General features: G+C 40.5%; 1 protein-coding gene and 1 long non-coding RNA gene across 4 annotated transcripts; one reads left to right on the top strand and one right to left on the bottom strand.

Annotated features, from left to right (window-relative positions):
• Window positions 1-43,789: 43,789 nt before the first annotated feature.
• LOC134943824 (uncharacterized) lies at window positions 43,790-45,185 on the bottom strand. The gene is made up of 6 exons (XR_010181776.1): window positions 45,057-45,185; window positions 44,893-44,972; window positions 44,735-44,798; window positions 44,577-44,647; window positions 44,423-44,488; window positions 43,790-43,983 (listed from the first exon to the last, which is right to left on the bottom strand). It is a non-coding gene; the product is annotated as an uncharacterized LOC134943824 (long non-coding RNA).
• Window positions 45,186-46,530: 1,345 nt separating this feature from the next.
• Window positions 46,531-125,587, top strand: LOC134945517 (mesothelin-like). Of its 3 annotated transcripts, XM_063934857.1 has the most exons (29): window positions 46,531-46,659; window positions 46,744-46,823; window positions 46,921-46,984; window positions 47,086-47,156; window positions 47,245-47,306; window positions 61,122-61,249; window positions 62,133-62,279; window positions 65,010-65,197; window positions 69,916-70,004; window positions 73,059-73,180; window positions 77,964-78,088; window positions 78,861-78,987; window positions 81,760-81,972; window positions 82,063-82,230; window positions 84,595-84,732; window positions 84,818-84,867; window positions 89,739-89,859; window positions 89,949-90,022; window positions 97,792-97,915; window positions 98,029-98,210; window positions 110,577-110,667; window positions 110,781-110,895; window positions 111,783-111,967; window positions 112,076-112,231; window positions 115,024-115,157; window positions 118,554-118,690; window positions 118,891-118,985; window positions 123,172-123,361; window positions 124,548-125,587. In XM_063934857.1, exons 5-29 carry the CDS (start codon window positions 47,252-47,254, stop codon window positions 124,643-124,645), a joined length of 3,252 nt encoding a protein of 1,083 aa, XP_063790927.1. In that variant the 5' UTR covers window positions 46,531-46,659; window positions 46,744-46,823; window positions 46,921-46,984; window positions 47,086-47,156; window positions 47,245-47,251; the 3' UTR covers window positions 124,646-125,587. The 3 variants fall into 3 exon arrangements, with proteins under 3 accessions (XP_063790927.1, XP_063790928.1, XP_063790929.1); XM_063934858.1 differs by lacking the exon at window positions 47,086-47,156; XM_063934859.1 differs by lacking the exons at window positions 46,921-46,984; window positions 47,086-47,156.
• The last annotated feature ends 18,592 nt before the right edge of the window (window positions 125,588-144,179 follow it).

The following is a 144,179-nucleotide window of genomic DNA, read 5'->3' as shown; positions in this document are numbered from 1 at the left end:
GGCTCCTGACAATTCTAAACCCTTAAATCTGTGGCTGTAGTGCAGGGAATTTAGATAATGGGTGTCAGTAGGGCAGGGATTGTTGTTACATTTTATATATTCTCCATACAGCATTGCCAGATATGATGGCACTTTATAATATGTATTCAAAAATAAATAGATAACAGCATATTACGTGGGGGAGTATCTAGACATTACCAGTTTTGGAAACTTCTCAAGAATATTTTTGGATACATTTTTGTTAAATATATCTTTCATGTTCATAGGCAAGTCTTGCAGAGAGTAGTATAATAGAAATCAAAGAAACTCTACTGGCTGTGGAGCTTCAGGAATTGGAATCCAGCTTCTCCATCTACACCACACAAAACTGGACAATTTTATTTGAGACCTACTTAGTTGACTTAATTCCATATTTCAACCAAACTCTACTTAAGCTTCTTCCAATTGACATCTCCTGCTCCTCCTACCAAGCTATGTAAGTATTTATACCAGCTAAAAAGTACATTTATTGTGAGGACATTTGGTTTTTAATACTTTACCAATTAAGACGTAAAAGAACAATAACTGTAAAAATACATTCAATTTGCTATCAAATCATAAAATATCATATCAATTTTGATTTTTGCAACAGAGTGAAGGCATTTAACATTGTGTTCACCTCACTGACACAAGACACCCAGCAAGAGATCTACAATGACTTCATTAAAATATACCTGATGGGACAGTCCACTACTACAGGTATCTTCCCTTGTGACCCAGTAGTTAGTTGATGGCACTGATGTCTTTTCCCTTATCTCTCATTGGTATTCCAAAAATATTTTATTCATCTATATTATATTTATTTCATTTGTAGGAATTGCTTGTAATGCTGCAAGCTCTGAAATCTGGATTTCCCTCAATTTTGGAGAATTTTTCACCTATTCAACAAGTCAAGACCTCTTTATTTTCAACAGAGACCTTACACAGGTAAAGTTTTAGCCAAAATATCAAGGTTAACAATATTTCATTTTAACACAAATGCTGTAAAATAACTGTACCGAGTGGTGTAAAGTGCACTGTTGGAAATAACCCCATTATAATATTGTATTTTCTCATAGTACCACCAGTGAATTTGATATACTGTTAGAAGAGACATCAATTCATGTTTCCATATTTAACAGCCTAGTTTAATTAAAAAATAAATAAATGTATAATATCTATTTTTGAAAACTAGATAGTGGTAATAAATATGGCTGCTTTAAAAAATATCCCACATATTGACACATAAAATGAAATTGCCAAAAATGTAATACACAGATCAGTTTATCTATTATCCTTGAAAACACATCATTACTGATCATACAATGGCAGTGCTATAATAAGTAGAGTGATATATAATGGAATTCAACTATTTATTACATATTTGTGCAGAGAATATAACTGGTGTTAAGGGGGCATAATTCTATAAAATATTAATCTTTTGTTGAATTACTAGATTGATATTAAAATAAGGAAGTTAAAAACATAACTGTCTTACAGGGTGTTTTGTCTCCAAATGTCACGGCTGACCTTGTGACCAGAGCTGATGTTCTCCATAATGAAACCTTGCTCATTTCAATCCTAAGTAAGATCAATCTGGAAAATGTTACCATGTTTGTGGAAGCCATCACGATTGCTGCTGAAAAGGTACACAAATGTGATTTTAGTTCCCATCATCTTAAAAATGAAATACAGTCAGGATATAATAGTCACAAACTTCTGTTCATTGTTGCCTCACAGTCATGGGCTTATGGAATCAATTACAAGTTGTGCCCCACCTATCTTGAGTTTGAATGGATGTTTTTCCCATGTTTGAGTATATTTCCACTGTCCAGAAGCATACCAGTGGTGTGATTGGCTCCTGACAATTCTAAATCCTTAAATCTGTGGCTGTAGTGCAGGGAATTTAGATGAGTGTCAGTGGGGCAGGGATTGTTGTTACATTTTATATTTTCTCCATACAGCATTGCCAGATATGATGGCACTTTATAATATGTATTCAAAAATAAATAGATAACAGGATATTACGTGGGGGGAGTATCTAGACATTACCAGTTTTGGAAACTTCTCAAGAATATTTTTGGATACATTTTTGTTAAATATATCTTTCATGTTCATAGGCAAGTCTTGCAGAGAGTAGTATAATAGAAATCAAAGAAACTCTACTGGCTGTGGAGCTTCAGGAATTGGAATCCAGCTTCTCCATCTACACCACACAAAACTGGACAATTTTATTTGAGACCTACTTAGTTGACTTAATTCCATATTTCAACCAAACTCTACTTAAGCTTCTTCCAATTGACATCTCCTGCTCCTCCTACCAAGCTATGTAAGTATGATACCAGCTAAAAAGTACATTTATTGTGAGGACATTTGGTTTTTAATACTTTACCAATTAAGACGTAAAAGAACAATGACTGTAAAAATACATTCAATTTGCTATCGAATCATAAAATATCATATCAATTTTGATTTTTGTAACAGAGTGAAGGCATTTAACATTGTGTTCACCTCACTGACACAAGACACCCAGCAAGAGATCTACAATGACTTCATTAAAATATACCTGATGGGACAGTCCACTACTACAGGTATATTCCCTTGTGACCCAGCAGTTAGTTGATGCACTGATGTCTTTTCCCTTATCTCTCATTGGTATTCCAAAAATATTTTATTTATCTATATTATATTTATTTCATTTGTAGGAATTGCTTGTAATGCTGCAAGCTCTGAAATCTGGATTACCCTCAATATTGGAGAATTTTTCACCTATTCAACAAGTCAAGACCTCTTTATTTTCAACAGAGACCTTACACAGGTAGAGTTTTTCCAAAATATCAAGGTTAACAATATTTCATTTTAACACAAATGCTGTAAAATAACTGTACCGAGTGGTGTAAAGTGCACTGTTGGAAATAACCCCATTATAATATTGTATTTTCTCATAGTACCACCAGTGAATTTGATATACTGTTAGAAGAGACATCAATTCATGTTTCCATATTTAACAGCCTAGTTTAATTAAAAAATAAATAAATGTATAATATCTATTTTTGAAAACTAGATAGTGGTAATAAATATGGCTGCTTTAAAAAATATCCCACATATTGACACATAAAATGAAATTGCAAAAAATGTAATACACAGATCAGTTTATCTATTATTCTGGAAAACACATCATTACTGATGATACACTGACAGTGCTATTATAAGTAGAGTGATATATCATGGAATTTAACTATTTATTACATATTTGTGCAGAGAATATAACTGGTGTTAAGGGGGCATAATTCTATAAAATATTAATCTCTTGTTGAATTACTAGATTGATATTAAAATAAGGAAGTTAAAAACATAACTGTCTTACAGGGTGTTTTGTCTCCAAATGTCACGGCTGACCTTGTGACCAGAGCTGATGTTCTCCATAATGAAACCTTGCTCATTTCAATCCTAAGTAAGATCAATCTGGAAAATGTTACCATGTTTGTGGAAGCCATCACGATTGCTGCTGAAAAGGTACACAAATGTGATTTTAGTTCCCATCATCTTAAAAATGAAATACAGTCAGGATATAATAGTCACAAACTTCTGTTCATTGTTGCCTCACAGTCATGGGCTTATGGAATCAATTCCAAGTTGCGCCCCACCTATCTTGAGTTTGAATGGATGTTTTTCCCATGTTTGAGTATATTTCCACTGTCCAGAAGCATACCAGTGGTGTGATTGGCTCCTGACAATTCTAAACCCTTAAATCTGTGGCTGTAGTGCAGGGAATTTAGATAATGGGTGTCAGTAGGGCAGGGATTGTTGTTACATTTTATATATTCTCCATACAGCATTGCCAGATATGATGGCACTTTATAATATGTATTCAAAAATAAATAGATAACAGCATATTACGTGGGGGAGTATCTAGACATTACCAGTTTTGGAAACTTCTCAAGAATATTTTTGGATACATTTTTGTTAAATATATCTTTCATGTTCATAGGCAAGTCTTGCAGAGAGTAGTATAATAGAAATCAAAGAAACTCTACTGGCTGTGGAGCTTCAGGAATTGGAATCCAGCTTCTCCATCTACACCACACAAAACTGGACAATTTTATTTGAGACCTACTTAGTTGACTTAATTCCATATTTCAACCAAACTCTACTTAAGCTTCTTCCAATTGACATCTCCTGCTCCTCCTACCAAGCTATGTAAGTATTTATACCAGCTAAAAAGTACATTTATTGTGAGGACATTTGGTTTTTAATACTTTACCAATTAAGACGTAAAAGAACAATGACTGTAAAAATACATTCAATTTGCTATCAAATCATAAAATATCATATCAATTTTTATTTTTGCAACAGAGTGAAGGCATTTAACATTGTGTTCACCTCACTGACACAAGACACCCAGCAAGAGATCTACAATGACTTCATTAAAATATACCTGATGGGACAGTCCACTACTACAGGTATATTCCCTTGTGACCCAGTAGTTAGTTGATGGCACTGATGTCTTTTCCCTTATCTCTCATTGGTATTCCAAAAATATTTTATTCATCTATATTATATTTATTTCATTTGTAGGAATTGCTTGTAATGCTGCAAGCTCTGAAATCTGGATTTCCCTCAATTTTGGAGAATTTTTCACCTATTCAACAAGTCAAGACCTCTTTATTTTCAACAGAGACCTTACACAGGTAGAGTTTTAGCCAAAATATCAAGGTTAACAATATTTCATTTTAACACAAATGCTGTAAAATAACTGTACCGAGTGGTGTAAAGTGCACTGTTGGAAATAACCCCATTATAATATTGTATTTTCTCATAGTACCACCAGTGAATTTGATATACTGTTAGAAGAGACATCAATTCATGTTTCCATATTTAACAGCCTAGTTTAATTAAAAAATAAATAAATGTATAATATCTATTTTTGAAAACTAGATAGTGGTAATAAATATGGCTGCTTTAAAAAATATCCCACATATTGACACATAAAATGAAATTGCCAAAAATGTAATACACAGATCAGTTTATCTATTATCCTGGAAAACACATCATTACTGATCATACAATGGCAGTGCTATAATAAGTAGAGTGATATATAATGGAATTCAACTATTTATTACATATTTGTGCAGAGAATATAACTGGTGTTAAGGGGGCATAATTCTATAAAATATTAATCTTTTGTTGAATTACTAGATTGATATTAAAATAAGGAAGTTAAAAACATAACTGTCTTACAGGGTGTTTTGTCTCCAAATGTCACGGCTGACCTTGTGACCAGAGCTGATGTTCTCCATAATGAAACCTTGCTCATTTCAATCCTAAATAAGATCAATCTGGAAAATGTTACCATGTTTGTGGAAGCCATCACGATTGCTGCTGAAAAGGTACACAAATGTGATTTTAGTTCCCATCATCTTAAAAATGAAATACAGTCAGGATATAATAGTCACAAACTTCTGTTCATTGTTGCCTCACAGTCATGGGCTAATGGTATCAATTCCAAGTTGCGCCCCACCTATCTTCAGTTCGAATGGATGTTGTTCTTATCTTTGAGTATATTTCCACTGTCCAGAAGCATACCAGTGGTGTGATTGGCTCCTGACAATTCTAAATCCTTAAATCTGTGGCTGTAGTGCAGGGAATTTAGATAATGAGTGTCAGTGGGGCAGGGATTGTTGTTACATTTTATATTTTCTCCATACAGCATTGCCAGATATGATGGCACTTTATAATATGTATTCAAAAATAAATAGATAACAGCATATTACGTGGGGGGAGTATCTAGACATTACCAGTTTTGGAAACTTCTCAAGAATATTTTTGGATACATTTTTGTTAAATATATCTTTCATGTTCATAGGCAAGTCTTGCAGAGAGTAGTATAATAGAAATCAAAGAAACTCTACTGGCTGTGGAGCTTCAGGAATTGGAATCCAGCTTCTCCATCTACACCACACAAAACTGGACAATTTTATTTGAGACCTACTTAGTTGACTTAATTCCATATTTCAACCAAACTCTACTTAAGCTTCTTCCAATTGACATCTCCTGCTCCTCCTACCAAGCTATGTAAGTATGTTACCAGCTAAAAAGTACATTTATTGTGAGGACATTTGGTTTTTAATACTTTACCAATTAAGACGTAAAAGAACAATGACTGTAAAAATACATTCAATTTGCTATCGAATCATAAAATATCATATCATCTTTGATTTTTGTAACAGAGTGAAGGCATTTAACATTGTGTTCACCTCACTGACACAAGACACCCAGCAAGAGATCTACAATGACTTCATTAAAATATACCTGATGGGACAGTCCACTACTACAGGTATATTCCCTTGTGACCCAGCAGTTAGTTGATGCACTAATGTCTTTTCCCTTATCTCTCATTGGTATTCCAAAAATATTTTATTCATCTATATTATATTTATTTCATTTGTAGGAATTGCTTGTAATGCTGCAAGCTCTGAAATCTGGATTACCCTCAATATTGGAGAATTTTTCACCTATTCAACAAGTCAAGACCTCTTTATTTTCAACAGAGACCTTACACAGGTAGAGTTTTTCCAAAATATCAAGGTTAACAATATTTCATTTTAACACAAATGCTGTAAAATTACTGTACCGAGTGGTGTAAAGTGCACTGTTGGAAATAACCCCATTATAATATTGTATTATCTCATAGTACCACCAGTGAATTTGATATACTGTTAGAAGAGACATCAATTCATGTTTCCATATTTAACAGCCTAGTTTAATTAAAAAATAAATAAATGTATAATATCTATGTTTGAAAACTAGATAGTGGTAATAAATATGGCTGCTTTAAAAAATATCCCACATATTGACACATAAAATGAAATTGCCAAAAATGTAATACACAGATCAGTTTATCTATTATCCTGGAAAACACATCATTACTGATCATACAATGGCAGTGCTATTATAAGTAGAGTGATCTATAATGGAATTCAACTATTTATTACATATTTGTGCAGAGAATATAACTGGTGTTAAGGGGGCATAATTCTATAAAATATTAATCTCTTGTTGAATTACTAGATTGATATTAAAATAAGGAAGTTAAAAACATAACTGTCTTACAGGGTGTTTTGTCTCCAAATGTCACGGCTGACCTTGTGACCAGAGCTGATGTTCTCCATAATGAAACCTTGCTCATTTCAATCCTAAGTAAGATCAATCTGGAAAATGTTACCATGTTTGTGGAAGCCATCACGATTGCTGCTGAAAAGGTACACAAATGTGATTTTAGTTCCCATCATCTTAAAAATAAAATACAGTCAGGATATAATAGTCACAAACTTCTGTTCATTGTTGCCTCACAGTCATGGGCTTATGGTATCAATTCCAAGTTGCGCCCCACCTATCTTGAGTTTGAATGGATGTTTTTCCCATGTTTGAGTATATTTCCACTGTCCAGAAGCATACCAGTGGTGTGATTGGCTCCTGACAATTCAAAATCCTTAAATCTGTGGCTGTAGTGCAGGGAATTTAGATAATGAGTGTCAGTGGGGCAGGGATTGTTGTTACATTTTATATTTTCTCCATACAGCATTGCCAGATATGATGGCACTTTATAATATGTATTCAAAAATAAATAGATAACAGCATATTACGTGGGGGGAGTATCTAGACATTACCAGTTTTGGAAACTTCTCAAGAATATTTTTGGATACATTTTTGTTAAATATATCTTTCATGTTCATAGGCAAGTCTTGCAGAGAGTAGTATAATAGAAATCAAAGGAACTCTACTGGCTGTGGAGCTTCAGGAATTGGAATCCAGCTTCTCCATCTACACCACACAAAACTGGACAATTTTATTTGAGACCTACTTAGTTGACTTAATTCCATATTTCAACCAAACTCTACTTAAGCTTCTTCCAATTGACATCTCCTGCTCCTCCTACCAAGCTATGTAAGTATGATACCAGCTAAAAAGTACATTTATTGTGAGGACATTTGGTTTTTAATACTTTACCAATTAAGACGTAAAAGAACAATGACTGTAAAAATACATTCAATTTGCTATCGAATCATAAAATATCATATCAATTTTGATTCTTGTAACAGAGTGAAGGCATTTAACATTGTGTTCACCTCACTGACACAAGACACCCAGCAAGAGATCTACAATGACTTCATTAAAATATACCTGATGGGACAGTCCACTACTACAGGTATATTCCCTTGTGACCCAGCAGTTAGTTGATGGCACTGATGTCTTTTCCCTTATCTCTCATTAGTATTCCAAAAATATTTTAATCATCTATATTATATTTATTTCACTTGTAGGAATTGCTTGTAATGCTGCAAGCTCTGAAATATGGATTTCCCTCAATTTTGGAGAATTTTTCACCTATTCAACAAGTCAAGACCTCTTTATTTTCAACAGAGACCTTACACAGGTAGAGTTTTTCCAAAATATCAAGGTTAACAATATTTCATTTTAACACAAATGCTGTAAAATAACTGTACCGATTGGTGTAAAGTGCACTGTTGGAAATAACCCCATTATAATATTGTATTATCTCATAGTACCACCAGTGAATTTGATATACTGTTAGAAGAGACATCAATTCATATTTCCATATTTAACAGCCTAGTTTAATTAAAAAATAAATAAATGTATAATATCTATGTTTGAAAACTAGATAGTGGTAATAAATATGGCTGCTTTAAAAAATATCCCACATATTGACACATAAAAGGAAATTGCCAAAAATGTAATACACAGATCAGTTTATCTATTATCCTTGAAAACACATCATTACTGATCATACAATGGCAGTGCTATTATAAGTAGAGTGATATATAATGGAATTCAACTATTTATTACATATTTGTGCAGAGAATATAACTGGTGTTGAGGGAGCATAATTCTATAAAATATTAATCTCTTGTTGAATTACTAGATTGATATTAAAATAAGGAAGTTAAAAACATAACTGTCTTACAGGGTGTTTTGTCTCCAAATGTCACGGCTGACCTTGTGACCAGAGCTGATGTTCTCCATAATGAAACCTTGCTCATTTCAATCCTAAATAAGATCAATCTGGAAAATGTTACCATGTTTGTGGAAGCCATCACGATTGCTGCTGAAAAGGTACACAAATGTGATTTTAGTTCCCATCATCTTAAAAATAAAATACAGTCAGGATATAATAGTCACAAACTTCTGTTCATTGTTGCCTCACAGTCATGGGCTTATGGAATCAATTCCAAGTTGCGCCCCACCTATCTTGAGTTTGAATGGATGTTTTTCCCATGTTTGAGTATATTTCCACTGTCCAGAAGCATACCAGTGGTGTGATTGGCTCCTGACAATTCTAAATCCTTAAATCTGTGGCTGTAGTGCAGGGAATTTAGATAATGAGTGTCAGTGGGGCAGGGATTGTTGTTACATTTTATATATTCTCCATACAGCATTGCCAGATATGATGGCACTTTATAATATGTATTCAAAAATAAATAGATAACAGCATATTACGTGGGGGAGTATCTAGACATTACCAGTTTTGGAAACTTCTCAAGAATATTTTTGGATACATTTTTGTTAAATATATCTTTCATGTTCATAGGCAAGTCTTGCAGAGAGTAGTATAATAGAAATCAAAGAAACTCTACTGGCTGTGGAGCTTCAGGAATTGGAATCCAGCTTCTCCATCTACACCACACAAAACTGGACAATTTTATTTGAGACCTACTTAGTTGACTTAATTCCATATTTCAACCAAACTCTACTTAAGCTTCTTCCAATTGACATCTCCTGCTCCTCCTACCAAGCTATGTAAGTATTTATACCAGCTAAAAAGTACATTTATTGTGAGGACATTTGGTTTTTAATACTTTACCAATTAAGACGTAAAAGAACAATGACTGTAAAAATACATTCAATTTGCTATCAAATCATAAAATATCATATCAATTTTGATTTTTGCAACAGAGTGAAGGCATTTAACATTGTGTTCACCTCACTGACACAAGACACCCAGCAAGAGATCTACAATGACTTCATTAAAATATACCTGATGGGACAGTCCACTACTACAGGTATATTCCCTTGTGACCCAGCAGTTAGTTGATGCACTGATGTCTTTTCCCTTATCTCTCATTGGTATTCCAAAAATATTTTATTCATCTATATTATATTTATTTCATTTGTAGGAATTGCTTGTAATGCTGCAAGCTCTGAAATATGGATTACCCTCAATATTGGAGAATTTTTCACCTATTCAACAAGTCAAGATCTCTTTATTTTCAACAGAGACCTTACACAGGTAGAGTTTTTCCAAAATATCAAGGTTAACAATATTTCATCAAGGTACACAAATGCTGTAAAATAACTGTACCGAGTGGTGTAAAGTGCACTGTTGGAAATAACCCCATTAAAATATTGTATTATCTCATAGTACCACCAGTGAATTTGATATACTGTTAGAAGAGACATCAATTCATGTTTCCATATTTAACAGCCTAGTTTAATTAAAAAATAAATAAATGTATAATATCTATGTTTGAAAACTAGATAGTGGTAATAAATATGGCTGCTTTAAAAAATATCCTACATATTGACACATAAAATGAAATTGCCAAAAATGTAATACACAGATCAGTTTATCTATTATTCTGGAAAACACATCATTACTGATGATACACTGACAGTGCTATTATAAGTAGAGTGATATATAATGGAATTTAACTATTTATTACATATTTGTGCAGAGAATATAACTGGTGTTAAGGGGGCATAATTCTATAAAATATTAATCTCTTGTTGAATTACTAGATTGATATTAAAATAAGGAAGTTAAAAACATAACTGTCTTACAGGGTGTTTTGTCTCCAAATGTCACGGCTGACCTTGTGACCAGAGCTGATGTTCTCCATAATGAAACCTTGCTCATTTCAATCCTAAGTAAGATCAATCTGGAAAATGTTACCATGTTTGTGGAAGCCATCACGATTGCTGCTGAAAAGGTACACAAATGTGATTTTAGTTCCCATCATCTTAAAAATAAAATACAGTCAGGATATAATAGTCACAAACTTCTGTTCATTGTTGCCTCACAGTCATGGGCTTATGGTATCAATTCCAAGTTGCGCCCCACCTATCTTCAGTTCGAATGGATGTTTTTCCCATGTTTGAGTATATTTCCACTGTCCAGAAGCATACCAGTGGTGTGATTGGCTCCTGACAATTCAAAATCCTTAAATCTGTGGCTGTAGTGCAGGGAATTTAGATAATGAGTGTCAGTGGGGCAGGGATTGTTGTTACATTTTATATTTTCTCCATACAGCATTGCCAGATATGATGGCACTTTATAATATGTATTCAAAAATAAATAGATAACAGCATATTACGTGGGGGGAGTATCTAGACATTACCAGTTTTGGAAACTTCTCAAGAATATTTTTGGATACATTTTTGTTAAATATATCTTTCATGTTCATAGGCAAGTCTTGCAGAGAGTAGTATAATAGAAATCAAAGGAACTCTACTGGCTGTGGAGCTTCAGGAATTGGAATCCAGCTTCTCCATCTACACCACACAAAACTGGACAATTTTATTTGAGACCTACTTAGTTGACTTAATTCCATATTTCAACCAAACTCTACTTAAGCTTCTTCCAATTGACATCTCCTGCTCCTCCTACCAAGCTATGTAAGTATGATACCAGCTAAAAAGTACATTTATTGTGAGGACATTTGGTTTTTAATACTTTACCAATTAAGACGTAAAAGAACAATGACTGTAAAAATACATTCAATTTGCTATCAAATCATAAAATATCATATCAATTTTGATTTTTGCAACAGAGTGAAGGCATTTAACATTGTGTTCACCTCACTGACACAAGACACCCAGCAAGAGATCTACAATGACTTCATTAAAAGATACCTGATGGGACAGTCCACTACTACAGGTATATTCCCTTGTGACCCAGCAGTTAGTTGATGGCACTGATGTCTTTTCCCTTATCTCTCATTAGTATTCCAAAAATATTTATTCATCTATATTATATTTATTTCATTTGTAGGAATTGCTTGTAATGCTGCAAGCTCTGAAATATGGATTTCCCTCAATTTTGGAGAGTTTTTCACCTATTCAACAAGTCAAGACCTCTTTATTTTCAACAGAGACCTTACACAGGTAGAGTTTTTCCAAAATATCAAGGTTAACAATATTTCATTTTAACACAAATGCTGTAAAATAACTGTACTGAGTGGTGTAAAGTGCACTGTTGGAAATAACCCCATTATGATATTGTATTATCTCATAGTACCACCAGTGAATTTGATATACTGTTAGAAGAGACATCAATTCATGTTTCCATATTTAACAGCCTAGTTTAATTAAAAAATAAATAAATGTATAATATCTAAGTTTGAAAACTAGATAGTGGTAATAAATATGGCTGCTTTAAAAAATATCCCACATATTGACACATAAAATGAAATTGCCACAAATGTAATACACAGATCAGTTTATCTATTATCCTGGAAAACACATCATTACTGATCATACAATGGCAGTGCTATTATAAGTAGAGTGATATATAATGGAATTCAACTATTTATTACATATTTGTGCAGAGAATATAACTGGTGTTAAGGGGGCATAATTCTATAAAATATTAATCTCTTGTTGAATTACTAGATTGATATTAAAATAAGGAAGTTAAAAACATAACTGTCTTACAGGGTGTTTTGTCTCCAAATGTCACGGCTGACCTTGTGACCAGAGCTGATGTTCTCCATAATGAAACCTTGCTCATTTCAATCCTAAGTAAGATCAATCTGGAAAATGTTACCATGTTTGTGGAAGCCATCACGATTGCTGCTGAAAAGGTACACAAATGTGATTTTAGTTCCCATCATCTTAAAAATGAAATACAGTCAGGATATAATAGTCACAAACTTCTGTTCATTGTTGCCTCACAGTCATGGGCTTATGGAATCAATTCCAAGTTGTGCCCCACCTATCTTGAGTTTGAATGGATGTTTTTCCCATGTTTGAGTATATTTCCACTGTCCAGAAGCATACCAGTGGTGTGATTGGCTCCTGACAATTCTAAATCCTTAAATCTGTGGCTGTAGTGCAGGGAATTTAGATAATGAGTGTCAGTGGGGCAGGGATTGTTGTTACATTATAGATTTTCTCCATACAGCATTGCCAGATATGATGGCACTTTATAATATGTATTCAAAAATAAATAGATAACAGCATATTACGTGGGGGGAGTTTCTAGACATTACCAGTTTTGGAAACTTCTCAAGAATATTTTTGGATACATTTTTGTTAAATATATCTTTCATGTTCATAGGCAAGTCTTGCAGAGAGTAGTATAATAGAAATCAAAGAAACTCTACTGGCTGTGGAGCTTCAGGAATTGGAATCCAGCTTCTCCATCTACACCACACAAAACTGGACAATTTTATTTGAGACCTACTTAGTTGACTTAATTCCATATTTCAACCAAACTCTACTTAAGCTTCTTCCAATTGACATCTCCTGCTCCTCCTACCAAGCTATGTAAGTATGATACCAGCTAAAAAGTACATTTATTGTGAGGACATTTGGTTTTTAATACTTTACCAATTAAGACGTAAAAGAACAATGACTGTAAAAATACATTCAATTTGCTATCGAATCATAAAATATCATATCAATTTTGATTCTTGTAACAGAGTGAAGGCATTTAACATTGTGTTCACCTCACTGACACAAGACACCCAGCAAGAGATCTACAATGACTTCATTAAAATATACCTGATGGGACAGTCCACTACTACAGGTATATTCCCTTGTGACCCAGCAGTTAGTTGATGGCACTGATGTCTTTTCCCTTATCTCTCATTAGTATTCCAAAAATATTTTATTCATCTATATTATATTTATTTCATTTGTAGGAATTGCTTGCAATGCTGCAAGCTCTGAAATATGGATTTCCCTCAATTTTGGAGAATTTTTCACCTATTCAACAAGTCAAGACCTCTTTATTTTCAACAGAGACCTTACACAGGTAGAGTTTTTCCAAAATATCAAGGTTAACAATATTTCATTTTAACACAAATGCTGTAAAATAACTGTACCGAGTGGTGTAAAGTGCACTGTTGGAAATAACCCCATTATAATATTGTATTATCTCAAAGTACCACCAGTGAATTTGATATACTGTTAGAAGAGACATCAATTCATGTTTCCATATTTAACAGCCTAGTTTTATTAAAAAAATAAATAAATGTATAATATCTATGTTTGAAAACTAGATAGTGGTAATAAATATGGCTGCTTTAAAAAATATCCCACATATTGACACATAAAATTAAATTGCAAAAAATGTAATACACAGATCAGTTTATCTATTATTCTGGAAAACACATCATTACTGATGATACACTGATAGTGCTATTATAAGTAGAGTGATAAATAATGGAATTTAACTATTTATTACATATTTGTGCAGAGAATATAACTGGTGTTAAGGGGGCATAATTCTATAAAATATTAATCTCTTGTTGAATTACTAGATTGATATTAAAATAAGGAATTTAAAAACATAACTGTCTTACAGGGTGTTTTGTCTCCAAATGTCACGGCTGACCTTGTGACCAGAGCTGATGTTCTCCATAATGAAACCTTGCTCATTTCCTTCCTAAGTAAGATCAATCTGGAAAATGTTACCATGTTTGTGGAAGCCATCACGATTGCTGCTGAAAAGGTACACAAATGTGATTTTAGTTCCCATCATCTTAAAAATAAAATACAGTCAGGATATAATAGTCACAAACTTCTGTTCATTGTTGCCTCACAGTCATGGGCTTATGGTATCAATTCCAAGTTGCGCCCCACCTATCTTCAGTTCGAATGGATGTTTTTCCCATGTTTGAGTATATTTCCACTGTCCAGAAGCATACCAGTGGTGTGATTGGCTCCTGACAATTCTAAATCCTGAAATCTGAGGCTGTAGTGCAGGGAATTTAGATAATGAGTGTCAGTGGGGCAGGGATTGTTGTTACATTTTATATTTTCTCCATACAGCATTGCCAGATATGATGGCACTTTATAATATGTATTCAAAAATAAATAGATAACAGCATATTACGTGGGGGGAGTATCTAGACATTACCAGTTTTGGAAACTTCTCAAGAATATTTTTGGATACATTTTTGTTAAATATATCTTTCATGTTCATAGGCAAGTCTTGCAGAGAGTAGTATAATAGAAATCAAAGGAACTCTACTGGCTGTGGAGCTTCAGGAATTGGAATCCAGCTTCTCCATCTACACCACACAAAACTGGACAATTTTATTTGAGACCTACTTAGTTGACTTAATTCCATATTTCAACCAAACTCTACTTAAGCTTCTTCCAATTGACATCTCCTGCTCCTCCTACCAAGCTATGTAAGTATGATACCAGCTAAAAAGTACATTTATTGTGAGGACATTTGGTTTTTAATACTTTACCAATTAAGACGTAAAAGAACAATGACTGTAAAAATACATTCAATTTGCTATCAAATCATAAAATATCATATCAATTTTGATTTTTGCAACAGAGTGAAGGCATTTAACATTGTGTTCACCTCACTGACACAAGACACCCAGCAAGAGATCTACAATGACTTCATTAAAATATACCTGATGGGACAGTCCACTACTACAGGTATATTCCCTTGTGACCCAGCAGTTAGTTGATGGCACTGATGTCTTTTCCCTTATCTCTCATTAGTATTCCAAAAATATTTTATTCATCTATATTATATTTATTTCATTTGTAGGAATTGCTTGTAATGCTGCAAGCTCTGAAATATGGATTTCCCTCAATTTTGGAGAATTTTTCACCTATTCAACAAGTCAAGACCTCTTTATTTTCAACAGAGACCTTACACAGGTAGAGTTTTTACAAAATATCAAGGTTAACAATATTTCATTTTAACACAAATGCTGTAAAATAACTGTACTGAGTGGTGTAAAGTGCACTGTTGGAAATAACCCCATTATAATATTGTATTATCTCAAAGTACCACCAGTGAATTTGATATACTGTTAGAAGAGACATCAATTCATGTTTCCATATTTAACAGCCTAGTTTAATTAAAAAATAAATAAATGTATAATATCTATGTTTGAAAACTAGATAGTGGTAATAAATATGTCTGCTTTAAAAAATATCCCACATATTGACACATAAAATGAAATTGCCAAAAATGTAATACACAGATCAGTTTATCTATTATCCTGGAAAACACATCATTACTGATCATACAATGGCAGTGCTATTATAAGTAGAGTGATATATAATGGAATTTAACTATTTATTACATATTTGTGCAGAGAATATAACTGGTGTTAAGGGGGCATAATTCTATAAAATATGAATCTCTTGTTGAATTACTAGATTGATATTAAAATAAGGAAGTTAAAAACATAACTGTCTTACAGGGTGTTTTGTCTCCAAATGTCACGGCTGACCTTGTGACCAGAGCTGATGTTCTCCATAATGAAACCTTGCTCATTTCAATCCTAAGTAAGATCAATCTGGAAAATGTTACCATGTTTGTGGAAGCCATCACGATTGCTGCTGAAAAGGTACACAAATGTGATTTTAGTTCCCATCATCTTAAAAATGAAATACAGTCAGGATATAATAGTCACAAACTTCTGTTCATTGTTGCCTCACAGTCATGGGCTTATGGAATCAATTCCAAGTTGCGCCCCACCTATCTTGAGTTTGAATGGATGTTTTTCCCATGTTTGAGTATATTTCCACTGTCCAGAAGCATACCAGTGGTGTGATTGGCTCCTGACAATTCTAAACCCTTAAATCTGTGGCTGTAGTGCAGGGAATTTAGATAATGAGTGTCAGTGGGGCAGGGATTGTTGTTACATTTTATATTTTCTCCATACAGCATTGCCAGATATGATGGCACTTTATAATATGTATTCAAAAATAAATAGATAACAGCATATTACGTGGGGGGAGTATCTAGACATTACCAGTTTTGGAAACTTCTCAAGAATATTTTTGGATACATTTTTGTTAAATATATCTTTCATGTTCATAGGCAAGTCTTGCAGAGAGTAGTATAATAGAAATCAAAGAAACTCTACTGGCTGTGGAGCTTCAGGAATTGGAATCCAGCTTCTCCATCTACACCACACAAAACTGGACAATTTTATTTGAGACCTACTTAGTTGACTTAATTCCATATTTCAACCAAACTCTACTTAAGCTTCTTCCAATTGACATCTCCTGCTCCTCCTACCAAGCTATGTAAGTATGATACCAGCTAAAAAGTACATTTATTGTGAGGACATTTGGTTTTTAATACTTTACCAATTAAGACGTAAAAGAACAATGACTGTAAAAATACATTCAATTTGCTATCGAATCATAAAATATCATATCAATTTTGATTCTTGTAACAGAGTGAAGGCATTTAACATTGTGTTCACCTCACTGACACAAGACACCCAGCAAGAGATCTACAATGACTTCATTAAAATATACCTGATGGGACAGTCCACTACTACAGGTATATTCCCTTGTGATCCAGCAGTTAGTTGATGGCACTGATGTCTTTTCCCTTATCTCTCATTAGTATTCCAAAAATATTTTATTCATCTATATTATATTTATTTCATTTGTAGGAATTGCTTGCAATGCTGCAAGCTCTGAAATATGGATTTCCCTCAATTTTGGAGAATTTTTCACCTATTCAACAAGTCAAGACCTCTTTATTTTCAACAGAGACCTTACACAGGTAGAGTTTTTCCAAAATATCAAGGTTAACAATATTTCATTTTAACACAAATGCTGTAAAATAACTGTACCGAGTGGTGTAAAGTGCACTGTTGGAAATAACCCCATTATAATATTGTATTATCTCAAAGTACCACCAGTGAATTTGATATACTGTTAGAAGAGACATCAATTCATGTTTCCATATTTAACAGCCTAGTTTTATTAAAAAATAAATAAATGTATAATATCTATGTTTGAAAACTAGATAGTGGTAATAAATATGGCTGCTTTAAAAAATATCCCACATATTGACACATAAAATTAAATTGCAAAAAATGTAATACACAGATCAGTTTATCTATTATTCTGGAAAACACATCATTACTGATGATACACTGATAGTGCTATTATAAGTAGAGTGATAAATAATGGAATTTAACTATTTATTACATATTTGTGCAGAGAATATAACTGGTGTTAAGGGGGCATAATTCTATAAAATATTAATCTCTTGTTGAATTACTAGATTGATATTAAAATAAGGAATTTAAAAACATAACTGTCTTACAGGGTGTTTTGTCTCCAAATGTCACGGCTGACCTTGTGACCAGAGCTGATGTTCTCCATAATGAAACCTTGCTCATTTCCTTCCTAAGTAAGATCAATCTGGAAAATGTTACCATGTTTGTGGAAGCCATCACGATTGCTGCTGAAAAGGTACACAAATGTGATTTTAGTTCCCATCATCTTAAAAATAAAATACAGTCAGGATATAATAGTCACAAACTTCTGTTCATTGTTGCCTCACAGTCATGGGCTTATGGTATCAATTCCAAGTTGCGCCCCACCTATCTTCAGTTCGAATGGATGTTTTTCCCATGTTTGAGTATATTTCCACTGTCCAGAAGCATACCAGTGGTGTGATTGGCTCCTGACAATTCTAAATCCTGAATTCTGAGGCTGTAGTGCAGGGAATTTAGATAATGAGTGTCAGTGGGGCAGGGATTGTTGTTACATTTTATATTTTCTCCATACAGCATTGCCAGATATGATGGCACTTTATAATATGTATTCAAAAATAAATAGATAACAGCATATTACGTGGGGGGAGTATCTAGACATTACCAGTTTTGGAAACTTCTCAAGAATATTTTTGGATACATTTTTGTTAAATATATCTTTCATGTTCATAGGCAAGTCTTGAAGAGAGTAGTATAATAGAAATCAAAGGAACTCTACTGGCTGTGGAGCTTCAGGAATTGGAATCCAGCTTCTCCTTCTACACCACACAAAACTGGACAATTTTATTTGAGACCTACTTAGTTGACTTAATTCCATATTTCAACCAAACTCTACTTAAGCTTCTTCCAATTGACATCTCCTGCTCCTCCTACCAAGCTATGTAAGTATGATACCAGCTAAAAAGTACATTTATTGTGAGGACATTTGGTTTTTAATACTTTACCAATTAAGACGTAAAAGAACAATGACTGTAAAAATACATTCAATTTGCTATCAAATCATAAAATATCATATCAATTTTGATTTTTGCAACAGAGTGAAGGCATTTAACATTGTGTTCACCTCACTGACACAAGACACCCAGCAAGAGATCTACAATGACTTCATTAAAAGATACCTGATGGGACAGTCCACTACTACAGGTATATTCCCTTGTGACCCAGCAGTTAGTTGATGGCACTGATGTCTTTTCCCTTATCTCTCATTAGTATTCCAAAAATATTTTATTCATCTATATTATATTTATTTCATTTGTAGGAATTGCTTGTAATGCTGCAAGCTCTGAAATATGGATTTCCCTCAATTTTGGAGAATTTTTCACCTATTCAACAAGTCAAGACCTCTTTATTTTCAACAGAGACCTTACACAGGTAGAGTTTTTACAAAATATCAAGGTTAACAATATTTAATTTTAACACAAATGCTGTAAAATAACTGTACTGAGTGGTGTAAAGTGCACTGTTGGAAATAACCCCATTATAATATTGTATTATCTCAAAGTACCACCAGTGAATTTGATATACTGTTAGAAGAGACATCAATTCATGTTTCCATATTTAACAGCCTAGTTTAATTAAAAAATAAAAATGTATAATATCTATTTTTGAAAACTAGATAGTGGTAATAAATATGGCTGCTTTAAAAAATATCCCACATATTGACACATAAAATGAAATTGCCAAAAATGTAATACACAGATCAGTTTATCTATTATTCTGGAAAACACATCATTACTGATGATACACTGACAGTGCTATTATAAGTAGAGTGATAAATAATGGAATTTAACTATTTATTACATATTTGTGCAGAGAATATAACTGGTGTTAAGGGGCCATAATTCTATAAAATATTAATCTTTTGTTGAATTACTAGATTGATATTAAAATAAGGAAGTTAAAAACATAACTGTCTTACAGGGTGTTTTGTCTCCAAATGTCACGGCTGACCTTGTGACCAGAGCTGATGTTCTCCATAATGAAACCTTGCTCATTTCAATCCTAAGTAAGATCAATCTGGAAAATGTTACCATGTTTGTGGAAGCCATCACGATTGCTGCTGAAAAGGTACACAAATGTGATTTTAGTTCCCATCATCTTAAAAATGAAATACAGTCAGGATATAATAGTCACAAACTTCTGTTCATTGTTGCCTCACAGTCATGGGCTTATGGAATCAATTCCAAGTTGCGCCCCACCTATCTTGAGTTTGAATGGATGTTTTTCCCATGTTTGAGTATATTTCCACTGTCCAGAAGCATACCAGTGGTGTGATTGGCTCCTGACAATTCTAAACCCTTAAATCTGTGGCTGTAGTGCAGGGAATTTAGATAATGAGTGTCAGTGGGGCAGGGATTGTTGTTACATTTTATATTTTCTCCATACAGCATTGCCAGATATGATGGCACTTTATAATATGTATTCAAAAATAAATAGATAACAGCATATTACGTGGGGGGAGTATCTAGACATTACCAGTTTTGGAAACTTCTCAAGAATATTTTTGGATACATTTTTGTTAAATATATTTTTCATGTTCATAGGCAAGTCTTGCAGAGAGTAGTATAAAAGAAATCAAAGGAACTCTACTGGCTGTGGAGCTTCAGGAATTGGAATCCAGCTTCTCCATCTACACCACACAAAACTGGACAATTTTATTTGAGACCTACTTAGTTGACTTAATTCCATATTTCAACCAAACTCTACTTAAGCTTCTTCCAATTGACATCTCCTGCTCCTCCTACCAAGCTATGTAAGTATGATACCAGCTAAAAAGTACATTTATTGTGAGGACATTTGGTTTTTAATACTTTACCAATTAAGACGTAAAAGAACAATGACTGTAAAAATACATTCAATTTGCTATCAAATCATAAAATATCATATCAATTTTGATTTTTGCAACAGAGTGAAGGCATTTAACATTGTGTTCACCTCACTGACACAAGACACCCAGCAAGAGATCTACAATGACTTCATTAAAATATACCTGATGGGACAGTCCACTACTACAGGTATATTCCCTTGTGACCCAGCAGTTAGTTGATGCACTGATGTCTTTTCCCTTATCTCTCATTGGTATTCCAAAAATATTTTATTTATCTATATTATATTTATTTCATTTGTAGGAATTGCTTGTAATGCTGCAAGCTCTGAAATCTGGATTACCCTCAATATTGGAGAATTTTTCACCTATTCAACAAGTCAAGACCTCTTTATTTTCAACAGAGACCTTACACAGGTAGAGTTTTTCCAAAATATCAAGGTTAACAATATTTCATTTTAACACAAATGCTGTAAAATAACTGTACCGAGTGGTGTAAAGTGCACTGTTGGAAATAACCCCATTATAATATTGTATTTTCTCATAGTACCACCAGTGAATTTGATATACTGTTAGAAGAGACATCAATTCATGTTTCCATATTTAACAGCCTAGTTTAATTAAAAAATAAATAAATGTATAATATCTATTTTTGAAAACTAGATAGTGGTAATAAATATGGCTGCTTTAAAAAATATCCCACATATTGACACATAAAATTAAATTGCAAAAAATGTAATACACAGATCAGTTTATCTATTATTCTGGAAAACACATCATTACTGATGATACACTGACAGTGCTATTATAAGTAGAGTGATATATCATGGAATTTAACTATTTATTACATATTTGTGCAGAGAATATAACTGGTGTTAAGGGGGCATAATTCTATAAAATATTAATCTCTTGTTGAATTACTAGATTGATATTAAAATAAGGAAGTTAAAAACATAACTGTCTTACAGGGTGTTTTGTCTCCAAATGTCACGGCTGACCTTGTGACCAGAGCTGATGTTCTCCATAATGAAACCTTGCTCATTTCAATCCTAAGTAAGATCAATCTGGAAAATGTTACCATGTTTGTGGAAGCCATCACGATTGCTGCTGAAAAGGTACACAAATGTGATTTTAGTTCCCATCATCTTAAAAATGAAATACAGTCAGGATATAATAGTCACAAACTTCTGTTCATTGTTGCCTCACAGTCATGGGCTTATGGAATCAATTCCAAGTTGCGCCCCACCTATCTTGAGTTTGAATGGATGTTTTTCCCATGTTTGAGTATATTTCCACTGTCCAGAAGCATACCAGTGGTGTGATTGGCTCCTGACAATTCTAAACCCTTAAATCTGTGGCTGTAGTGCAGGGAATTTAGATAATGGGTGTCAGTAGGGCAGGGATTGTTGTTACATTTTATATATTCTCCATACAGCATTGCCAGATATGATGGCACTTTATAATATGTATTCAAAAATAAATAGATAACAGCATATTACGTGGGGGAGTATCTAGACATTACCAGTTTTGGAAACTTCTCAAGAATATTTTTGGATACATTTTTGTTAAATATATCTTTCATGTTCATAGGCAAGTCTTGCAGAGAGTAGTATAATAGAAATCAAAGAAACTCTACTGGCTGTGGAGCTTCAGGAATTGGAATCCAGCTTCTCCATCTACACCACACAAAACTGGACAATTTTATTTGAGACCTACTTAGTTGACTTAATTCCATATTTCAACCAAACTCTACTTAAGCTTCTTCCAATTGACATCTCCTGCTCCTCCTACCAAGCTATGTAAGTATTTATACCAGCTAAAAAGTACATTTATTGTGAGGACATTTGGTTTTTAATACTTTACCAATTAAGACGTAAAAGAACAATGACTGTAAAAATACATTCAATTTGCTATCAAATCATAAAATATCATATCAATTTTGATTTTTGCAACAGAGTGAAGGCATTTAACATTGTGTTCACCTCACTGACACAAGACACCCAGCAAGAGATCTACAATGACTTCATTAAAATATACCTGATGGGACAGTCCACTACTACAGGTATATTCCCTTGTGACCCAGTAGTTAGTTGATGGCACTGATGTCTTTTCCCTTATCTCTCATTGGTATTCCAAAAATATTTTATTCATCTATATTATATTTATTTCATTTGTAGGAATTGCTTGTAATGCTGCAAGCTCTGAAATCTGGATTTCCCTCAATTTTGGAGAATTTTTCACCTATTCAACAAGTCAAGACCTCTTTATTTTCAACAGAGACCTTACACAGGTAGAGTTTTAGCCAAAATATCAAGGTTAACAATATTTCATTTTAACACAAATGCTGTAAAATAACTGTACCGAGTGGTGTAAAGTGCACTGTTGGAAATAACCCCATTATAATATTGTATTTTCTCATAGTACCACCAGTGAATTTGATATACTGTTAGAAGAGACATCAATTCATGTTTCCATATTTAACAGCCTAGTTTAATTAAAAAATAAATAAATGTATAATATCTATTTTTGAAAACTAGATAGTGGTAATAAATATGGCTGCTTTAAAAAATATCCCACATATTGACACATAAAATGAAATTGCCAAAAATGTAATACACAGATCAGTTTATCTATTATCCTGGAAAACACATCATTACTGATCATACAATGGCAGTGCTATAATAAGTAGAGTGATATATAATGGAATTCAACTATTTATTACATATTTGTGCAGAGAATATAACTGGTGTTAAGGGGGCATAATTCTATAAAATATTAATCTTTTGTTGAATTACTAGATTGATATTAAAATAAGGAAGTTAAAAACATAACTGTCTTACAGGGTGTTTTGTCTCCAAATGTCACGGCTGACCTTGTGACCAGAGCTGATGTTCTCCATAATGAAACCTTGCTCATTTCAATCCTAAATAAGATCAATCTGGAAAATGTTACCATGTTTGTGGAAGCCATCACGATTGCTGCTGAAAAGGTACACAAATGTGATTTTAGTTCCCATCATCTTAAAAATGAAATACAGTCAGGATATAATAGTCACAAACTTCTGTTCATTGTTGCCTCACAGTCATGGGCTAATGGTATCAATTCCAAGTTGCGCCCCACCTATCTTCAGTTCGAATGGATGTTGTTCTTATCTTTGAGTATATTTCCACTGTCCAGAAGCATACCAGTGGTGTGATTGGCTCCTGACAATTCTAAATCCTTAAATCTGTGGCTGTAGTGCAGGGAATTTAGATAATGAGTGTCAGTGGGGCAGGGATTGTTGTTACATTTTATATTTTCTCCATACAGCATTGCCAGATATGATGGCACTTTATAATATGTATTCAAAAATAAATAGATAACAGCATATTACGTGGGGGGAGTATCTAGACATTACCAGTTTTGGAAACTTCTCAAGAATATTTTTGGATACATTTTTGTTAAATATATCTTTCATGTTCATAGGCAAGTCTTGCAGAGAGTAGTATAATAGAAATCAAAGAAACTCTACTGGCTGTGGAGCTTCAGGAATTGGAATCCAGCTTCTCCATCTACACCACACAAAACTGGACAATTTTATTTGAGACCTACTTAGTTGACTTAATTCCATATTTCAACCAAACTCTACTTAAGCTTCTTCCAATTGACATCTCCTGCTCCTCCTACCAAGCTATGTAAGTATGTTACCAGCTAAAAAGTACATTTATTGTGAGGACATTTGGTTTTTAATACTTTACCAATTAAGACGTAAAAGAACAATGACTGTAAAAATACATTCAATTTGCTATCGAATCATAAAATATCATATCATCTTTGATTTTTGTAACAGAGTGAAGGCATTTAACATTGTGTTCACCTCACTGACACAAGACACCCAGCAAGAGATCTACAATGACTTCATTAAAATATACCTGATGGGACAGTCCACTACTACAGGTATATTCCCTTGTGACCCAGCAGTTAGTTGATGCACTAATGTCTTTTCCCTTATCTCTCATTGGTATTCCAAAAATATTTTATTCATCTATATTATATTTATTTCATTTGTAGGAATTGCTTGTAATGCTGCAAGCTCTGAAATCTGGATTACCCTCAATATTGGAGAATTTTTCACCTATTCAACAAGTCAAGACCTCTTTATTTTCAACAGAGACCTTACACAGGTAGAGTTTTTCCAAAATATCAAGGTTAACAATATTTCATTTTAACACAAATGCTGTAAAATTACTGTACCGAGTGGTGTAAAGTGCACTGTTGGAAATAACCCCATTATAATATTGTATTATCTCATAGTACCACCAGTGAATTTGATATACTGTTAGAAGAGACATCAATTCATGTTTCCATATTTAACAGCCTAGTTTAATTAAAAAATAAATAAATGTATAATATCTATGTTTGAAAACTAGATAGTGGTAATAAATATGGCTGCTTTAAAAAATATCCCACATATTGACACATAAAATGAAATTGCCAAAAATGTAATACACAGATCAGTTTATCTATTATCCTGGAAAACACATCATTACTGATCATACAATGGCAGTGCTATTATAAGTAGAGTGATCTATAATGGAATTCAACTATTTATTACATATTTGTGCAGAGAATATAACTGGTGTTAAGGGGGCATAATTCTATAAAATATTAATCTCTTGTTGAATTACTAGATTGATATTAAAATAAGGAAGTTAAAAACATAACTGTCTTACAGGGTGTTTTGTCTCCAAATGTCACGGCTGACCTTGTGACCAGAGCTAATGTTCTCCATAATGAAACCTTGCTCATTTCAATCCTAAGTAAGATCAATCTGGAAAATGTTACCATGTTTGTGGAAGCCATCACGATTGCTGCTGAAAAGGTACACAAATGTGATTTTAGTTCCCATCATCTTAAAAATAAAATACAGTCAGGATATAATAGTCACAAACTTCTGTTCATTGTTGCCTCACAGTCATGGGCTTATGGTATCAATTCCAAGTTGCGCCCCACCTATCTTGAGTTTGAATGGATGTTTTTCCCATGTTTGAGTATATTTCCACTGTCCAGAAGCATACCAGTGGTGTGATTGGCTCCTGACAATTCAAAATCCTTAAATCTGTGGCTGTAGTGCAGGGAATTTAGATAATGAGTGTCAGTGGGGCAGGGATTGTTGTTACATTTTATATTTTCTCCATACAGCATTGCCAGATATGATGGCACTTTATAATATGTATTCAAAAATAAATAGATAACAGCATATTACGTGGGGGGAGTATCTAGACATTACCAGTTTTGGAAACTTCTCAAGAATATTTTTGGATACATTTTTGTTAAATATATCTTTCATGTTCATAGGCAAGTCTTGCAGAGAGTAGTATAATAGAAATCAAAGGAACTCTACTGGCTGTGGAGCTTCAGGAATTGGAATCCAGCTTCTCCATCTACACCACACAAAACTGGACAATTTTATTTGAGACCTACTTAGTTGACTTAATTCCATATTTCAACCAAACTCTACTTAAGCTTCTTCCAATTGACATCTCCTGCTCCTCCTACCAAGCTATGTAAGTATGATACCAGCTAAAAAGTACATTTATTGTGAGGACATTTGGTTTTTAATACTTTACCAATTAAGACGTAAAAGAACAATGACTGTAAAAATACATTCAATTTGCTATCGAATCATAAAATATCATATCAATTTTGATTCTTGTAACAGAGTGAAGGCATTTAACATTGTGTTCACCTCACTGACACAAGACACCCAGCAAGAGATCTACAATGACTTCATTAAAATATACCTGATGGGACAGTCCACTACTACAGGTATATTCCCTTGTGACCCAGCAGTTAGTTGATGGCACTGATGTCTTTTCCCTTATCTCTCATTAGTATTCCAAAAATATTTTAATCATCTATATTATATTTATTTCACTTGTAGGAATTGCTTGTAATGCTGCAAGCTCTGAAATATGGATTTCCCTCAATTTTGGAGAATTTTTCACCTATTCAACAAGTCAAGACCTCTTTATTTTCAACAGAGACCTTACACAGGTAGAGTTTTTCCAAAATATCAAGGTTAACAATATTTCATTTTAACACAAATGCTGTAAAATAACTGTACCGATTGGTGTAAAGTGCACTGTTGGAAATAACCCCATTATAATATTGTATTATCTCATAGTACCACCAGTGAATTTGATATACTGTTAGAAGAGACATCAATTCATATTTCCATATTTAACAGCCTAGTTTAATTAAAAAATAAATAAATGTATAATATCTATGTTTGAAAACTAGATAGTGGTAATAAATATGGCTGCTTTAAAAAATATCCCACATATTGACACATAAAAGGAAATTGCCAAAAATGTAATACACAGATCAGTTTATCTATTATCCTTGAAAACACATCATTACTGATCATACAATGGCAGTGCTATTATAAGTAGAGTGATATATAATGGAATTCAACTATTTATTACATATTTGTGCAGAGAATATAACTGGTGTTGAGGGAGCATAATTCTATAAAATATTAATCTCTTGTTGAATTACTAGATTGATATTAAAATAAGGAAGTTAAAAACATAACTGTCTTACAGGGTGTTTTGTCTCCAAATGTCACGGCTGACCTTGTGACCAGAGCTGATGTTCTCCATAATGAAACCTTGCTCATTTCAATCCTAAATAAGATCAATCTGGAAAATGTTACCATGTTTGTGGAAGCCATCACGATTGCTGCTGAAAAGGTACACAAATGTGATTTTAGTTCCCATCATCTTAAAAATAAAATACAGTCAGGATATAATAGTCACAAACTTCTGTTCATTGTTGCCTCACAGTCATGGGCTTATGGAATCAATTCCAAGTTGCGCCCCACCTATCTTCAGTTCGAATGGATGTTTTTCCCATGTTTGAGTATATTTCCACTGTCCAGAAGCATACCAGTGGTGTGGTTGGCTCCTGACAATTCTAAATCCTTAAATCTGTGGCTGTAGTGCAGGGAATTTAGATAATGAGTGTCAGTGGGGCAGGGATTGTTGTTACATTTTATATATTCTCCATACAGCATTGCCAGATATGATGGCACTTTATAATATGTATTCAAAAATAAATAGATAACAGCATATTACGTGGGGGAGTATCTAGACATTACCAGTTTTGGAAACTTCTCAAGAATATTTTTGGATACATTTTTGTTAAATATATCTTTCATGTTCATAGGCAAGTCTTGCAGAGAGTAGTATAATAGAAATCAAAGAAACTCTACTGGCTGTGGAGCTTCAGGAATTGGAATCCAGCTTCTCCATCTACACCACACAAAACTGGACAATTTTATTTGAGACCTACTTAGTTGACTTAATTCCATATTTCAACCAAACTCTACTTAAGCTTCTTCCAATTGACATCTCCTGCTCCTCCTACCAAGCTATGTAAGTATTTATACCAGCTAAAAAGTACATTTATTGTGAGGACATTTGGTTTTTAATACTTTACCAATTAAGACGTAAAAGAACAATGACTGTAAAAATACATTCAATTTGCTATCAAATCATAAAATATCATATCAATTTTGATTTTTGCAACAGAGTGAAGGCATTTAACATTGTGTTCACCTCACTGACACAAGACACCCAGCAAGAGATCTACAATGACTTCATTAAAATATACCTGATGGGACAGTCCACTACTACAGGTATATTCCCTTGTGACCCAGCAGTTAGTTGATGCACTGATGTCTTTTCCCTTATCTCTCATTGGTATTCCAAAAATATTTTATTCATCTATATTATATTTATTTCATTTGTAGGAATTGCTTGTAATGCTGCAAGCTCTGAAATATGGATTACCCTCAATATTGGAGAATTTTTCACCTATTCAACAAGTCAAGATCTCTTTATTTTCAACAGAGACCTTACACAGGTAGAGTTTTTCCAAAATATCAAGGTTAACAATATTTCATTTTAACACAAATGCTGTAAAATAACTGTACCGAGTGGTGTAAAGTGCACTGTTGGAAATAACCCCATTAAAATATTGTATTATCTCATAGTACCACCAGTGAATTTGATATACTGTTAGAAGAGACATCAATTCATGTTTCCATATTTAACAGCCTAGTTTAATTAAAAAATAAATAAATGTATAATATCTATGTTTGAAAACTAGATAGTGGTAATAAATATGGCTGCTTTAAAAAATATCCTACATATTGACACATAAAATGAAATTGCCAAAAATGTAATACACAGATCAGTTTATCTATTATTCTGGAAAACACATCATTACTGATGATACACTGACAGTGCTATTATAAGTAGAGTGATATATAATGGAATTTAACTATTTATTACATATTTGTGCAGAGAATATAACTGGTGTTAAGGGGGCATAATTCTATAAAATATTAATCTCTTGTTGAATTACTAGATTGATATTAAAATAAGGAAGTTAAAAACATAACTGTCTTACAGGGTGTTTTGTCTCCAAATGTCACGGCTGACCTTGTGACCAGAGCTGATGTTCTCCATAATGAAACCTTGCTCATTTCAATCCTAAGTAAGATCAATCTGGAAAATGTTACCATGTTTGTGGAAGCCATCACGATTGCTGCTGAAAAGGTACACAAATGTGATTTTAGTTCCCATCATCTTAAAAATAAAATACAGTCAGGATATAATAGTCACAAACTTCTGTTCATTGTTGCCTCACAGTCATGGGCTTATGGTATCAATTCCAAGTTGCGCCCCACCTATCTTCAGTTCGAATGGATGTTTTTCCCATGTTTGAGTATATTTCCACTGTCCAGAAGCATACCAGTGGTGTGATTGGCTCCTGACAATTCAAAATCCTTAAATCTGTGGCTGTAGTGCAGGGAATTTAGATAATGAGTGTCAGTGGGGCAGGGATTGTTGTTACATTTTATATTTTCTCCATACAGCATTGCCAGATATGATGGCACTTTATAATATGTATTCAAAAATAAATAGATAACAGCATATTACGTGGGGGGAGTATCTAGACATTACCAGTTTTGGAAACTTCTCAAGAATATTTTTGGATACATTTTTGTTAAATATATCTTTCATGTTCATAGGCAAGTCTTGCAGAGAGTAGTATAATAGAAATCAAAGGAACTCTACTGGCTGTGGAGCTTCAGGAATTGGAATCCAGCTTCTCCATCTACACCACACAAAACTGGACAATTTTATTTGAGACCTACTTAGTTGACTTAATTCCATATTTCAACCAAACTCTACTTAAGCTTCTTCCAATTGACATCTCCTGCTCCTCCTACCAAGCTATGTAAGTATGATACCAGCTAAAAAGTACATTTATTGTGAGGACATTTGGTTTTTAATACTTTACCAATTAAGACGTAAAAGAACAATGACTGTAAAAATACATTCAATTTGCTATCAAATCATAAAATATCATATCAATTTTGATTTTTGCAACAGAGTGAAGGCATTTAACATTGTGTTCACCTCACTGACACAAGACACCCAGCAAGAGATCTACAATGACTTCATTAAAAGATACCTGATGGGACAGTCCACTACTACAGGTATATTCCCTTGTGACCCAGCAGTTAGTTGATGGCACTGATGTCTTTTCCCTTATCTCTCATTAGTATTCCAAAAATATTTATTCATCTATATTATATTTATTTCATTTGTAGGAATTGCTTGTAATGCTGCAAGCTCTGAAATATGGATTTCCCTCAATTTTGGAGAGTTTTTCACCTATTCAACAAGTCAAGACCTCTTTATTTTCAACAGAGACCTTACACAGGTAGAGTTTTTCCAAAATATCAAGGTTAACAATATTTCATTTTAACACAAATGCTGTAAAATAACTGTACTGAGTGGTGTAAAGTGCACTGTTGGAAATAACCCCATTATGATATTGTATTATCTCATAGTACCACCAGTGAATTTGATATACTGTTAGAAGAGACATCAATTCATGTTTCCATATTTAACAGCCTAGTTTAATTAAAAAATAAATAAATGTATAATATCTAAGTTTGAAAACTAGATAGTGGTAATAAATATGGCTGCTTTAAAAAATATCCCACATATTGACACATAAAATGAAATTGCCACAAATGTAATACACAGATCAGTTTATCTATTATCCTTGAAAACACATCATTACTGATCATACAATGGCAGTGCTATTATAAGTAGAGTGATATATAATGGAATTCAACTATTTATTACATATTTGTGCAGAGAATATAACTGGTGTTAAGGGGGCATAATTCTATAAAATATTAATCTCTTGTTGAATTACTAGATTGATATTAAAATAAGGAAGTTAAAAACATAACTGTCTTACAGGGTGTTTTGTCTCCAAATGTCACGGCTGACCTTGTGACCAGAGCTGATGTTCTCCATAATGAAACCTTGCTCATTTCAATCCTAAGTAAGATCAATCTGGAAAATGTTACCATGTTTGTGGAAGCCATCACGATTGCTGCTGAAAAGGTACACAAATGTGATTTTAGTTCCCATCATCTTAAAAATGAAATACAGTCAGGATATAATAGTCACAAACTTCTGTTCATTGTTGCCTCACAGTCATGGGCTTATGGAATCAATTCCAAGTTGTGCCCCACCTATCTTGAGTTTGAATGGATGTTTTTCCCATGTTTGAGTATATTTCCACTGTCCAGAAGCATACCAGTGGTGTGATTGGCTCCTGACAATTCTAAATCCTTAAATCTGTGGCTGTAGTGCAGGGAATTTAGATAATGAGTGTCAGTGGGGCAGGGATTGTTGTTACATTATAGATTTTCTCCATACAGCATTGCCAGATATGATGGCACTTTATAATATGTATTCAAAAATAAATAGATAACAGCATATTACGTGGGGGGAGTTTCTAGACATTACCAGTTTTGGAAACTTCTCAAGAATATTTTTGGATACATTTTTGTTAAATATATCTTTCATGTTCATAGGCAAGTCTTGCAGAGAGTAGTATAATAGAAATCAAAGAAACTCTACTGGCTGTGGAGCTTCAGGAATTGGAATCCAGCTTCTCCATCTACACCACACAAAACTGGACAATTTTATTTGAGACCTACTTAGTTGACTTAATTCCATATTTCAACCAAACTCTACTTAAGCTTCTTCCAATTGACATCTCCTGCTCCTCCTACCAAGCTATGTAAGTATGATACCAGCTAAAAAGTACATTTATTGTGAGGACATTTGGTTTTTAATACTTTACCAATTAAGACGTAAAAGAACAATGACTGTAAAAATACATTCAATTTGCTATCGAATCATAAAATATCATATCAATTTTGATTCTTGTAACAGAGTGAAGGCATTTAACATTGTGTTCACCTCACTGACACAAGACACCCAGCAAGAGATCTACAATGACTTCATTAAAATATACCTGATGGGACAGTCCACTACTACAGGTATATTCCCTTGTGACCCAGCAGTTAGTTGATGGCACTGATGTCTTTTCCCTTATCTCTCATTAGTATTCCAAAAATATTTTATTCATCTATATTATATTTATTTCATTTGTAGGAATTGCTTGCAATGCTGCAAGCTCTGAAATATGGATTTCCCTCAATTTTGGAGAATTTTTCACCTATTCAACAAGTCAAGACCTCTTTATTTTCAACAGAGACCTTACACAGGTAGAGTTTTTCCAAAATATCAAGGTTAACAATATTTCATTTTAACACAAATGCTGTAAAATAACTGTACCGAGTGGTGTAAAGTGCACTGTTGGAAATAACCCCATTATAATATTGTATTATCTCAAAGTACCACCAGTGAATTTGATATACTGTTAGAAGAGACATCAATTCATGTTTCCATATTTAACAGCCTAGTTTTATTAAAAAAATAAATAAATGTATAATATCTATGTTTGAAAACTAGATAGTGGTAATAAATATGGCTGCTTTAAAAAATATCCCACATATTGACACATAAAATTAAATTGCAAAAAATGTAATACACAGATCAGTTTATCTATTATTCTGGAAAACACATCATTACTGATGATACACTGATAGTGCTATTATAAGTAGAGTGATAAATAATGGAATTTAACTATTTATTACATATTTGTGCAGAGAATATAACTGGTGTTAAGGGGGCATAATTCTATAAAATATTAATCTCTTGTTGAATTACTAGATTGATATTAAAATAAGGAATTTAAAAACATAACTGTCTTACAGGGTGTTTTGTCTCCAAATGTCACGGCTGACCTTGTGACCAGAGCTGATGTTCTCCATAATGAAACCTTGCTCATTTCCTTCCTAAGTAAGATCAATCTGGAAAATGTTACCATGTTTGTGGAAGCCATCACGATTGCTGCTGAAAAGGTACACAAATGTGATTTTAGTTCCCATCATCTTAAAAATAAAATACAGTCAGGATATAATAGTCACAAACTTCTGTTCATTGTTGCCTCACAGTCATGGGCTTATGGTATCAATTCCAAGTTGCGCCCCACCTATCTTCAGTTCGAATGGATGTTTTTCCCATGTTTGAGTATATTTCCACTGTCCAGAAGCATACCAGTGGTGTGATTGGCTCCTGACAATTCTAAATCCTGAAATCTGAGGCTGTAGTGCAGGGAATTTAGATAATGAGTGTCAGTGGGGCAGGGATTGTTGTTACATTTTATATTTTCTCCATACAGCATTGCCAGATATGATGGCACTTTATAATATGTATTCAAAAATAAATAGATAACAGCATATTACGTGGGGGGAGTATCTAGACATTACCAGTTTTGGAAACTTCTCAAGAATATTTTTGGATACATTTTTGTTAAATATATCTTTCATGTTCATAGGCAAGTCTTGCAGAGAGTAGTATAATAGAAATCAAAGGAACTCTACTGGCTGTGGAGCTTCAGGAATTGGAATCCAGCTTCTCCATCTACACCACACAAAACTGGACAATTTTATTTGAGACCTACTTAGTTGACTTAATTCCATATTTCAACCAAACTCTACTTAAGCTTCTTCCAATTGACATCTCCTGCTCCTCCTACCAAGCTATGTAAGTATGATACCAGCTAAAAAGTACATTTATTGTGAGGACATTTGGTTTTTAATACTTTACCAATTAAGACGTAAAAGAACAATGACTGTAAAAATACATTCAATTTGCTATCAAATCATAAAATATCATATCAATTTTGATTTTTGCAACAGAGTGAAGGCATTTAACATTGTGTTCACCTCACTGACACAAGACACCCAGCAAGAGATCTACAATGACTTCATTAAAAGATACCTGATGGGACAGTCCACTACTACAGGTATATTCCCTTGTGACCCAGCAGTTAGTTGATGGCACTGATGTCTTTTCCCTTATCTCTCATTAGTATTCCAAAAATATTTTATTCATCTATATTATATTTATTTCATTTGTAGGAATTGCTTGTAATGCTGCAAGCTCTGAAATATGGATTTCCCTCAATTTTGGAGAATTTTTCACCTATTCAACAAGTCAAGACCTCTTTATTTTCAACAGAGACCTTACACAGGTAGAGTTTTTACAAAATATCAAGGTTAACAATATTTCATTTTAACACAAATGCTGTAAAATAACTGTACTGAGTGGTGTAAAGTGCACTGTTGGAAATAACCCCATTATAATATTGTATTATCTCAAAGTACCACCAGTGAATTTGATATACTGTTAGAAGAGACATCAATTCATGTTTCCATATTTAACAGCCTAGTTTAATTAAAAAATAAATAAATGTATAATATCTATGTTTGAAAACTAGATAGTGGTAATAAATATGTCTGCTTTAAAAAATATCCCACATATTGACACATAAAATGAAATTGCCAAAAATGTAATACACAGATCAGTTTATCTATTATCCTGGAAAACACATCATTACTGATCATACAATGGCAGTGCTATTATAAGTAGAGTGATATATAATGGAATTTAACTATTTATTACATATTTGTGCAGAGAATATAACTGGTGTTAAGGGGGCATAATTCTATAAAATATGAATCTCTTGTTGAATTACTAGATTGATATTAAAATAAGGAAGTTAAAAACATAACTGTCTTACAGGGTGTTTTGTCTCCAAATGTCACGGCTGACCTTGTGACCAGAGCTGATGTTCTCCATAATGAAACCTTGCTCATTTCAATCCTAAGTAAGATCAATCTGGAAAATGTTACCATGTTTGTGGAAGCCATCACGATTGCTGCTGAAAAGGTACACAAATGTGATTTTAGTTCCCATCATCTTAAAAATGAAATACAGTCAGGATATAATAGTCACAAACTTCTGTTCATTGTTGCCTCACAGTCATGGGCTTATGGAATCAATTCCAAGTTGCGCCCCACCTATCTTGAGTTTGAATGGATGTTTTTCCCATGTTTGAGTATATTTCCACTGTCCAGAAGCATACCAGTGGTGTGATTGGCTCCTGACAATTCTAAACCCTTAAATCTGTGGCTGTAGTGCAGGGAATTTAGATAATGAGTGTCAGTGGGGCAGGGATTGTTGTTACATTTTATATTTTCTCCATACAGCATTGCCAGATATGATGGCACTTTATAATATGTATTCAAAAATAAATAGATAACAGCATATTACGTGGGGGGAGTATCTAGACATTACCAGTTTTGGAAACTTCTCAAGAATATTTTTGGATACATTTTTGTTAAATATATCTTTCATGTTCATAGGCAAGTCTTGCAGAGAGTAGTATAATAGAAATCAAAGAAACTCTACTGGCTGTGGAGCTTCAGGAATTGGAATCCAGCTTCTCCATCTACACCACACAAAACTGGACAATTTTATTTGAGACCTACTTAGTTGACTTAATTCCATATTTCAACCAAACTCTACTTAAGCTTCTTCCAATTGACATCTCCTGCTCCTCCTACCAAGCTATGTAAGTATGATACCAGCTAAAAAGTACATTTATTGTGAGGACATTTGGTTTTTAATACTTTACCAATTAAGACGTAAAAGAACAATGACTGTAAAAATACATTCAATTTGCTATCGAATCATAAAATATCATATCAATTTTGATTCTTGTAACAGAGTGAAGGCATTTAACATTGTGTTCACCTCACTGACACAAGACACCCAGCAAGAGATCTACAATGACTTCATTAAAATATACCTGATGGGACAGTCCACTACTACAGGTATATTCCCTTGTGATCCAGCAGTTAGTTGATGGCACTGATGTCTTTTCCCTTATCTCTCATTAGTATTCCAAAAATATTTTATTCATCTATATTATATTTATTTCATTTGTAGGAATTGCTTGTAATGCTGCAAGCTCTGAAATATGGATTTCCCTCAATTTTGGAGAATTTTTCACCTATTCAACAAGTCAAGACCTCTTTATTTTCAACAGAGACCTTACACAGGTAGAGTTTTTACAAAATATCAAGGTTAACAATATTTAATTTTAACACAAATGCTGTAAAATAACTGTACTGAGTGGTGTAAAGTGCACTGTTGGAAATAACCCCATTATAATATTGTATTATCTCAAAGTACCACCAGTGAATTTGATATACTGTTAGAAGAGACATCAATTCATGTTTCCATATTTAACAGCCTAGTTTAATTAAAAAATAAAAATGTATAATATCTATTTTTGAAAACTAGATAGTGGTAATAAATATGGCTGCTTTAAAAAATATCCCACATATTGACACATAAAATTAAATTGCAAAAAATGTAATACACAGATCAGTTTATCTATTATTCTGGAAAACACATCATTACTGATGATACACTGACAGTGCTATTATAAGTAGAGTGATAAATAATGGAATTTAACTATTTATTACATATTTGTGCAGAGAATATAACTGGTGTTAAGGGGCCATAATTCTATAAAATATTAATCTTTTGTTGAATTACTAGATTGATATTAAAATAAGGAATTTAAAAACATAACTGTCTTACAGGGTGTTTTGTCTCCAAATGTCACGGCTGACCTTGTGACCAGAGCTGATGTTCTCCATAATGAAACCTTGCTCATTTCAATCCTAAGTAAGATCAATCTGGAAAATGTTACCATGTTTGTGGAAGCCATCACGATTGCTGCTGAAAAGGTACACAAATGTGATTTTAGTTCCCATCATCTTAAAAATAAAATACAGTCAGGATATAATAGTCACAAACTTCTGTTCATTGTTGCCTCACAGTCATGGGCTTATGGAATCAATTCCAAGTTGCGCCCCACCTATCTTGAGTTTGAATGGATGTTTTTCCCATGTTTGAGTATATTTCCACTGTCCAGAAGCATACCAGTGGTGTGATTGGCTCCTGACAATTCTAAATCCTTAAATCTGTGGCTGTAGTGCAGGGAATTTAGATAATGAGTGTCAGTGGGGCAGGGATTGTTGTTACATTATAGATTTTCTCCATACAGCATTGCCAGATATGATGGCACTTTATAATATGTATTCAAAAATAAATAGATAACAGCATATTACGTGGGGGGAGTTTCTAGACATTACCAGTTTTGGAAACTTCTCAAGAATATTTTTGGATACATTTTTGTTAAATATATCTTTCATGTTCATAGGCAAATCTTGCAGAGAGTAGTATAATAGAAATCAAAGAAACTCTACTGGCTGTGGAGCTTCAGGAATTGGAATCCAGCTTCTCCATCTACACCACACAAAACTGGATAATTTTATTTGAGACCTACTTAGTTGACTTAATTCCATATTTCAACCAAACTCTACTTAAGCTTCTTCCAATTGACATCTCCTGCTCCTCCTACCAAGCTATGTAAGTATTTATACCAGCTAAAAAGTACATTTATTGTGAGGACATTTGGTTTTTAATACTTTACCAATTAAGACGTAAAAGAACAATGACTGTAAAAATATATTCAATTTGCTATCGAATCATAAAATATCATATCAATTTTGATTTTTGCAACAGAGTGAAGGCATTTAACATTGTGTTCACCTCACTGACACAAGACACTAAGCAAGAGATCTACAATGACTTCATTAAAATATACCTGATGGGACAGTCCACAACTACAGGTATATTCCCTTGTGACCCAGCAGTTAGTTGATGGCACTGATGTCTTTTCCCTTATCTCTCATTAGTATTCCAAAAATATTTTATTCATCTATATTATATTTATTTCATTTGTAGGAATTGCTTGTAATGCTGCAAGCTCTGAAATCTGGATTTCCCTCAATTTTGGAGAATTTTTCACCTATTCAACAAGTCAAGACCTCTTTATTTTCAACAGAGACCTTACACAGGTAGAGTTTTTCCAAAATATCAAGGTTAACAATATTTCATTTTAACACAAATGCTGTAAAATAACTGTACCGAGTGGTGTAAAGTGCACTGTTGGAAATAACCCCATTATAATATTGTATTATCTCATAGTACCACCAGTGAATTTGATATACTGTTAGAAGAGACATCAATTTATGTTTCCATATTTAACAGCCTAGTTTAATTAAAAAATAAATAAATGTATAATATCTATGTTTGAAAACTAGATAGTGGTAATAAATATGGCTGCTTTAAAAAATATCCCACATATTGACACATAAAATGAAATTGCAAAAAATGTAATACACAGATCAGTTTATCTATTATCCTGGAAAATACATCATTACTGATAATACAATGGCAGTGCTATTATAAGTAGAGTGATATATAATGGAATTCAACTATTTATTACATATTTGTGCAGAGACTATAACTGGTGTTAAGGGGGCATAATTCTATAAAATATTAATCTCTTGTTGAATTACTAGATTGATATTAAAATAAGGAAGTTAAAAACATAACTGTCTTTCAGGGTGTTTTTTCTCCAAATGTCACGGCTGACCTTGTGACCAGAGCTGATGTTCTCCATAATGAAACCTTGCTCATTTCAATCCTAAGTAAGATCAATCTGGAAAATGTTACCATGTTTGTGGAAGCCATCACTATTGCTGCTGAAAAGGTACACAAATGTGATTTTAGTTCCCATCATCTTAAAAAGGAAATACAGTCAGGATATAATAGTCACAAACTTCTGTTCATTGTTGCCTCACAGTCATGGGCTGAAGGAATCAATTCCAAGTTGAGCCCCACCTACCTTGAGTTTGAATGGATGTTTGTCCCATGTTTTTGTATATTTCCACTGTCCAGAAGCATACCAGTGGTGTGATTGGCTCCTGACAATTCTAAACCCTTAAATCTGTGGCTATAGTGCAGGGAATTTAGATAATGAGTGTCAGTGGGGCAGGGATTGTTGTTTCATTTGATATATTTTCCATACAGCATTGCCAGATATGATGGCACTTTATAATATGTATTCAAAAATAAATAGATAACAGCATATTACGTGTGGGAGTATCTAGACATTACCAGTTTTGGAAATTTCTCAAAAAAATTTTTGGATACATTTTTGTAAATATATCTTTCATGTTCATAGGCAAGTCTTTCAGAGAGTAGTATAATAGAAATCAAAGAAACTCTACTGGCTGTGGAGCTTCAGGAATTGGAATCCAGCTTCTCCATCTACACCACACAAAACTGGACAATTTTATTTCAGACCTACTTAGTTGACTTAATTCCATATTTCAACAAAACTCTTCTTGCACTTCTTCCTTTGGACATCTCCTGTTCCTCTTACCAAGCTATGTAAGTTTTTAACAAGTTTAAAAAAAAAAGTACATTTATTGTTAGCACATTGTGTTTTCAAAAAAATATATTTGTTTAAAGAATAAAATAACAATGACTGTAAAAAGAAATAAAACGGTTTTCTTCAACAGAGTGAAAGGATTTAGCCTTGTTTTCACATCACTGACAAATGACACCAGGCAAGAGATCTACCATGACTTCATCAAGGCACACCTGATGAGACAGTCCAGTACTACAGGTATGTTTTCCGGTGAGCCAGCTGTTAGCTGCTGGTACTGATATCTTGCAACCTTGTCTTTTTCCTTTAATATGTGTGAAATGTTCTTATTAACTTTATTTATTTTCGCTTGTAGGAGTTTCTTGCAATGCTATAAGCTATGAGATCTGGGTTAACATCAATTTTGGACAGTTTATTATGTATTCATCGAGTGAAGACCTTTTCATGTTCAATAAAAATCTTACACAGGTAAAAGTTTATCACACATATTATGGTTTACTATTATGGTTAATATATTATTTTAATACTATTTCATCTAAGAATCCAGTAAATGTTCATCATTGGACTACTTTACATTATAGTATTTATCAATGGATTTTCAATTTACGTATATGCTGAAATAGAGGTGTAATGTTAGGTTCATCTGTCAACCAGCTAGATCATTCTAACGTAACTGTTATATATATATTGTGTATGTAAACAGCATTAATAGGTAAATATGGTTAATTTGGGAGACTCTCATATATACTGTATATATATATATATATATATATATATACAAAGTGTCTCTGGTGTGGCACTCACGCTGATCCACAAAAATTTACAGGACAGCTGTCTACTGTATCAGTAGACTGCTGTCCTGTACATTTTTGTGAATCAATCAGCGTGAGTGCCACACCAGGGACGCTTTGTTTGAATTATTTTTATGTAGGCACCTGCACATATGCAGGTGTAGACACCTGCACCTGCACAGTTTTCCACGTTAATTGGGAGTGCCGGATCTTGGACAGATTTTATATATATATATATATATATATATATATACACACACACACACACACACACACAGAGGAAAAACCACAGCACTCACCACACCAGAAGCGGGGCACAGCTATGCACTTACCACTCACAGGGTGGGGTGCATGTAACACTGCACTCTCCACCACAGAAGCGGGGTACACAGCTGTACTTACCACTCACAGGGCGGGGTGCATGTAGCCCATGACCACATCGCTCTAATAAATACAGAGAACTCAGCACTCACCAAAGTAAACTCACTTATCCTCAACAATTCAATAAATAAATGATGGGGGTTTAGTTGGTGGATTGGCCAATGCACGGAAGCCTGCACACCGATTTTCAAGGTACCCCACCTTCATGCAGGTCCTACACTATCACAGAGTCTTAAAACCTGACTACCACACTGCTGCATCATCTGCCTGCTAGATGTAATGTGTACCTGCCACATACTTTATGGCTTTTAAAGGCACACTAGTCACCTATTGCACTGGCTCAGTGAGTGGTAAGTGCATAGCTGTGCCCCGCTTCTGGTGTGGTGAGTGCTGTGGTTTTTCCTCTGTGTGTATATGAAGGGGTTAATCTATGGTTAGCTCTTATTAACCGTGGCCACTAGCTTTCTCATGCACCCCTGTGTGGACTTTATTATCCAGAACCTGTCTCAGCTGTTCTCTAGCAATCATCTTTGAGCCAGTGCAATAGGTGACTAGTGTGCCTTTAAAAGCCATAAAGTATGTGGCAGGTACACATTACATCTAGCAGGCAGATGATGCAGCAGTGTGGTAGTCAGGTTTTAAGACTCTGTGATAGTGTAGGACCTGCATGAAGGTGGGGTACCTTGAAAATCGGTGTGCAGGCTTCCGTGCATTGGCCAATCCACCAACTAAACCCCCATCATTTATTTATTGAATTGTTGAGGATAAGTGAGTTTACTTTGGTGAGTGCTGGGTTCTCTGTTTGTGTGTATGTGTATATGTATATATATATATATATATATATATATATATATAGAGAGAGAGAGAGAGAGAGAGAGAGAGAGAGAGAGAGAGAGAGAGAGATTTAAATTACAAAAAGATGAAAATGGAAAACAGTGTTCCCTCTTTATATTATCATGGAAAAGACTATAATGTGAGTGCTCTTGTAAATAAGATTGACATGTCATGTAATAAATATACTTGTTACACATGTGCTGAGAATATAACTGGTGTTAAGTGGGCATAATCTAACAAAGTATTGTGTCATGTTGATTTTAAAATAAAGAAACTAAAACAAAAATAACTGTTTTTTTAGGGTGTTTTGTCTCCGATTGCCACGGCTGATCTAGTGACCAGAGCCGATGTTCTCGCTAATGAAACTTTGCTAATTTCAATCCTAATTAAAATTGAAGTGGAAAATATTACTGGTTTTGTTGATGCCATCACATCTGTTGCTAAAGAGGTACACAAGCGTGATACTAAATTCAGTAATCTAAAAATAAAATACAAACATACTATTATGTTGTGGAGTGATTGAAAATGTTTTTCTTCACAAACATCTGAAATATACATTCTGTGAGTGAATGTTTGAAAAACATCTATTTATGTTTGCAGGCAAGTCTGTCCAATGACAGCAAAACAGAAATTTTGGAGACTCTACTGGCGGTGGAGCTTCAGAAGTTGCAATCCAACTTCTCCACTTATACCACTCAAGACTGGACCATTTTATTTCAGACCTACTTAGTTGACTTAATTCCATATTTCAACCAAACTCTTCTTGAGCTTCTTCCAGTGGACATCCCCTGTGCCTCCTACCAATCTATGTAAGCATGTCTCCCAATCATTTCTATTGCCAAATTTAGAATAATGTGTGCATGTCTCCATGATGATATCACAGGAGCATGTCTTGCAGTTCTGATGCACTAAACTTCGCACCTATTCTGTTCCAATCCCCATGGCTTGAATGCAGTGTATACCATTGCAGCTGTGCACAACAGCCTTTCACTGGTGTCACTATATTTTTTTCTGGTGCTACCATTGTCATTTTATAGTGGCTGAATGAAAAACATCTGACAAGTTTGAAAGAAAATGCTTGGTGCATGCAATATATCAAATGTGATAAGTTGAAATATACCGCAGCTTATCTTGTGTGCTGTCTTACAGAGTCACTGCTATGAACGCCTCTTATGGACTTATGAAATTGGATACACAAATGGCAGTTTATAAGTACCTGTTAACGTATCAGAAAGGTCAGTATATTTGACCAGTGGCGCATGCAGTGGGGGTTTGTAAGTTCCCAGAAACTCCCTGACACTGACTGATGGGTTTTTTCTTTTACTATGGTCATGAAAGCGGGCACCAATATGGCACAAATTCATTAAAACATGTAATTTTGTCCCCACCTGTTCTCGATAGATCTGTGAATTGTGGCAGTTTTCCATGAGCGGAGGGGAATAATTATATATTTCCCAGTCCTGTCCCATCTACAAGCTGCATGATGTGGGCGTGTGTGTGTGTGTGTGTGTGTGTGTGTGTGTGTGTGTGTGACATTTACATGTGTGCATTATGTGTGTGTCTCTCTGTATATATATATATATATATATATATATATATATATATATATATATAGTATGTACACACATGTTATCGTTCAAATGCATAACTCCCCTAGGCTTGCTAATTAAATACCCCTGGCCTTATATTAATATACATCAATACAGTCTTTGAGTGCCGCCTTACTCCCTCTACTGCATTTGGGATGTGCTATCTCTTAGGAGGGCACCTGAGCAAGGTATCCATGACCTTAGCAGCCAGTGCCAGATTGCTAGTTTACTATATATATATATATATATATATATATATATATATATATATATCAAGAAATAGTATATCTCTGTGGAGCGCACTTAATGACTGAAATAAATATATTTATGTATAATACAATTTAATATGGTTATGTTGGTTTCTGACAAAAAGAGGATGACATCACACAAACACCCTTTAAACTTTAAAACATCTATTGCTTTTTATTGCTAAAATAATTAAATTTCAATACTGATAAAAAATGATGTACACTTTTACAATGTGTTATTGTTCATTACAGCCAAAAAATTGAATAACAACTTTTCCAAACAATAAAAGATTTTTACACTCAACGCGTTTCGTCGTATGTCGACTTCTTCAGGAGTGTTTTCTTTAGGATGTGATCAAAAGTAAGTAAAAAGTAAAAAACAAGTATAAATAAAAATATGAAACAAAGAGGAATACTAAAATAAATAAATAAAAAAAATATATATATATATATATATATATATATATATATATATGAGGAAGAATATGCACAAAAAATATATCTATGTCCAATTTAGCTAACATTGTAATGATTTGATTTATTGGTCTATCAAGACAATAGTTTAACTGGTTATCAAATACAAAATTGACAAAAAAATAAATAAATAAATTCACAATATCAATGTCAAAATTAGCTGGCATTGTACGGACTTAATTTATTAAAGCAATTATCCATCTAGATACCAACATTAATAAAAATTTAAAATTAATTCATAACAATTAATTTACTGATGGATGTTTTGATGAATGACTCCACAGTAAATAAATATGGTATTACTTACTTATGAAAAGGCAATTAATTAGTTTGAAACAGCTGTATTTTCACAAAATTATAATCCATATTTTACCTATTTGAAAATAGAAAAAAATGAAATTATAATAATTACTATAGAAATATTATTATTTTCTTTTAATAATTTGAACCATAATACTTACTAAGAATTATTATGTATAATTAACTTCCATAGTTTTGTAGTATTTAATGAATCTTCCTATTTGCGACCATCCTACAATAAGATATATATATATATATAATGTTGTACATATATAAGTAGAATTATTTATTTCCTCCCAAATCGGATAAAGATACTCACTGATGGTTAATATTAATCTTCCAAAGGCTTGTAATTAATTTGTCCAAATTTTTATTTAATTTACCTAATAAAAAAAAAACCCCATAAAAATAATATAAACATCCCAGTTTTTAGTTTAAAACAATAAATGATTAGTTGGATATTGTAATAGAACTTACCTATAATACTTTCATGTGTCCAAAAAATATATATGAGGATCCGGCAATGGGATAAATAATATTAAGCTTCTTTTATTTCCCTAATAAAGAGTGATAAAAACACTCAATATTCTGGATAGAACGTCTTGTAACAAGATTTTAAAGAAATAGCCATTATAGCTTACCAGCAGCTCTCCTTGTGTGTCCTCATACACAGAGATCCAAAAGTGGAATGAGAGCAGAGTTCAAAAACCTCCCTATTTAAGCACCCTAGCTAATTACATCACTTCCTCATCCCACTAAATTGATTGTGTAATTGTGATAATTGAGAGCAGAGTTCAAAAAATCTCCCTATTTAAGCACCTTAGCTAATTCCAACATTTCCTCATCCCACTAAATTGATTGTGTAATTGATAAGATTAAATAACTGTTTATTATTTTATTTTAATCTCTATTAAAAAATGCTATATTTAAGTTCCCATCCTAATTAATATTATCTACAGAGGCCCAATGTTAATCAAGCATACCTATTTAATACTTGTTCACCAGAGCTATACTGACAGGATAATTGATAATAAAGAGGTTTAACAAGCGCTGTCTGTGTGCGCTGTAAGCCTCCTTACGGAGGGCGTGACGTCAACACACACGTTTGTTGCTAAGCAATGAGGCATAACAAGCGCTATCTATATGCGCTGCATGTTTCCATTGCTCCGGGCGTCCCATCCGTCACTAGGCAAGGCTTGGTAACTATAAACCCAAGCCTCGTTTGGAGTAGAAATTACGTCAATACGTCATCACGCACGTACCGTCACTAGGCAACGCGTGATAACGAGACTTGTATTGGTATAAGTATACCGAGCCTCGTTCTCAATAGAAATGATAGGTGCATCCTGTATCTTAGCAACGCGCTTTAATATATAAATACATGCATCTGGTTTCCCAGCAATACGTTCTAATTGCTGAGAAACTTAATTGTAAATAACACCAATTTATATATAGAGACTCCTGATGTATCACCCGACTTTATGTGATCTTAAACAGTGTACCTTGCTAATCAACCCATGTTATTTTAGTTTCTTTAATGAAAATTATTCCTAATGGTGTTTTATGATGGTCTTAATAATAATAATAATAATAATAAGGGGGATAGAAAAAATGGTATTACGGCATTACAAAAAAGTAAATATATAAAAAGTGAATAATAAAAAAAAAACAATATAACAGTGCCCTCGTATTTTGTGGACAAGGTGCAGAGCAATGAAGTCCAATAAGGACCTAATTGCCTAGCACTATACCTAATTAATAACATAAATAGTTACAGTATTATCCTAAGTGGTTGGTCAAATACTTGTAAGGAGGCTTACAGCGCACACAGACAGCGCTTGTTAAACCTCTTTATTATCAATTATTCTGTCAGTATAGCTCTGGTGAACAAGTATTAAATAGGTATGCTTGATTAACATTGGGCCTCTGTAGATAATATTAATTAGGATGGGAACTTAAATATAGCATTTTTTAATAGAGATTAAAATAAAATAATAAACAGTTATTTAATCTTATCAATTACACAATCAATTTAGTGGGATGAGGAAATGTTGGAATTAGCTAAGGTGCTTAAATAGGGAGATTTTTTGAACTCTGCTCTCAATTATCACAATTACACAATCAATTTAGTGGGATGAGGAAGTGATGTAATTAGCTAGGGTGCTTAAATAGGGAGGTTTTTGAACTCTGCTCTCATTCCACTTTTGGATCTCTGTGTATGAGGACACACAAGGAGAGCTGCTGGTAAGCTATAATGGCTATTTCTTTAAAATCTTGTTACAAGACGTTCTATCCAGAATATTGAGTGTTTTTATCACTCTTTATTAGGGAAATAAAAGAAGCTTAATATTATTTATCCCATTGCCGGATCCTCATATATATTTTTTGGACATATGAAAGTATTATAGGTAAGTTCTATTACAATATCCAACTAATCATTTATTGTTTTAAACTAAAAACTGGGATGTTTATATTATTTTTATGTTTTTTTTTTTTTTTTATTAGGTAAATTAAATAAAAATTTGGACAAATTAATTACAAGCCTTTGGAAGATTAATATTAACCATCAGTGAGTATCTTTATCCGATTTGGGAGGAAATAAATAATTCTACTTATATATGTACAACATTATATATATATATATATATATATATATATATCTTATTGTAGGATGGTCGCAAATAGGAAGATTCATTAAATACTACAAAACTATGGAAGTTAATTATACATAATAATTATTAGTAAGTATTATGGTTCAAATTATTAAAAGAAAATAATAATATTTCTATTGTAATTATTATAATTTCAGTTTTTTCTATTTTCAAATAGGTAAAATATGGATTATAATTTTGTGAAAATACAGCTGTTTCAAACTAATTGCCTTTTCATAAGTAAGTAATACCATATTTATTTACTGTGGAGTCATTCATCAAAACAGCCATCAGTAAATTAATTGTTATGAATTAATTTTAAATTTTTATTAATGTTGGTATCTAGATGGATAATTGCTTTAATAAATTAAGTCCGTACAATGCCAGCTAATTTTGACATTGATATTGTGAATTTATTTATTTATTTTTTTGTCAATTTTGTATTTGATAACCAGTTAAACAATTGTCTTGATAGACCAATAAATCAAATCATTACAATGTTAGCTAAATTGGACATAGATATATTTTTTGTGCATAGTCTTCCTCATGTATTTATATATATATATATTTTTTTATTTTTTTATTTTAGTATTCCTCTTTGTTTCATATTTTTATTTATACTTGTTTTTTACTTTTTACTTACTTTTGATCACACCCTAAAGAAAACACTCCTGAAGAAGTCGACATACGACGAAACGCGTTGAGTGTAAAAATCTTTTATTGTTTGGAAAAGTTGTTATTCAATTTTTTGGCTGTAATGAACAATAACACATTGTAAAAGTGTACATCATTTTTTATCAGTATTGAAATTTTATTATTTTAGCAATAAAAAGCAATAGATGTTTTAAAGTTTAAAGGGTGTTTGTGTGATGTCATCCTCTTTTTGTCAGAAACCAATATAACCATATTAAATTGTATTATACATAAATATATTTATTTCAGTCATTAAGTGCGCTCCACAGAGATATACTATTTCTTGATTTCTATTTTTGGTCTTGTTCGACAGGGGACCATCTCTGTGTAGAAGCTTGCCCCTTAATAAAATTATTGAGTACAATCAAAGGTATAGGTCCAATTTTAGAGCGCAAAAAGGATCTCTTATTCTAATATATATATATATATATATATATATATATATATATATACATATATACATATATACACACACACACACACACACACACACACACACACACACACAGGTTGAGTATCCCATATCCAAATATTCCGAAATACGGAATCGTTTGGGTGAGACTGAGTTAGTGATACCTTTGTTTTCTGATGGCTCAATGTACACAAACTTTGTTTAATACACAAAGTTATTAAAAATATTGTATTAAATGACCTTCAGGCTGTGTGTAAGGTATATATGAAACATAAATGAATTGTGTGAATGTACACACACTTTGTTTAATGCACAAAGTTATTAAAAATATTTGATATCTCATTATGGTATGCAATTATTCCAAACTACAGAAAAATTAGATATCCAAAATACTTCTGGTCCCAAGTATCTTGGATAAGGGATACTCAATCTGTGTGTATATATATATATATATATATATATATATATATATATATATTTACGTTTGCACGCCCGGCACTCCTAATACACAATGAAGATATGGCCCGGTGCCTTCTCTGGCAATGATACTTGCTTGAATATCTGTGTGGTGAGCGGCATTCACGGGACTTTCTCATAAATAACAGGACATCACCCCGTAGTAATCTTGCAACGTTTCGGTTTATTTACAAAACCGTCTTCAGGCTTACATAAACAATACAAAATAGATCTTACCTATATCACCATGTGCTAATTAGTCCAGGTGTGTTCAGCCACCCCCACTTCCGCTGAAATCACACGGACTGCAAAATCTTATGTCTTAACATTAACCCTTCACCAAAGATTCACAAATCTGTAGTACAATGAAAAAAATTCCATTATGCTAAAATACTGCATTAATTCATTGTCTCTAACACTGATGCATGTCAATAAAATTTATAAATATCAATATTCACACATCACGTATACTATCATAATGTATGTTGTTGTACAATCATTATAGCCAACTTATCCCATTCATTATAGAGTTAATCATATTCAATAAAGAAAACTGGAGAAAGATAAATTTTCATTAAGACCATGGGGTGCTATTGTGTTAAGAGAATAAATCCATTTCGTCTCACAGCGTAACAGTAATTTATTGCGGTCTCCCTGTCTACGACTCTCAGGTATATGATCAATCATTTTGTATCGCAAACTTGATAGATTGTGTCCCTTGGCCTTAAAGTGTTTGGCCACAGGCTGCTCACTTACCCTCCCCTCTATAGCCAACTTGATAGCACTTCTGTGCTGTGCCATCCGCTCTCTAAATGTACAAGATGTTTTCCCTACATAAAGTAATCCACAAGGACACCTTATGTAGTACACTACAAAACGTGAGGTGCATGTTAAGCAATGATTTATTTTAATGGGTTTCCCTGAATGAGGATGATACAATGTGTCTCCTGTTTCCAGGTAGATACATGTAGTGCATCCTAAGCACCTATAATTACCAAATTTCCTTGTAAGGAAATTGGAGGATCTTGATTTGGTAAAATCTGAGATATCTGCATGGACCAGCATATCACGGAGGTTACGTCCTCTGCGGTAACATGGCATAAGGCGTTTGTCTGACAGCTCTTTTAAATCAGGGTCAGATTGTATAACAGGCCAAATTCTTTTGGCTTTTGAAGTTAACCTCTTGCTGGCCGTAGAGTATTTATTCACATATACCATAGATGTGCTGACATCTTTATTAGATCTTTCCGATTGATGCCTGGTTTTAGACACAGCCAAAGCTTTAGTCTTGGCTTGCTGCAATAATTTATTGGGATAACCCCGTTCAAGAAATCTGTGAATCATATGATCCATCTGTGCTAGTTCATCTTGTGGATCACTACAAATGCGATGTATACGAAGTAATTGGGAAAAAGGCAGACCCTTTTTAAGGGGTTCAGGGTGATGACTAGAGGCTGCTAGGTAATTATTGCAATCTGTAGGCTTCCTATACAATGAAGTAACAAAACCTGAATCAGTGATGGATACATTGACATCCAGAAAATGAATTTTATATTCCTGTATGTCATAAGTGAATTTAATATTGGGGTCCCTGGTATTGATCTCCGTCATCATTTGTACAAATGCTTCACGTGTACCAGTCCACAATGAGAATACGTCATCTATATAACGAAGGAAAAAAAGTATATTCTTTTTGTAATTTTCTTTATCAAAAAATAATTGCTGTTCTAAATCAAACATGAATGCATTGGCATATGCAGGGGCCACTGGGGACCCCATCGCACAGCCAAGCAACTGTAAATAATAATCCTTGTTGAAAAGAAAATTGTGCGTAAGTACTAATGACAGTAGATTAATGAAGACATTTACGTCCGGACCCTTGTACAGGTTTGGATTGTCATTAATTAATTTTTTAACTGCAGGGATTCCTCTCATGTGGGATGTTGGTGTACAAGCTGACAATGTCAGCTGTGCACAACCAACACCTATCTGCAGGTAAAGTTACCATATTTAATTTCTCCAAAAACACAAAACTATCTTTCAAATAAGTATTTTGATTCTGAATAATTGGCTGTAAGAAATGATCTAAAAACTTTGACACTTGATAAAACAATGAATCGCGAGCAGCGATTATAGGGCGCCCAGGAGGTTTAGAAGAATTTTTATGTAGTTTTGGTATCATGTAAAAAACCGGAACCACTGGTGATCTGATACTTAATGCCTCTACCGTATATTGACTAATCAGACCATTATTGTGCGCTTCCTGCAATACCCGATTTAATTCACGTGTGAATGTCTCAGTAGGATCACAACTCAGTTTTGTATATACGCTGGTGTCTGACAACTGCTTGTCAGCCTCAGCAATGTAATCCTCTAAATCCTGTATCACGATCCCACCCCCCTTGTCGGCAGGGCGGATCGTGATATCTTGCCGAGCTGATAAACTTTTCAATGCACAACGTTCAACATATGACAAATTATCACATACCTTAACAGGATTAACAGCCAGATAATCAATCTCATTATGAATAGCCCTGATTAGTCAATATACGGTAGAGGCATTAAGTATCAGATCACCAGTGGTTCCGGTTTTTTACATGATACCAAAACTACATAAAAATTCTTCTAAACCTCCTGGGCGCCCTATAATCGCTGCTCGCGATTCATTGTTTTATCAAGTGTCAAAGTTTTTAGATCATTTCTTACAGCCAATTATTCAGAATCAAAATACTTATTTGAAAGATAGTTTTGTGTTTTTGGAGAAATTAAATATGGTAACTTTACCTGCAGATAGGTGTTGGTTGTGCACAGCTGACATTGTCAGCTTGTACACCAACATCCCACATGAGAGAGGAATCCCTGCAGTTAAAAAAATAATTAATGACAATCCAAACCTGTACAAGGGTCCGGACGTAAATGTCTTCATTAATCTACTGTCATTAGTACTTACGCACAATTATTTTCTTTTCAACAAGGATTATTATTTACAGTTGCTTGGCTGTGCGACGGGGTCCCCAGTGGCCCCTGCATATGCCAATGCATTCATGTTTGATTTAGAACAGCAATTATTTTTTGATAAAGAAAATTACAAAAAGAATATACTTTTTTTCCTTCGTTATATAGATGACGTATTCTTATTGTGGACTGGTACACGTGAAGCATTTGTATAAATGATGACGGAGATCAATACCAGGGACCCCAATATTAAATTCACTTATGACATACAGGAATATAAAATTCATTTTCTGGATGTCAATGTATCCATCACTGATTCAGGTTTTGTTACTTCATTGTATAGGAAGCCTACAGATTGCAATAATTACCTAGCAGCCTCTAGTCATCACCCTGAACCCCTTAAAAAGGGTCTGCCTTTTTCCCAATTACTTCGTATACATCGCATTTGTAGTGATCCAAAAGATGAACTAGCACAGATGGATCATATGATTCACAGATTTCTTGAACGGGGTTATCCCAATAAATTATTGCAGCAAGCCAAGACTAAAGCTTTGGCTGTGTCTAAAACCAGGCATCAATCGGAAAGATCTAATAAAGATGTCAGCACATCTATGGTATATGTGAATAAATACTCTACGGCCAGCAAGAGGTTAACTTCAAAAGCCAAAAGAATTTGGCCTGTTATACAATCTGACCCTGATTTAAAAGAGCTGTCAGACAAACGCCTTATGCCATGTTACCGCAGAGGACGTAACCTCCGTGATATGCTGGTCCATGCAGATATCTCAGATTTTACCAAATCAAGATCCTCCAATTTCCTTACAAGGAAATTTGGTAATTATAGGTGCTTAGGATGCACTACATGTATCTACCTGGAAACAGGAGACACATTGTATCATCCTCATTCAGGGAAACCCATTAAAATAAATCATTGCTTAACATGCACCTCACGTTTTGTAGTGTACTACATAAGGTGTCCTTGTGGATTACTTTATGTAGGGAAAACATCTTGTACATTTAGAGAGCGGATGGCACAGCACAGAAGTGCTATCAAGTTGGCTATAGAGGGGAGGGTAAGTGAGCAGCCCGTGGCCAAACACTTTAAGGCCAAGGGACACAATCTATCAAGTTTGCGATACAAAATGATTGATCATATACCTGAGAGTCGTAGACAGGGAGACCGCAATAAATTACTGTTACGCTGTGAGACGAAATGGATTTATTCTCTTAACACAATAGCACCCCATGGTCTTAATGAAAATTTATCTTTCTCCAGTTTTCTTTATTGAATATGATTAACTCTATAGTGAATGTGATAAGTTGGCTATAATGATTGTACAACAACATACATTATGATAGTATACGTGATGTGTGAATATTGATATTTATAAATTTTATTGACATGCATCAGTGTTAGAGACAACGAATTAATGCAGTATTTTAGCATAATGGAATTTTTTTCATTGTACTACAGATTTGTGAATCTTTGGTGAAGGGTTAATGTTAAGACACAAGATTTTGCAGTCCGTGTGATGTCAGCAGAAGTGGGGGTGGCTGAACACACCTGGACTAATTAGCACATGGTGATATAGGTGTATATAGGTAAGATCTATTTTTGTATTGTTTATGTAAGCCTGAAGACGGTTTTGTAAATAAACCGAAACGTTGCAAGATTACTACGGGGTGATGTCCTGTTATTTATGAGAAAGTCCCGTGAGTGCCGCTCACCACACAGATAGATATATATATATATATATATATATATATATATAAATAGGATTTTAATTACCTACCGGTAAATCCTTTTCTCTCGTAGTCCATAGAGGATGCTGGGGGTCCATATTAGTACCATGGGGTATAGATGGGTCCACCAGGAGCCATTGGCACTCTAAGAGTTTAATATAGTGGGCTGGCTCCTCCCTCTATGCCCCTCCTACCAGACTCAGTCTAGAAACTGTGCCCGAGGAGACGACATACTTCGAGAGAAGAATTACACAGATAGTGGCAAGATTCATACCAGCTCACACAACAAGAAAATCCGGCCAACATGCCGGAACAACTCAGCAACAGCTGAAACAGTAAATAACGCAGAACTTACCTAGGAACCAGGCAGTACTGAACTATAAAACCAATGCAGGAAAACGCAGCACTGGGCGGGCGCCCAGCATCCTCTATGGACTACAAGAAAAGGATTTACCGGTAGGTAATTAAAATCCTATTTTCTCTTACGTCCTGGAGGATGCTGGGGTCCATATTAGTACCATGGGGATGTACCAAAGATCCCAGTACGGAAGGGAGAGCGCGGAGGCTCCTGCAAAACTGCTTGACCAAACTTGAGGTCATCAGAAGCCAAAGTATCGAAATTGTAAAACTTGGCAAACGTGTTCGACCCAGACCAAGTAGCTGCTCGGCAGAGTTGCACAGCCGAGACACCTCGGGCAGCTGCCCAGGAAGAGCCCACTTTACGAGTAGAGTGGGCCTTCACAGATCTTGGACACGGCAATCCTGCCGTGGAATAAGCATGCTGGATAGTGAACCTGATCCAGCGTGAAATCGACTGCTTAGAAGCAGGACACCCAATTTTCTTGGGATCATAGAGGACAAACAGAGAGTCACTTTTCCTATGACGAGCCGTCCTCTTCACATAAATCTTCAAAGTCCTCATTACATCTAAGGCCTTTGAAGCAATTGAGGAGTCAGTAGCCACTGGCACCACAATAGGTTGGTTGATATGGAAAGCCGATACAACCTTAGGCAGGAACTGTGGACGAGTCCTAAGTTCCACCCTGTCTTCATGGAAGATCAGATAGGGGCTTTTACAAGATAAAGCCCCCAATTCTGAAACGCGTCATGAGGAAGCCAAGGCCAACAAAGTTACCGCCATCCACATGAGAAACTTGAGATCAGCCTCCTGCAGAGGCTCGAACCAAGCAGACTGCAGGAACTGCAATACCACATCAAGATCCCAGGGTGCCGTTGGTGCCACAAAGGGAGGCTGGATGTGCAAAACCCCTTTCAAAAAGGTCTGAACCTCAGGGAGGACAGCCAATGGTTTTTGGAAGAAGATGGACAAAGCAGAGATCTGGACCTTGATGGAGCCCAATCTCAGTCCCATATCCACCCCTGCTTGCAGGAAAAGGAGAAAACGTCCAAGTTGAAACTCAACCGCAGGAAACTTCTTGGATTCACACCAAGAAACATATTTTTTCCAAATGCGATGGTAATGTTTAGACGTTACCCCCTTCCTAGCCTGTATCAGGGTAGGAATGACCTCACTCGGGATACCCTTCCGAGCTAAGATCTGGCATTCAACCGCCATGCCATCAAACGTAGCCGTGGTAAGTCTTGATAAGCGAACGGCCCCTGCAGTAGCAGATCCTCCCGAAGAGGTAGTGGCCTTGGATCTTCTAGCAGAAGATCCAGCAGATCCGCGTACCAAGCCCTCTGTGGCCAGTCCAGAGCAATGAGGATTGCCAGAACCTTTGTTCTTCTCACAGTTGAAGAACGTTTGGTATCAGAGGAAGTGGAGGGAACACATACACTGACGTGAACACCCACGATGTTACCAGTGCGTCCACCGCCACCGCCTGTGGGTCTCTCAACCTGGAACAGTACCTCCGCAGCTTCTTGTTGAGGTGGGAGGCCATCATGTCTATGTGAGGAACCCCCCACCAACCGGTTACCTCCTCGAACACCTCCGGATGGAGGCCCCACTCTCCTGGATGGAGATCGTGTCTGCTGAGGAAGTCAGCTTCCCAGTTGTCTACACCCGGAATGAAGATTGCCGACATCGCCGCCGCATGCCTTTCTGCCCAGAGAAGGATTTTTGACACCTCTGACATGGCAGCTCTGCTCTTCTTCCGTCTTGTCGGTTTATGTAGGCCACTGTGGTCACGTTGTCCGACTGCACCTGAACAGCCCGATCCTGTAGAAGGTGTGCTGCTTGCAGAAGGCCATTGTACATGGCTCTTAGCTCCAGAATGTTTATCGGGAGAAGGGATTCTTGATCCGACCACCGTCCTTGGAAGGTTTCCCCCTGAGCGACTGCTCCCCAACCTCTTAGACTTGCATCCGTGGTTAGAAGGATCCAGTCCTGAACTCCGAACCATCGGCCTTCCAGAAGGTGAGGCAGTTGTATCCAACAGAGGAGTGAAATCCTGGCTTTCGGAGACAGACGGATCCTCTGGTGCATGTGTAGGTGAGATCCCGACCACTGGTCCAAGAGATCCAGCTGAAAGGATCGAGCATGAAACCTTCCGTACTGTAGAGCCTCGTAGGAGGCAACCATCTTCCCCAGAAGGCGGATGCACTGATGAACCGAGACCCGGGTAGGCTTTAAGACATCCCGGACCATTGATTGGATCATCAATGCTTTCTCCACCGGCAGAAGCACCCTCTGCACTTCCGTGTCTAGGATCATTCCCAGGAAAGACAGCCTCCTTGTTGGCTCCAGATGAGACTTCGGAAGGTTCAGGATCCAACCGTGCTCCTTGAGCAGATGTGTCGTGAGAGCAATGGATCGCAACAACTTCTCCCTGGACGACGCCTTGATCAGGAGATCGTCCAGATACGGAATTATGTTCACCCCTTGCTTGCGCTGGAGAACCATCATCTCCGCCATCACCTTGGTGAAGACCCTCGTCTTCACCAAGGCCAAACGTCAGCGCCTGAAACTGATAGTGAGATGTAGAGACCAGATGGGAACGTGGAGGTATGCATCCTTGATGTCCAGGGACACCGGGAACTCCCCCTCCATCAGACCTGAGATGACAGCTCTCAGAGACTCCATTTTGAATTTGAACTCCCTGAGGTAGGGGTTCAAAGATTTTAAGTTCAGAATTGGCCGTACCAAACCATCCGGCTTCGGTACCACGAAAAGGTTCAAATAGTAACCTTTGTTCCACTGATGAGGTGGAACTGGAACAATGACCCTGGACACCACCAACTTTTGGATAGCTTCCAGAAGAATTGTTCTGTCTGCCAGCAGAGCTGGTAAGCCTGACTTGAAGAAACAGTGAGGTGGGAGATCTTGAAACTCCAGCCTGTACCCTCTGGACACTATATCCAGTACCCAGGGGTCCAGGCCCGACGACACCCAGACGTGGCTGAAATGGCGGAGTCTTGCCCCCACCTGACCTTCCTCCAGGCCCAGCTGTGCACCGTCATGCAGAAGACTTAGGGGTATCAGAAGCGGGCTTCTGGTTCTGGGAGCCAGCGGGAGCAGGCTTCTTTCCTTTAGCACGACCACCTCTGAAGAAGGTGTTCGAAGGCTTGTTCTTTCTAGGCCTCACGGGCCAAAAGGACTGTGAACGTGGCTGGTGTAAAAGGCTTCTTCACAGCCGGTGCAGCTGAGGGGAGAAAAGGAGACTTACCCGCTGTAGCCGTGGCAATCCATGCATCTAGCGCCTCCCCAAAGAGAGCCTGACCTGTATAAGGAAGACCCTCCACACTTTTTCTGGATTCCGCGTCCGCAGACCATTGGCGCAGCCAGAGACCCCTGCAAGCCGAGACGGACATGGAGGAGATCCCCGCAGCCATGGAACCCAGGTCCTTCATGGAATCTACCAGGAATCCTGCAGAATCCTGAATATGGCGTAAAAATAAATCAACGTCACCTTTATCCATCGTAGTCGATTCCTCCTGCAGAGTGATTGACCACCTGGCAATAGCTTTTGCAATCCAAGCACAGGCTATAGTAGGCTGCAGTATAGCCCCTGAAGCCGTGTAAATGGATTTTAGTGTAGCATCCACCTTGTGATCTGCCGGGTCTTTTAACGCGGTAGATCCAGGGACTGGTAATACCACCTGTTTGGACAGCCTGGAGACAGAGGCGTCAACTATCGGCGGAGACTCCCACTTTTTCCTATCTTCTTCTGGGAACGGAAAATCAACTAAGACCCTCTTAGGGATCTGGAATTTCTTTTCCGGATTTTCCCAGGTTTTTTCAAAGATAGCATTCAATTCTTTGGATGCCGGGAAGGTGAGGGGGAGCTTCTTACTGTCTGTGAAAAAGGCATCCTCCACCTGCTCAGGAGCTGTGTCAGTGATGTGTAACACATCCCTTACAGCTTCAATCATCAACTGCACCCCCTTAGCAAGTGATGCCGTCCCCCTCGACACATCCCCGTTACCGTCTGCAGCGTCAGAATCGGTGTCCGTATTATCCTGCATAAGCTTTGCAAGTGCACGTTTGTGAGAATGTACCGCAGGGGACCCCGAGGAAGCAGTATCCGACCATACGACCATAGAGGATTGTAAGACCTGAGTGGCATGCTCAGTCCTAGCAACCCTATCAGAAATCTGAGAAATAGTCCCCCTCAGACAGACTAACCATTCTGGCTCTCTAGCTGGGATCTGCGCTACAACAGTGCAATCCTGATTACATGATATGGAGTCTTCCTGGGAAGATAAATCCTCTGCAGCATATGAAACAGTGTCCCTAGACATGTTGTCACACACACACCAAACACCCCACAAACACACAGGGTATTGGGTAGACAGAGTTTCTCCCCAAGAATGGCAGAGAGACACAGAGATTGGAGCCAACCCACACACATCGCTATTAGAGGTATAGGGAGACCCTAACCAGCGCTGACTGAGTTCCTTAATAGGAGACACAGCCTTTATACAGCCTCCCCTCCCTTCTACAACCCCCTGGTACCGTACAGATAGCTGGAGTTGCTCTGGCGGGACCTGGACATCCACTGGCAGTGATTGCAGGCAGGAAAAATGCCGCTGAATGCTGCTGGGTCTGCTCTGAGGAGAAGCTCCGCCCCTTCAATGGCACTGTCTTCCCGCTCTTGAAGATTATACTGGCCTGAGGAATTTTGTGCTGGCTGAGATCCGCAGACCCCAACGGGCTTGATGTGGTCAGTGAAGGGTTTTGTGCTGGCTCAGGGCGCCCCTCACAGCGTACTGCTGAGCCTTCCCGGAGCGCAGTTAAAACCGCGCTCCCACCCTTAAGCCGCCCTTTTCACACTGACCCCCCGCTTGTAAGGGGGGACAGTGACTAACTCGCCAAACTTCAGCTCTGTGAGTGGGTGGCGGCTGGCTGCCGGGGTGAGAGTTCCCCTGTGGCGGGGTGCGATCTGTCCCCACTGGAGCTCAATGTCCAGTCAACGGAGTCAGTGGCTCAAGACCCTGCAGGGCGGACACTGCTCCCCCCCCTCAGTCCCTCGATGCAAGCAGGCTGTTGCCAGCAGCCTCCTGTAAAAAAACAAACTCTAAATAAAACTTTTCTAAAGAAGCTCTGTAGAGCCCCCTAGCTGTGACCGGCTCCTCCGGGCACATTTTCTAGACTGAGTCTGGTAGGAGGGGCATAGAGGGAGGAGCCAGCCCACACTATTAAACTCTTAAAGTGCCAATGGCTCCTGGTGGACCCGTCTATACCCCATGGTACTAATATGGACCACAGCATCCTCTAGGACGTAAGAGAAATATAAATATATATATATATATATATATATATATATATATACACACACACACACACACACACACCTACACACACACACCTACACACATATAAAACCCCTGTAATAGTCCTGCATTTGCCCCTGTTGATGGCATCTAAGCAGGAACACCTACAGTAGCACCCCAGTACAGATGTGCTCGCATTCATCCTTGCTACTAGTCACTGCAATCGTGGGTCATTTGCCATGACTAGCATGCCCACAAATGTGTACGGGCACTAAGCCAGCTCCTGCAATCCATGGGATTACATGGTGCATACACTCCCACTAATGGGTTGCAAGTGCACTTGAATGGTCGTAATCACAGCAAATGTACACTTATGCCTCGTTCGCGGCAAGGATGAACGCGGGTACATATGTATTTGAGTTACACATATCTTAAGAGCCATCCTTTACAAAACACTGCAGAATTTCTGCATCTGGCTCGAATCAAGTGTAGAAATGCATAAACGTACAGTATGCCCAAACATGATATAAAAATTAGTCCGACAGTGGCCTGACTAAGAGATGTGCGCAAATGTCATCGCAGCTGCACATTTCTATGCATCAACTGTGAGAAAATCTGCAAATGTCAAAGCCGCCAGCATATGTATTGAGATGCAAACTGGAGCTGCCGCTTACATACAAAGACACAACAATTGGATGAACATCGTCAAACTTCTGTGTAACCGGGATGAAGTCAACATCCCGCCGGACGGAATCCCGGCGGTCAAAATACCGACACCAGAATCCTGACCAGCACAATCCCGACATATTCTCCCTCTGTGGGTGTCCACGACACCCATAGAGGGAGAATAAATTAGTGTGCCTAGCGCAGCGAGGCACCGTGCCCGCATCGTGGTGAGCGCAGCAAGCCCGCAAGGGGCTGCGTTCTGCTCGCCACCCCTGTCGGGATTGTGCTGGTTGGGATTCCGGTGTCGATATTTCGACCGCCGGGATCCCGTCCAACGGGATTTCGTACTGATCCCGTGTAACCATGTGGTTGCACCGCATGGCCGCTGAAATGACGACGACGGAGCCATTGTAACTGCGTATGGGATTGCAGTCACAAACTGTGACATGCCCTGAAACGATCGCGACACGCCTGCGTTTGAGCTGCCATTCCTCTGTTACTTCCCACAAATGTTCCCTGCCTGTCACTCGCTTCGTGAATAAATCTTGTCAGTGACCGCCATCGCAAGACCATCACGGCTCCTGCGCAGCGTGACTCAGACACTCGCACTCTGCGTCCATCTCTGAATCAGGCCCAGTATTGGTGTGGTGGTAAATGTGATCACCAAAGTACCCTAATTATACAAACATAACACAATAAAGTATCATATAGATGGGAGAATATTGTCTTGGCAGAGTCATTAATGAATGTGAAAGTATATAATATAGATACAGAATAAAATCTAATTAAATGCAATCACCTCCACATCCATTATTACACATTTTATATACCCAGTGAAAATCACTATTTCACCAATAGTTTAAACTTAATAATAGTGATTCAAATAGATGGCTATGGCTTGACATAATATCATTTAATCACAATGCTAATTGAATTTGGTTGCATTTGCATCTCAAAGGAGATAGTTAAACTTACACATGGGAAACCTGCTAGATACACACTATATGATATATCGGACGATGTTGCAATCCGTGATGGGTCACAACAATCATTTGCAGATGTATGAAGCCTGGAGAAGGCATAAAGATGTGATAAAGCGGTGATAAGTGCAAGGTGATAACGCACCAGCCAATCAGCTCATATCTGTCAATTTACATATTAGAGCTGATTGGCTGTGCATTATCACCTTGCACTTATCACCGCTTTATCACTTCTTTATACCTTCTTCAGGCTTAATACATCTGCCCAATACATCACAGCACCATACACAATAAATAATCCGCTGTGTGACGGCGTATTGTATCATTGCATGCTACACATCTATGCATATTTAATCATGTCACGGTTGGATGTGATTTGATATGCTAAAAGCAGACATATACCTGGAAAGCTGCGTAAAAATAAGTCTTTCAATTCTATATAAATGATACAATTTTTATATTTTTCTTATCCAGAGACTAACATAAAATGTGACATGTCTAGCGACCTCCAGGTTTTCATTACCTCATTCTTCGGGAGATTTTCAGCTCTGCTAAGTCCTGGGGACTTGGTGTCTCTGATTCCTTCCAGTCAGCTATCTGTGGTGAGTGTGGTAACAGGTATATTGCTGCCGGCTAGAAGTATAATGGAGATCAAGACTGGGCTACATGCAAGTAGAAGATGCCACCACTTATGGGAATGGGGGGGGGGGAGATTTCAGTTCTCAAATACAGTACATAGAAGCATACTGTAACATGAAAGACCCACAGTGTTGTTATGCTGCCGCCATGCAAGTGACTATTCCATATTTATGTGGAATTCAAAGGGGAGTCACAACAATGTGGACTCTATTTATTTACCCTCCCTACCCCCTAAAATAGGAGTAAGCTTTTCCTTGGGATAGTGACGGAGACATACAATAGCCCTACTTTTTATAAAATTATTTACCATCCACACCAATGTGTTTATGGTTTTATACAGTCAACATAATTATCTACATTTAATGGTGCCATTTTGGTAATGTATGTTATTGATTTCATAGTATAATAATCAGTATTTTTACCAGATGACTTCTGTGGTACACTCAGGTATTTCCTAATTATTCATAGTTGGAAAGTAAAACAGATTCTCTTTATATTCAAAAGGGTTTCTTATTCTCTAAGCGAAATGTTGTGATGGGATGCGGTTATGTGACCGCCGGTCACTATACCAACGCCGGAATCCTGCCTGGTGAAAAGCCCGACAGTTGGCATGCCAACTGACAGGGACTATTCCCACTCGTGGGTGTCCACGAGAAAAGAACCTATGGCGAGCGCCCCTATGTGTTCTCCAAATCACAATTTCTTTACTAAATATTCTGCCCTTTCTGAACTGCATTTCCTGTTCCTCCTTTTTCTGTTATTTTTTCTTCAGTCCTTTCTTTTCTCTCTTCTCTGTTACTTCCTTTATCTTATGTGTATTTGCTAATATCAAGTCTTTACTTACAGAAGCTGAACTCGTTGACACCGCAGGAGCTGGTCATCTATTTACAGCCTGACAGTAATGTGAATAGCACTTTGTGGGCAATAATACTCTCCCACTACACCAATATCAACAACTTGGGTCAAGTAATGGATCTCCTCATTGAGAAGAAGGTAAATGTATTCCACAATCTACTTTCAGAAAAAAGTGCTTCCATAATGCTAGGGCAAGTGGAATTGTGTCTCGTGGGGTGAAAGGATGACTTGAGACATTCTTCCCATTTTGTATAGCCCTCAGGCCAAGGTCACAGATGTTGGCTTCCAGAGGGTACTATGTAATGGCTCCACAGAGAAGAACACTTGGTCCTCTGGTTTGGACTGTATAAGCCCAAGGAAAGGTCTACTGGGAAGGTGGCAGTGTTTAATCCTGACCATTTACCAGGGTCATAATATTATTAATTTGAAGGTAAACTGGATCCTGTGATCTGACCACTTGACTATAGTCTTTTAAATAAACATTCAAAACTGCAAAAAAAACTTGGTAAAGTCATCATACTACGGGGAAGATGTATCAAACTTCAGAGAGAAAGAAGTTCATTGGTCGCTATGGGCTACTTCTACACTTTATTTTCTTTAAGATTTGATAAATCTCCCTCCAAATAAAACTATATTGTGTCTTGAAGACCATGATGACAAACACAAGGTGCTCACACCTGAAGAATTGTCTTAAGAAGGAAGGTGGCTTCACAAATATCCTTAAATTGACATTAAACCTAAACATTGATCTATATTGGTAAGTGTTCTTACCAATTTGATGATAGCATCCCTTTAGTGGAACCTCCCTGTAGTCGGTATCTAGGGATAGTTAAAGATAGGTTTTCTTTGCTGGAGCTAATAATGCATAACAAGGGTTGATACAGGACCATACAAAAAAAATATCAATGGCAGAATGAAAAATTACTCTCAGCTGAAATCCAGTCCATCAGATATCCACAGAAGTTACTATTCCATCTGTGGATCTCAGATTTGCGCTAAAGGGGTACATTTACTAAGATGGGAGTTCTATTTAAGATGGGATGTTGCCCATAGCAACCAATCAGTTTTCAGGTATTATCTTCTAGAACAGGGCTGGCCAAACCGGTCCTCGAGATCTACCAACAGTTCATGTTTTCCAGTCCTCCTGGAGATCTGTAGAATTGTCAGTTAGGAATGAATGCAGCACATCTTAATTAGTAATGACTACACCTGTGCACCAGCTAGGTGTTCTGGAAAATGTGAACTGTTGGTAGATCTTGAGGACTGGTTTGGCCAGCTCTGTTCTAGAAGGTGCTAGAAAAATGAGAAGTACAATCTGATTGGTTGCTATGGGCAACATCCCATTTTAAATAGAACTCCCATCTTAGTAAATTTACATCTAAGTATCCCGGATTGTGTGGAGAGGGTACTACAGCAGATATTGGAGATATCTGTTTCAACCCTTCTGTTTTTGATCACAAAAGCAGCCCCCATAGCTTTCTACAGTTACTGCAAACTGTCTAATTTACCAATCTCCAAAAATTTAGCTGTGCCCCGATAGCTAACGCCATCACAAAATGTCATAAGCAATTGTAATCAATAAGCAAATAAGTACAATTTTGTACAGAAAGGAGTCTGAAGGATCTGCACCTGTGCATTTTTCAACAAACCCAGAAGTAAAGTGATAGAGCTTGCAATCACTTAAACCTTTTTCTCTTCAAAGGGATGGGAATGAAGCGCATGTCCTTGAAAAAAAATATTGATATATTGCCTTAGTAAATCATTTCTTATTGCTGTAATTTCCAGTAATAAGAAATTATATTTACTGGGGTAAAATGCAGGGCATGATAAATATGCCCTAATATAATTCAAGGATGGTATTAGAAACATAAAAAAGTGAAATATCAAACTTACTGTATCAACTCCAAACTAAATGTTGTGATCACGCAATCTGTTGTTTCACATTTAGGGGCAGATTTAACAATGAGTGATATTCTTGTTATCACTCGTTACTAATCCAACCAATCAGCTCCTGATAACTGCCATGTGTTTGTAAAAGTGACAGGAGCACCATTTATGATTAGTACATACAGTACCTGCCCACTTTTGTAAATATCAGTTGAGGGAGAAGTGAATGTAACACCTACTGTATAAGCACAGACATGTACTGCTACATCTGAGAGGCGTGCCGAAATAATTACTTACATCCAAATGTAAATGAGCCCCAAAGCCGTTAGTAAGATCTACTTGTTGATGAAAAGACACTGATATGTTTCAGGGCTTGTTCGTGTTATGTGCTTTACAAGAGGTTCCATATAAGTGTCCATGAGAAACCTTATTTAAAAATGTATGTAGCTATAGGGATCAATGGGGCAGATGTATTAACCTGGAGAAGGCATAAGGAAGTGATAAACTAGTGATAAGTGCAAGGTGATAAACGCACCAGCCAATCAGCTCCAATATGTAAATTAACAGTTAGGAGCTGATTGGCTGGTGCGTTTATCACCTTGCACTTATCACTAGTTTATCACTTCCTTATGCTGTCTCCAGGCTTAATACATCTGCCCCACTGTACCTTATAACCAATGCAGGGAAATGGCACTGATGGTCCTATTTGAATGCATACTGTATATCTCTGATTTCTTTTTTTTACCCAAGAATATAACAGCTGCATAATGGGGGTAAGATGCAGTCAGAGAGATTGCTAGACTCCTCAGGAAATCAGGGAGATTGCTGTTATTTCAGGGAGTTTCCCTGACAATCATGGAGAGTTGGCAAGTATGGGTTAGTAACAAGTGATAACAAGAATATCACTCATTGTTAAATTGCCTCTTAATATTAAACTTAGAATTAGATTTGTATTCTCACGGAACGCTATCTTCTGTGCAGGTGGATATGTCTGCTACCGTCTTCAGTGCTGTGTGGCCAACCTTTGTATCCAATTCCGGGTCACTCAACAAATCTGAAATGGATTATTGGTTTAATGAGAGATTAAGTAACTCTATAAAGTTCATAACACTGGAGCAGCTGAATGTCACAGGGGTCATCGATGCAAGCTGCCTCTTCTATGAAAACCTGTAAGAATTATTCAGTACTTTATGTGATTACATTAAATAAGTATGCAGATTCTTCATAATCCATAGCTGCCAGCAGTTAAATACTTTACTACTGGGAAGATGTATGTATATATATATATATATATATATATATATAAATATCCAGAGTCCACGGCACTCCCCAATCCCAAAGGTATGTTGTAGAGAAATACTAATGCCGGTGCCCTCCCAATGGAATACAGCGTGCTGTGTCCAGTAGTATATGGTGCAGAGACGGGCGGCACTCTCGGCGTAAGGAATAAAGACAGACAGACAGGTCTGATATGTCAACGTTTCAATGTCAAAAGCGGCATTTTCGTCAGGATAAAATTACAAAAAGGTACTACTCACCCATTTATCTCCGTCTGGTGGTCCGTGGCGCCAGCGGCTGTCGCATCACGCTCCGTTCAACAATGACGTCATCACGAGGTGCCGGCTTCGGCGTCAGGGAACACCTGGACCGGAGCACAATCAAAAAAACTAAACTGTGCAAACAAAAAAACAATAATAAGACAGTGTGATTTACACGGCACATTCAGGGCAATGCTTGTAACAATTTCATTCTTCAAAGGCAGTATTAATAGTAACTATCTACATAGTAACAAGAAAGAGCTACACTGTAAACTTTCACAGTAGCTAATGAAAAAAGCCCATAAGTGTGCGTGGAGAACTGGCTAAGAGCCCCTCTGTGTCAATAGTTAGAAAACATGGAAAAAATGGAAAAAACGATGCAAGTTAATTGAGGCTATTGATGAAATTTCATATAATTAGTGTATCCCTGAATGGATAATAAGTAATAGTGGGCTAAATAAAGGCCGATAGGCCCAGCTGTTCATTTAACCGTCGAGGGGACAATGTATCTAGTACAAATATCCACTTAGCCTCAGCTTTAAGTAGTAATTGAGCACGATCACCCCCTCGTTTAAGCGGGGGGATGTGATCAATTATACGATGTCTCAAGGCAGCTACTGAGTGTTTGGCATGCAAAAAATGTCGGGCAACAGGTTGATCACTTCTGTCTGAGTTCACTGCTGCTCTAATGGAGGCCTCCATTAGAGCAGCAGTTAACTCAGACAGAAGTGATCAACCTGTTGCCCGACATTTTTTGCATGCCAAACACTCAGTAGCTGCCTTGAGACATTGTATAATTGATCACATCCCCCCGCTTAAACGAGGGGGTGATCGTGCTCAATTACTACTTAAAGCTGAGGCTAAGTGGATATTTGTACTAGATACATTGTCCCCTCGAGGGTTAAATGAACAGCTGGGCCTATCGGCCTTTATTTAGCCCACTATTACTTATTATCCATTCAGGGATACACTAATTATATGAAGTTTCATCAATAGCCTCAATTAACTTGAATCGTTTTTTCCATTTTTTCCATGTTTTCTAACTATTGACACAGAGGGGCTCTTAGCCAGTTCTCCACGCACACTTATGGGCTTTTTTCATTAGCTACTGTGAAAGATTACAGTGTAGCTCTTTCTTGTTACTATGTAGATGGTTACTATTAATACTGCCTTTGAAGAATGAAATTGTTACAAGCATTGCCCTGAATGTGCCGTGTAAATCACACTGTCTTATTATTGTTTTTTTGTTTGCACAGTTTAGTTTTTTTGATTGTGCTCCGGTCCAGGTGTTCCCTGACGCCGAAGCCGGCACCTCGTGATGACGTCATTGTTGAACGGAGCGTGATGCGACGGCCGCTGGTGCCACGGACCACCAGACGGAGATAAATGGGTGAGTAGTACCTTTTTGTAATTTTATCCTGACGAAAATGCCGCTTTTGACATTGAAACGTTGACATATCAGACCTGTCTGTCTGTCTTTATTCCTTACGCCGAGAGTGCCGCCCGTCTCTGCACTATATATATATATATATATATATATATTTATTTATACACACTGCTCAAAAAAAATAAGGGGAACACTAAAATAACACATCCTAGATCTGAATGAATGAAATATTCTTATTAAATACTTTGTTCTTTACATAGTTGAATGTGCTGACAACAAAATCACACAAAAATTATCAATGGAAATCAAATTTATTAACCCATGGAGGTCTGGATTTGGAGTCACACTCAAAATTAAAGTGGAAAAACACACTACAGGCTGATCCAACTTTGATGTAATGTCCTTAAAACAAGTCAAAATGAGGTTCAGTAGTGTGTGTGGCCTCCACGTGCCTGTATAACCTCCCTACAATGCCTGGGCATGCTCCTGATGGGATCTCCTCCCAGACCTGGATTAAAGCATCCGCCAACTCCTGGACAGTCTGTGGTGCAACGTGGCGTTGGTGGATGGAGCGAGACATGATGTCCCAGATGTGCTCAATTGGATTCAGGTCTGGGGAACGGGCGGGCCAGTCCATAGCATCAATGCCTTCGTCTTGCAGGAACTGCTGACACACTCCAGCCACATGAGGTCTTGCATTGTCTTGCATTAGGAGGAACCCAGGGCCAACCGCACCAGCATATGGTCTCACAAGGGGCCTGAGGATCTCATCTCGGTAACTAATGGCAGTCAGGCTACCTCTGGCGAGCACATGGAGGGCTGTGTGGCCCCCCAAAGAAATGCCACCTCACACCATTACTGACCCACTGCCAAACCGGTCATGCTGGAGGATGTTGCAGGCAGCAGAACGTCCTCCTTTGCGTCTCCAGACTGTCACGTCTGTCACATGTGCTCAGTGAGAACCTGATTTCATCTGTGAAGAGCACAGGCCGCCAGTGGCGAATTTGCCAATCTTGTGTAAGCACAACCGCCACCTGTGGACGTCTGGCCCTCATACCACCCTCATGGAGTCTGTTTCTGATCGTTTGAGTAGACACATGCACATTTGTGGCTTGCTGGAGGTCATTTTGCAGGGCTCTGGCAGTGCTCCTCCTTGCACAAAGGCGGAGGTAGCGGTCCTGCTGCTGGATTGTTGCCCTCCTACGGCCTCCTCCACGTCTCCTGATGTACTGGCCTGTCTCCTGGTAGCGCCTCCATGCTCTGGACACTACGCTGACAGACACAGCAAACCTTCTTGCCACAGCTCGCATTGATGTGCCATCCAGGATGAGCTGCACTACCTGAGCCACTTGCGTGGGTTGTAGACTCCGTCTCGTGCTACCACTAGAGTGAAAGCACCGCCAGCTTTCAAAAGTGACCAAAACATCAGCCAGAAAGCATAGGAGCTGAGAAGTGGTCTGTGGTCACCACCTGCAGAACAACTCCTTTATTGGGGGTGTCTTGCTAATTGCCTATAATTTCCACCTGTTGTCTATTCCATTTACACAACAGCATGTGAAATTGATTGTCAATCAGTGTTGCTTGCTAAGTGGACAGTTTGATTTCACAGAAGTGTGATTGACTTGGAGTTACATTGTGTTGTTTAAGTGTTCCCTTTATTTTTTTGAGCAGTGTATATATATATATGGAAAAGAAAAAAATTGGGGGTAGCGACCACTGGTGTCTAAAAATGAATTACGAGTGTTTAAAACAATTAAGACATTTATTAAGAATTCACAATGCTTTTTCTAAAAATGGGACAAATGGTATTTACAAATATATATAAACATAAAGTGCAAGAATATTTAAAGTGCTTATCTGAGTCAGAGGTCAATTTATGTCCAACGCTAGGGAGCATTCAGAGAGGACCAATGTCACTGGATAGGACCATCATTAATCGGTAGTTTTGCATATATCCGATAATAGGCAATCATGAGGTTATTACCAGTGTTCCAAATGCAGATACCGTCCACCTCAAATATCACTGGAAAAGTGGTATTGTATGTCCTTAGAGTGTCGGACAAATCCAGGAAGGTGAGAGAGCTGCAGTGGAGAGTCCAGTCTTTTTGCAAAGGAGTGACCAATGAGTGCCAGTAAATGGTGGATGACAGTAGCAGGCTGATCGGCTCGACGCGTTTTGCTGGTTTATATGTTCCAGCTTCCACACTTGCTCCTGAGGAAGCTGGAACATATAAACCAGCGAAACGCGTTGAGGGCCAGTTTTAAAAGCAAAAGGGTCCAAGTCACAAAATAATCTTCACTTCCATATTTTGTCCAAATGTGTTTAAAATGACCTAAATTATCAACCAAAAAGTAAATCCAAAGCAAAAATACAAGCAACTGGGCAAAACCATGTTGCCTTGCAGGTCGGGCAGATATAACATGTGCAGGGAGAGTTAGAGTTGGGAGGGATGTGTTCAAACTGAAATCTAAATTGCAGTGTAAAAATAAAGCTATCGAGCATGTGTGGGCCTATGTATTTGCTCCCCTTGCATGGCAGCATGGTTTGTTCCAGTCACAAAGTTACTTGCTTTTCTTGCTTTACTTACAATTCTGAATCAAGCCCATAGTACTTGCAATGTACAGCTCACGCTGGAACAATGAGAACTCCTCTTTTGAGGTGGGAGGGAATCACTAGATAATGAGGACCTGGAGCAGATGGTCTCTGGGCCCCATCTAAAAACCCAGTCAAGAGCTTTAGCCATGCAAAAGTACCAATGGAAAAAATTATAATTTAAACATTTTTGTTTTACAACTCAACCCATATTGTTAACCCTTGTAAGTGGCCCCCATTAGCTGCCGTCACAGAAGTTGCAAGTTGCATATTAAGTTGAACATGACTTCAGGGTTAAAGTCTTATTCAGCTGGTGAGTCTGGTCTCTTATCTGGATTACCCCTTTCTCCCATTCTTACTCTTTTGCAGAGTAAACACCTTATCCATACATTATGAGGATTACAGTCTCAGTACTCAGCAAGATATCTACAGTGTCTTCAAGGAATACCTCCAAGCAGGTGAGTATGCAGTCCGGTCGCACACAGTGCACTGGTCTGATCTCACTGCAGATATCACACTGTACAGTATGGGGATAATATACATGATATAAAGGCAAACAACAGGCAGTACACTATAATCTGGGTTAAACTCATACAATACAATTCTAAAAATTCTGCTAATTTCTGTTTCATTAATTCAATATTTTGCTCTGCTGTCTGTATTTTTTTGTGGGGAGGGGGTTTAGGGATTAAGGAGGGTATTTATCAAAATTTCCAATGCAATCTGGGTGCAACGTAACCACACAAGATCACATTGCAGAATGTGGTCGAACTGGGTGAATGTATCACCCAGGACAGGCAGGGACAGGGGCCTCACTGACCATGCATGCACTTTGGCCATTGCCAATGGAGGGATCTACACCCCCTACGTGTAGACCATAGGCTACAACAGACTACCTCCATGTTCAGATAGCGGCAGCTGCTGGAGCCAGTATTGGGAATGCTTTGCATTCCGGAAATTGGCAAATCTGGCAGCATTGCATCCCCCATAGAAATCTATGTGGATGCTGCTGCTGGCAGGAATGGAGGGATTGCAGCGGGTAACGGAGATAACTGCTGCAGCCACTCTTACATACATTGTAGGGATACTTAAGATTTGCTGCTAACCCCAAAACATGGGTGTTTAGGAGGAAATGTAGTTTGATAAGAGGACCCTAAGACCTCTAGTGTGATTGGGGAACTGCTATTTCCACTGACTAAACACTGCATAAACTGAGATTTACTAACCTGAAAATCTATTATAGAACTATACTAACTGCCTGTCTTGCACAAGTGCAGTGAGAGCTAGAATGAGTCCTCTGTCCCTCCCCTCACAGCTCTCACTGACTGCCTGACTCCTGGGCACATAACCTCTCTTCTCCCCCCGGCACTATTTGTATGTATAGAACCGTTCCCTCATGCCAGTGCCTGGAGTCAGCAATCCCCACCTGTATCAACCTGCCACCAACAGCCCCCCTACTAGTACAGCGGGGACAGAGATAAGACAGACAGATGGGGAGGTGGAAAAAGCAAGAGAAAAAGACAAAAAACCCTTCTTTTTTTTTGGGAGCACTCATTTGTTATGATAGAAATAATGTATATAATATTAAAACATAACCTTTAATTAAACCTTGAATAAAAAAAAACTTTTGGACAAAGAATTGGGACTCGTGTGTGGTGTTATCTGTTAGTGTAAATCTTATTTAACCTTCTCACTAAGGGAAGCCTCATTACATTCCTTGCTCCATCCTTCTTACATACCTCTTGAGCTCTATTCTGACAAAGCCTACATTGTTCTAACCTAGATATCCTTTAATTCAGGCACGTACAGTGATTTTTCTGGATACCCTGGATCCTAAGAAACCATTTGGTATCCTTCACCATCCCTCTGATATTTTCACCTTCTTAACTATCTTATACCTCATTTGTTATAAAGGGTAAATAAGATTTACACTAACTGATAACACCACACACGAGTCCCAATTCTTTGTCCAAAAGTTTTTTTTATTCAAGGTTTAATTAAAGGTTATGTTTTAATATTATATACATTATTTCTATCATATAACAAATGAGTTCTCCCAAAAAAGTTTTTTTTGTCTTTTTCTCTTGCTTTTTCCAATTGTAGTATAACCTACAAAATTCCTGGGAGCACCGCCAATTATTAGCAGTTTAAGATTCACTTGATAACTGTATGTATATTGGTATTTTCATTGTAATATTTAATGTGGTACTCTAAGAAAATTATTTGACTAGTGCGGCTCCACACACAACATTTTCCGCCTAATAGATGGGGAGGTGGGACAGGAAGGAGACAGATATGAGAGAGGGTGAGTTATACAAACACTTAGAAAGACAGATGTGGAGGGGCAGATCTGACAGAAACTGATAGACAGGGGGAAGGGGAGAGAAGGGACAGAGATGAGAGTGAGACAGAAGGGGAATAAAGATTAAAGAAATAGAATGGGGACAGAGATGAGAGAGAATTAAGAGAAGGGGGAGACAGAAATGGAAAGGTGGAGGAAGACAGAGGGGAAAAAAAAACCTGCAGCACCACGCACAGTGTCTAGCGACATGGCAAATGACGGGCCCAAAATGCTAGTTGCCACATATGACCTTTAAGTTTACCTTATGTATTACTTTCCCTATTTATATCTAAATTTATTATTATTATTATTATTATTATTATTATTATTACTGCTGCCTGCACTATTTATTTACATATTTGCAAGTGCATTTATAGATTTAAAAAAGTATTTAATATTTATGTATTTTGGATTCATAATTATTATTATTATTATTAACTTTATTTACATGGATTATTTATTAACTAACTTGTAAATTTAATTATATATTTATAAAACCATTTAGTAATAATGTATAATTTATTTACATATTTCTATATGTTTTTATCTAATTTAAACCTATTCTTGTCTAAGGACTCTATTCAGGTTGGATCGCAACTCACGATTCAACCACAAAAACCACAATGTAAATGTGAACGCCTCTGTCAATCAGGCAGAGGCGTTCGCGGGGCGGCAACGCTCTGTTTCCTAGGCGGAGACGAAGCTTTGTGCGGGCGATGTCACAAAGACGGAGGCGTGGTGGCGTGAATGGGGGGCGTGGCATGGGTGTGATCGTGGTGGCTGCGTGACATCACGCGCAGCTGCTCCGATCAAAAAAATGGTGGCGGCCTTCCTGCCGTCGCAGCCAGGCTGTGCCGGCAGGAAGCCCTGCCGTCGCAGCCAGGCTGCGCCGGCAGGAGGCTTTTTTACTTTCTACGAAAACACTGAAATTGCGGTTCGACCGCAATTTCAGCGTGGCCACAGAGAGTAGGCGGTGGTTAGCATGCTGGGCAGCTTTGCCCTGTGATGGGCGGCCCCCAGCATGCGAGTGAAAGGATTGCAAATTCTGCTTTTTACCAGAATTTGCAATCCTTATTGAATAGGGTCCTATAGATGTATAATTCGAGTTCTAATTCTACTCTCCTATGTAGACACAGGGGGATAAATAACTTTTTGTATTTTCATTTGGTAGATCCCTCACCACCAAGATGCTACACCGCTGGTAACAATTCTTGGCTTGTTTACTGCTTGCAAGATTATCTACAGTTCTGCAGCGCTGAGGATCTGAATTCTTTTATAAGCAATGAAACACTGGTAATTTCTAAATATTTTCTGTTCCTGCATCACTGCTCCCTGTACTACAGCACAAAACACCTCCTGTTATTCCTTAATTATTTAACACATACATACGTACATACATCATTTACATTACCAAACAGCCAGCACTTCTCTCAGGTTCAGTATGAAATATTGGCGGCTGGGATGCTGGCCGTCAGTGTACTGACAGCAGCATCCCGGCCATCAATATGCCGGCAGAGGCTTCCGACTAGCGCTATTGTAACCGCTTTCCCTTCTCTCAATAGTGTCTACTGCCATGGTGCCAACTTGTAATTACCGACATGTATCCAAACAGAACTGCACTCTCCAGTCTTAATTAATGACACGCAAAACATAGTATGTGTGTGTGTGTATATATATATATATATATATATATATACAATTCTCCTCCAGCCGGCACTCCGCAGTTACCTCCGCTATGCTGCTCCCGGTGCCCGTCCCAGCTAATGCATTTAGCCACATACACTCCACTGTCTGGCGGCACTCCCTGGGCTGAAATAAATTCTCCACAACGTGTATTACATCAACGTTTCAAAGTTTTACTTTGTCTTCAGGATACACATACAACAAATGAACCACAGTTATATAGCCAGTTCACCAGGTAACTCACTCCCCTTCACTTCTGGAAACACCTTTCTTAATTACACTAATAGCTTCATTATACAGCAGGTGTGTCAGTGTTTTACCCTTACTGAAACACCCAGAACCACCAAATACGTGATAAAATTTTTTTTAAAAACACTAGCAGACATCGAATGACAGGCAATACAATATCCCAGCTATGAATTATATAATGGGCAGTGATACAGTCTATACCAATAGAACACATATGATCATTGAAAACAGCTCAAAATCATTTTATCATTTAACCCCTTTGGTACCAGTGTCTGCAACCTCATAATCCACTTACTTTCACATCTTAATAATTTACTGCCCCGATCACCCCCTCTAATGCTTGGAGGGACATGATCTATCATACGATAGCGTAATGTTGACAAATTGTGGGCACCCTCTACAAAATGACGGGCCACCGGCTGATCACTTAAGCACTGGCTTAAGTGATCAGCCGGTGGCCCGTCATTTTGTAGAGGCTGCCCACAATTTGTCAACATTACGCTATCGTATGAAGACAAAGTAAAACTTTGAAACGTTTATGTAATACACGTTGTGGAGAATTTTTTTCAGCCCAGGGAGTGCTGCCAGACAGTGGAGTATATATATATATATATATATATATATATATATACTGCTCAAAAAAATAAAGGGAACACTAAAATAACACATCCTAGATCTGAATGAATGAAATATTCTTAATTTATACTTTTTTCTTTACATAGTTGAATGTGCTGACAAAAGAATCACAAAAAAATTATCAATGGAAATCAAATTTATTAACCCATGGAGGTCTGGATTTGGAGTCACCCTCAAAATGAAAGTGGAAAAACACACTACAGGCTGATCCAACTTTGATGTAATGTCCTTAAAACAAGTCAAAATGAGGCTCAGTAGTGTGTGTGGCCTCCACGTGCCTGTATGACCTCCCTACAACCCACGCAAGTGGCTCAGGTAGTGCAGCTCATCCAGGATGGCACATCAATGCGAGCTGTGGCAAGAAGGTTTGCTGTGTCTGTCAGCGTAGTGTCCAGAGCATGGAGGCGCTACCAGGAGACAGGCCAGTACATCAGGAGACGTGGAGGAGGCCGTAGGAGGGCAACAACCCAGCAGCAGGACCGCTACCTCCTCCTTTGTGCAAGGAGGAACAGGAGGAGCACTGCCAGAGCCCTGCAAAATGACCTCCAGCAAGCCACAAATGTGCATGTGTCTACTCAAACGATCAGAAACAGACTCCATGAGGGTGGTATGAGGGCCCGACGTCCACAGGTGGGGGTTGTGCTTACAGCCCAACACCGTGCAGGACGTTTAGCATTTGCCAGAGAAAACCAAGATTGGCAAATTCGCCACTGGCGCCCTGTGCTCTTCACAGATGAAAGCAGGTTCTCACTGAGCACATGTGACAGACGTGACAGAGTCTGGAGACGCCAAGGAGAATGTTCTGCTGCCTGCAACATCCTCCAGCATGACCGGTTTGGCAGTGGGTCAGTAATGGTGTGGGGTAGCATTTCTTTGGAGGGCCGCACAGCCCTCCATGTGCTCGCCAGAGGTAGCCTGACTGCCATTAGGTACCGATATGAGATCCTCAGACCCCTTGTGAGACCATATGCTGGTGCGGTTGGCCCTGGGTTCCTCCTAATGCAAGACAATGCTAGACCTCATGTGGCTGGAGTGTGTCAGCAGTTCCTGCAAGATGAAGGCATTGATGCTATGGACTGGCCCGCCCGTTCCCCAGACCTGAATCCACATCTGGGACATCATGTCTCGCTCCATCCACCAACGCTACGTTGCACCACAGACTGTCCAGGAGTTGGCAGATGCTTTAGTCCAGGTCTGGGAGGAGATCCCTCAGGAGACCATCCGCCACCTCATCAGGAGCATGCCCAGGCATTGTAGGGAGGTCATACAGGCACGTGGAGGCCACACACACTACTGAGCCTCATTTTGACTTGTTTTAAGGACATTACATCAAAGTTGGATCAGCCTGTAGTGTGTTTTTCAACTTTAATTTTGAGGGTGACTCCAAATCCAGACCTCCATGGGTTAATAAATTTGATTTCCATTGATAATTTTTGTGTGATTTTGTTGTCATCACATTAAACTATGTAAAAAACAAAGTATTTAATAAGAATATTTCATTCATTCAGATCTAGGACGTGTTATTTTAGTGTTCCCTTTATTTTTTTGAGCAGTGTGTATATATATATATATATATATATATATATAAATTTCCTTGGGATCCCTGAAGATGAGTATATATACAGTGGGGCAAAAAAGTATTTAGACAGCCACCGATTGTGCAAGTTGACCCACTTAAAAAGATGAGAGAGGTCTGTAATTTCCATCATAGGTACACTTCAACTGTGAGAGACAGAATCTGAAAAAAAAAATAGGAAATCACATTGTATGATTTTTAAACAATGTATTTGTATATTCTTGCGGAAAATAAATATTTGGACAATCAAAAAGTTTAACTCAATACTTTGTAATATAACCTCGGTTGGCAATTACAGAGGTCAAACGTTTCCTGTAGTTCTTGACCAGGTTTGCACACACTGTAGCAGGTATTTTGGCCCATTCTTCCATGCAGATCTTCTCTAGATCTGTCATGTTTTGGGGCTGTCGTCGGGCAACACGGATTTTCAACTCCTTCCACAGATTTTCTATTGGGTTGAGGTCTGGAGACTGGCTAGGCCACTCCAGGACCTTGAAATGCTTCTTAGAGCCACTCCTTAGTTGCTCGAGCGGTGTGTTTGGGGTCATTGTCATGCTGGAAAACCCAGACATGTTCCATCTTCAATGCTCTTACTGAGGGAAGGAGGTTTTTGCCCAAAATCTCACGATACATGGCCCCATTCATCCTCTCCTTAATACGGATCAGTCGTCCTGTCCCCTTTGCAGAAAAGCAGCCCAAAGCATGATGTTTACACCCACATGCTTCACATTAGGTATGGTGTTCTTGGGATGCCATTCATCATTCTTCTCCTTCCAAACACGGCGAGTGGAGTTTATACCAAAAAGTTCGATTTTGCTCTCATCTGACCACATTACATTCTTCCAATCCTTCTCTGGATCATCCAGATGGTCAAGGGAGACCTTTCGGGTGCTGCAGGATTTCAATCCATGATGACGTAGTACAGTGATGGCTAACCTTGACACTCCAGCTGTTGTTGAACTACACATCTCAGCATGCCCTGCTACAGTTTTGCTATTTGGCCATGCTAAAACTGATGCAGGGCATGCTGGGATGTGTAGTTCAACAACAGCTGGAGTGTCAAGGTTAGCCATCACTGACGTAGTGTGTTACTAATGGTAACCTTTGTGACTGTGGTCCCAGCTCTCTTGAGGTTATTGACCTGGTCCCCCCGTGTAGTTCTGGGCTGATTCCTCAACATTCTCAAGATCATTGATACCCCACGATGTGAGATCTTGCATGGAGCCCCAGGTCGAGGGAGATTGTCAGTGATCTTGTATTTCTTCCATTTTTTAATAATTGCGCCAACAGTTGATCTCTTCTCACCAAGCTGCTTGTCTATTGTCGAGTAGCTCATCCCAGCCTTGTGCAGCTCTACAATTTTGTCCCTGGTGTCCTTAGACAGCTCTCTGGTTTTGGCCATGGTGGAGAGGTAGCAGTCTGACTGTTTGAGGGTGTGCACAGGTGTCTTTTATACAGATAACCAGTTCAAACAGGTGCCATTAATACAGGTAACGAGTGGAGGATAGAAGAGCTTCTTAAAGAAGAAGTAACAGGTCTGTGAGAGCTAGAAATCTTGCTGATTGGTAGGTGTCCAAATATTTATTTTCCGCAAGAATATACAAGTAAATTGTTTAAAAATCATACAATGTGATTTCCTGGGGGGTTTTTTTCAGATTGTCTTTCACAGTTGAAGTGTACCTATGATGGAAATTACAGACCTCTCTCATCTTTTTAAGTGGGTCAACTTGCACAATCGGTGGCTGTCCAAATACTTTTTTCCCCCACTGCATATATATATACACACACACACACACACACACACACACGCACGCACGCACGCGCACACACACACACACACACAATCACTTGCATCCTTAGAAAGACAGATAAGCTTTTTTGGTGACAATTTTTTGTAGCCATTGAATTGCTGTTTTATTTTGTCCTCAACAGTTACAGATGTTTTCGGTGAACAGTGAAACTTTGGAATTCATAGCTACGTTGAACCTTACAGAAGACCTGTTGACATATTATGCACAGTTACTAGCTTTAGAGAATCCCAACTTTCCAATTGCACAGTACGTATCTTCCAAACACTTAGCTTCAGTTTCAGGACCAGCTAGAGACTTGGGCTATCTATATTATATTGTTATATATACTAGAGGACACGATAAGCCCTATACTGTAAGAACACTTAAAGAACTGAAACCAGTTTTATTTTCTTTCTTTTTTTTTTACAGTATATTTTTATTTTTAGGCTGCAAAAGCTTTGCCTACATTTGGACTAGCTATCATTTTCTAGAATCTGATTGGTTGCTGTGGCAAAACCTTTAAAAGTGGGCATGTAGAGGTTAGCACCCAGTCAGATTCTAGAAAATGATGGCTAGACTTTGGTTGCTGTGGACAACATCTCCACTTTGCCTTTTTACAATGTTTGATAAATCTCCTCTTCAGTTTGTTAAGAGTCCACAACAAAGCCCTTTGTTACGGCTTTCACATAGCTCTATTGTAGCGTTCAGGGCATCATGTCATGCACTCATTTCCCTACAGCATTGCTTACACAACCTGTGGTGTTATATTGTGTCTAGTTTGAGGTTTATATTCTTTGAGAGACATTTAGCCAGAAATTACAGTATTCTTTAAAAAAAAAAAAAAACATGTAAGTACATTCTCTAAGAGATTTTGACCATTGTGGTTTAAAATCCAAATAGGAAGTTAACATTCCACAGTTTAGGTGATAGAAACAGGTGGGGAACTATATAACAAAATCTATGCCCTATCCTTAGTATAATAAATAGTGGTGGCCTATTACAGTTATATTTATAAAAATGTTCATTTATTTTTCTACAGAATTCCTCAGAATCTTCTATGCTACGCTATTAATTACATAAACATAAACATAGCTGGGAATCAGGCTGCAGCCACACTGGCTCTCTTGGAAAAGTGCAACAGCACAAGCTCCTCCCTGGGAACAAATGTAAGTTTGTTTTTGTTTGTATTTATAACAGTGGTTCCCAAATGCGGTTCTCAAGGCTGCCCAACAGTCCAGGTTTTAGGGATGCACAGATGGTATAATCAAACTGACTGAGGTACTAATTACGTCACCTGTGCATGGAAATTCTTAAAACCTGGAATGTTGGGGTGCCTTGAGGACCATGCTTGGGAATAAATATATATATATATATATATATATATATATATATATAGACAAACAGTGTGACCCGGCACTCACAATTCCTTGCTGAGAATTCCTTGGCTCACGGTGCCCTCCCTCAGGCAACGACCCGACAATGCACCAGAACAGACGGGCGGCACTCAGAGCATATAATCAAGTGAAAACGTGCAGTGACTTTATTGTCAAAAAGACATCTACGTTTCGGGGTCGCAGCCCCGTCGTCAGGATGACGTAGATGTCTTTTTGACAATAAAGTCACTGCACGTTTTCACTTGATTATATGCTCTGAGTGCCGCCCGTCTGTTCTGGTATATATATATATATATATATATATATATATATATATACTGAATGGCGGCACTCTGAGACTTGTAGTACTGCAAAGTGAATTGCTTTATTGATCAACGTTTCGGGCACAAGCCCGTCATCAGGATAGCATAGACTATGGCTATGCTATCCTGTGCCGCCATTCAGCATCCAAATATTGGGCCAACCATCCCTTGGAGGGCACCGGAGCAAGTAATCTTTTACAATACTAGTGCCGGATTTTTGCATTGATTTGAGATATATATATATATATATATATATATATATATATACACAAAAGAGGGGGGAGGGGGGGTGATAATTAACTTAGAGCCCTAGTGGAAATGTAGTGACTGTAGGGACCAGCAGTGTATCTATAATGGGGGAATCAGTATGATATCCCGGCTCTCAGGATCCTGGCATACAGCAGACTGACGCCGGAATCCCGACAGCCGGAATACCAGCAGCGAGTGCAGCGTGTTCCCTCATGGGCTCAATGCGCTCGCCACCCTTCGGGCTAATCTATCCCCCCCCCCCCTCTGGTGGTGGCGTTTTTACCGGGTGTTGGGATTCCAGTATCAGTATCCTGACCGCCAGGATCCCGACAGCCAGTAACGCGATTGCCTCTCCGGAGTCCCCCGCCGACAGCAGCAGCACTGCACAGATCACCAGGAAAATGACATTTTCTTGGCATTTTGCACATGCGCAGAAGGAAAATCACCAGGGAATTGGCCGCTGCATCATTTTCCCTGGAGACCTGCGCATGCACTCTAGACTCTGGGACAGAACTAGGGTCTCTTAGTGACCCTAGTGCCCAGAGACTCTGCACTGCGGGCTAGAGAGGAGGGGACCCAGACAGAAACTGCACATGGGCCTCCTCCTCTATTAATAGGCCCCTGGCAGGGGCTCTATAGCAATTATAGTTATCTGCCTCACATGAACAGTAAGTTTCAAAAGGTGGTACCTCACACTTGTGTTCTGTGGAAGGGTGTTGTGTACCCTCCACGTGGAATAGGGTCGGTGATATGTGCCCCAAAGCACATCACAGACAGCAACATCATCATTTTAAACGGACTCTTATACATTTGGAAAGTTGACATATTTTGAGGAGTCAGGGGGAGATGTACCAGCCAATCAGCTCCTAACTGCCATGTTACAGGCTGGGCTTCACAGTTAGGAGCTGGTTGGTTGGTACTTTGGGGGTCATTCTGAGTTGATCATAGCTGTGCTAAATTTAGCACAGCTACGATCATTCACACTGACATGCGGGGGGACGCCCAGCACAGGGCTAGTCCGCCCCGCATGTCAGTGCCGGCCGCTCTTGCAGAAGTGCAAAGGCATCGCACAGCGGCGATGCCTTGGCACTTCAAGAGTAGCTCCCGACCAGCACAGCTTTAGCGTGCTGGCCGGGAGCTACTCGTCGCTCCCCGGCCCGCAGGGACTGCGTGTGATGTCATGCAGCCACCGCGGCCCGCCCCCCCGAACAGTCCGGCCACGCCTGCGTTGGTCGGACCGCGCCCCCTAAATGGCGGCTTAACACCGCCGTCCAGCCCCCTCCGCCCAGCAACCGCCTCTGCCTCAGAGGCAATCGCTAGGCAACGACGGCTGGCATGCACTGCGGCGCATGCGCCGTTCTGACCCGATCGCTGCACTGCGAGAAACTGCAGCGAGCGATCGGGTTGGAATGACCCCCTTTATCACTTTTCAAGGCATATTACATCTGCCCAATTATAATAACATCATAATGAATTATACTTGCACAAGTCATAACTACATTCTAAAACCAGTACTTTTAGATCCATGAATATTATACCATGTTATCTCAAAATAAAGCCCATTAGACGTCCTGCCCTGTATTTGTCATGAAAGCATTAACTGGATTACATGGGAAATACTTTATTGCAAACATTACCTGTATAAAACCATTTCGATAGGAGCAATTTTTCTTTTTCACCTTGACTATATTATTACACTTTTTCTTCCTGGCACCTATTGCACTGCATAAACCAGCATGTATAATCATTGCAGTTTCCAAAAGATGCAAATGTATACTGCTTTTTATTTTGCCAGTATATAGGGAGATGTATCATGCTTTGGAGCAATATAGAGTAGAGAAGTTGCACAAAGCAGCTAATCGTCTTGTAACTGTCATTTATCTAGCACAGTCTGTGGAATGACAGAAGCTGTTGTGTTGCTTTGGGCAACTTCTGTACTTTATCTTTCCAAGGCTTGATACATCTCCCCTTCCCCATAATGTCTATCTTGCAGGCACTGTCTGGGCTTCTCTCTTCTATCACGAACATATCAGCTCAGTTTATTACATCACTTGGATCTCTCGCTGTCGACCTGCCAATATCCACATTGCAGAGCATAAACGGGACCATTTTGCAGGAGAGTCTGCCCAGTTTGGCAGCCGTCGGTGGCTGGAGCATCACAGAGGCATCTGTCATAGTTACAAAAATATTGGGTAGTGGTTTTCAGGTAATGGTGAGAGATAGATCTACAAACAACAGATAAAGGTGATATGGCAAATGTCTGGATTAACATACTGTATGTGTGGGATTCTTGCAGATAAACATCACCAATGTGCAGAAGCTAGGCAGCCTGGTTGTTGGTGTACCTACTTCTGTGGTGGACCAGCTGACAGGGACAAACATTGAGGTACTGGCTTCTAACAGCAGCTTCACTACTTACATGCAACAAGCCCCAGGTGTACTGAAGCAAAGGTTTATCCAGAAGGTAATATTCTACATTCTACCTTGTAATAATGGAGATTTGCTCTTCTACACACTATGCTATTCAGAAAATACCTAGGCAGTTATTACATACTGTACAGGTGAAGTGAACGTTGTTAGTAGTAGTAGTAGTAGTAGTAGTAGCAGCAGCAGCAGCAGTGGTAGTGTAGTAGTAGTAGTAGTAGTAGTAGTATTAATAATAGTAGTAGTAATAGTAGTAGTAGTATTAATAATAGTAGTAGAGTAGTAGTAGTAGTAGTAGTAGTAGTACTAGTAGTGTAGTAGTAGTAGTAGTAGTAGTAGTAGTAGCAGCAGTAGTGTAGTACTAGTAGTAGCAGAGTGTAAGTAGTAGTAGTAGTAGTATTAATAATAATAATAATAGTAGTAGTAGAGTAGTAGTAGTAGTAGTAGTAGTAATAGTACTAGTAGAGCAGTAGTAGTGGAGGAATAGCAGTAGTAGTAGGAGTAGTAGTAGCAGTAGTAGTAGTAGTAGTAGTAGAATTAGTAGCAGCAGCAGCAGTAGTAGTAGTAGTAGTAGTGTAGTAGAATTAGCAGCAGCAGTAGTAGTAGTAGTAGTAGTGTAGTAGAATTAGCAGCAGTAGTAGTAGTAGTAGTAGTGGAGTAGTAATAGAAGTGTAATACTAGTAGAAATAGTAGTAGTCAATTAGTAGTAGTAGAAGTAGAGTAGTAGTAGTAGTAGTAGTAGTAGTAGTAGTAGTAATAGTAGTGTATATTAAATACTTTTACTCACACATAACGCCAATAACCAAACTACACCAATGTACATCTTTTTGCTTATTTCAAAATATGCCCCCAGCCCGACCTCTTCGCTCTTCACAAGATCTATCTCTCTCATCCACACTCATTACTTGTTCCCATTCACGGTTGCAGGACTTTCTTCGGGTTTCACCCACTCTGTGGAATGCCCTACCTTACACAATAAGACTCTCCCCTAGTCTTCAAACCTTCGAGTGTTCCCTGATAATTCACCTCTTCAGGCAATCTTATCACATTACATAGGGCATTACGGATGGTGTAATGGTTAGCATTACTGCCTCACAGCACTGAGGTCATGGGTTCGATTCCCATCATGGCCCTAACTGTGTAGAATTTGTATATTCTTCCCGTGCTTGTGTGGGTTTCCTGCGGGTACTCCAGTTTCCTCCCACAATCCAAAAATATACAGGTAGGTTAATTTGTGTGTACATGTGACAGGGAATAAAGATTGTAAGCTCCACTGGGACTGATGTTAATGGACAAACATTCTATGTAAAGCGCTGCAGAATATGTGTGCGCTATATAAGTAACTGGTAATAAATTAATAATAAATAAATAATCACATTCCAGAACTGCTCACTTAAGCTTCAAAAGCTTTCCTATCCAGTTACATCCCCTCTGAACAGTCCACGCATATTTTATCTTTCTTCACTTTGCCATCCTGCTGACTCTGGGCCAATTATTATCACATCACTGTGTGACCATATACATGCACACACTTGGGTTGATTCTTGCTTGGAGCCAATTAACCTACCATTATATTTTTGGAGGAAACCGGAGTACCTGGAGGAAACCCACTCGGGCATGGGGAGAATATAAAAACTCCACTCAGTTAGTACCATGGTGGGAAGTGAACCCATGACCTCAGTGCTGTGAGGTAGTAATGCTAACCATTACATCATCTGTACTGCCAAAAGTAGTAGTGGTATTAGTATTAGTAGTAACAGTAGTAGTATAGTAGTAGTAGAGTAGTCATAGTATTAGAGTAGTAGTTGTAGAGTAGTAGTATTAGTAGTAGAGTGACAGTCGTAATAATTGTAGTAGTAGTAGTAGCAGGAACAGCAGTAGATTAGTAGTAGTAGAGGAGTAGTAGTAGTAGTAGTAGTAGTAGTAGTAGTAGTAGTAGTAGTAGTAGTAGTATAGTAGTGGTAGTTATAGTATTAGAATAATAGTAGTGGAGTAGTAGTAATAATAGTAGAATAGTAATAGTAGTAGTAGTAGTAGTAGTAGTAGTAGTAGTAGTAGTAGAAGTAGTAGTGTGTGTCTTTAACCCATGACCTCAACAACCCTGATCTTCCATAGTCAAAACGGGTGTAACATAGCATAAAAGGGCGCTGATGCCCTGAAAGGGACCAGTCTTATGTTGATTGCAGAATGGCCTGACAGATTACTGACTTTATTTTTTGACAACTCTTGGGGGTAGATATGAACAAAGGGAAGGGGTATTTGCTGTCATAAAAGATGGCGTATGATTGTTTGTAAGCATTTCCAAGTTGTATTCATCAGTTGTTTTTTTGCATATAAATCTTCCAGAAGAGTATTGCATTTCCATGAAAACCTGCACTTATTGCTGCTGTCTCCTCTATGTTAGGTCATTCAGTACAGATCAAACATGAGCATCTTCCAAGTCGTACCAGCCAATCTGGCCAGTGAGATCCCGGTATCAATCTTACTAAACTCCAAACTTAGTTTCACCGAAATAAACAAGATGCAATGGACAACTAGCCAGGTACTTCACGGCCATAAAACATACTGTGATCCCAGTGCTCTTTGCTGAATATCCTAAATGTCATTGTCATGTTGTTTCCTCCTAGGCTCAGGTGTTGTTCAAGACAGTGATCACCACATTCACAGACTACTCCGGGTAAATAATCTATACCTGCCATTTCTTGCTCCGTGTTCGCCTGGGCCCAAAAAAAAGTGGGTCCCAGGGACCCCTCACTTTTAAAAATTGAGGTCCTATCGGTCCTTTTCTGGGTCCCATCGGAATGAAGGTTCTTATTAATCTTAATCTTATTTGGACACTACAAAAGTGTTGCAAGGGAAGGGGGGGGGGGATGGAGTGACAGTGCTGCTGGGCTGTGTAGCATGCAGGACACCTTGCACCAGAGCTGTAACTAGACATTTTGGTGCCCTTTGGCAGAAAGTGAATTGGTGCTCCACCTCACAGATGTCAAAGTGTAGGCAGTGCGTGCCGTAGGCACGTTGCAAAAATTGAGGGGTGTGGCTTCATGGGGAAGGGGTGTGACCACATAATAGTGCCAATTCACATTACACCACACAGTAGTGCCGCTTATACACATTGCACCAGGTAGAGCACGTTATACACAATGTTCCAGGTAGAACACATTATACACATTGCACCAGGTAGAGCACTTTATACACGTTGCACCAGGTAGAGCACTTTATACACATTGCGCCAGGTAGAGCACGTTATACACATTGCACCAGGTAGAACACGTTATACACAATGCACCAGGTAGAGCACGTTATACACAATGCACCAGGTAGAGCACTTATACACAATGCACCAGGTAGAGGACTTATACACAATGCACCAGGTAGAGCACGTTATACACAATGCACCAGGTAGAGCACATTATACACAATCACCAGGTAGAGCACGTTATACACAATGCACCAGGTAGAGCGTGTTATACACATTGCACCAGGTAGAGCACGTTATACACATTGCACCAGGTAAAGCACTTACACACAATGAACCAGGTAGAGCATATTATACACATTGCACCAGGTAGAGCACTTTATACACGTTGCACCAGGTAGAGCACTTTATACACATTGCGCCAGGTAGAGCACGTTATACACATTGCACCAGGTAGAACACGTTATACACAATGCACCAGGTAGAGCACGTTATACACAATGCACCAGGTAGAGCACTTATACACAATGCACCAGGTAGAGCACGTTATACACAATGCACCAGGTAGAGCACATTATACACAATCACCAGGTAGAGCACGTTATACACAATGCACCAGGTAGAGCGTGTTATACACATTGCACCAGGTAGAGCACGTTATACACATTGCACCAGGTAAAGCACTTACACACAATGAACCAGGTAGAGCATATTATACACATTGCACCAAGTAGAGCACGTTACACACAATGTACCAGGTAGAGCATGTTATACACATTGCACTAGGTAGAGCATGTTATACACATTGCACCAGGTAGAGCATGTTATACACATTGCACCAGGTAGAGCACGTTATACACATTGCACTAGGTAGAGCATGTTATACACATTGCACCAGGTAGAGCATGTTATACACATTGCACCAGGTAGAGCATGTTATACACATTGCACCAGGTAGAGCATGTTATACACATTGCACCAGGTAGAGCACGTTACACATCATATTGAGAGGTATGCTGCTATGATGCCAAATCAGAGACCGTATAGTATAACACACTAAGACAAAGTGTCTCCCTCAGCTTTATATAAAAATAAAAAATCATCATCAAATTCAATTATAAAAAAAATTAAATAATGTTCAGACTCCAGGCTGTCAGCAGATGGTGACCTTAGTAGTATAATTATATTAAACCTTTCCTTAGCATATAATAAACTTGACCAATTGTCATTTTAAAACAAATAATCCTGCTGCTAGCTAGGAAGCCCACAGATTGCAATGCCGCAGGCTGAGCACAGTGACTGTCTCAATGAACAGTTTATGCTGCCAAGCTACAGTAGTAGTCTCACATACAGGCTGCGCAGCACATAATTAACATTTATCACACCCCAGTGGCTGTGCAGAGACTGACACTCCTCTTATCCAATTACACATGCCCAGCATCTCAGATCCCCGCCCCCTCCCTGCAACATTTAGTGTATGCAGGCAGCCCACACCACGTGTTAGTCAGCGCCTGCTTTTTCTGGGTCCCATCGGAATGAAGGTTCTTATTAATCTTAATCTTATTTGGACACTACAAAAGTGTTGCAAGGGAAGGGGGGGGGGGTTACAGTGCTGCTGGGCTGTGTAGCATGCAGGACACCTTGCGCCAGAGCTGTAACTAGACATTTTGGTGCCCTTTGGCAGAAAGTGAATTGGTGCTCCACCTCACAGATGTCAAAGTGTAGGCAGTGCGTGCCGTAGGCGCGTCGCAAAAATTGAGGGGTGTGGCTTCATGGGGAAGGGTTGTGACCACATAATAGTGCCAATTCACATTACACCACACAGTAGTGGCGCTTATACACATTGCACCAGGTAGAGCACGTTATACACAATGTTCCAGGTAGAACACATTATACACATTGCACCAGGTAGAGCACGTTATACACATTACGCCAGGTAGAGCACTTTATACACATTGCACCAGGTAGAACACGTTATACACAATGCACCAGGTAGAACACGTTATACACAATGCACCAGGTAGAGCACGTTATAGACAATGCACCAGGTAGAGCATGTTATACACATTGCACCAGGTAGAGCACGTTATACACATTGCACCAGGTAGAGCATGTTATACACAATGCACCAGGTAGAGCATGTTATACACATTGCACCAGGTAGAGCACGTTATACACATTGCACCAGGTAGAGCATGTTATACACAATGCACCAGGTAGAGCACGTTATACACATTGCACCAGGTAGAGCATGTTATACACAATGCACCAGGTAGAGCATCTTATACACATTGCACCAGGTAGAGCACTTACACACAATGAACCAGGTAGAGCATGTTATACACAATGCACCAGGTAGAGCACGTTATACACATTGCACCAGGTAGAGCATGTTATACACAATGCACCAGGTAGAGCACGTTATACACATTGCACCAGGTAGAGCATGTTATACACAATGCACCAGGTAGAGCATGCTATACACATTGCACCAGGTAGAGCACTTACACACAATGAACCAGGTAGAGCATGTTATACACATTGCACTAGGTAGAGCATGTTATACACATTGCACCAGGTAGAGCACATTATACACATTGCACCAGGTAGAGCACGTTATACACATTGCACCAGGTAGAGCACGTTATACACATTGCACAAGGTAGAGCACGTTACACACAATGCACTAGGTAGAGCATGTTATACACATTGCACCAGGTAGAGCATGTTATACACATTGCACCAGGTAGAGCACTTACACACAATGCACCAGGTAGAGCATGTTATACACATAGCACCAGGTAGAGCACGTTATACACATTGCACCAGGTAGAGCACGTTACACATCATATTGAGAGGTATGCTGCTATGATGCCAAATCAGAGACCGTATAGTATAACCCACTAAGACAAAGTGTCTCCCTCAGCTTTATATAAAAATAAAAAATCATCATCAAATTCATTTATAAAAAAATTAAATAATGTTCAGACTCCAGGCTGTCAGCAGATGGTGACCTCAGTAGTATAATTATATTAAACCTTTCCTTAGCATATAATAAACTAGATCAATTGTCATTTTAAAACAAATAATCCTGCTGCTAGCTAGGAAACCCACAGATTGCAATGCCGCAGGCTGAGCACAGTGACTGTCTCAATGAACAGTTTATGCTGCCAAGCTACAGTAGTAGTCTCACATACAGGCTGCGCAGCACATAATTAACATTTATCACACCCCAGTGGCTGTGCAGAGACTGACACTCCTCTTATCCAATTACACATGCGCAGCATCTCAGATCCCCGCCCCCTCCCTGCAACATTTAGTGTATGCAGGCAGCCCACACCACGTGTTAGCCAGCGCCTGCCACAAGGCAGGTTAACACATGTAACACTAAGCAGCCACCACAGTAATTCGCCCCACTCGGAGCTGTACACCCTGCAGCATATTTAGAACACAGTCAGCAAACAGTGATTCCCCTTCAGCAAGCCCCCATCTGCGTTCAAAGCAGAGCTCCAATCACCACCCACCCCTATCCTCCCGCAGGACCCCACAGTGGCGTTCAAAGGCTATATACCAGAATCCCAAGCAAGCCCACCTAATCCTAAGCAAGCCCATCTAATCACCCGCTGCAGATACAGGAAGGCAGCCACCGCATAGCCAGCCCCCCTCCCGCCAGAGACGCCAGACCGGCGTCCGTGATCGAGCAGGTAAAGCTGGGCTTAGTGAGAGGGGCTTCCCGCGTTGCTGTCTGAGGTGGCGGCTGCGCTGCCGCACTTGCTTTGAGGGGTTCTCTTGAACCCCAAGTGTGGCAGCGCGGCCACCGCCTCAGACGGCACCGCGGGAAGCCCCTCTTACAAAGCGGAACCCCTCAAAGCAAGCGCGGCAGCACGGCCACCGCCTCAGATGGCACCGCGGGAAGCCCATCTCACTAAGCCCAGCTTTACTTGCTGGATCACGGACGCCAATCCCTGCACTCTGCCACATCGCCGGCACCCCCCAGACACTGTGACAACCCCCCTGTTCAGCAATTTAGCCCAGCCATCACCCACATCCACTTCACTCACCCGCCGCGAGCAGCAGCATGCACAGGAGAGGCGCCATAGAGGAGGGGAAAGGCTCCACCTCCTTTCTATCATTCAGCCGGGGCCAGCATCAATCAATCATGCAAATCCCCCTTAGGGATTGGCTGATGAGGAGCGCGTCCCTGGGGACCCACCCACTTTAAAAACTGGAGTCCCAGGTCTTCAAAATCGGGTAAAAAAAACGTGCCATGGCGCGTTTTAGCGATCACTGTTACTGGTCTAACGTTTGAAACTGTGCTTTCCGTTTACCAACATTTCTTTTTCTCCTAGACTTAGTGTCTATATGCTACAAGGATTTACATGTGGCGCTACAGATGTCCTAAGTGACAGTCAATTTCAGAATCTCATTACATCAATGAATGGCAAGTCAGTGACCATAGATAGTAACCAGGTAAGTGGCTCTAAATAACCCAACCCTCTTATCTATGCAATGTACATAACAATGCAGTTATATTTATGGTACATAATATTTTCCAATAGCTGAGCTGCATGGCCAAGCGACTGACACCCAGCAATTTCTCCAGCTATCCCAGTAATGTTTTGCTCTACTTCAGGTAAGAGTCTTTCAATTGGTTTCAATAGATTAGTTAGTATGCTTGGTATAATCATTAAGCTGTAGTATCATGAGATGTACTCTATATTGTTTCGCCACAGATTGTGACATTATTTTTTTTTTAAAAAGCACACGCGTTTATTTAGCTTAAAACAATGAAAGGACTAATGGGCTCTACACACTGTCCAATTACACTGAAAGATATGAATGTTCTTGTTCATTAATGAACGAGATATCGTTCACAAGCTTTCAGTGTGTGTAGGCACCAACGATGAACGATGCGCGGCCCCCCACATACCCTCCAACTGTACCTTTTTGTCAGGTACAGTACCTTTTTTTATGGTCTGTACCGATTTTTGGCTCTCCAAACTTCCATTGACAGTATACCCGTAGCCATGCCCACTTTTCGGGTTTGTACCGACTTTTATGTGCAAAATGTTGGAGGGTATGATATCATCCACATTAGCATGCAGGGCTATGGGGTTCTGGTATGAATGGTCGACCATGTTATGGTTGACAGTCATTAGGTCGACCACTATTGGTCGACATTGACATGGTCGACATGGACACATGGTCGACACGTGAAAATGGTCGACACATGAAAGGTCGACACATGAAAAGATCTACATGTGTTTTTTTACTTTTTTTGGTGTCGTTTTTTGCGTAAAGTGACTGGGAACCCCAATTAGTGCACCGCGTCCCCTCGCATGGCTCGCTTCGCTCGCCATGCTTCGGGCATGGTGCCTTCGCTCCGCTACCGCTTCGCTCGGCACAGATTACCGTTCCAATCGTAGTCCACGTGGATCGTAAAGTATGGAAAAGTTCCCCAAAAGAAAAAAAAGTTAAAAAACGCATGTCGACCTTTTCATGTGTCGACCTTTCATGTGTAGACCATTTTCATGTGTCGACCATGTGTCCATGTCGACCATGTCAATGTCGACCAATAGTGGTCGACCTAATGACTGTCGACCATAACATGGTCGACCATCTGAACGGATACCGGGCTATGGGGCCGTGTGAAGAAACTTCACTCCCCCCGTCACCCCCTGAACCAGCCGCCGGGTTGTCCGTCGGGCACCTCAGCCGGAAATCGCCCACTGTGTAGGGCTTTTGATTTGTATAACCCTTCCTCCAATCAATAATGACATTATTTTTCTACTGCTTTATGTTTGAAATACAGCACTTACAAATATTTTTTTAACTTACTTGGGGAAAAAACAGTAGTGGAAAAAGAAACATCTAGTTACAATGTAATAACAAATATTTCATGGTCAAAACATATTTGGATACTCGAAATGTGTTAAGTCTCTTAGGGCCTAATTCAGACCTGTTCGCTTGCTAGGGTTTTTTTGCAGTCCTGCGTTCACATAGTTGCCGTCCATAGGGGAGGGTATTTGCAAGTGTGCGAACGCATGTGTAGCAGAGCTGTACGAACAGATTTTGTGCAGTCTCTGAGTAGCCCAGGACTTACTCAGCCGCTGTGAACACTTCAGCCTGTCCGGGACCGGAATTGACGTCAGGAACCCTCCCTGCAAACGCATGGACACGCCTGCGTTTTTCCAGACACTTCTAGAAAACGGTCAGTTGACACCCACAAACGCCTTCTTCCTGCCAGTCTCCTTGCGAACACCCATGCGAAAGGATTCTTCGCACAAACCCATCGCTGAGCGGCGATCCGCTTTCTACCCGTGCGACATGATGCGCAGTTTATTTCTGATTGCCCGCTGTACGAAAATGCAGCCTAGCGATCAGGAATGAATTAGGCCCTTAGTCTCCTCAATGTACTCATGAGAGCAGTACAGAACGGTTCCGGATAATGGGTCGACAGTCAATAGGTGAACCCCATGTGGTCAACAGTGTTTAAGGTCGACAGGTACAAAAGGTTGACAGGTACAAATGGTCGACACAAGGTTTTATTTTGGGGTTTTGGAATTTGTAAAAACGTTTTCATCATTAATCATCCAAATGGACTACGATAGGGAATAGTAACCTGTGCAGCGGTAGTGGTGTGAGGCAGCTTGCCTGAAGTGTGTAAAGTGCTACGGAATATGTATGCACTATATAAATTACTGGTAATAAATTTAATAAATAAGTAATTAATATATTAGGGGTAGCCCATATATGATCTGAAGAAAAGAGCAAATGTGGGCGCTAAATACAAAAACAAAGTGAGCTGAAGAATATATCCTAATGGCTGCCCACACAAGGAGGATCTGGGTATCCACCAATATAGTTAGACTAGAAAAAAATAATAATGTGGGCACTCAAAAAGAATAGAAATGTATTATTTATTATTTATTAACAGTTATTTATATAGCGCACACATATTCCGCAGCGCTTTACAGAGAATACTTGGCCATTCACATCAGTCCCTGCCCCAGTGGAGCTTATAATCTATTCCCTACCACATGTACACGTACACACATTTACGCTAGGGTTAATTTTGTTGGGATCCAATTAACCTACCAGTATATTTTTGGATTGTGGGAGGAAACCGGAGTACCCGGAGGAAACCCACACAAGTACAGGGGAGAATATACAAACTCCACACAGTTAGAGCCAAGCTGGGAACAGTTGGAACAGCTGCTGGTTTAACAAATATACAGTTTATTTTTTTATATTTATTTTAAAAAGAAATTATTAAAACAGGTGTGATATCACTTTAAAATTGATTCAGAAATTACAACAGAGGAACATTTAAGGAGCAAGACAATAATTTCCTTTCTAATAGACTCACACTTGCTGGTTTCAAAGCAAGTAACATTTAGAAATGCAAATGCTGGCTGTTAGTTGCAGTGTAATACGCTTGAGGCAAAAGAACAGTTTGATGTTCATAAGGCAGTCTCTAATAAGCCAGTAAAGGTATTACTTATTAGTGTAGTAAAATATGCAAGAGGCAAAAGCACAGTTTAATGTTAGTAAAGCAGTCTCTGTAAATAGACTTAATATTAGTGATAGTTCACAGGACTTTGGAGTTCAAGCGTTTGTAAGTCCGCTGTTTAATGCGGTGATGCACAGCTTTAATGATGGGTAAATAGTCCCAATGCGGCTTTTAGCAGCTGTATACCTTAATAGAGATGAGTCACAGTCCATGTGCTAGTGCCAGCGTTATCCAGTTGACCGCTCTGCAGCAGTTTAGAGGGCTCAGCAATGCTTAGGAGCTGTGTAGAGTCCAGTGAGGCAGGGGACGCTGGTCGCAATCGCGTGCCAAGACTTCCGAGTTCAGAGCTTCCGTTGCGTTCCACCTGCGTTCCACAGTCATTTTTCGAGTCGGCTGACGCGTTTCTCCGCCTACTAGGATGGCAGTTTCATCAGAGGTATATGATGGTATCTATACCATTTATGATCTGCCTGCCTAATCCCATGCTCACATAGGAGTGAAAAATAGGATTTATGGTCTTACCTTGTGGGACACAGTACACTAATTGGGGTCACAATGACAAAAATGACAGACAAAATACTTGTGTCAACCATTTCTATGTAGACATTTTCAATGTGTCGACCTTTTGTACCTGTCAACCTTTTCAAGTTTCTACCTTTTACATGTTGACTTTTTGTCCCTGTCGACCATATGGGGTCGACCTAATTCTGGCCGACCCAATGATCTACAACAGCACAGAACATGTAGCACAGGCTATTTGACACCTCTTTAATTAATTTGCAGCAAGCAAGGTGGTCCAGTTTACGATCTTGTTCTTGACGGATCGTCCAAGTCATCAAAGCTTCATAAACTCTTTGATTACTTCTCAATTACGTGGTTCAGAGGTTGGGTCACCTGATTAAAGTCAGCACTTTTTCCAACTCATTTTGGCAGCAAGTGAGGGCATCCCTTGACTCAAGGACCCATGCACACTGCACACCCTACACCAATTATACTTTAGATACGGGATCCGGTCTGAAGATCGACAGTGTCTAGGTCGACAATGTTTAGGTCGACCACTATAGGTCGACAGTCACTAGGTCGACATGGATGGAAGGTCAACAGGGTTTCTAGGTCGACATGTGCTAGGTCGACAGGTCTAAAGGTCGACATGAGTTTTTCACATTTTTTTTCTTTTTTTGAATTTTTTCATACTTAACGATCCACGTGGACTACGATTGGAACGGTAAAGTGTGCCGAGCGAAGCGGTAGCGGAGCGAAAGCATCATGCCCGAAGCATGGCGAGCGAAGCGAGCCATGCGAGGGGACGTGGTGCACTAATTTGGGATCCCGGTCACTCTACGAAGAAAACAACACCAAAAAAAAATAAATCCTCATGTCGACCTTTAGACCTGTCGACCTAGCACATGTCGACCTAGAAACCCTGTCGACCTTCCATCCATGTCGACCTAGTGACTGTCGACCTATAGTGGTCGACCTAAACATTGTCGACCTAGACACTGTCGATTTGATGAACCACACCCTTAGGTACACCCATTGGCAGCTTCAAAGGTGGGGCTGTAGCACAGTGCGAAATTCAAATAGGGGAGTCACACCAACTGCCACCCCAAAATACCGCCAAATATCGCTGGCTGGGAGTCACCGGCAGTTGGTGCGGTTCTCCTATTTGAATTTTGGACTGAGCTGCAGCCCCACCTCTGGAGCCGCTACTGGATACACCCTTGGTTCCAACCTGGAATGGGGGTCCCATGGCAATACCATGCTTTGATCCACATTTACAGTATTAAACGCAGCTGCACAATATAACCACTGATTCCTCATTACCCACAGGAGGGAAGGCAGTCAATTGACTGCCGCTTGGGATCCCAGCGGTCAGGATACCGACACTGGTATCCTGACACCAGCCAGAATACCAACCGTCGGCTGGTTCCCCAACTTGGTTGGTGGTCCATGCCACCACCCGAGGGGGAATAGAACCCTGTGGCGACCTAAGGTCGCCACCAGGCCCGAAGCGTGGTGAGCGCAGCGAGCCCGCAAGGGGACATGCTGCAGTTGCCGCCGGGATCCTGGCGTCGGTCTCCTGACCACCAGCATCCCGACTGCCGGAACCTCATACTGATCCCCACAGGAGCACCAGAGTGAGTTCACAATCTATTTGCTATTTTTAAATATGTTTTAAGATTTAAATACTGATATAAGTGCACCGCATGGGACTTTCATCAGGACAGTTAACACTCAAGAAGCTGTTTTGCTGGGTCTTTAAAAGAAATTATGGGGAAAGAGGAACTCTGCCACACTCATCTTATACAGCCTTAGTGAGGCCACACCTGGAAAACTTGCTTGAGTGCTAGAACTAGAAGCCATAGCAAGATTTAAAAAAAATCATAATCCATTTAAAGTAGTTCTACTATTGTAAGATTTAAAGAACTTTAAAAATCAAAGAAGACAGTGTGACCATATGGTAAAGTGTGTGAAAGCACAAAACAACTACAAAACTACATGCTAGAAGACAAAAAGTACTAGCTAAGGGGCTGATAAGAGAATTGGGAGTAAGCGTTTTTCTGCATACGCTTTATAGAGGATGAACGGGTAGGGAGAGGGTGCATGAACATTGGCTAAATAGCGTAATTGCGGACCAAAAGAAAGATGATGCCTATGCGCCAGTCAGGAGGTGTATACTTTTCACATGCACAATCATGGTGCAAAATAATGATGATAATGACAGTTGGCAGACATTTCTAATTGGCTGATTGCATCTTGAGCCCTCCCACTGATGCTGTTGCTATTGATACGGATGCAAAAGGGGCGGGTAATGCTTCTCCTCCTAAGCTGCTGTCCTCCCTTTGGCAATGGCTCTCCCGGAGACTCGCACAGCAGCCAAGCAGCCAGGCACTATTGTTTAGCGCCGGAGTCCCAACGCGTCGCATTACAGGGAAGAAGATGCACTCAATAAACTACAGCTCCCAGAAGCCCTAAGGGCCGGAATGCTTGGGTGCTAAGGGCTGCTGGGAGCTGCAGTTTATTTAGTGCATCTACTTCCCTGTAATGCGCTAACAATAGTGACTGGCTGGCAGAACTGACTGACTCGCTGAATCAATGTAAAAGGTGAGAGTGCTGTGCAGTGTCACTGACACTGCACACCCACTGCACTGCACAGCACTCTCACCTTTTACATTGATTGAGCATCTAGACATTACTCTCTGCGATATCACCCACTCTATCCATTACATTGGCCATCTCGGGGCTCTCAGGCCGGCAGCACAGGTGCTGTGTTGCAGAGTCACGGCCTCTGGGGATCTGGGCGCGGCTGTGGCGGGGAGGTACTTCTGTGACGTCACACGCAGAGGAGGCTCCGGGGCTCAGAGAGTATGCAGCGCAGGGAGGGCTATGAAAGCCTTCCGCTGCGCTGCTTTCATACACATCTATGCCGGTGGCCACAGCAGCTTTTGTTCCACCTGCGCCGCTGCTAGGGAGTGGGGATTGTTGATGCTGGAGGGGGCAGGCAGACTGGCAGCAGGACATAGGATACTGCAGTAAAAGGATTTTTTTCCCCCTATCTACAGTGCAGAGACTTGCTGCAGATGCATTGGCATACCCTCTAACTGTACAATTTTGGCAGGTTCAGTACCTTTTTTATGGTCTGTACTGATTTTTGGCTCTCCAAACTTCCACTGAAAGTATAGGAAAAGGGGCATGGCCACACCACTTTACCCGTGGCCATGCCCCCTTTTCGAATTTTAACTGATTTTTATGTGTAAATTGTTGGAGGGTATGTTGCTGCAGATGCAGTGGGCCTATTTTGGGGTGTGGACCTGGAGCTACAGCTCCATCAGCCCCATTGCTAATCCTGCTCTGGGAAAACACAGCAGCCAAAGGGTAGAGCCTCCCATTGGATGTAACCTGTGTGGGAGGGCATTTCTCGCCCAATCAGTTGTGGACTGGGTGTGATAGACCTGCTGCTAGCCCAATGAGAGCTCCTAGCCACGCCCAGCGTTATACACACAGTCACTCTGGGCTATTATATAGGAAATAAAACATAAAATCAAACAATTATTGCTCAGTCTATCCATACCTTCCAACATTCTTCTTATGCAGACCGGGACAAACTTCACATGCATGAAAAGGGGGCATGGCCTTGACTCTGTAGGCCACGCCCCCTGAATAGCGCTATTGTGGAGGCATGCCCGCTTGACACACTTCCATTTTCACATCACACTGGGGGAGAGCCCAGTATTCCAGCAGCTGCTGGGATTCCCCCATCCTCCACTGTGCACTGAATGGTGAACTCACCTCCTTAGCCATCACTGCTGCTCAGTCCCTCAACGTCCCGATTTCCCGTGGAACACTGAAGCCCGAGGGTAGGACAGCGGGACAGTCCTCGAATAGTGGGACTGTCCCGCTAAAATCAGGATGGTTGGGAGTTATGGTCTAGCACCAGCTTAAATCAGCCGACCACTAATTCTTCTTGGATAATATAGCATTAAAAGTCATCCACTGTCTCTCAGGGTTGGGTATTGGTGACCGGCGGTTGGGATACCTCCGGTCACTATACCGACGCCAGGATCCCAGAGTTTAGGTTGCCGGCGGGGGAGGGGGGGGGGTGAGTGAAACGAAGCACCTTGCAGGCTCGATGCGCTCGCTACGCAGCGGGGTCAGTGGCTCGCTGCACTCGCCACAGGTTCTAGTCCCACTCTATGGGTTTCGTGGACACCCACGAGTGGGAATAGTCCCTGTCAGTCGGCATGCCGACTGCCAGGATTTCGGCATCGGTATACTGACCAGCGGTCTGGCCGCATCCCGTCTCTCAGTAGGTAGTCACTTATATCACTGTCTTTAGGTTATATATGTTATTTCACCCATATTTATTTCCGTTTTTTCTTTCTTTACAGCCCTTACACGACTCCACCTGTATGTGTGCAGTATTTCAAACTTGTAGGAAAGGCTAACATTAACTTGCTACCTCAGGGATCTCCAGCGAGGATTTCACTACTCAGTAGCGCAAGAACGTGTCTGGTGAGAATTTCACATTTAGTATCTGGGAGATTTTGGTGTAACAAGTCTGCAATGAATCAGTGTATTGTAAAAGTAACAATGTGTGTGATGCTGGTTACTACATTTATTCCCAGAATATCGCAAGCTCAGCAATTAGCATGGGAAACCTACAGATCTTGGGCAGTCTTGCCTGTGACCTGACTGGTGCGGAAATTATGAACTCTGACCCCTACATATTACAAGCTCTCCAAAGCTGCTCCTCCTTCACAGCTGCGCAGAACTCGGCCATTGTACAAAGACTGAAACAAAAATATGGGTAAGTAATAATATCAAACAATGAAAAAACGCTTTAACTCTTGCCTGTACCAAGGGCCCAATTCATGTTTGGCAGTAAAGCAAAAAAGCAAGCAACCAGACAAAACTATGCTGCACTGCAGGTGGGGTAGATGTAGCACGTGCAGGGATTTAGATATGGATGTTATATTTTTGCAGTGCAGTGTAAACACTGGCTGCTTTTGCATGTGGCCCACAAATGAGAGAACAGCTTTATTTTTACACTGCAATTTAGATTTCAGTTTGAACACAAATCTACAGTAACTCTCTCTGCACATTACATCTACCCCCACCTGCAGTGTAACATGGTGTTGCCCAGTTGCTTGCTTTTTTGTGCTTTACTTACAAACATGAACCAGGCCTAATGTCTGTTACCAAAAGAGGCAAGCAAAACTGAGGGAAAGTTATGCATAAATTGAGTTCTGCGTAGAAATGTGCGACGGCCCAAATCTTGCGTTTTTCGCTCTGTATTTTTTTTAGAAAAAAATCATAAAAACAGCTAACATCACAGAATTTGGGCCTGTTTTTTTTCTACAGTATCATTAACCTCAATAACATTCATTTCCACTAATTTCCAGTCAATTTGGCCACATCACAATACTGTTTTCATCCAGCGTCGGATCTTGCAGGTTTCGGATTCCATATAAGGGAGGCGCATCCGGAACTCGGCGCAATTGCACTCCCTTTCTGCCCAGATGTCTGCAATAAAGTGGAAATATGTTGAATTAATACAAATATTAGTTGTGTATATTGGTCAAAAACATTTAAATTTACATGGTACTACATACCTTGTGTAAAGCTGGATAAAGCAGTTACCTTCTCCAGGTCGAACATTACTTTCAGGAACTGATCCTACACTGAGGCTGAAAATAATCTGTAAAGATGATTGCAGCATCTAAAAATATATATTATAGGATATATATTTTTCATTGTTTGTACTATGGTCAAAATTGCCTGGAAATGCCTAGAAATTAATGTTATTGTGGTTAGTAATACTCTAAGAACAAAAATAAAGGGCAAAAAAAAAAAAATCAGAAAAAATGGTCTGACACAAATCTTTATCAATAACTAGATCGGGGCCCCAAGGGAGGTAGAGTATGTATGTAATGGAAGTAAAGATTGATTAGGAATGTCATTTAATTTTTTTTATTTTAAAAATGTAAATTAATCATCGGGGCATTGGTGATGGTCTTTATTGCATAGACAACAATTTTTATTGATATATCCAATTCAGCATAGACTGATAACGAGTGCTAAAATGTAAACTATTGTGTGTATGGACATGATACACGCTGCCACAAAAAAATGAAAAATAATAAATAAATCGAATTAGGAATGATAAATAAATGAAAAAGGGGCAGGGGAAAGTAAAATGAATTAAGTAAAAAACCAGTGAAAATGAAAATAGAATAAATAAAATAAAACTAAAATGATGCAAAAATGTTTATGCTCTCTTTTGTCATTGATGTTTTGTTATGAGCAGTGAGATATTGTTTAAAAGCACAGTCCCAGCATCGGGTGGTAGAACCGCTTTCCCTATCTTACCCTGCAGTGTTCTTCTCAATCAGTGCTGCTGGTAGCCGGGCTCAACAGAGCGGGACTTCCAGTCGTTACTCACGGCTCCCTCTTCTCTTGCCGAGCTAGTTCTGGCAGTGCTTGCTCTATCTCCACAGGAGACCAAATACGGCAGAGCGGGACTTCGTCGCGACTTGTTTCCGATGCCGATTCCAATGAAGTTCTCCGCTGTCACACTGCTGATTCGTCTTACCAACGTGTTTCACGTCACCAGGATGCTTCCTCATGGATAAATGCTGTTTTGACCCAGTCTCTTTATATAGCAAACTTTATTGTTAAAAACGGATGTGGGCGGAAATGGAACCCCTGCTCTTTTGGGCGGCAATCATATGCTGTTTAATTCCTCATTAATGCGGGTTCATTCCATCATAATGTGATTTAAAAATGAAAAAAAAGTAAAAATAAAAATTAGAATAAGAATAAGACCAAAAATAATAATAAAAAATAATAAAAAGAAAATGATAATACTAAAATAAAAATAAATATAAATATAAAATAAAAAGGAGAAAATAAAACCATAAAATTTGAATAAGGAAAAATAAAGAAAAAAAGAAAAAAATATATAAAAAATATAAAAAAATATAAAAAAGAAAAAAATATAAAAAAGAAAGATTAAATAATAAATTAGTATTATGTCCACATTCTACAATTGTATGATCGCTAATGTTGAAAAAGTAGAGATATTCATTTTAGGAATGCTCTTAGTTTGATATCAATATTCAAACCATTAGGATGCAAGGTTTTTAATTGGTATATCCAATATGTTTCTTTTTTCTTTAAGAGATTTACCAAGTCATCCCCTCTCCAGCACGGGGTCACTTTCTGGATCCCTATGAAATTTAAACCTTTTGGATCTTTATTGTGGGCTTTTAAAAAATGTGATGACACACTATGGGTTTCTATTCCACGTTTGATGTTGTAGATGTGTTCCATGATTCTGGTTTTTAATTTCTGTTTCGTCTGCCCCACGTATTGGATACCATAAGGACATTGAAGCAAATATATTAATACCTCTGTATTGCAAGACATTTGTTCTTTGATCTTGAATTCATTATTCATTACCATGGAAGTAAAAGTCGATCTTGATTGTGTCCTTGCTTGTTTGTTTTTGCAGGCTTTGCATTCTGGACAGTGAAAAAAAACCTTTGAAGTTTGTGTTTTAGGCTGTATTTCAATTGGTATATAACTTTTGGTATGCTGTTTTTTTAGGTTTTCTACTTTCCTATATACAATTCTCACCTTTGATGGTTATTGTTTTTTTAGATCTTCATCTAACAAAAGAATATGCCAATGTCTATTTAGAATTTTTTCAATTTCTTTGTGGTTGCCATTGAATTGTGTAATGAATGAAAAGTCTGCTTCTGTCAGTGGTATTTTGGGTTTGTATGATATTAAGTCCTTTCTTTCTATACTGTATACCTTATCTAATTGTTTTGTCAGAAGATGTTCCTTATATCCTTTTTGAATGAACTTGTTTTTTAAATCATCACTCTGGATCCTGTAAACTTGGTCCTCTGCACAATTCCTTCTTATTCGATGAAATTTGCCTTCTGGAAGGATGCTGATCCACTTTTCATGGTGGTTGCTACTATGTAGCAGCATGTTTTTTCCATTCACTTTTTTGATGTGGGTTTTTGTTTGCACAGTATTATCTTTTATGTATACTTCCAGATCCAGGAATGTCACCATACTTTTGCTATATATAGATGTAAATTCCAGATTAAAATTGTTGGAATTCATGTGGATTATGACATTTTCCAATACTTCACTTGATCCATCCCAGATGAAGAATATGTTGTCTATATATCGGTACCATTTGATAATGTGTTTCTTGTGGGTATTATTGTCAAAAATTTCCTGATCCTCCCACCAAGCTATGAAAAGAATGGCATAGCTTGGTGCGAAGGTTGTCCCTATTGCTGTTCCTCGTTCTTGAAGAAAAAAGTCACCTTCAAACCAGAAGTAGTTATGGCATAAAATGAAATCTGTTAGTCATTATGAAATTGATTTGCCAATTCGAAATTTCTGTCCCAGTTGATAAATAATGGTGAGTTGCTTCACATCCTGCCTCATGGGTGATCACACTATATAAGGATTTGATGTCACTGGTGCAAAGTATGTAAGAGTTTTGCCATTCTATTGCATTCAATACTTGCAGGATGTTAACTGTGTCTTTTAAATAAATTAAATTTAAAAGATACACAAACTCCGAAGGGGTTTTTACAGAATGAAAAGCCTACAAAAACCAACAAACAGGAACACAATCAAGATCGACTTTTACTTCCATGGTAACGAATAATGAATTCAAGATCAAAGAACAAATGTCTTGCAATACAGAAGGAGTAACATATTTACTTCAATGTCCTTGTGGTATCCAATAAGTGGGACAGATGAAACGGAGATTAAAAACCAGAATCATGGAACACATCTACAACATCAAACGTGGAATAGAAACCCATAGTGTGTCATCACATTTTTTAAAAGCCCACAATAAAGATCCGAAAGGTTTAAATTTCATAGGGATCCAGAGATTGACCCGATGCTGGAGAGGGGATCACTTGGTAAATCTCTTAAAGAAAAAAGAAACATATTGGATATACCAATTAAAAACCTTGCATCCCAATAGTTTGAATATTGATATCGAACTAAGAGCATTCCTAAAATGAATATCTCTACTTTTTCAACATTAGTTATCATACAATTGTAGAATGTGGACATAATACTAATTTATTATTTAATCTTTATTTATTTATCTTTATATATTTTTTCTTTTTTTTACATTTTTTTATATGTTTTATATTTTTTTCTTTTTTCTTTATTTTTTCTTCTTATTTTATGGTTTTATTTTCTTCTTTTTATTTTATATTTATATTCATTTTTATTTTAGTATCATCATTTTCTTTTTATTATTTTTTATTATTTTTTTGTCTTATTCTTATTTTTACTTTTATTTTTAAATCACATTATGATGGAATGAACCCGCATTAATGAGGACATTAAACAGCATATGATTTCCGCCCAAAAGAGCAGGGGTTCCATTTCCGCCCACATCCATTTTTAACAATAAAGTTTGCTATATAAAGAAACTAAGTCAAAACAGCATTTATCCATGAGGAAGCGTCCAGGTGACGTGAAACACGTTGGTAAGACGAATCAGCAGTGTGACAGCGGAGAACTTCATTGGAATCGGCATCGGAAACAAGTCGCGACCGGAATTCCCACTCTGCCGCATTTGGTCTCCTGTGGAGATAGAGCAAGCACTGCCAGAACTAGCTCAGCAAGAGAAGAGGTAGCCGTGAGTAACGACCGGAAGTCCTGTTCTGTTGAGCCCGGCTACCAGCAGCGCTGATTGAGAAGAACACTGCAGGGTAAGATAGGGAAAGCATTTCTACCACTGGATGCTGGGACTGTGCTTTTAAACAATATCTCACTGCTCATAACAAAACATCAATGACAAAAGTGAGCATAAACATTTTTGCGTCATTTTAGTTTTATTTTATTTATTCTATTTTTATTTTCACTGGTTTTTTACTTTCATTATTCATTTTACTTTCCCCCTCCCCTTTTTCATTTATTTATCCTTACCAATTCTATTTATTTATTATTTTTCATTTTTTGTGCAGCATGTATCATGTCCATACACACAATAGTTTACATTTTAGCACTCGCTATCAGTCTATGCTGAATTGGATATATTGTTAAAACACATTAATTGAGCTGCTGACATCCTATCAAGCACAGCACGCTATATATATTTTTTCAACAATTTTTATTGGTTATATTATTGCACTAATCCTACTTTTACTCTTTCTTTGATTTTACATGCCCTGACTTAAGCTGTCTATGGCTCTCTTCTCAATTGCTAATTCTCAATATCTATCAACAAGCACAAACCAAGTGGGGAACAGCACACACCACAATTTGTACAAAAAATTTACCACCTACAGTGTCACAATACGTGTATGAGTCAGAGATGATAATCTAACGCTATGGTTTAATTTCACCAACAGTATCGCACAATACGTGTATGAGTACGTAAAAGGAGGATTTGGGTACTTACCAGATAAATCCTTTTCTTTGAATCCACAGGGAGCACTGGAGTACTCTTGGATATGGACGGGGCGGTAGCAGGGATAGGCACATTTAAATATATAAATTAGTAACCCTCCACCCCCTCCATACTCCCAAGGTACCTCAATGTTTTTTTACTGAGCCAAACAGGAGCAATAGAGAGGATGAACAATGGAGAATTACATATACTCATTATAACATAACGGACAACTACAAAGTTGTCACATAACATAACAGGCAACTAGAAAGCTGACACAACAATAGATAATAATCACCTTAACATTTGAACAAGTCGGTGAGAATGTGTTACCATAAGATTTACTGAACTTACCCCAGCCAGGTGAAACTGCTCTGGGTGGGCGTCCAGTACCCCGTGTGGATTCAAAGAAAAGGATTTATCTGGTAAGTACCAAAATCCTCCTTTCTTTTTCATCCACTAGGGGTCACTGGAGTACTCTTGGGATGTACCAAAGGTCTCTCTTGGGCGGGAGAGTTGGTTGCCACCTGTAACACTAGACGGCCAAAGCTAGATGCTGATGCCGCAAATGTATAAAACTTGCAAAAGCGCACAAACATGTGCACTGATGACTATGTAGCTGCACGGCAAAGTTGCGTCATAGAAGCTCCACGACCTGCTGCCCATGACGTTCCCACAGAATGCGTTGAATGTGCTGAAACAAATGCAGGCGGTCTTAGACTAGCATGAAAGTATGCTTGACGAATGGTCAGCTTGATCCATCTAGTCAAGGTCTGTTTGGAAGCTGGCCTCCCTATCTTGACTGCATCATAGAGAACAAACAATGTGTCCATTTTACGTACTGTTGATGTTCGGGCTAAATAAACGCGGAGTGTGCGCACCACATCCAAAGTAGCTAGAGTTCCTGAATCTTTTGAAAAAACAGAAAATACGATTGGTTGATTGATGTGAAAAGAAGAAACTACTTTTGGTAGAAAAGCGGGATTCGTCCGAAGTTCCGCTCTGTCATCGTGAAATACCAGATAAGGTGGCTTGCATGACAATGCACTCAATTCTGAAATACGCCTTGCCAAAGCTAAGGCTAGGAGAAACACTGTTTTCCAAGTTAGAAACTTAACATCCACATGTTGCAAGGGTTCAAAAATTGAAGACTGCAAAATATCCAAAACTAGATTGAAGTCCCATGGAGCTGTAGGTGGTATGAATGGAGGTTGAACTCTAAGGACACCTTGCAGGAAAGTATGAACTGTTGGCAAAAGAGCCAAATGCCTTTGAAAGAAAATTGAAAAGGCAGAGACCTGCATTTTTAGTGTAGCTAAATATAGTCCTCCATCTAACCCCGCCTGTAAAAATAGCAAAAGACGGGATAACTTGATATAAGATGTCGGAAACTTCCGAGCTTCACACCAACCTATATAAGTTCGCCATATCTGTGATAATGAGCTGCTGTAACTGGCTTCCTAGCACGTAACATGGTTGGTATAGCGACTCTGGAATGCCCTCTCGTCTTAAGAGAGCAGTTTCAACAGCCACCCCGTCAAACGCAGCCATGCTAAATCAGGGTAAAGGAACGGTCCCTGTTGTAGCAGATCTGGATGCAGTGGAAGCGGTCACGGATCATCTGCGAGTAGATGTGGAGATCCGAGAACCACACCCTCCAAGGCTAATGAGGCGCCACTAGTATGACGGTCGTGGATTCTCTTTTGATCCACTTTAGCAACCGAGGAAGCAGTGGAAATGGTGGAAACAGATCGCGAGGCTGTACAGCCATGCTATCATGAGAGCATCCACTACCACTGCCTTTGGATCTCTTGTTCTGGACACATACTAGGGAGTTTGATGATTTTGGCGAGATGACATTAAATCCACCTGTGGGTAACCCCACTGCTAGACAAACATCTGCAACACCTCTGGATGTAAAGCCCATTCTCCTGGATGAAAATCCTGATGGCTGAGATAATCTGCTTCCCTGTTGTCCACTCCTGGAACGAACACTGCCAACAATATCACTTGGTGATGCTTGGCCCAATTCAGGGTTCAGCAACCTCTCGCATGGTCATGCGACTTTGAGTCCCTCCTTGTTTTTTGATGTATGCGACTGCCGTTGCGTTGTCTGACTGAACCTGAACAGGCTGAGTCTGGAGTATTTGAACCGCCTGACGCAGAGCATTGTAGATTGCCCTGAGTTCTAGGACATTTACTGACAGTAACCTTTCTCGGTCTGACCAGAGACCCTGAAATTGACGATGTAGGACCACTGCTTCCCAACCTCTGAGACTTGCATCCGTCGTCAGAATTATCCAATTCCAGACTCCGAACCGTTTTCCCGCGGTGAGATGTTGTACTTGGAGCCACCAGAGTAGTGGTACTCTGGCCCTTGGAGGCAACAGCACCATCTGATGGATATGGAGATGAGAGCCTGACCACTGTGCTGGAAGATCTAGCTGAAAAGAACATGAGTGATTTCTTCTGAACTGGAGTGCTGCGAAAGATGCCACCATCTTTTCTAACAGTCGAATGCACAAGTGCACCGAGACTGTACGTGGTTTGAGCACTAACTGTACGAGATGATGAATACTTTGTGCGTTCTGTTCTGGCAGGTAAATTTGTTGATCCACCGTATCCAGAATCATTCCTAGGAATTTAATTCTTTGACACGGAACCAGGCTTGATTTGTTGAAGTTGACAATCCAACCGTGCTGAACTAGTACATTGCGTGTTAGTAAGGCATGTTGAAGAAGTATTTGATGAGACGGAGCCTTGATGAGAAGGTCATCTAAGTATGGAACTATTATCACTCCCAGGGATCTGAGATGAGCTATCATCACAGACATCACCTTTGTGAATATCCGAGGTGCTGATGTGAGGCCAAACAGTAGTGCCTGAAATTGATAATGGTTTTGTTGTACTGCAAACCTTAAGTACGCCTGATGCCATGGCCAAATTGGAAGCTGTAAGTACGCCTCCTTGAGATCCAGCGAAATCAGGAATTCCTGTGGTACTAAACCTGCAATCACCGACTGCAGGGATTCCATCTTGAATCTGTAGTAAGTCACATACTGATTGAGCCCCTTCAGGTTCAATATTGGTCTGACCGAGCCGTCCGGCTTTAGTACTACAAAAAGAGTGGAATAATAACCTTGACCCTGTTGCTGAACTGGAACCTGAATCAAAACTGCTGAATCTACGAGAGACTGAATCGCGGTCTGCAGAACCGCCTTTTTGTCTCCTGACACAGGCAGGCCTGTCTTGAAAAACTGCATTGGTGGTAGACAATTGAACTCTATTTTGTAACTTTTGAATACTAAATTGCGGATCCACCCATCTGTGGATGTCTAATACCACGCCAAGTGAAACGTCTGAAGGTGTGCTCCCACAACTGACAATCCAAGACGGGTTGGAAGCCCATCATGTCACTGGCTTGTCAGTGGTCTTTGTGTCCTGACGACAATTAGGGGTTTGTTGAAAACCACATCCTCTACCAGGTCTACCCTGTATGGTTATTCTTTTCACATGGCCTCGAAAGGACTGAGGTCTAAAAGAATTGAATGCTGGTCCAGCGTATTTCCATTTAGGAACTGTAGCGGGCAATGGCAGGAAAACGGACTTTCCCCCAGTAGCCTGAAAAATCCATTTGTCCAATTCAGGACCAAATAACATATCACCAGTGTAAGGCAACGCTTCTATCCCTCGATTTGACTCTGCCTCTGCCTGCCAAGAATGCTGCCAAAGCGCCCGTCGGGCTGCAACTAGTGAAGCTGAAAGATGAGAACTAACCTGTCAGATGTCCATAGAAGCAGTACCTAAATATTCAGCAGATTCACAGATGTGATCAGCAAGAAGTATAAGTTGGTCTAAGAGAATATACAGTTGTAGGCCCAACTTGAGCTGTGTTGCTCATGCAAGTACAGCCTTGTTAACCCAAACTCCAACTAAGGCAGGTCTAAGCAACCCCCCTACTGTTGTATACATTGAATTTAGCATAGCTCCTAGCTTATGCTCTGACAGGTCTTTAAGCGTCGTTGCAGCGGGGACTGGAATGGTTAACTTTTTTGAAAGTTTTGAAACAGAGGAATCCACTGTTGGTGGATTTTCCCATTTAGTTGTCGTACACTCTGGGAACGGTTAGTTAGACAGAAACTGCCTAGGTATCGAAAACCGTTTATCTGGATTTTTCCATGCTTCCGTTAACTGCTTATTAAGAGAATCTGAATAAGGAAAACATGCAGTTGCCTCTGTTTTTAGCAAATACAATTTCACCATTTGAAAGAGGTTCCTCAGTCTCAGTAAAATTTTAAACCTGGTGTACAACTTGATGAGGCTATCAGTAACCTCACTATCTGACTCCTGTCCTAATTCACCTTTCTCTTGTTCCTCCTGAGATATAAGGTCTGGCATTGATTCATCAGAATGCAGCACAGCTGAAACCAGTAAATTATAAGCCAAACTATGACTGCTTTTAGGAATTGAGCTAGACCTGGACTTTTGTAACTCTGCAAAGTCCTTGACATATCCTGAGCCCACTCTGGCAGCTCAGATGGTATTACTCTAGAATCAGACCTAGCCGCCTCATAACCTTTTCGCACAACGGCTAACTCTGATTTTAACTCAGTCATCACTCCTGCCATCATCACCCAAGGAGGATCAGGGTAGAGGTTCGTATTTGAACCCATATTTGCAAGACACACTGTGCAACCGGAAGTTCCATCAGGTAACACACTCTCATAGCCATCGCAGACAAGCTGCTTCTTTGATTTTGCATTAGCTTTACTCATCATACACATAGATAGACAGGTATACAGTGAAACACAAGTTCCCACGACTCAGTAAAATTTTAACTAAAGTGTGTATAAGCCAGAAGTGCACTGCACCTGGTCCACACTAAAATCTGTTAATATGTGCTTCACTGAAACTTCTACTAACACCCCTGCACCCTCTGGTGGCTGCATGTTGTAGGACCGAGCAAATTCCTGTAGAAAGAAACAGGAAGTTATATAAAATGGCGTCCCACCATGTGCATTTTGTAAAACATATACACAATAGACTCCAATATGTCTAACACATGTCCAAACAGAGTTCAGACTTAATAGGCTGTAGAAATGACAATCCATGTCCGTCCCCCTTTATGTGAGGGGAACGCTGGACTAGGGACCCCATTAGCAGTCCCCCACTATTTGCTGCTGCTGCAAATACTGATATTTCTTACTGAAGCCTAACCTCCTCTGTGAGAGGCAATGACAACTGTGAGCCGGAGCACAGGGGGCGCCCAGCGGCGGCAGCGTGGCTGAACATGGCTGGGAGATCCAGGACAGAACGGGTGCCCAGAGGCGGCAGCATGGCTGACCGCGGCTGGGCTAGAGGGGGAGCCAGCAATGCGCAATAGTTCTGGGCAGGCCGCAGCAGCAGGGGAAGCTGTCCGTAGCCGTGATGAGGTAACAGCGCCCAGCGCGAGCGCTGACTGTAAGGCTGAACACAGCAGGTGTCCAGCAGTGGCAGCGCGGCAGACTGCGGATGGACAATCTGAGACAAAGCAGGCGCCTGGCAATGGCAGCATGGCTGACCGCGGCTGGGCTAGGGGGTAAGGCAGGCAATTTGGGACCCAGCACTACAGTACACATAAACTCACACATGGTGAGCGGCAGCATGGGCTGACTGACGCACTTTCCAGCATTTAAACATGTCACAATGTAAAACGGAGTGGCAGCAGTGTGAGCTCCCTGTCCGCTCCTTACCTGTGATAAGTGGAGGCTCTGACGGGGCTTTTGATGAAGCGCTGTCCAGTTCCTGCAGCCTTGAAATCAGCTACTGATGATTAGGTCTATGGTGAAGCTCCTTTTCTGAGCACCAACAAGCCAATGCTGCACTCAGCAGCGACCCCAAACCCGGACCCACGCTTCTTAGTAAGCTTGGAAGGTTTGGGAATTGAAAAAAGAAAAAATACTTTGAAAAGTAAAGTGTGGAGACCTCTCCAAATGTGTGCCTTCCTGGTGAGGCACATAAAAACACTGTGGTACCTTGGGAATATGGACGGGGTGGAGGGTTACTTATTTAAATATTTAAATGTGCCTATCCCTGCTAATGCCCTGTCCATATCCAAGAGTACTCCAGTGACCCCCTTGAAGATGAAAAAGAAAATAAATTACTGTAGTACCACCTTCACCCACAGTGTCGCACAAATGTGTATGAGTCAGGAATAGTAATCAAACACTGGGGTTTAATTTCACCAACAGTGTCACACAGTACGTGTATGAGATAAGTATGAAAAAATATATTACTGTGGTACCACCTTCACCCACAGTGTCGCACAATATGTGTATGAGTCAGGAATAGTACTCAAACACTGCGGTTTAATTCCCCAACAGTGTCGCACAATAAGTGTGTGAGTATGAAATAATAATATACTGCGGTCTGACTGGCAGTGTCACAGTACTTATGAAAATAAAATAAAAATTGTATAGTACACTGAGGTACAGCACAAACAAAACAAAAAATTTGAATAATTATAATTTAAACTTTTTAGCTTAAATTATTTTAAATAAAATGGATTGTCAGTAGTATTATTTTCTTTTTTAATTATGTGGTGCAATTCTTGCCATATCAGAATAAATCTGGTGGTCAATAGAAGGTTCAACTAAAGGATGGCTTTGTGGTTTGGAGCAAATTTTAATTAAATTTACTACATAGAGCAACTATTGGCTTCTTCTCACAGTATTTCTCTCCCCTTAGCGTCCCATCACAGTGGACAAACACCATCATGACCTCATTTGGAACCCTTGCCAGTGCTCTTGACAGTACCACCCTTAAGCAGATTGCCACGGTAATAACAATATAATGACCCAGCATCTTACTGCAGATGCTCAGCATGCCAAATTGCTTGGAATTATGGTGATAACGATTGCAGATTCATTCTCATCTGTTATAATATTGCAGGGTGTAAAGAGACAGTTCTATTCACAATACTTGACGAAAATCCTAAAGACGACTATGTTCTCCTATACCATAAACCAAATTAAGGTCTCTACGACGACTAGCACTCGTGCAGCAGGTGAGTCTTCTCTGCATTAGCATTTAATTTAAGAATCAAGTTGCAACAAGGGTTGCGAGTGGTCAGCCAGAGGTGGCGCACAATGAATAGGGGACATGTTTTCATAACACCTTTCTGTCTATAGTGTTACCCATTTGCCCTAAACTGTACCGGAATGTATTATTTTATTACATGGCTGTAACTAGGGGGGGTGCAACTGTAACCGCTCCATGGAAAGCAGGGCCCTGTTGGTGGCACCATCGCGGCCCGACAGCCCTTACTTCTGGCTAGCAGCCAGGATCACTGCCGCAGTGCCGCCGGAACGTCCTTTAAACGCTCCACACAGGCACCCTGCAACCTTTACAGCCGATCGGAGCATCCTTCTTAAATTCAGATGAAACATGCTGACATTACCGATCGTGACCTATTCTAAGAGGTTGATTTATGAAGGGTTGGGTTGTAAAACCCAGCAATTCTGATCATGTGTATGTCTAATAGTCAAAAGGACAATGCTTTTACTAACCAGTTCTTTCTAGTTTAAACATTATCCTTTTAAATATCAGGAATAAGCATGTTCAGAAGCGTCAGGGTTTTACACCACGATGCTTTGAAAATAAACCCCAAAGGCTCTTTTACAAAGCACAACATTTTTTGGAACGCCTCTTCTTTATTTGTGCCAGTGTGAAACCTATGGGATCTGCTTTTTTGGTAGAAATTGGGAATCATCCAAAAATGGCTGTTTCCAGCAAGATACTGTTAATAAATAGGCCCTTTAGTATGTTGCCGATTATTCGATACAACTCTAGATAAGCTCTTAATGAGCAAAATGACAGGAATACTATGGGGAGAGTTGTAATATACTTGATGTGAATAAGGAGCAAATACTCATAGTGTATTATTGTGTACAGATACATGTGACAAGCTCACCACAGATACGATTGCTAAGCAAATGGACTACATCGTTGCCACTTATACTGCCGCACAACTGGACACCTGTCTTAACAGCACAACAGTACGGGATAACTTGGGCACCCTCGGAGCCTTGGCCTTCAGTGATGACCAGCTTATGGTGCTCAGGCAAAAACTGGACACGGTAAGCCAGTTACCGCTGAACATTGCATTTATTTAATCCATCAAAATTATATAGCAGTATAGAGATAGTATATATGTGTTTTATTACACTAAACGTGTCTACCCACAGATCTTTCTTAATGGTGTACCTGAGACGTATCTCACTCTGTTGGGAAATGTTGCCAGAATGTATAGCGCAGTGGAGATTGGTCAGTGGAACATCACATCAGTAGACATCCTAGCGGCTTTATTAACACGCGCATCCTGGCAGAGTAATGATTCAAAGGTGAGTCTTCTACATAGTAATGGACATCGATGGCTCTGCCACCGATGGTCGATAGAGTTAAACTAGATATTAACAACATAGGTGTGGTCTCTTTTAAGTGCACAAACAGGAAGCTGCCTGTGGGAAGAATTTACCAAAAGGCGATTCCCCACACCTCTAGATAAACAATGTGCAACAATGGTCGATGTTGATCAATTTTATTTTATTTTTATTGTCGATGTTGGGTCGATTTTTGAACGATTTTGTGTTTCAGGGTCTAAATTACACATTTACTAACAGATTTTTTTTAAACGATGGCAAAAATCATCTGTTTGTAAAAGTGTGATTTAGACCCTTAGACACAAAATCGATCACAAATCGACCAAACCAACAAAAATCGACTTTTAGTAAATATACCCCAAAGTCCCTTGCACCAAACTACGTGATTGGGAACCACTTTAACTGTCGCCTTAAGAAGCATTTGAGTGCATGACATTAGACATACCCTCAAACCAAGGAACATGACAATTTTTACCCTTTCTATTGGTAGCGCCAGAGGAAAGTTTACCTGTTTTTATATGTAGATGGCTATTAACTATTGGTAGAACATCATTGATGGCTTTGCCATTGATGGCTGAGTGCTGCACACGTGCAGACATTGGTCATTGGACCGGTGCCACCAACGTTTTCTTGATTCTCAGCGTTAGGCGTCACCATTAATGATACGACATCGGTGTCACACCATCGATGGAAAAAAATAAAACACTTTCCATCAGCCATATCAATGGTTCAAAACTATTGATGGTCCTTGGCCATCCCTACTTCTGCAGTGTACAAGCTGTAATAGTTGTTTCCGCACCTGGAAAGTCTCAGATGTTTATAGAAAGATTCAGGGGTCTTAGGGCCTGATCCATAAGGTGGATTGAGCTTTAGGGGGAGAAATGCAGGCATGCCACAACCGTTTAGGGACATATTTCACCCGGCAACTGCATTGTCATGAGTAGATGTAAAGGTGCCGTCGTCTTAGCTCCGACAGACATTCTGAGCAACCACAGGGCTGGTTGCTCAGATGATCAATGGTGCAACCAGTGTCCATCTGTTGGTGCATCTGTGTACACAACCATTGGGGTAGAGAGGGAGCCAGTAGGTGCGTCATTTGCATATTTTCGCAGTTCAGCTGAAACAAGCCCTTAGGTTCATCTCAGAGTCTATGGTCTCTATGGGAAAACACTCAAGGGACCCTAAAGCTGGATGCTCGGGTTACAGTAATAAGTGATTATCCAGCCTGATCACCAAAATACCGATTCTGTATCCACAATCTGGCCATGACTTGGGCTTCATTAATGCAGTATGCCAATGGCTGTACACATGTAACAATACAGGTCACTAGCAGATAATCTCTTAGATATAAAGTAAAAAAAGAAAACCAGATATTTTCACCATGAAGATATTTTTGAGAATTTGTAGTCCAAAAGAGATGGAGGAGGTCTATGTACTAAGCCTTGTAGAGTGATAAAGAGGAGAGAGATAAAATGACAGCCAATCAGCTCCTAGCTGTCATTTTTCAAACACAGCCTGTAACATGACAATTAGGAGCTGATTGGCTGGCACCTTATCTCCGTCCTCTCTCCAAGGCTTGGTACATAGGGGGTGATTCCGAGTTGTTCGCTCGCTAGCTGCTTTTAGCAGCATTGCACACGCTAGGCCGCCGCCCCCTGGGAGTGTATCTTAGCTTAGCAGAATTGCGAACGAAAGATTAGCAGAATAGCGAATAGAAATTTCTTAGCAGTTTCTGAGTAGCTCCAGACTTACTCACAAATAGCGATCAGTTCAGTCAGTTTCGTTCCTGGATTGACGTCACACACACGCCCAGCGTTCGGCCAGCCACTCCCCCGTTTCTCCAGACACTCCCACGTTTTTCCTTGACACGCCTGCGTTTTTCCGCACACTCCCAGAAAACGGACAGTTTCCGCCCAGAAACACCCACTTCCTGTCAATCACACTCCGATCACTTCAACAATGAAAAATCTTTGTTCGGACGTGAGTAAATCTACTAAGTTTCGTGCTAAAATACTAACCGCATGCGCACTGCGAACCATGGCCCTCATTCCGAGTTGTTCGCTCGTTGCCAAATTTTGCTATATTGCGATTAGTCACTTACTGCGCATGCGCAATGTTCGCAGAGCGCATGCGCTTAGTTATTTTACTCAAAAGTTAGGTATTTTACTCACGGCATTACGAGGATTTTTCTTCGTTCTGGTGATCGGAGTGTGATTGACAGGAAGTGGGTGTTTCTGGGCGGAAACTGGCCGTTTTATGGGTGTGTGTGAAAAAACGCTGGCGTTTCTGGGAAAAACGCGGGAGTGGCTGGAGAAACGGGGGAGTGCCTGGGCGAACGCTGGGTGTGTTTGTGACGTCAAACCAGGAATGAACTGACTGAACTGATCGCAGTGGCAGAGTAAGTGTCGAGCTACTCGGAAACTGCTAAGAAATTTCTATTCGCAATTTTGCAAATCTTTCGTTCGCAATTCTGCTATGCTAAGATTCACTCCCAGAGGGCGGCGGCTTAGCGTGTGCAATGCTGCTAAAAGCAGCTAGCGAGCGAAACAACTCGGAATGAGGGCCCATGTGCATGCGCATTTTTGCCTTAATCGCTCCGTTGCGAAAATCGGCAACGAGCGAACAACTCGGAATGACCCCCATAGACCTCTAAGCTTTATTATTACACATGTTGCACTGCTGAACTTCATTTTTCATAAATAAAGCCATTACGTTACAGCACTCTTCTAACACTCTGCTCCTGATCCTTTCAGATAAACACAATGGTATCACAATTTCTAAATTACGATAACAATACTATTGATGGGACAACACTCACCGCCCTGGCTCCTTATATATGTGGCCTAAATGTGACCCTGATTCAAACAATTAACTCTAACAGCATCACGTAAGTATTCAACAGTCTTAATTTAAACTGTATTCTTTTTTAAATGGCACCAGGCATCAGGCACCTACTGTTACACAGGGTGTAGTATGGTATGCCGGCGGCCGGGCTCCCGGCGACCAGCATACCGGCGCCGGGAGCCCGACCGCCGGCATACCGACAGTGTGGCAAGCGCAAATGAGCCCCTTGCGGGCTCGCTGCGCTCACCACGCTGCGGGCACGGTGGTGCGCTACGCACACCACGCTATTTATTCTCCCTCCAGGGGGGTCGTGGACCCCCACGAGGGAGAAAATCTGTCGGTATGCCGGCTGTCGGGATTCCAGTGCTGGGCGCCGGGATCCCGACAGTCAGCAACCTGAAGACCACCCGTTACACAAGTGGAGAAATGGTGGCACCTGTGGATGGGTGTAAGCTTACTAAACTACCCCCTAATCTCCCTACTAGAGGTGTAGATTTACTATAGCTTCTAAACTAGACAAATGAGGGTGTTTCCCATAGCAACCAATCAGATTCTGGCTATCATTTTCTAGGATGCAACAGAGAGGTCACAGCTAAAATCTGATTGGTTGCTATGGGCAATTTTTTAAAGTTTTAGTAAATCTACTCCTAAGGGGTATATTCAATTAAGGTAGAAACTGCCGTCTTGTCGAAAAGACGGCAGTTATCGACTTTTTCAGGTCGGAAGGGGTTCTGACGTATTCAGTCCCCAGCTTTTTTACTCGACAAGTCGGGGAACTCGACTTGTCGAATAGTACGTGAATCGGCGGTATAGCTGCCGATTCACGTGCTTCTGAGGGAAACGGGGCCAAATTCGACAGGTTTTGGCCCCGTTTCCAACCATCTCAGTTCGACTTAAAAAAAAGTCGAACTGAGATGATGGACCTGAGAGGAGGAGAGGGGGAGAGCCGCGGGCAGACGGGGGAGAGCCGCGGGCAGACGGGGGACAGCAGCGCTACAGCACAGCAGGAGGATGTGGCACAGCCGCCGCTCATGGCAGCGTCCACCTGGCTCCAGCAAGTGAGATCCCGTTTGTTGGAGCCGGGTAGACGCTGCCGTGAAGTCTGGCGGCTGTGCCACATCCTCCTGCAGCGCTGCTGTCCCCCGTCTGCCCGCGGCTGTCCCTCGTCTCCCCGCTGGTCTCCCCCCTCTCCGGTCCCTCTTCTCAATTTGACTTTTTTAAAGTCGAATTGAGATGGACATTGAATAGCCCTTGTTGGATCCATTCCGACAAATGCATGTCGGAATGGATCTGACCTCAATTGAATATACCCCTAAGTGTTTTGGAACAGTGGCTGAGCGTGGATCAGGTGCAGGAACGTGCTTTCTTTATGTTACCCTGACATGCAAACGTGAGATTTCATTTTGTGGATGTGATTATTTAAATGAGCGGTGATAAGGGTGTATTTACAAGCAAAACTACTTGTATTCCTCACCACCAGAGAGGTCCCGTAGATTCAGTCTCGTCTCTATACTTATAATGACACTGGCACTTCCCATCTGCACGTCCATAAGAAAGCGTTATCTAGAAGCACTGCAAGCCATGTATTAAACTCCTTCAAAACAAACGTGACATCAGAATAATTGAGGCTATGATGTCCCCTCATGTGATCAAAGAAAACCACAAATGAGGCGAGACTGAGCAGCATAAGAGAAGAAATACTGTATATTTGAAAAGGATAAAGTATGCGTGTAAACTCTATCACAGTTAGGGCCTAATTCAAGGTTGATTGCAAAAGCAAAATCTTCCTCTAATGGGCAAAACCATGTGCACTGCAGGGGGGGCAGATATAACATGTGCAGAGAGAGTTAGATTTGGGTGGGGTGCATTCAAACTGAAATCTACATTGCAGTGTAAAAATAAAGCAGCCAGTATTTACCCTGCACAGAAACAATATAACCCAGCCAAATCTAACTCTCTCTGCACATGTTACATCACCCCCCTCCCCCGCGCAGTACACATGGTTTTGCCCATTAGAGGAAGATTTTGCTTTTGCAATCAATCTTGAATTAGGCAATTATGGTAAGCCAGTGGGCAGGCTGGCACAGAAGTAGTGCAAGTTGTGGCAGACAGTAGACCAACAATGCTACACATGGTGGCAATATGCATAAGTATTACTTTAACACCCCACCTCAGTACTGCTACTCTGCAGTTGGGCCGTAACTACGTGTGTGCCAGGTGTGCCTGGCAGACAGCGCAGCCGCCCTGAGGGCGCAACTGGCCGCATTCCCTAAAGTCAGCGGCATGAGTCAAATACACTGGCTGCCGTAATGTGTAAAAAGGGGACGCTGTCTGCCGTAATGTGTAATAAGGGGACGCTGTCTGCCGTAATGTGTAATAAGGGGACGCTGTCTGCTGTAATGTGTAATAAGGGGACACTGTCTGCCGTAATGTGTAATAAGGGGACTGGCTGTCGTAATGTGTAATAAGGGGACGCTGTCTGCCGTAATGTGTAATAAGGGGACGCTGTCTGCTGTAATGTGTAATAAGGGGACGCTGTCTGCCGTAATGTGTAATAAGGGGACTGGCTGTCGTAATGTGTAATAAGGGGACTGGCTGTCGTAATGTGTAATAAGGGGACGCGGTCTGCCGTAATGTGTAATAAGGGGACGCTGTCTGCCGTGATGTGTAATAAGGGGACGCTGTCTGCCGTAATGTGTAATAAGGGGACGCTGTCTGCCGTGATGTGTAATAAGGGGATGCTGTCTGCCGTAATATGTAAAAAGGGGGACGCTGTCTGCCATAATGTGTAAAAATGGGACGCTGTCTGCCATAATGTGTAAAAAGGGGAATCTGTCCACTGTAATGTGTAAAAGGGGCTCTACCTGGTGTAGTGGCGCTACTGTGCGGCATAATTTGAATAATGGAGACTACTGTGCACCGTAATATAAATTGGTATTATTTTGTGGCCACACCCCTTCCCCATGAAGCCACGCCCTATATTTTTTGCGTACGTAAACGTTGCGCACTGCCCCTGTTTTACATAAAGGGGGGGCGCTGATACCGTTTCTTGCACACAGCGCTAAAATGTCTAGTTACGGCACTGCTCTGCAGTACACCAACTCCATAGTACACCTACTTTGCTATACTCCTACTCTGCAGTACACCTACTCCGCAGTACACTAACATCGCAGTATTCCTACTCCGCAAGTACTCCAACTCTGCAAGTACTCCAACTCTGCAAGTACTCCAACTCTGCAAGTACTCCTACTCCGCAAATACTCCTATTCCGCAGTACTCCTACTCGCAGTACACTAGCATTACAGTACTCCTACTCCACAGTACACCTTCTCCGCAGTACTCCTACCTCATTGTACTCCTACTCTGCCTACAGGGACCAGTTTTTGTATATGATGATTATTGTCAGAAATCAATGAATAGAAAATACTCTTTATTTTAGGACTTCTACCACTCCTCTGAGCACAGACCTGTGTACTCAAAGCCAGAAGAACCTGCTGTTTAGCAAGATGAAGATGGCCTACTCATCATATGGGAATTTATCCAATGCCTACTTCCAGATTATGACGCCAGTCATAGGTAAGAGACGTGGTCTGGAATGTCCTGAGCGGTGTAATATATTGAGTCCTACAATTCCATCTCTGTATGTGAATGGATGTAAAATTGTAAATATGGCGATGATTGGGGTTCTCCCTGTACAATATCATCTTTCAAATCCACTCGGCTCCATAAAAAGATCTATGACAGGTTAAATATCTATTCCGCTGTTTCTCCTGCAGGTGGTGCTAGTACGGCAGATCTCATCCAGTTTGCTGCTGGTTTTCCAGAAATGGCCCTCACTGTATTTACAGGACTGAATCCAGACCAAGTCAAGGTAAACAATTAGACACGTTTTACAATCCTCTTTACCTACACGCAGTGGACGGAGCCATTTTTGTGGGCTGAATTATTACTCATGAGAGTGCAGCCTGTCAGTTCCCTGGGAACTAAATGAGGCCAATGTCTCATGCATCAGTGATGTCGTTACTCCCTAGGGATGTCACTAATGCATAGACTGAATATTACTTCAGATTGCCCAATTACTGCCTCTGATTTGCAGTAAATGCACCATACACAGATATGGCAAGCTGTAGTGTGTCTCTGCATGTGCACAGTTCTCTATACCTAGGACAGTGGTGTATATATAATGGATAATGAATCCCGATGGTGAGAATCCTGACAGGGGCTAGATATTATTATTATCCTTTATTTATATGGCGCCACAAGGGTTCCGCAGCGCCCAATTACAGAGTACATAAACAAATATCAAACAGGAAACAGCAATTTACAGTTGACGACAATATAGGACAAATACAGGGTAAATAAACATAGCTACATCAGCAGATGACACTGGAATAAGTGTCAGGTGGCAGAAGACTGCGGGATTTGGTGCAGTTGAAGATTATTAAAGTAAGAAAAAGGATAAGCGCATGAGGGAAGAGGGCCCTACTCGTGAGAGCTTACATTCTACAGGGAAGGGGTAGACAGACGGGTGACACAGATGGGGTACATAGAGAGCGTCGAACAGAGGATTAGGATAAGATTTGGCTGGGCTTGGTGAAGAAATGGGTCTTGAGAGCCTGTTTGAAGTTTTGTAGCGAGGTGGAGAGTCTGAGGGGGAGAGGTAGGGAATTCCAGAGAAGTGGTGCAGCACGTGAAAAATCTTGGAGGTAGGAGTGGGAGGAAGTAATCTGTAGGCAGGAGAGTCGGCGTGCATTAGCAGAGCGAAGAGGACGGGTGAGAGACTAAAGGGAGATAAGGTCAGAGATGTAGATGGGAGAGGAGTGGGTGGGGGCTTTGTAAGTGAGTGTGAGAAGCTTGAAATGGATTCTGAAAGGGAAGGGAAGCCAGTGAGGGTCTTGTAAGAAAGGAGAGGTGGACGTAGTGCGTTTGGTGAGGAAAATGAGCTGGGCTGCAGCATTGAGGATAGATTGGAGTGGAGAGAGGTATTTGTCAGGAATGCCAGTCAGGAGGAGATTACAGTAGTCCAGTCTTGAGATGACCAGTGAGTGGATAATAGTCTTAGTAAGTATACTTACCTTCCCCCAATACCCCCCTAACCCTAACGCTCCTTTTCCGCAGCCTAAACCTAACCCCCCCCCCCCTCCGCAGACTAACCCTCCCCGGGGGTGCCTAACCCTAGCCCTCCTTCCCACAGCCTAACCACAACCTTTCACCTCTCCCAGCCTAACCCTAAACCTGGCATGGGGGTGCATAAACCTCCCCCCCTCCCCCCACAGCCTAACCATAACCCTTCTTTTCTCTGAGCCTAATCCTAACCCCCCCCCTCTCCCCCCTTATCTTACCTGTCTGCAGACCCTGCAAACCCTCATTCGGGATCCCAGTGGTCTGGATTCTGGTACCGGGATTGTGATACTTGTCGGGCTAACGGCGCCGGCATTCCAAGCAGTGTCGGGATTTTGCCATTGGTATTTCGACTGCCGGTATCTCGACCGCCGGGATCCTGACCGTGTCCCCTGGAACCATGCCAATGCATTAGCTACCTTCTGCACATGTGCCATATTCCAAGAGATTTGCAGGAAAGATAGTGCTGCCGATAAGGGTATAGGTACATAAGGGGGTGGGGGCTGCGCACAGGTAACATCCCCTCACTAATACACCTCTGACCTAGGATTGCTGTATCTCACTGTATAAACAGGTCAAAAGGTCGACATGAGTTTTCACATTTTTGGGGGATTTTTTCATACTTAACGATCCATGTGGACTACGACTGGAACGGTAATCTGTGCCGAGCGAAGCGGTAGCGGAGTTCGCTCGCCAAGCAAGGGGACACGGTGCACTAATTGGGGTTCCCCGTCACTTTCCGAAGAAAACAATGGCAAAAAAAGTAAAATAAAACTCATGTCGACCTTTTGACCTATCAACCTAGTACATGTCGACCTAATGACCATGTCGACCTATTGTCCCTGTCGACCTAATGCATGTCGACCTTCCATGGTCGACCTGACTGTCGACCTAAGTTGTGTCTACCCAACGACCCATACCCCAGAAAACGATGCCTCTGACTCAGATGTAAGAACAGTAATGTGAGACATGGGAACATGTGTGTTGTAGGCCTGTTAATTATCCTAAGGTCCTACATGGACACAGCTACATCATATCTCCCAACATTTAGGAGGTATGGCATGCTGGGGGTTGTGCCTGGCGCTTTCCGTCCTGCTGTACTTCCCCAGCCTCTCTCTGTACTATTTGCATGCTGTGCAAACGCTCACACCATCCAGTAATAACCTCCACCTCACAGGACACTGCTGCTCGTGGGTGGTACATTGGGACAGTGCCCAGAAATCAGGATTGCCCTGCCAAAATCGGGGCGTTTGGGACGTATGCTACATCATGAATAATCAGCGGTACAGCACTACAGGGCCATATACAAAATACATACACGTTTTGTTAAGCATTTTCCTGAAATGCACCTTAATTGAAATTAAACTCAGCACAAGGCACTTACTTTATTCCAACCTATGGTGTATATGTATATATATTAAGTTTGCATAGCATAATTGTTTTCCTGACGACGGGGTCTTATTTGAAAGAAAGTCTGGGAGTTCCGCCATCACGCTCTATATATATATATATATATATATATATATATATATATATATATATATATATATATATTAAAACTAGCTTCTGGGTCATTCCATGCCAGTTCACCCAGGCTTGACACCCACCGACTCGGATTTTCATGAAACTGTGCATTTGATACTTGATACCCATAATTTAATGAAAGCACTTATTTCGATGGGAAAAAAATAGCTTTGCATATAACAGCCATTTGACACAATGGTACCGATGGTCGCGATGTTCCCTATCGATGATCCGATGTTTGAAAAAAATATTGTAAAAAAATATATTTTTTTCTTTTTTTGTTTTTAACTAAAATCATTTTGGATAGGGTTAAATTCATGTTCTTCACCTAATTCACTCATTTAAAAAAAAAGTCCATTTCTGAGCAGTTTTTGGTGAAAAAAATCATCAGTTAAGTGTTTAAACAAAAAAAGTACATGATAACTCATCTGCCTTAGGTTGATATGCTAATGTAAAAATTATGAGGCCTAGAGCAGAAAAATGTTACATGGGTTAGTAGCTCTGTGGTAGTATCAAGCAGTGTCGGACAGGGGCATGTAGGGCCCACCAGGAAAACGCAGTGGTAGGGGCCCATGTTAGGGGTGTGGCCAGTCTGCAGAGGCGGTGTGGTCTGCCACCTTATTGGTTTGACTAACAATTAGAGAGTGCAACTTTTGGGCCCCTTCATAAATATATACCGTAAATTCAGCTGTTGCATGCATGATAATGTACCAGATTAATAACAGATTAATAACAGCAATGCACTGTAGAAATACACCATAGTCCAGTATAAGGTAACACATGCATAATGTATAATTCATGTGCACAGTCTGGAACCTGATCCTTAGAGCAGGAGGTGGGGCTCCCAGGCAGTGGGGCCCACCGGTGGTTTCCCCTCTACCCCTGTGGGCCAGTCCAAGCCTGGTATCAAGTGTACGTTTCATGAAAATCTGAGTCGGTGGGTGTCATGTCTGGGTGAACTGGCATGGAATGACCCTTCTACCTACGGCTTTGCCTTTGTCACCTGCACACAACTCGTGCGATACCAGAACACAGCTCTCGCGCTGCCTATTAACTCTCTTTCAGGTGAACGCGGGCCCAGAGCACCCCCTCCACCATCGGTCACGCGCATGGTGCCACACCTATCTCTAGCATTGATGATGCCAATGAGTTTTGTTTTTGGCACTGCTCAGCTTTAACTTGACAGATTGAGATGAAACAAAGTGCAGGTTATTTCCAGGAGATTGCACTATAAAATGATGCAGTTTTCATGATAATCAATTCAGTAGATTTTTGCGCCTCCGACAACTTGGAACTAACCGACAGACACAAAGTTTTTATAATATTAGTCTGGATAAGTCCTAGACTACATCCACAGAAAGTCTGATACAACAATTTAATGCATTCATCTCTCTCTTGCAATCCCCATATAGACATTAAGTGTACAAAACATTAAGGACCTGCTTGGAGGCAATGTTGCTGGAATCAACACAATTGTCAGCAGTGATGTGCTTAAAGCATGGCTGTCAGCTAACCCACAAACTCAGATCAATGCACTGGGGCTCAACGCTACGGCAGGATTAACGGGGACGACGCCAAACGGATACATCGTTATTAGTACAGGTAACTGCTATACTATCATAATTTCCTTGTACTGAAATAATCTTCATAACAGGCACTTGTTGTTACTTTAACATTGCGATGTTCCCCACCGACGGCCCACTGAGTAAGCCTCAGCTTGTGCAGCTGGACAACGGAAGCGGGGGCTGCCAGGCCAGGAAGTCTGAGTGATGACACACAGACCTTTGGCTCTCCCCTCCTAGAAAATGGCAACGGCATGCCCCCGTTTCTAGGAATGCAGCCCTCCCTCCTCCCCCTACCCACACCATCAACTCTGTAGCATGTCAATCAGGTGCTTCTGCCTCCACCTCAGAATTAGGTCCAAAGTAAGGCAGCATATTGCAGGGGAAAAGTGATACTGGGGTAGATGCAGTGGTGGATTTTACCTATGGGCTGCACGACTGCAGCCCCCCCAGGTAAAATCCGCCACCTCAGCTGAGTGTCATTGAGCCAGATACAATCTGTGACTGCTATGGCTTCACTGTGAATGGCAGCAACTTCCTATTGGAAGTGCTACCTGTCAGTCACCCGCAGGACAGGCAGTCCCATTGGGAGGTGTTTTCCGCCTCTGGGACTGCCAGGTCGGGCTGCGATTAGCAGAGAGCTGGCTTCCTGTAAGAAGCCACTCCCTGCCTTTCGGGCAGCCCTAGTCGGGTTCTATGGGCTGCAGCCGATGCAGTCCAGAGAAGCTGGTGTTTTGCGCTTGCACAGTCCCCCTGCCCCTTGTGCACATGCCAGATCGATTGTGCAGTCGCTGAGAACCATCTGCTTGGGCCTTGTTCTCTCCCCTCCGTGCGCAGCAGGTATAGCAGCAGCCCCCCTCCTACCAGAAGGTAGGAGCCACTGCACGGTAGATGTATGAAGCAGTAAAAAGAGTGGAGAAGTGAGCCAGTGAAGAAATCGCCCATGGCAATCAGCTGCTATGTATAATTAGACTGCACATGATAAATGTTACTTCAAAGCTGACTGGTTGCCATGGACAACTTCTCCCCTGGCTCACTTCTCCACTCTTTTCACTGCTTCATACATCAACCCCACTGAACTTACTTTTAAACACTCCTTTCCTGACATAAAAGAGAAACCTTATAGATTTTACAGATAATTGATGTCTTTGACAATGACAGGAGGTAATCCATGATTACATTGACGTCACCCTTCCTATATTGATTGTGTCTTTTTTGTTTTCCAGTGACCCAAACATCCGGAGCAGCTTCTCCTCGTATACTCTCCCTCCTCATATCTTGCACATTGGCTGTTATACTTTACATGGACATCTGCTTCCTGTAACCAGCTACCTCTTACATACCCTATCTATGTTGTCTAATAAAGAAGGTCATCTTTAGTAGGCTATCTATGTAAGGTATACAGATAAACAGTATTTAACGTCTCTTCACCTTGGGTACATCTGACTAATTTGTCATTCCATACTACCTCAATAGCCTAAGAGCTACAGAGACCCACAAACACAGTAACGAACCACTCCGCAATTCATCACACACACCATGAGGACCGAGACCATGCAAGTCTATGACAGAACACATGTTGGGTGTGAATGGAATGTGGCAGAGAAACAAATTCAGGGAACACTGCCTTTTACATTTCCTAGAGGGCTTTACTTTGCAGAAATCTCATTGCCTTCTTCCAAACGCTTCATAGTAATATTCATTCACTGGGAACCAACGCCATCACTAAGAATGCAACTGATCAACTGGGGCACACAGTGGAAATCTCCATCCAGACATCTGCTTTCCATCCAGAAACACCAAACACTATCCTTATACTTACTGTATTTTGAAATCCATATTGTATTCCAGAACTATGTGAAACATTTGTCTAAATGCAACTTACCCATTCAGTCTTTAATTATTTCCCCTTATGCCCAAACTGATGTATAATCCAATCATTATCCCAGAGACCACAGTGAGTAATAGAATCAGATAGACTATGCTGCAGATTTCCCTAATTTCCTGGAACGTCCGGGATACTCCCCAATTGCAGGAGTTTTCCTGCACTCCCCAGAAGGCAATTTGTGTATCCTGCAATAGTAACGTCGCTACACAAATATTAAAACTTAATTATTCAAACAGAAAAGCCCCAGGGGTTCTTTTGGATTTTATTTGAGACAATATGACTTGGATAAATAAAAATGTGTTATCTGTGCAGACGTCTAACGTGAAACGTCAATCGTTGAATATTATTTTTTATACAAGATTGGAGTTTATAAAAAAGAAATGTCTGTAATATATTATTAAATTAATAAATGCATATTTTCATGAAAACCTGTTTTCTGTACCTAAAAATTTCAATTCTTGGGAGCACTGAAAGAGTTTATTTTATGTCATCCAAATCATGTAGTTGAATGGTGGTGATGATCCAAAAAGCGAGAATGTTTCACTTTACAGGAGAGAAGTTAGGCTAATACACACAGGAGCCACAAATTTCTCATTGGAAATTTGTTTTGCCCAGAGTTGTATAGGCCAGTACACACTGGGAAGATGTGTGCTGAGCGATCTATCACAGACCGCTCAGCACACATCTCTTCCCCGCTCAGCGCAGTGCGATGTGTGCTAAGCGAGGGGGGGGGGAAGTGTACGGGGGCCGCTCATTTCACCCAACGGCAAAAAAACAATGACCTCCTCCTCCTTTCTCTAAAGACAGAGAGTAGAAAATTCTAATAAAAGCAAAAACTAATAAATACAAATAAATGTAAGGAGATAAAAAGGTAACAATGGCAGAGAAGTCATAGGTTCCTACTATTGCTTTGTAGCATGGGAATCATGATAAAAGGACATGAAGCTGCTGCAGATAAAGTTGACACTCCCTAAATATGTGTACAATATAAGATATGTAGGATGCACCTGATACACAAGTTAGCAGAATAAGTTGCTATGTGCTGGGCTGCACCCCTCACCTTCCCTTTCAGCAGGCTGTAAATACTTTCTTCTACGGGGGCATAACCAAGCATCCTTTGAATAGGCCATGCCCCTGAAAAACACACTGGCTAGGCAATGCTCTCGATGGCCGTGTAAATAGGCCCCAGAGTCTCACACAAGGGCATACAGTATTTATCAAGGGGCAAAAAGCCCACAGCCAGCAAAAACAGGTACCATCTTTCATAGTAACCAGAGCCGGTTCGAGCCCTCTCTGCGCCCCGGGCAGGAAATGGGGGTGTGGCTTAATACAGGGGGGGTGGTCAGTTATGCCCCCTGTACAGTAGTAGCGCTGCTGAAATGCTGAGCGGTGAGCGATGACGTCATCGCGCACCGCACAGCAAAAGGTCCTCTCCACGAAGGGAAACTAGACGCGTAGCGTCTAGTTCCCTTCGTGGAGAGGACCTTTGCTGTGCGGTGCGCGATGACGTCATCGCGCACCGCTCAGCAAAGGTCCTCTCATCTAGTTCCCTTCACAGGGGGACACAGCCGGGGGACACAGCGGGCAGCGGAGGGCACAGCAGTAGCGGATCTTGCCATGGTGCGGCGCCCTCCGGATGGCGCCCGCACCCTCCGGAAGACGGCGCCCCAGGCAAAAGTCCTGCTTGCCCGTGGCAAGATCCACTACTGACAGTAACCCCTGCAGTCGGTAAGATTCACGGGATATTTAGTAAAGATTGTTGCACCAATCTTTACTAAATATCACAATCTATCACAATCTAAAGAAATAAAGCATACATAATGCCGCCATTACTGGCACTGGGAAGAGGAGGCCATGGCTACGGTTATGTTATTGTAAACTGCATCATCGGCCACCCAAACTGCCAACTTTCACTCGCTAAGTGAGTGGCTGCGACTGGATGGTGGCCAGCTCCGGGAGACTTGGCCACTCTTCTAGGCGGCCCGGGAAGTCCATCGGATTTTTGGGAGAGTCCCAACTGTTCCGAGACAGTAGGCAAGTATGATATGCAAGCCAGCACAGACTGGGCTGGCCAAGTTGTAAGTCAGCCCTTACCACGTAGGACCATTATGGCTGATGCAGCTGAGTATCGCTCAGATGTCTCTGCAAAATGTTGTTGATAAATTTCAGAGATGATATATCTCCTATTGGTACAATTGTAGGTGATAGAACATCATCATCATCGGATCTTGCTAATAGGCAATGCTGTGATGGTTACTCAACAAATTCCCGAATATTGACATTTACCTGGATCCTTATTTCCTGCAAATGACAAATCTCTATGTGTAAATACTGCGTCCATTCTCCCATCTCAGTCCCCTTGAGTTGTGTAAATGAATATGCCTCCAGTGTTATTGACACTGATTGAACAGCTGCCAAATCGCTGTATTTAAATACTGATTACTAAGGTTTTTCAAGCAACCTACTGTATACGCCAGTAATTTATAAGTTAGAAATGTATTGTACTTGATAAGCAATAGACATTATCATTATGATGTATCCTGTAATATTGTACATAGGGGATGATTCAGAGTTGATCGTAGATGTGCTAAATTTAGAACATCTACGATCATTTACTCTGACATGCGGGAGGACGCCAAGCACAGGGCTATTTCGCCCCGCATGTCAGGCCCTACCCCCCCCCCCCCCCCCCCGCACAGGTGCAAAAGCATCGCACGGCGGTGATGCTTTTGCACCTGGTGAGTAGCTTCCTGCCAGCGCAGCTCCTGCGCACTGGCCAGCCGCTACTCGCTGCTTCCTGGGTCGCAGCGGTTGCATGTGATGTCATGCAGCCTTCGTGGCCTGCCCTCTCCAACGATCCAGACATGCCTGCGTTGTCTGAACCGCGCCCTGCCAACGGCGTTCTAATGCCGTTGGCACACCCCCTCCCGCCCCGCGACCAATCAGGCAGAGGCGATCGCAGACCAAGAAAGAGAGGTATTCCTCCGGCGCGTCCCCTTACACAGATGTGTATATACAGGTTGAGTATCCCTTATCCAAAATGCTTGGGACCAGAAGTATTTTGGATATTGGATTTTTCCGTAGTTTGGAATAATTGCATACCATAAAGAGATATCATGGAGATGGGACCTAAGTCTAAGTACAGAATACATTTATGTTTCATATACACCTTATACACACAGCCTGAAGGTCATTTAATACAATATTTTTTAATAACTTTGTGTATTAAACAAAGTTTGTGTACATTGAGCCATCAGAAAACAAAGGTTTCACTATCTCAGTTTCACTCAAAAAAGTCCGTATTTCGGAATATTTGGATATGGGATACTCAACCTGTATATATGTAATTACTAAAAATAAATACTTAAAGGGTAATTCTATAATATAAATATATTTAATAAAAGTTTTCACACGTACAGTTAAATTGTAATTTGTTCATATAGTAAACAAAAAAAATGGTACATACATATAGGACAAAGACACAACATATAATCACAAAGAAGACAAATAACAGTGGTGTATACCCTAAATAGGATCCAAATTCATGCGGGAGTGACGCACTCTGTAGCGGTCTTACTCTCCCCCACTGGATCTAAATTAAGTTAACTTGTAATCCACCAGTGTTGAAAGTCAGTATACAGTTAGTACTTCTTCTGTTTCCAAACCTTTTCTGTTCTTATTATTATTCCATCAGCGCCAATTGGAGTGAGGCAGAAGTAGTTTGCCGGCAAACTAGAAGGGTATTGCAGGTAATATGGCAGTCACTGTCCCCTTCTCCTCTGTATCATCAACGCATTTCTCCCTACGCAGGCTTCGTCAGGATGAAGAGTGGGTTACCTCCTGCCTCCTTTTAAATCTTGTAACTGAATGGACTTTGTCCCGCCACTCTCATTCCGCGGCCCATCCAATTCCGGTTGGCATGGTTGGCAGATGGGGAATATCTTATATATTATATTATAAGTAAAAATCCCCACCAAGGATCAGGATGATAGGATTATAAAGAACATATATATTTTAACATATATTGTCAATATAGGATAAAATATATGTTTTTTAATAATATAACTGGACAGATACAGATTAGATATATATGTATAAATACACGTGTGTGTGTGTGTGTGTGTGTGTGTGTGTGTGTGTGTGTGTGTGTGTGTGTGTGTGTGTGTGTGTGTGTGTGTGTGTGTAGTTTGTGTATATATAATATATACACAAACACACTACACACACTTGAAAAGTGGTGTTGGGGGAGCAGCCAATGCGGTATTAAAGTGGGGGGGGTGGCCACTTCGGTATTAGAGTGGGGGGGGGGGGGGCGGCGGCCACTTTGGTATTAGCCTAGGGCAGCTGGAACCCTTAATCAGGTCCTGAACATACTTGCTTATTCCCTCAGAGCTTGCCCCTGGCAGTCTGGCACCACCACTTACCGAGTGTGAAGCGGTCCAGGCAGCTGATGACGCAATTTGTTGTGGACACAACTGCCACTTTACATTGTATCACCCCCTGCCTCACCAACCTGGCTGCCCATGCACACCTCCAGTCTAGAAGTCAGCAAGCAGAAAGCCTCCTTACAGTGGGTAAATATCTTATACCTTTATGGGGCTTTGATGTGCTGAGAATTATATTAAAGTCTGTCTCTTATTCTGCAGAGTAAAAGCTTTCCGTGCAGAGAAAATCACATAATAATCCCCAGGCTCAACTATACAGTACTATAGAAAGTTATGAATGACAAATTGTATTGAGCCCCCTGGTGGTAGAAGAAGGTATTAATCATTTGTATAGAGATAACATAATCAGGGTGAAGTAGGGTGGATTCTATACAGTCCTGATTATGGGAGATTTCTTGTGTGTAGAAATGTGCCCAATAAAAGCATGATTCTCTGTATAGATGTGGCACATCGGGGGCTACATATATCGGGGGCTACAGACATTATGTAGCACATCAGGGGTACAAACATATGTAGCACTCAGATATAAGTGTTACCAGTAAATATTAAGCAATGAATATCCATATTACTTTTCCTTGACTTACTTAGACTACTTCATTAGACTTGACTTACTTAGATTACTTCATGCTCCATACAACGGCACCCAACCCTTGGTTTCTGCCACCCTGATGCTTATTTCAGTGTAAAGGGCCCCATACACTTATGCGACATGTCCGTTTGATCACCTCAGCAGCCTCCCGGGGGCCAAGATGGCCCAAGATACATCGTATGCTGTCCTTTTGCATACGATGTATCTTGGGCGATCCTGGGCGATCCCAGCCATGCCTGCGGGGTCGAACCTGATTGAATGTGCAGCACATTCAATCTGGAGGATCGATCCGATGCTCACGGGAATGCACATCGGATTGGATCAGAAACCCCTCCAAAATGCCAGATTTCATCCGATATATCAGGCCGAATGCCCAAAATCGGATGAAATCTGGCATTTTCGTCCTAGTGTATGGGGACCTTAAGTCGCTGCTTTCTTGTTTTGCTCATGAGAAGTTTGACAGACTTCTTGGAAAGCAGCCACTAACCCCTATTGCACACTGTAACTGAAGCCGCTGCGGCCGCTGTAATAAATCCTTTACCTTCGTACTCTGTCCCCAGTTAGCGTACACAGTCCCGTACTGTGTGCAGCTTACACTCAGTGCATACACACAGACCGACACGCTGAAAGCACGAGGCAGCTCTAGGTGTGGCAATTACACTATACAAACGCTCAACAGAAACTGAATGCGACACCAGTATTTGATTGTAAGTTGTGGTCCAAAGCAGCAACAAGTAATAATATATTTGAAAAAGGGGATTACAATAAGTTACAATATAAATGGTACAACACAATACAATTCAATCACAGAGAGTCACACCCAATGATACGTACGCTTTGTCGCTTGCGCCACCCGGATCCAGTCCCCAGTCGTCTGGCGAGACGACCTATGAGTCTTTAAAAAAGCAGAGAGAGAGTGACCGGCCCAGGTGCAAGGTTTATATACCCTTGCCCAAAATACAATACAATGGGGTTGTATGCTCTAAACCGATTGGTTGGAGGGATGGTCGTTTACAGAACAGGAGAGGTCATTGGTCGGTTTGAAGAGATGGGCGATGCCTTGATCCAGGGGTGTGTACAGCTGGTCAGCTCCGGATTCCCGCCGCATACCAAGTACATAATAAACACAAATATACCTTTAATTGCCTTTGCGAATAACTATTCGCAATGACATGCGATCTTCTCCAAACCAACACCGGATTATTACTCATAATTATCCGAACACGTAGATACCATGCATGATGCTCTGATCAGTTACTGTCCCCTCGCATACTGTAAAGGTGTATAATTCCCTTGTTGTGCCTTGTAAATAAGTAAAAGTTGCATGAGGGGAAAGGGGAGACTATGGGGTATATTTACTAACATTCGTAATTCTCCCGATTTGGTGGGAGAATAATCACGAATGACATCGAAAGTGTAAAACTGCAACTTTTTGAATTTATTACGACTAATTTACTAAGCTGCCGTATTCTGCATTTTCGGGTTTTCCGATGTCGATGTCATTCGTTTTTTTAGGCAGTGTTTTACGTGAGTGACTTGTAAAACACTGCCGACTTTAATACAATGAATCTCGGCCGGATCTGAGAGATCCGTGCTGGGCTTCATTGTGCACTTTGTTTTAAAAAAAAATAAAGTTTAAATGTAAAAAAAAAATTGCGTGGGGTCCCCCCTCCTAAGGCAAACCAGCCTCGGGCTCTTTGAGCCGATCCTGGTTGCAGAAATATGGGGAAAAAATGGACAGGGGTTCCCCCATATTTAAGCAACCAGCATCGGGCTCTGCACCTGGTCCTGGTTCCAAAAATACGGGGGACAAAAAGAGTAGGGGTCCCCCGTATTTTTGAAACCAGCACCGGGCTCTACTAGCTGGACAGATAATGCCACAGCCGGGGGTCACTTTTATACAGTGCCTTGCGGCCGTGGCATCAAATATCCAACTAGTCACCCCTGGCCGGGGTACCCTGGGGGAGTGGGGACCCCTTCAATCAAGGGGTGTCCCCCCCAGCCACCCAAGGGCCAGGGGTGAAGACCGAGGCTGTCCCCCCCATCCAATAGGCTGCGGATGGGAGGCTGATAGCCTTTGTGAAAAGTGATTGATATTGTTTTTAGTAGCAGTACTACAAGGCCCAGCAAGCCTCCCCCGCAAGCTGGTACTTGGAGAACCACAAGTACCAGCATGCGGCGGAAAAACGGGCCCGCTGGTACCTGTAGTACTACTACTAAAAAAATACCCCAATAAAGACAACACACACACACCTTGAAAGTATAACTTTAATACATACATACACACCACCATATACACATACTTGCCTTATGTTCACACGAGGGTCGGTCCTCTTCTCCAGTAGAATCCATGGTGTACCTGAAGAAAAAATTATACTCACATAATCCAGTGTTTTCGGCTCCTCGATAACTCCTTTTGTAATCCACGTACTTGAAAAAATAAAAAAACGGATACCCGACCACGAACTGAAAGGGGACCCATGTTTTCACATGGGCCCCCTTTCCCCGAATGCCAGAAACCCACTCTGACTGATGTCTAAGTGGGTTTCTTCAGCCAATCAGGGAGCGCCACGTTGTAGCACCCTCATGATCGGCTGTGTGCTCCTGTACTGTCTGACAGGCGGCACACGGCAGTGTTACAATGTAGCGCCTATGCGCTCCATTGTAACCAATGGTGGGAACTTTCAGGTCAGCGGTTGACCGAAAGGGACCACCACAGAAGTCAGAGTGGGTTTCTGGCATTCGGGGAAAGGGGACCCATGTGAAAACATGGGTCCCCTTTCAGTGCGTGGCTCGGGTCTCCGTTTTATTTTTTTAATCAAGTACGTGGATTACAAAAGGATTATCCGAGGAGCCTGGTACCCTGGATCTGGTGAGTATAATTTATTCAACAGGTACCCCATGGATTCTACTGGAGAAGAGGACCGACCTGCGTGTGAACATAAGGTAAGTATGTATGTATGTTTGTGTGGATGGATGTAATAAAACTTTACTTTCAAGGTGTGTGTGTATTGTCTTTTCTCTGACGTCCTAGTGGATGCTGGGACTCCGTCAGGACCATGGGGAATAGCGGCTCCGCAGGAGACAGGGCACAAAAGTAAAAGCTTTAGGATCAGGTGGTGTGCACTGGCTCCTCCCCCTATGACCCTCCTCCAAGCCTCAGTTAGGTTTTTGTGCCCGGCCGAGAAGGGTGCAATCTAGGTGGCTCTCATAAAGAGCTGCTTAGAGTAAAAGTTTTGATAGTTTTCTTATTTTCAGTGAGTCCTGCTGGCAACAGGCTCACTGCAACGAGGGACTTAGGGGAGAAGAAGTGAACTCACCTGCGTGCAGGATGGATTTGCTTCTTAGGCTACTGGACACTAGCTCCAGAGGGACGATCACAGGTACAGCCTGGATGGGTCACCGGAGCCGCGCCGCCGACCCCCTTGCAGATGCCGAAGTAAGAAGAGGTCCAGAAACCGGCGGCTGAAGGCTTTTCAGTCTTCATGAGGTAGCGCACAGCACTGCAGCTGTGCGCCATTGCTCTCAGCACACTTCACACCAACGGTCACTGAGGGTGCAGGGCGCTGGGGGGGGCGCCCTGGGCAGCAATGTTAATACCTTTTCTGGCTAAAAAGAATACATCACATATAGTCCCTGAGGCTATATGGATGTATTTCACCCCTGCCAGGTCTCAGAAAAACCGGGAGAAGAGCCCGCCGGAATAAGGGGCGGGGCCTATCTCCTCAGCACACAGCGCCATTTTCCCTCACAGAACTGCTGGTGGGAAGGCTCCCAGGCTCTCCCCTGCGCTGCACTACAGAAACAGGGTTAAAACAGAGAGGGGGGGCACTTATTTGGCGATATGATTATATATTAAGATGCTATAAGGGAAAACACTTATATAAAGGTTGTCCCTGTATAATTATAGCGTTTTGGTGTGTGCTGGCAAACTCTCCCTCTGTCTCCCCAAAGGGCTAGTGGGGTCCTGTCCTCTATCAGAGCATTCCCTGTGTGTGTGCTGTGTGTCGGTACGTGTGTGTCGACATGTATGAGGACGATGTTGGTGAGGAGGCGGAGCAATTGCCTGTAATGGTGATGTCACTCTCTAGGGAGTCGACACCGGAATGGATGGCTTATTTAAGGAATTACGTGATAATGTCAACACGCTTCAAGGTCGGTTGACGACATGAGACGGCCGGCAAACAAATTAGTACCTGTCCAGGCGTCTCAAACACCGTCAGGGGCTTTAAAACGCCCATTTACCTCAGTCGGTCGACACAGACACGGACACTGACTCCAGTGTCGACGGTGAAGAAACAAACGTATTTTCCTTTAGGGCCACACGTTACATGTTAAGGGCAATGAAGGAGGTGTTACATATTTCTGATACTACAAGTACCACAAAAAAGGGTATTATGTGGGTGTGAAAAAACTACATGTAGTTTTTCCTGAATCAGATAAATTAAATGAAGTGTGTGATGATGCGTGGGTTTCCCCCGATAGAAAATTATTGGCGGTATACCCTTTCCCGCCAGAAGTTAGGGCGCGTTGGGAAACACCCCTTAGGGTGGATAAGGCGCTCACACGCTTATCAAAACAAGTGGCGTTACCGTCTCCAGATACGGCCGCCCTCAAGGAGCCAGCTGATAGGAGGCTGGAAAATATCCTAAAAAGTATATACACACATACTGGTGTTATACTGCGACCAGCTATCGCCTCAGCCTGGATGTGCAGCGCTGGGGTGGCTTGGTCGGATTCCCTGACTGAAAATATTGATACCCTTGACAGGGACAGTATTTTATTGACTATAGAGCATTTAAAGGATGCATTTCTATATATGCGAGATGCACAGAGGGATATTTGCACTCTGGCATCAAGAGTAAGTGCGATGTCCATATCTGCCAGAAGATGTTTATGGACACGACAGTGGTCAGGTGATGCAGATTCCAAACGGCACATGGAAGTATTGCCGTATAAAGGGGAGGAGTTATTTGGGGTCGGTCCATCGGACCTGGTGGCCACGGCAACAGCTAGAAAATCCACCTTATTTACCCCAAGTCACATCTCAGCATAAAAAGACACCGTCTTTTCAGCCTCAGTCCTTTCGTCCCCATAAGGGCAAGCGGGCAAAAGGCCAGTCATATCTGCCCAGGGATAGAGGAAAGGGAAGAAGACTGCAGCAGGCAGCCCATTCCCAGGAACAGAAGCCCTCCACCGCTTTTGCCAAGTCCTCAGCATGACGCTGGGGCCGTACAAGCGGACTCAGGTGCGGTGGGGGGGTCGTCTCAAGAGTTTCAGCGCGCAGTGGGCTCACTCGCAAGTGGACCCCTGGATCCTACAAGTAGTATCCCAGGGGTACAGATTGGAAATTCGAGACGTCTCCCCCTCGCAGGTTCCTGAAGTCTGCTTTACCAACGTCTCCCTCCGACAGGGAGGCAGTCTTGGAAACAATTCACAAGCTGTATTCCCAGCAGGTGATAATCAAAGTACCCCTCCTACAACAAGGAAAGGGGTATTATTCCACACTATATTGTGGTACTGAAGCCAGACGGCTCGGTGAGACCTATTCTAAATCTGAAATATTTGAACACTTACATACAAAGGTTCAAATCAAGATGGAGTCACTCAGAGCAGTGATAGCGAACCAGGAAGAAGGGGACTATATGGTGTCCCTGGACATCAAGGATGCTTACCTCCATGTCCCAATTTGCCCTTCTCACCAAGGGTACCTCAGGTTCGTGGTACAAAACTGTCACTATCAGTTTCAGACGCTGCCGTTTGGATTGTCCACGGCACCCCGGGTCTTTACCAAGGTAATGGCCGAAATGATGATTCTTCTTCAAAGAAAAGGCGTCTTAATTATCCCTTACTTGGACGATCTCCTGATAAGGGCAAAGTCCAGAGAACAGTTGGAGGTCGGAGTAGCACTATCTCAAGTAGTTCTACGACAGCACGGGTGGATTCTAAATATTCCAAAATCGCAGCTGTCTCCGACGACACGTCTGCTGTTCCTAGGGATGATACACAGTCCAGAAAAAGGTGTTTCTCCCGGAGGAGAAAGCCAGGGAGTTATCCGAGCTAGTCAGGAACCTCCTAAAACCAGGAAAAGTGTCAGTGCATCATTGCACAAGGGTCCTGGGAAAAATGGTGGCTTCTTACGAAGCGATTCCATTCGGCAGATTTCACGCAAGAATTTCTCAGTGGGATCTGCTGGAAAAATGGTCCGGATCGCATTTTCAGATGCATCAGCGGATAACCCTGTCTCCAAGGACAAGGGTGTCTCTTCTGTGGTGGCTGCAGAGTGCTCATCTACTAAAGGGCCACAGATTCGGCATTCAGGACTGGGTCCTGGTGACCACGGATGCCAGCCTGAAAGGCTGGGGAGCAGTCACACAAGGAAAAAATTTCCAGGGAGTGTGATCAAGTCTGGAGACTTCTCTCCACATAAATATACTGGAGCTAAGAGCAATTTACAATGCTCTAAGCTTAGCAAGACCTCTGCTTCAAGGTCAGCCGGTATTGATCCAGTGGGACAACATCACGGCAGTCGCCCACGTAAACAAACAGGGCGGCACAAGAAGCAGGAGGGCAATGGCAGAAACTGCAAGGATTCTTCGCTGGGCGGAAAATCATGTGATAACACTCTCAGCAGTGTTCATTCCGGGAGTGGACAACTGGGAAGCAGACTTCCTCAGCACGACCTCCACCCGGGAGAGTCGGGACTTCATCGGGAAGTCTTCCACATGATTGTGAACCGTTGGGAAAGACCAAAGGTGGACATGATGGCGTCCCGCCTGAACAAAAAACTGGACAGGTATTGCGCCAGGTCAAGAGACCCTCAGGCAATAGCTGTGGACGTTCTGATAACACCGTGGGTGTACCAGTCGGTGTATGTGTTCCCTCCTCTGCTTCTCATACCTAAGGTACTGAAAATTATAAGACGTAGAGGAGTAAGAACTATACTCGTGGCTCCGGATTGGCCAAGAAGGACTTGGTACCCGGAACTTCAAGAGATGCTCACAGAGGACTCATGGCCTCTGCCGCTAAGAAGGGACTTGCTTCAGCAAGTACCATGTCTGTTCCAAGACTTACCGCGGCTGCGTTTGACGGCATGGCGGTTGAACGCCGGATCCTAAGGGAAAAAGACATTCCGGAAGAGGTCATTCCTACCCTGGTCAAAGCCAGGAAGGAGGTGACCGCACAACATTATCACCACATGTGGCGAAAATATGTTGCGTGGTGTGAGGCCAGGAAGGCCCCACGAAGAAATTTCAACTCGGTCGATTCCTGCATTTCCTGCAAACAGGAGTGTCTATGGGCCTCAAATTGGGGTCCATTAAGGTTCAAATTTCGGCCCTGTCAATTTTCTTCCAGAAAGAATTGGCTTCACTTCCTGAAGTCCAGAAGTTTGTCAAGGGAGTACTGCATATACAACCCCCTTTTGTGCCTCCAGTGGCACTGTGGGATCTCAACGTAGTTCTGGGATTCCTCAAATCACATTTTAAACCGCTCAAATCTGTGGATTTGAAGTGTCTCACATGAAAAGTGACCATGCGGTTGGCCCTGGCCTCGGCCAGGCGAGTGTCAGAATTGGTGGCTTTGTCTCACAAAAGCCCATATCTGATTGTCCATTCGGACAGGGCAGAGCTGCGGACTCGTCCCCAGTTTCTCCCTAAGGTGGTGTCAGCGTTTCACCTGAACCAGTTTATTGTGGTACCTGCGGCTATTAGGGACTTGGAGGACTCCAAGTTGCTAGATGTTGTCAGGGCCCTGAAAATATAGGTTTCCAGGACGGCTGGAGTCAGGAAAACTGACTTGCTGTTATCCTGTATGCACCCAACAAACTGGGTGCTCTTGCTTCTAAGCAGACGATTGCTAGTTGGATGTTAGTACAATTCAGCTTGCACATTCTGTGGCAGGCCTGCCACAGCCAAAATATGTAAATGCCCATTTCACAAGGAAGGTGGGCTCATCTTGGGCGGCTGCCCGAGGGGTCTCGGCTTTACAACTTTGCCGAGCTGCTACTTGGTCAGGAGCAAACATGTTTGCAAAATTCTACAAATTTGATACCCTGGCTGAGGAGGACCTGGAGTTCTCTCATTCGGTGCTGCAGAGTCATCCGCACTCTCCCGCCCGTTTGGGAGCTTTGGTATAATCCCCATGGTCCTGACGGAGTCCCAGCATCCACTAGGACGTCAGAGAAAATAAGAATTTACTTACCGATAATTCTATTTCTCGTAGTCCGTAGTGGATGCTGGGCGCCCATCCCAAGTGCGGATTGTCTGCAATACTTGTACATAGTTATTGTTACAAAAATCGGGTTATTATTGTTGTGAGCCATCTTTTCAGAGGCTCCGCTGTTATCATGCTGTTAACTGGGTTCAGATCACAGGTTGTACAGTGTGATTGGTGTGGCTGGTATGAGTCTTACCCGGGATTCAAAATCCTTCCTTATTGTGTACGCTCGTCCGGGCACAGTATCCTAACTGAGGCTTGGAGGAGGGTCATAGGGGGAGGAGCCAGTGCACACCACCTGATCCTAAAGCTTTTACTTTTGTGCCCTGTCTCCTGCGGAGCCGCTATTCCCCATGGTCCTGACGGAGTCCCAGCATCCACTACGGACTACGAGAAATAAAATTATCGGTAAGTAAATTCTTATTTTTGGGGGTATTTTTTTAGTAGTAGTACTACAGGTACCAGCGGGCCAGTTTTTCCGCCGCATGCTGGTACTTGTGGTTCTCCAAGTACCAGCATGTGGGGGAAGCTTGCTGGGCCTTGTAGTACTGCTACTAAAAACAATATCTTACACTTTTACAAAAAGGCTATCAGCCCCCCATCCGCAGCCCATTGGATGGGGGGGACAGCCTCGGGCTTCACCCCTGGCCCTTGGGTGGCTGGGGGGACACACCCCTTGATTGAAGGGGTCCCCACTCCACCAGGGTACCCCGGCCAGGGGTGACTAGTTGGATATTTGATGCCACGGCCGCAGGGCACTGTATAAAAGTGACCCCCGGCTGTGGCATTATCTGTCCAGCTAGTGGAGCCCGGTGCTGGTTTTAAAAATACGGGGGACCCCTACGCTTTTTGTCCCCCGTATTTTTGGAACCAGGACTAGGCGCAGAGCCCGATGCTGGTTGCTTAAATATGGGGGAACCCCTGTCATTTTTCCCCCCATATTTCTGCAACCAGGATCGGCTCAAAGAGCCCGAGGCTGGTTATGCTTAGGAGGGGGGACCCCACGCAATTTTTTTTCAACAAATTAACACTTTCCCACCCCTTCCCACTGATATACATGCACGGATCTCATGGATCCGTGCATGCCTATCCAATCACGGCTCAAAAAAGCAGGTCTGTTTTTTTTTAGCACTTTTTTACGAGTTGTATTTTTTCACGGCAGTGTTTTTTTTTTTTTTGCTTTGCACTTCTTAGTAAATGACCGAGATTCATACTTAAACAGCCGCGTTTTGACCGATGGTGTATTCATTCGTATTTTTTTTGTTGGACTTGCAAAAAAATACGAATGGCCTCATCACTGCCGTGATTTCTGCTTAGTAAATTACCGAGATGACACTTTGAAGAAAAAACGGCATCTCGGACAAAATCGGGACCTTAGTAAATATACCCCTATGTGTAATGTGTGTACTAAGTTTGGGAAATATGTAATGTGTGACAGATATTTCCATGTTCATTAGGTTACTTTGTTATGTTATCTCCAGGCAACATGATCCTACACATGAAATGACCAACCATTCTCAAGATACACACAAATATATATATATATATATATATATATATATAAGTGTTTCCCTGCTATTATATTTATCTTTCAAAGGTTTTCTAGACTGCAGGCTGCCTGTAGTTAATAATTTGCAACCGCAGGCTTGTGTGCATCTATTGGGATATTTGTCTCCCATTGTTCTGGCCCCCACCAAACGATGACTTGTTTGGTTTGTGTTTGTCTTTCTTCACAGACCAGGGGGTCTGTTCAAACATTGGAGTGAACAAAACATTGTGTTGGAAGGATGTGCATGTTTGGTTAGATTAGTGTGTGTGTGAACAGTGACTCGACACAGGCTGGGCACTGTGGCATGTGTCTGTATTTCCATTGCAAGTAAGAATCTTTCTGTAATTGCTCATACCACGCCCGTACGCGGACTACCGTGGGAGGCGATTGTACGCAATTTGCGAGTATGCGCATGCACGCCAGACTAAGTACATGCATGGATGCCATCTGTGTGGTGTTTGCATGTGGTGTGTGTATTGCAATATTTTTCGACTTCGACAGTCCACCCTTTGGCAGTCAACAATAACTGCCACTAATATTAATAACAGAAAAAAATATTTACATGCTATACATTACAATGGGCGAGTATGTACCTTGGAAGAGGGAGAAAAGGTCATAGGTGAGAAATGGAAGGCCTAGTGTGATAGGAAAAACGTGTATGTATGAGTAACTGCCTGAGGGGGATGTATCATCGTGCAACACTAGCTTCTAGGCTTTGCAAAGTATTCATTATATTCCTTCTCATCCCGTATTAAGGGTCTGTACATGGTCCAACAAACTCCACCGAGCTATATGATAAATGGGGAGCACATTTATCTGATGATACATTGTGGGGATCCATATGTGTGAGCAATTATGTGTCCCTTTTATCTAATGACTATGTGTGTTTCACTTACCTAGCCCTACAGAGATGAACAGAAGACATGTAACGGTACATACAACAATAAAATGACATTTTTGGTGATTGATGAGTTGGGTTCCGGTTTGTGGATTTCCTTTTTCTGATGCTAGCCTTGGCGAAAGTGATACGCTGATCCTGGGGTCCTACCAACCCGTACTCTCCATCAGAACTCACTCCAGATCCTTGCTCGACGTCTCGGAGGCCCTCACAAAAACAAATTGTCCTGCACAAAAACAAAACCACCAGAAAAATCCGGAATACAGTCTCTTGGGATGGATCCATTTTGTTAGGGACAAAAATAGGAAGATGAGGGGGAAAAACAAAAACAAAGAGAAAGTAGTGTGGAGGTGAAAAAAGAAAAACTGGTGCGACAACCTTCCTTGATCTTTGTTAACCGTCTCTGGCTGCACCAACCGTCTTTGCTCTTTCCGCTCCCTACGCTCGGGTGCCGCTCAACAGTCTTGCCTTTTTAGTTCTCCCGGAATAGCTGCTCCAGCGATACAAGGTTCTCTTCACCTTTCTCCTTATCACGAGCTGTCTCCGGGTCTGCAACTTTCTTGCAATGGGACGAGTGGACCCAAGTCTCTCTTTCGCCTAACTTTAGTGCTGTTGTACTGGTCAATAAAACTTGGCACGGTCCTTCCCACCTGTCAATGAGGCAACCTGAGCGTAGAAAATTTCGAATCATCACAAAGTCCCCAGGTTCAATGTCATGACAATTACTGTTTGGTAGGTCAGGAATCACCAGCTTTAGATTTCTTTGTTGATTTCTGAGCTGCTGGGTCATCCTAACCAAATATTGCACAGTCACTTCATTATTACATTTCAAATCATCCTGGGGGTCAATCATTACGTGAGGTTGTAGCCCCCAAAAAGAACTTCAAAGGGTGATAGGTTAAGTGGTGACCTGGGAGTGGTTCTGATGCTGTACAACAATAGTGGCAATGCCTCTGGCCACAACAATCCAGTTTCAACCATCACTTTGCTAAGCTTGTTCTTAATAGTGCTATTTATTCTCTCCACCTTTGCGCTCGCCTGTGGCCGGTACGGAGTATGTAGCTTGCTATTAATACCCATCAGTTTGCACATGACCTGAAAGACTTCACCTGTAAAATGGGTACCCCTATCACTTTCAATTATTCTAGGGATACCATATCTGCACACAAATTCCTGCACAATTTTCTTTGCAGTGAACGTAGCAGTATTTGTGGCAGCGGGAAATGCTTCTACCCAATTTGAAAAGACATCTGTACACACTAGGACATATTTCAGATTCCTATAGGGTGGTAACTGTATGAAGTCTATTTGTATTACCTGGAAGGGTCCGTCCGTAGGAGGGATATGGGATGGTTCCGTCGGTATTGTCTTCCCAACATTCTTTCTCATGCAGGTAATACAAGCCATTGCCCTCCTACCTGCATGAGATGAGAACCCTGGTGCACTCCAGTATGCCCTGACCAGTTTGCACATACCTTCCTTGCCCAAGTGGGTCAGGCCGTGAGCTGCTTCCGCTAGGGCTGGAAGATATGCCTTGGGGGCCACTGGCTTACCGTGCCCATCTGTCCAGAGGCCCGAAGACTCTCTTCCATATCCCTTCACCTTCCAGACGGACTTCTCCTGCAGGGAACACAAATCTTGCATTTCAATGAGTTGTGTGCTTATTGTGTTAAATGTCATCAGTGGTGTGATGTTGGTTAGTGTGGCTGAACTTACTGCTGCCTTGGCAGCTTCGTCTGCCCGGCTGTTACCAAGTGACACTGGGTCTTGACTGTAAGTGTGGGCTTTGCACTTGAAAACAGCCACTCTGTCGGGGTCTTGTATTGCTGATAGCAATCTTTTGATGTGGGTCGCATGCGCCACGGGTGTGCCAGCTGCTGTCATGAAATTTTTGAGGCGCCATAGGGCCCTGAAATCATGTACCACTCCAAACGCATATCTAGAATCCGTGTATATATTAGCTGACTTACCCTTTGCCAACTCACATGCTCTGGTCAGTGCTATCAGCTCAGCTTCTATGATACTTTCGTCATCTACAATTGCGTATCCGGTGCACAGGTCTCCTGATTCTGTCTGTGGCAACTACCGTCAGTGTAAAAAGTGAAATCTACGTCATCTAAGGGGTTGTCACTGATGTCAGGTCTTGCAGTGAAAGTTTGGTTGAGGTATTCCATACAGTCATGCGTGTCAGTGTCAACACTAAATCCCCCTATGTCATCATTGTTCTCACCTCCCACCCTTTGTGCATGACAAGGCACACCAGGCAAGTAAGTTGCTGGATTTAGCGTGCTGCACCTTTTGATGGTGATGTTTACAGGGGCCATCAAGGATAGTTCCCACCTTGTAAACCTGGCTGATGAGACATGTCTGGTTTGGGCGGAGTTTAGCAAGGCTGACACTGCATGAGGCGTATGGATGGTCAAGTCATGCCCTAGCACTACATCCTCACTCTTACTTACCAACAAAGCGATGGCTGCAACACTTCGTAGGCAAGTGGGGAGAGACCTTGCTACAGTGTCCAGTTGTGCACTGTAATAGGCTACCGGTCTGCTGGCATCACCGTGTTTCTGGGTCAAGACTCCGGATGCGCACCCAGAACTTTCAGTTCTGTACAATTCAAAGGGTTTCTCATAATCTGGCATTCCTAATGCTGGCGCTTGTGACAAGCACTCTTTTAGTCTCTCAAACGCCATCTCGGAGTCCTCAGTGTGGGAGACCCGGTCTGGCTTGTTTGACGAGACCATTTCTTGCAAAGGTAGTGCCAAAATAGAGTATCCTGGAATCCTGTTCCGACAGTACCCGCACATTCCTAGAAAAGTGCGGATTTGTTGTTGGGTTTGCAGCAGAGTCATGTTGCGAATCGCTTCTATCCTATCAGCAGTGAGGTGTCGTTGTCCTTGTGTCAAGCAATGCCCCAAATACCTCACCCTTTTACTGCACAACTGTAATTTATCCTTTGAAACCTTGTGTCCTGTCTGGGAGAGGTGAAGCAGCAGCTGCTTCGTATCTGCCAAGGATGTTTCAAATGAGTCAGAGCACAACAATAAGTCATCAACATACTGTATTAGCACTGAGCCATTTTCAGGTTGAAAGGATTGCAAACAGTCATGCAGTGCTTGGGAGAAGATACTTGGGCTGTCAATGAAGCCTTGGGGAAGCGAGTCCTGGTGTACTGTACTCCCCTGTAAGAGAAGGCGAAAAGGTACTGACTGTCGGGGTGGAGAGGGACAGAAAAGAAGGCAGAACATAGATCAATGACAGTGAAGTATGAA

Source organism: Pseudophryne corroboree, chromosome 7, assembly GCF_028390025.1.
Source record: "Pseudophryne corroboree isolate aPseCor3 chromosome 7, aPseCor3.hap2, whole genome shotgun sequence".
In the NCBI taxonomy this organism is placed as follows: Eukaryota; Metazoa; Chordata; class Amphibia; order Anura; family Myobatrachidae; genus Pseudophryne; species Pseudophryne corroboree.
This window is presented reverse-complemented; position numbering and strand designations above follow the sequence as displayed.

Coding starts and splice junctions, on each gene's coding strand:
- LOC134945517 (XM_063934859.1), top strand. CDS start 47,252: ATGGATTATAATTTTGTGAAAATACAGCTGTTTCAAACTAATTGCCTT. Junction 110,896..111,782: donor GACTAGCACTCGTGCAGCAG/GTGAGTCTTCTC, acceptor TATTGTGTACAG/ATACATGTGACAAGCTCACC. Junction 123,362..124,547: donor ATACATCGTTATTAGTACAG/GTAACTGCTATA, acceptor TTTGTTTTCCAG/TGACCCAAACATCCGGAGCA.